The sequence below is a fragment of the Hyla sarda genome, chromosome 1 (genome assembly GCF_029499605.1).
Source record: "Hyla sarda isolate aHylSar1 chromosome 1, aHylSar1.hap1, whole genome shotgun sequence".
NCBI lineage: Eukaryota > Metazoa > Chordata > Amphibia > Anura > Hylidae > Hyla > Hyla sarda.
In genome coordinates, this window is record NC_079189.1 from 203,023,614 (window position 1) to 203,167,792 (window position 144,179).

General features: G+C 42.9%; 1 protein-coding gene across 2 annotated transcripts; it reads left to right on the forward strand.

The window, feature by feature from the left end:
* The first annotated feature begins 36,693 nt into the window (after window positions 1-36,693).
* HPGDS (hematopoietic prostaglandin D synthase) lies at window positions 36,694-117,693 on the forward strand. 2 transcript variants are annotated; one of them, XM_056567452.1, is made up of 6 exons: window positions 36,694-36,849; window positions 64,673-64,814; window positions 101,770-101,862; window positions 112,140-112,240; window positions 114,392-114,484; window positions 117,319-117,693. In XM_056567452.1, the coding sequence occupies exons 2-6, from the start codon at window positions 64,682-64,684 to the stop codon at window positions 117,481-117,483; spliced, it is 585 nt and encodes a 194-aa protein (XP_056423427.1). In that variant the 5' UTR covers window positions 36,694-36,849; window positions 64,673-64,681; the 3' UTR covers window positions 117,484-117,693. The 2 variants fall into 2 exon arrangements, with proteins under 2 accessions (XP_056423427.1, XP_056423418.1); XM_056567443.1 differs by lacking the exon at window positions 36,694-36,849 and adding an exon at window positions 52,485-52,625.
* The last annotated feature ends 26,486 nt before the right edge of the window (window positions 117,694-144,179 follow it).

Sequence of the window (144,179 nt, forward strand, 5' to 3'; positions counted from 1 at the left end):
AAAAAAATTATAAAAAATGTATTAAAAGATTTTTATATGCAAATGTGGTATCTAAAAAAAGTACAGATCATGGCGCAAAAAATGAGCCCTCATACCGCCGCTTTTACAGAAAATTTGAAAAGTTAGAGGTCATCAAAATAAAGGGATTATAAACGTACTAATTTGGTTAAAAAGTTTGTGATTTTTTTTAAGCACAACAATAATATAAAAGTATGTAATAATGGGTATAATTTTAATCGTATTGACCCTCATAATAAAGAACACACGTCATTTTTACCGTAAATTTTACGGCGTGAAAAACAAAACCTTCCAAAATTAGCAAAATTGCGTTTTTCTTTTTAATTTCCCCACAAAAATAGTGTTTTTTGGTTGCGCCATACATTTTATGATATAATGAGTGATGTCATTACAAAGGACAACTGGTCACGCAAAAAACAAGCCCTCATACTAGTCTGGCGATGAAAATATAAAAGAGTTATGATTTTTAGAAGGAGAGGAGAAAAAAACGAAAACGTTAAAATTAAATTGTCTGAGTCCTTAAGGCCAAAATGGGCTGAGTCCTTAAGGGGTTAAAGGGCCAGTGCGCTCATTAGTGTGATTCACCTATGGCTCATTTATATATTTCTCCACCCTCCTCACTCCCCTGCCGGATCTTTGTTGCCTTGAGCCTGAGAGAAAGCATTCCTGTTTCTGCCTTGCCATATATTTGATCCGTCGCTTTGTGACCCGACCTTGCTTCTCTGCCGCCTGCCTATTTACCTCCTGCTATATCCTGATTACGCAACCGTGCCGCCTGCCCTGACCTTCTGCTATCCAGACTACGAGATGCCTTATCCCTCCTGTGCCTCGCATCTCCTCAGCCGCCTGTGTGGTTGAGCCGTGCCAGGGGTAGCGACCTGGGTGCCGCCTGCCACAGCAAGTCCATCCTGCTTTGCGGCGGGCTCTGGTGAAAACCAGCGGCACCTTAGACTCCGCTCCCTGGTACGGTCTGAGTCATCTGCCACACAGGTCAAGCGGATGCACATCCACTGGGGTTCCTGTCTCCTGAAACGTGAGTGTTACAGTAAGATTCGCCCATGGATCCTGGTGAGGTACTCCTGCATGAAGTCGCGGATCTTCCCTCCATTGTGGTACATCAATCACAGCAGTTGTCCTGACAGGTGCAGCAACTTTCTAAACTTTCAGCTATGATGCAACAGCTTTCAGCCTTGCAACAGCAGCAGGTACCGCAACCTGGCCCACTCCCACTACCAGCTCCTGCAGTCTTCTGGCTCCCAGCTATGCCTGCCTTTACCTTCCAAGTATGATAGGGATTCCAAGTCATGCAGAGGCTTCGTTACACAGTACTCCATGCACTTAGAGCTCATGTCTGAACTGTTTCCGACAGAATGTGCAAAGGTGTCCTTTGTCATTAATCTACTGTCCGGCAAAGCCCTGGCCTGGGCTACATCCCTTTGGGACCACAGTGATCCAGTAGCTTCCAACTTAATGGCTTTTCTGGCAGAATTTCGCTGTGTCTTTTAGGAACCCGCACATGCCTCTTCTGCTGAGTCGGCTTTGCTGAACCTATGTCAAGGGAATTCTTCTGATGATGACTACATGGTTAAATTCCACGCTCTAGCCTCAGAATTGGCATGGAATGATGAGGCATTGTGTGCTACATTCAAAAAAGGACTAGCTAGCAGGGTTAAAGATGCCCTTGCTGCATGTGATCCTCCTTCTTCTCTGACTGAACTTATCCACCTGGCCACATGTATTGATGTGCGTTTTGCTGAGAGGCAGGAAGAATTGGTCTTAGAGATGGCACCTGCCTGAACACTGAGATATCCTCGGCTGTTTCAACGTGCACCTCTACAGTTTCCTGCGGCTCATGCTGAAGAGGCTATGCAAGTGGGTCGTTCCCGTCTAACGCAACAGAAGAGATCATGACGACACAGTGAGAATTTGTGCTTGTATTGTGCTAGCACTTCCTCAAAGACTGTTCTGTTCGTCCACAGTATCCGGGAAAATGCTTGCACTTAGGGCACGTAGGAGAGGCATCCCTAGGTGTGAATACCCCCTCTCCTCGCTTAACTATTTCTGTACAAGTCTTTGCTTCTGCCAAATTTTCCTTCAGAGCTACAGCATTTTTGGATTCAGGATCAGCAGGTGACTTTATTGATGCTTCTTTGGTCCACAAGTATCATCTTTCTGTCATTTGGCTTGCCCGGATTGTATGGTTCACTTCCGTACTGAATCTCTTGTCATGCAAGTGGGTGTATTGCATAGAGAAAATATTGAATTCTATATTCTGCCACATTGTACTTCAGAGATTCTTCTTGGCCTTCCTTGGCTGCAATGCCATTCTCCGAGAACTGGAGAGATTATTCGTTGGGGCAATCCTGTCAACCAGTGCTGCATAAAGTTGTTTCTCGCCTTCCTCCTTTATCTGGCCAGCCACCACCTTACCAAGATTTCTCTGACGTTTTCTGCAAGAAACAGGCTGAGTCTATGCCTCCACATCGTTCTTATGATTGCCCTATTGATCTTCTGCATGGTGCCACTCCTCCTCGTGGGAGGATATACCCTGTATTGGTTCCTGAGACCAAATCCATGGCTGAGTATATCCAGGAGAATCTCCAAAAGGGATTTATCTGTAAGCCCTCTTCTCCTGCTGGAGATGGTTTCATCTTTGTAGGGAAGAAGGATGGCTCACTCCGTCCATGCATTGACTACAGGGGACTTAACAAAATCACGGTCAAGAACAGTTACCCTCTACCTCTTATCTCAGAACTTTTTGACCATCTACGTGGTGGCAAGGTCTTCTCCAAATTGGACTTACGTGGAGCGTATAACCTCATACGTATCCGCAAGGGAGATGAGTGGAAAATGGCCTTCTATACTCGTGACGGACATTTTGAGTATCTCGTAATGCCATTTGGTCTCTGCAAGAGTTTGTCAATGATATCTTCCGTGATCTTCTCTACATCTGTGTTGTCGTATACCTAGATGACATCCTGATCTTCTCTTCCAACTTAGAGGAGCATCGTACTCATGTTCGTCTGGTTCTTCAGCGACTATGGAAGAATCATCTCTACGCCAAAATGGAGAAATGCCTGTTCAAGAAATCTAGCCTTCCGTTTCTTGGCTACATTGTCTCTCACCAGGGCCTGCAGATGGATCCAGATAAATTGTCTGCAGTATTGGCTTGGCCTCGTCCTTCGGGCCTACGTGCTATTCAACGCTTTCTGGGGTTCGCAAACTATTATCATCAATTTATCCCACATTTTTCATCCTTGTTTGTTACAATTGTGGCTCTCACTAAGAAGGCATCTAATCCTTAGTCTTGGGCTCAAGAGGCTGAAGAGGCCTTCTTCCATTTAAAGTCTGCATTTGCCTCTGCTCCCGTGCTTACAAGACCTGATTTAGAGAAACCCTTTGCTTTGGAGGTTGATGCCTCATCTATTGGAGCGGGTGTCGTTCTTACTCAGAAAAACGCCAAGGGCAAGACTGTTACTTGTGGGTTCTTATCCAAGACCTTATCTCCTGCTGAGAGGAATTACTCCATTGGAGATCGTGAACTCCTCGCTATTAAGCTAGCTTTGGAGGAATGGCGACATTTATTGGAAGGTTCTTCTCATCCGGTCAGCATCTACTCAGACCATAAGAATCTTCTATACCTTCAGTCTGCTCAGCGTTTGAACCCCCACCAGGCAAGGTGGTCACTGTTCTTTTCTAGGTTCAACTTCTTCATTCACTTCCGTCCAGCAGACAAGAACATCAGGGCTGATGCTCTCTCTAGGTCCCCTGATGTCATTGGTTTGGACTCCACGCCTAGGCATATTGGGGGAGATTTATCAAAACCTGTGCAGAGTCAAAGTTGCCCAGTTGCCCATAGAAACCAATCAGCTTGCTTCTTACATCACTAAAAAAGGCCTGTGAAAAATGAAAGAAGCAATCTGATTGGTTGCTATGGGCAACTGGGCAACTTTGACTCTGCACAGGTTTTGATAAATCTCCCCCATTATTCGTCCTGACCGTATGATTCCTGCAGCTCCTGCCGAGATTCAGCAAGTTCCTCCGGGAAAATACTTTGTGCCCACCAGATTGAGACGTAAGGTCCTAAACGGGGTCTTTCTTCCTTGACAGCAGGACATCTTGGAATACGCAAGACTCTACTTCTTATTTCCCGGCACTACTGGTGGCCCCATTTTGAACGTGATGTTTATGATTTTGTTCTTGTGAAACCTGTGTCCGCGACAAAACTCCTAGACAGAGACCTGCAGGACTCTTACAGCCTTTACCCATTCCAGACACTCCCTGGTCCCATATCACCATGGATTTCATCACCGATTTGCCACCATCTCATAATAACACATCTGGGTCAATGTAGATCGGTTTTCCAAGATGGCTCATTTCATTCCTCTACCAGGTCTTCCTTCTACCCCGCAGCTGGTAAAGTACTTCTTGCTGCATGTATTTCGTTTACATTGTCTTCCTTAGCATATTGTTTCGGACCGAGGTGTGCAGTTTGTCTTTAAGTTCTGGCGAGCCCTTTGTAACTGTCTGGACATCAATCTGGACCTCTCCTCTTCCTACCACCCTCAGTCCAACGGACAGGTGGAGAGGGTTAATCAAATCCTAGAGACTTTTCTTAGGCATTTTGTTTGAGCTCGCCAAGACGATTAGGTCGACCTTCTTCCCTGGGCAGAATTCTCATATAATCATAAGGATTCCGAGTCCACAAGGTCATCTCCCTTTTTTGTTTTCTACGGACTCCATCCCCATCCTCCTCTTCCTCTCCCAGTCTCCTCCTGTGTGCATGCTGTTGATGAGCTGGTCCGTGACTTCTCTACCATCCCGCGAGCCGGGCGGGGACCGGACCGGGGTGACTGCTGATATCAGCAGGCACCCCTCGCAAATGCCCAGGGGGGTCATCAGACACCCCCATGTCGCCGATCGGTGCAAATCACAAGTGAATTCACACTTGTGATTTGCGCCGATTCCGTGTCATATGGGTCTATGGTGACCCGGAATATAAGGCGGATCGCGGTTGTCTAAGACACCTACTATCCCCCTGAAGAGATAGGAGTGAGGTGGCAGGGGTGCCACCCCTCCTATCCCTGCTATTGGTGGTCTAGACGTGACCACCAATAGCAGATCGGGGGCGGGGGGGTTAGCTTTCGTTTTCCCCATCCTGCCAACCCAAAATAGGTGGGGCAGAATGGGGAAGCGACCGGAGGACTGAGGCCGAAGTCCACTTACCCGTCCGGAGGCTGCGGGCGACGGTGATCGGCGGGTGGCGATGTCGTGCGGCAGAAGGGGACGGCTCCCTGGATCCTACGGAAGCCGGTAAGTTGATCTGGAGGGTACAGTCTGAGACCACTGTAAAGTGGTCTCTAAACTCTAGCCCTCCAAATGTTGCAAAACTACAACTCCCAGCATGCCCAGACAGCTGCTTGGGCATGCTGGAATATGTAGTTTTGCAACAGCTGGAGGGTTACAGTTTGAGACCACTATAAAGTGGTCTCTAAACTATATCCCTCCAGATCTTGCAAAACTGCAACTCCTAGCATGTCCACATAGCTGTTTGCTGTCTGGGCATGCTGGGATTTGTAGTTTTGCAACATCTGGAGGTCCACAGTTTGGCCATCACTTTGCAGTGGTCTATAAACTGTAGCCCTCCAGATGTTGCAAAACTGCAAATCCCAGCATGCCCAAACAGCTGTTTCGGTATGCCGGGAGTCGTAGTTGCATACCTCCAGCTTTTGCATAACTACATCCCCCAGAATGCCCTTCGGTGATCAGTACATGCTGGGAGTTGTAGTTTTGCAATAGCTGGAGGTACACTGGTTGGAAAATACTGAGTTAGGTAACAGAACCTAACTGAAGGTTTTCCAACCAGTGTGCCTCCAGCTGTTGCAGAAGTACAACTCCCAGCATGCACAGTCTGTCAGTACATGCTGGGAGTTGTAGTTTTGAAACAGCTGGAGGTTTGCCCCCCCCCCCCCCCCCCCCCCATGTGAATGTACAGGGTACATTCACACAGGCAGGTTTACAGTAAATTTCCAGCTTCAAGTTTGGGCTGCGGCAAATTTTTCGCCACAGTGAAAACTCCTAGCGGGAAACTCCCCGTAACACGTCAGTGCGAATGTACCCTAAAAACACTACACTAACACATAATAAAGAGTAAAACACTACATATACACCCCCTTACACTGTCCCCCCACCCCCCCCAATAAAAATGAAAAACGTCTTGTACGGCAGTGTTTCCAAAACGGAGCCTCCAGCTGTTGCAAAACAACAACTCCCAGCATTTCCGGACAGCCACTGACTGTCCAGGCATGGTGGAAGTTTTGCAACAGCTGGAGGCACCCTTTTTGGTAATCACTGGCGTAGAATACCCCTATGTCCACCCCTATGCAATCCCTAATTTAGTCCTCAAATGTGCATGGCGCTCTCTCACTTCGGAGCCCTGTCGTATTTCAAGGAAACATTTTAGGGCCACATATGGGGTATTTCCGTACTTGGGAGAAATTGCACTGTAAATTTTGGGGGGCTTTTTCTCCTTTTACCCCTTATGAAAAGGAAAAGTTGGGGGCTACACCAGCCTGTCAGTGTAAAAAAAAAAAATGTTTACACTAACATGTTGGTGTTGCCCCATACTTTTTATTTAACACCAAAGCAAAAGAAATACTGTTCCGATCGTGACGGAACGCGTGGGGTTCTGGGATCCTGTCCCTGCACAATTGCTATGGATCCTCTGTCTGTTGCTGCCGACATCTGGTGATATTATGTACTCTGTCTGCATTTTGTTCATCTTTTCTATTTAGTAGTTATATTGCATCTGCTTGTCATTTTTCAGAGTTGTTTAGCGTGTCAGCTATACATTGATTTGCTATTGTGTATCAGCAGCCACATTGAGTGTGTATATTATAGGGACAGGACATTGGCGAGGGGGGGTTCATGGCCCCTCTCCCATGTTGGGTCATGCTTTGTTAAGCTTTTTAATTGGTTTTAGCCCTTTATGTGTATTTGTACTGCATTTGGTAAGCAATAAATATTATTGATTATATTATATTTATGTGGTGTGCACTTTATACAGTATTTCTTTTGCTTTGGTGTTATGTAGGTCTTCATTATACTGAGCAGTAGCACCCACTGTGTATTTGACTTGTGGTGAGCCCCCCATTCTTTTACAGCCATACTTTTTATTTTCACAAGCGGTAAAAGGAAAAATAGACCACAAAATTTGTAACGCAATTTCTACTGAGTACGGAAATGCCCCATATGTGGGCGTAAAATCCTCTCTGGGCGCACAACAAGGCTCAGGAGTGAGAGCGCACTATGTACATTTGAGGCTTAAATCGGTGATTTGCACAGGGGTGGCTGATTTTACAGCGGTTCTGACATAAACACGAAAAAAAAAATAACCACATGTGACCCCATTTTGGAAACTACACCCCTCATGGAACGTAACAAGGGGTATAGTGAGCCTAGACACCCCTCAGGTGTTTGACGAATTTTCATTAAATTTGGATGGGAAAATGAAATAAAAAAAAATTTCCACTAAAATGTTGGTGTTACCCTAAATTTTTCATTTTCACAAGGGGAAAATGGGAAAAAATCCCCCCAAAATGTGTAACTCCATTTCTTCTGAGTAAGAACATACCCCATATGTGGATGTAAAGTGCTCTGCTGGTGAACTACAATGCTCAGAAGAGAAGGAGTGCCATTAGGATTTTGAAGAGAAAATTTGTCCGGAATTAAAGGCCACGTGTGTTTACAAAGCCCCGATAGTGCCAGAACAATGGACCCCCCCCCCCCCCGCATGTGACTCCATTTTGGGAACTACACCCCTCACGTAATGTATTAAGAGGTACAGTGAGCATTTACACCCCACAGGTGTCTGGCAGAATTTTCATTTGCAAAATTTTTCATTTGCACAGCCCACTGTTCCAAAGATCTGTCAATGGCCAGTGGGGTATAAATACTCACTGCACCCCTTATTACATTCTGTGAGGGGTGTAGCTTCCAAAATGGGGTCACATGTGGGGGGGGGGTCCACTGTTCTGGCACCACGGGGGGCTTTGTAAATGCACATGGCCCCTGACTACCATTTCAAACAAATTCTCTCTCCAAAAGCTCAATGGCGCTCCTCCTCTTCTGAGCATTGTAGTTCGCCAGCAGAGCACTTGACGTCCACACATGGGGTAGTTCCATACTCAGAAGAAATGGGGTTACAAATTTTGGGGGTCATTTTCTCCCATTACCCCTTGTAAAAATGTAAAATTTAGGGAAAAAACTGCATTTTAGTAAAAAAATATTTTTTTTCATTTACACATCCAACTTTAACAAAAAGTCGTCAAACACCTGTGGGTAAATAAGGCTCACTGTACCCCTTGTTACGTGGGCATTTTCTCCCATTACCCTTTGTAAAAATGGTAAATTTGGGGGGAAAACTGCACTTTAGTGAAAAAAATTTTTTTTCATTAACACATCCGGTTTTAACGAAAAGTTGTCAAACACCTGTGTTAAGGCTCACTGGACCCCTTGTTACGTGCCTTGAGGGGTGCATTTTCCAAAATGGTATGCCGTGTGGGGTTTTCTGCTGTTCTGGCACCATAGGGGCTTTCTAAATGTGGCATGCCCCCCAAAAACCATTTCAGCAAAATTCACTCTCCAAAATCCCATTGTTGCTCCTTCCCTTCTGAGCCCTCTACTGCGCCCACCGAACACTTGACATACACATATGAGGTATTTCATTACTCAAGAGAAATTGGGTTACAAGCTTTGGGGGGCTTTTTCTCCTATTACCACTTGTAAAAATTCAAAAACTGGGTCTACAAGAACATGCGAGTGTAAAAAATGAAGATTTTGAATTTTCTCCTTCACTTTGCTGCTATTCCTGTGAAACACCTAAAGGGTTAACACACTTACTGAATGTCATTTTGGATACTTTGAGGGGTGAAGTTTTTATAATTGCGTCATTTGTGGGGTATTTCTAATATGAAGGCCATTCAAATCCACTTCAAAACTGAACTGGTCCCTGAAAAATTACAGTTTTGAAAATTTTGTGAAAAATTGGAAAATTGCTGCTGAACTTTGAAGCCCTCTGATGTCTTCCAAAAGTAAAAACACGTCAATTTTATGATGCAAACATAAAGCAGACATATTGGGGGAGATTTATCAAAACCTGTGCAGAGGAAAAGTTGTCCAGTTGCCCATAGCAACCAATCAGCTTGCTTCTTTCATTTTTAACAAGGCCTTAGCCAAATGAAATAAGAAATCTGATTGGTTGCTATGGGCAACTGGGCAACTTTTACTTTGCACAGGTTTTGATAAATCTCCCCATTGTGTATGTGAATCAATGTATAATTTATTTGGAATATCCATTTTCCTTATAAGCAGAGAGCTTCAAAGTTAAAAAAAAAATGCCAATTTTCCATTTTTTCATCAAATTTGGGAATTTTCGTATCGGCAACATTTTACCACTAACATAAAGTAGAATATGTCACGAAAAAACAATCTCGGAATCAGAATTAAAGGTTAAAGCATCCCAGAGTTATTAATGCTTAAAGTGACAGTGGTCAGATGTGCAAAAAAATGGCGGGGTCCTTAAGGTATATTTGGGCTGGGTCCTTAAGGGGTTAATATACATCCCAATAATTATATTTTTTCTATAGATGACAATGGGGGAGATTTATCAAAATCTTTCCAGAGGAATCAGATCACTTTTTTCATTTTTGAAAAGGCCTGTGAAAAATGAAAGAAGCAATCTGATTGGTTGCTATGGACAACTCAGCAACGTTTCCACTAGACAGGTTTTGATAAATCTCTCTTCTGTACAGTTTTCTCTTTTATATCATCATCCCCCTGTATGATATACCAATTAATAAAAATAGCATTACGTTCTATATTTTTAAGGGGGTATTATCCAATGACAATATGAATCATTTTTTGAAGTTTTTTCTCTTCTTCATCTCTTTTAGGAGGTTCCTTCTAGGAATTGAATCCACTCCATTACGAGCCTCTCTTACAACCTCGAGCGGGTACCCTCACTGGAGAAATCGGGACTGTAGTTCATCTATTTGAAGTAGGTAAGTATCTGGGTTATTATTTATCCATCTTAACATCTGACTGTATAGAACGCTCCATTTTACATGTGTGGGGTGGGAGGAATTATAATGAGGTATAGAATTTTTTTAAGTAGTCTTTCTAAAACCAGAGGCCATTATTAAATTGTCCCTAATGTCTATTTGAACATCCAAAAAACTCTGGATGGTCTCCCTCAAATTGTGATGTAAACCCAATGTTGACATCATTAACATTATTGAGATACTGAACAAAAAGTAAAAAATCGTCGTCTTCATCATCCCATATAATAAACAAATCATCCACAAATCTTAAGTACAACTTGATTTTACCAATAAATGGGTTAGAAGATGTATATACAAAGTTACTTTCAAATACGGCGAGGAATTGCTGCTTAACCCCTTCCCGCTATAGGACGTATGCATGTGTCCAAACATCCGACACATTTGTGCAATTGTATGTATGCATACGTCCTAGCGATCTCCGGCAGGCCGCACAGGAGATCGGCGACGGGACCGGGCTGCGATCGCGCTGGTCCCAGCAGCATTAACCCCCTAGATGCTGTGATCAATCCTGATCACGGCATCTATGGTGTTGACAGGGGGAGCGCTCTCCCCCTATTCACCAATGGAGGTGCCGCGATACGATCGCAGGTTGCCGTTGGTTGCTGTGGCAGCAGGAGGTCAGATCATGACCTCCTGTCTGCCTGCTACGGAAGCCTGTGAGATCCAGTGGCTGGATCGCACAGGCTATACAGTGTGCAGCTCATCAGATCATACTGTGCTGCAGTACAAATGTATTGAAGCATAGTATAACCTGTAAAAAGTGTAAAAAATTAAAGAAAAAGTTCTTCAATAAAAGTATGAAGTGTAAAAAAAAATAAAAAAATGCCCCTTTCCCAATAAAAGCCCTGTATTATCACTAGAAAAGATCAAAAACACAAATCATATACATAATAGGTATTGCCACGTCCGTAATGACGTGTAGTATAAAACTATAATGTAAATTATCCCGCAGGGTGAACGCCATAAAAAAACCATTTAAAAAAGCGCAAAATTCGTCAATTTTGGTACAAATAGCGGAATAAATAAGATCAAAAGGTAGCAAACAGCACAAAAATGATACCAATAAAAAGTACCACTCATCCTGCAAAAAATAAGCCCTTACTCAATGGCATTGGATGAAAGAAAAAAAGTTACGGCTGTTGGAAAGTGATGGCAGAAAAATAATTTTGCTCAAAAAAGGAAAAAGAACATAGAAAGCTATATAAAATGGGTATCGCCATAATCGTACTGACCCACAGAATAAATATAACATCACTTTTAACGCACAGTGTACACCATAAAAAAAATATTCTTAAACGCCAGAAATTTCCCAGTTTTTCACAATATTTTGAAGTTTTTCACAAAAAATGCTGCATGTTTCAAAACAAAAAGGCACCTCTTAAATTAAGTACAATATGTCGCGAATAAACAATCTCAGAATCGCTCTGCTCAGAAAAAGCATTCTAAAGTTATTACCATTTAAAGAGATACATGTCAAATTTCAAAAAAAGAGCCTGGTCGTTGAGGTTAAAAATGGGTCCGTCCTTAAAGGGTTAAGGACGCAGCCCATTTTAAATCTTAAGGACGCAGCCGTTTTTTGTAAATCTGACCACTGTTACTTTAAGCATTAATAACTCTGGGATGCTTTAACTTATGAATTTGATTCTGAGAGTCATTTTGTGACATATTCTACTTTATGTTAGTGGTAAATTTTAGTCCATACTTGTATCATTTCTTGGTAAAAAAATCCAAAACTTCATGCAAAATTTTTAAATTTAGCATTTTTCGAACTTTAAAGCTCTCTGCTTGTAAGGAAAGTGGACATTCCAAATAAATTATATGTATATTCACATATACAATATGTCTTGCTTGTGTTTGCATCATAAAGTTGACATGTTTTTACTTTTTGAAGACATTAGAGGGCTTCTTAGTTTAGCATCAATTTTCAAATTTTTCATGAAAATTTCAAAATCAGAATTTTTCAGGGACCAGTTCAGTTTCAGAGTGAATTTGTGGGTCTTTATGTTAGAAATACCCTATAATGGACCCCATTATGAAAACTGCACCCCTTAAAGTATTCAAAATGCCATTCAGAAAGTTTGTTAACCCTTTAAGTGTTTCAGAGGAATAGCAGCAAGGTGGAGGAGAAAATTCTTTATTTTTTACACTAACATGTTCTTGTAGACCCATTTTTTTTTTCATTTTAACAAGGGGTAATAGGTAAAAATGTCCCCCAAAATGTGTAACCCTATATCTCGAGTAAGGAAATACCTCATATGTGGATGTAAAGTGTTCTGCGGACGCAGTAGAGGGCTCAGAAGACAATGGGATTTTGGAGAGTGAATTTTGCTGAAATGGTTTTATGGGGGCATGTCTCATTTAGGAAGCTCCCATGGTGCCAGAACAGCAAAAAAAAACACACATGGCAAACTATTTGGGAAACTACACCCCTCAAGGAATGTAACAAGGGGTACAGTGAGCCTTAACACCCCACAGGTGTTTGACGAATTTTCACTAAAGTTGGACGTGAAAATAAAAAAATTTAAAATTCACAAAACTGCTGGTGCAACCCCAATTTTTTTTATTTTCACTAGGGGTAATAGATGAAAATGTCCCCCAAAATTTGTAACCCCATTTCTCTCAAGTAAGGAAACATCTCATATGTGGATCTTAAGTGGTCTGTGGGCAGACTAGAGGGCTCAGGGAAGGAGCGACAATGGGATTTTGTAAAGCAAATTTTGCTGAAATGGTTTTATGGGGGTATGTCTCATTTAGGGAGCCCCCATGGTGCCATAACAGCAAAAAAAAAAAAAAAAACACACACATGGCACACTATTTTGGAAAGTACACCCCTCAAGGAATGTAACAAGGCATATAGTGAGCCTTAACACCCCACTGGTGATTAACGAATTTTCGCCAAAGTTGGGCGTGAGAATGAAAAACAATTTTTTTTCACAAAAATGCTGGTGTTACCCCAAAGTTTTCATTTTTAAAAGGGTTAACAGGAGAAAAAGCCCCCCAAAATTTGTAACCCCATTTCTTCTGAGTATGGAAATACCCCATATGTGGATGTAAAGTGCTCTGCGAGCAAACTACAATGCTCAGAAGAGAAGGAGCACCATTGGGCTTTTGGTGAGAGAATTTGGTTGGAATGGAAGTCGGGGGCCTTGTGCATTTGCAAAGCTCCCATACTACCAGAACAGTGCCCCCCCCCATGTGACTCCAGTTTTGACACTACACCCCTCACAGAATTTAATAAGGGTTGCAGTAAACATTTACACCCCACTGGTGTTTGACAGATTTTTTGAAAAGTGGGCTGTGAAAATGAAAAATTTGTCAGACACCTGTGGGGCGTAAATGCTCACTGCACCCCTTATTACATTCCGTGAGGGGTTTAGTTTACAAAATAGGGTCACATGTTGGGGGGTACACTGTTCTGGCAGCATGGGGGCTTTGTAAAGGCACATGGCCTTCAATTCCAGCCAAATTCTCTCTCCAAAAGCCCAATGGTGCACCTTCTCTTCTGAGCATTGTAGTTCGCCCGCAGAGCACTTTAAATCCACATATGGGGTATTTCCATAGACAGAAAAAATGGGGTTACAAATTGTGGGGGGCTTTTTCTCCTATTAACCCTTGTGAAAATAAAAACTTTGGGGTAACACCAGCATTTTAGTGAAAAAAATCTGATTTTTTATTTTCATGTCCCATTTTAACAAAAATGTGTCATACACCTGTGGAGTGTTAAGGCTCACTATACCCCTTGTTATGTTCCATGAGGGGTGAAGTTTCCAAAATGGGGTCACATGTGGGTGATTTTTTTTTTTTGCGTTTAGAAAAACAGAACAGCTGTAAAATCAGCCACCCCTGTGCAAATCACCAATTTAGACCTCAAATGTACATGGCGCTCTCACTCCTGGGCCACGTTGTGTGCCCGCAGAGCATTTTACATCCACATATGGGGTATTTCCGTACTCAGGAGAAATTGCGTTACAAATTATTATTTTTTTTTTGCCCCTTGTAAAAATGAAAAGTATGGGGCAACACAAGCATGTTAGTGTAAAAATTGTTTTTTTACACTAACATGCTAGTATAGACCCCAACTTTACCTTTTCATACGGGGTAAAAGGAGAAAAAGCCCCCCAAGATATGTTAGTCAATTTTTCCTGAGTACGGAAATACCCCATATGTGGCCCTAAACTGTTGCCGTGAAATACGACAGGGCTCCGAAGTGAGAGAGTGTCATGCATATTTAAGGCCTAAATTAGGGATTTGCATAGGGACGGACATGGCAGTGTTCCCCAAACAAGGTGCCTCCAGCTGTTACAAAACATGCATGTCCCAGTCAATGGCTTTCTGGCAATACTGGGAGTTATTTTGCAACAGCTGGAGGCTCCGTTTCGGAAACATTGCTGTATGAGACGTTCTAAATTTTTATTGGGTGGTGGAAGCAGTGTAAGGGGGTGTATATGTAGTGTTTTACCCTTTTTTGTGTTAATGTAGTGTAGTGTTTTTAGGGTACATTTACACAGGCGGTGGTTCACAGCCAGGGCCAGATTAAGACTGCCTGGAAGACGGAGCACTCCATTATGATGCCCCCCCCCCCATTAGTCCCCCCTTCCCTTCCACTGAGACCTTTTGGGGGCCTGTCAAGTAAGGAACAGACTGAGACCAAAATTAGGCCTGGGTATATTAGACTATGTCCCCCTTTTTTTTTTGGTGGGTGTCACAGGAGTCAGGCCCCCGTTAAAATAAAATGGCTGCATGGTCTAAAATCACTTCAGTTCAAGTCACTCTTTCCAGCTGTTGCAAAGCTACAACACCCACTATGTCTGGAGATCTTCAGGCATTATAGGAGTTGTAGTTTTGTAACAGCTAGAGCCTCAAATTGGGGTACAGTTTCATCCATTATTACTTAGAAGTGACGAGAGATCTAATGGGACAGTCAGGAGAATACACAAACATAAAATGACTCACAAGAGACGTCTTCTCTGTTGTCTTTCCTTTTCTTCTTCATCTGGTTCAGACGCCAGGTCTTCTTCCAGCTCCATCTTCCTCTGTAAAGTTTGACGCCTAGACATCATTGGTTCCTCACTTTGCCTGCTAATCCTCATCCTCTGTATAAAGACAACAATCATTATAACCCTACAAGAGACTGTGCTTCCTAAATATAATACTGCCAAACCCTGTGTACCCTGTATATTATACTGCCAAACATCATGCCCTCTAAAAATAATACTACCACACACTGTGTCTTCTGTAGTGTGCACAGAGCAGCAGCTTCCCATTGAAAACAAGCAAAATTCTGCTGGTGGACGTTCGTAGTGTGGACGAGCCCTAATTCCCCCAGACCCCTCTGCCCCCAGACCCCTAAGTCCTCCTCCAGACTCCTGCTCCCAGAGACCCCCTAAGGCTAGGTTTCCCCCTTTTTTTTTTACCTGCAAAAACACAGAAAAACTGCTACTGCTTTTTCCTGTGTTATGGTAATTTTTGGGCATTTTTTTCTTGTGCTTTTGCCTTCTCTGGAAACTTAGCCTTAGTCCTCCCCTGGTCCTTAAAGGGGTACTCCACCCCTAGACATCTGATCCCCTATCCAAAGGATAGGGTATAAGATGTCTAGGGGTGGAGTACCCCTTTATGTCTCCCCTTCAACACTCCTGGTCCTCTATTCCACTTTTCTGCACACCCTACCCCCCCCCTCAGTCCCCTTCAGACTCCTCTGCCCCCTTTACCAAATCCACACTTACCTTATCATCCCCCCTGCTCATCATTCCCCCCTGCTCATTATTACCCCCTGCTCATCATTCCCCCCTGCTCATTATTACCCCCCTGCTCATCATTAACCCCCCTGCTCCCCATTAACCCCCCCTGCTCATCATTAACCCCCTCCTGCTCATCATTTCCCCCCTGCTCATCATTATTCCCCCCCCTGCTCAGCATCCCCCCTGCTCATCATTCTCCCCCTGATCATCATTCTCCCCCTGCTCATCATTACCCCCCCTGCTCATCATTGCTCCCCCTGCTCATCATTCTCCCCCCCTGCTCATCATTCTCCCCCCTGCTCATTATTCCCCCCCTCGTCATTTCCTGCAGCGCTGGGGTGTAATGAAGAAAACTGTGCCCTGCAGGAAATGATGAGTGACGCCCCTGACTATGTGCAGAGGAGCCGCAGGAGACGTCACTCGTCACAGCCCACATGACCCAACGCATCACCTGAGCCTGTCGAGCGCGGCCAGGTAAGGAAATATGAAATACGTATAGAAAAAGCAGGAGGAGTCTGGGGCCCCACAGGAGCCGCCGCTGGTCACTGTTTTAAAGTGGCCGCGGCTGGGCTATCGGGGGGCCCCGATCCGCTACTGAGCAGCCCGTAGGGATGTCCCGAATGTGACTGGGCCCCCTGCGGGCACGGGGCCCGGAGCAGGTGCTCTATGAGCGCCAATGATGATCTGGCCCTGTTCACAGCGAGTTTCCCACTGGGAGTTTGAGCTATGGCGGAACATTTGCTGCAGCTCAAACTTAAAGCAGGAAGCTCGCTATAAACCCCTTGCCGTGTGAATGTACCCTGTACATTGTGGGGGGGGGGCTAACCTTCAACTGTTGCATAACTACAACTCCCAGGATGCACTGACAGACCGTGCATCCGTGCATGCTGGGAGCTGTAGTTATGCAACAACTGGAGGCACACTGGTTGGGAAACACTAAGTTAGGTAACAGACTACCAGTGTTTCCTCACCAGTGTACCTCCAGCTGTTGCAAAACTACAACTTCCAGCATGCATGGTCTGTCAATGCATTCTGGGAGTTGTAGTTTTGCAACAGCTGGAGGCACACGGGTTGGGAAACACTGAGTTAGGAAACACTAAGTTAGGAAACAGACAGTGTTTCCCAACCAGTGTGCCTCCAGTTGTTGCAAAACTACATCTCCCAGCATGCCCGGAGAGCCAAAGGGCATGCTGGCCATTCAGATGTTGCTGAACTACAACGCTCAGCATGACTGAACAGTCTTGGCATGCTGGGAGTAGTTTTGCAACATCTGGAATTGCACAGTTTGTAGACCCCTATACAGGGGTCTCCAAACTGTAACCCTCCAAAACTACAACTCCCAGCATGCCCAGACAGCCTTTGGTATCTGGGCATGCTGGGAGTTGTAGATGTGAAACTACAAGGCAGCAGTGAAGATCTTCACTGCTGCCTCTGTCTCTGCCACTGCCGCCTGCATTCTGCTGCCGCAGGTCCTCCCCACCACCAGTCCCCGGCTGTCTGCCGCCATTCCCCCGCTGTCTGCCGCCGGTAACCACCACCGCTATCTTTGCCCCACTCTGCCCGGATTTCCAAAGCGGGCAGTGCGGGGATTTCAACTCTAACCCCACCCCTGTCCGGTGATTTGCTAGTCAGTCCTGACCAACCAATCGCAGGGGATAGGAGGACGTGCCACCCCTGCCACCTCACTCCTATCCTTTAGGATGATTGGGGCTTTCTCTGACAGCTCCGATCATCCTTATTATCCGGGCTATCGGGTCACCAGAGACCCGATCTGCCTGGAAAAGCTGCGATTTGCCGGTCAGAATTGACCGGTGAATCACGGCGATCGCCAACAAGGAGGGGTCTCAGGACCCCTCTGGGTGATATGCCGGGATGGGGATGGCTGCTGATAGAAATCAGCAGTCATCCCGTTCTGATCACCGCATCCGGAGACACGGTGAACAAGGAACACGGCACCGTAAATGTACTGCGCTGTGCGCAAAGTGACACTTTGCAGCGCCGTACATTTACGCCACTCGGCATTAAGGGGATAGGTTGGCATAGAAAAACAAGATGGGTGTACCCATTGAGGTCCAAAGACTTGCCTATATCACTCCCTGCCGTATTCAAAAGTATTATTGGTGGGATTCCGAGACAAAGTCAGTAAATTTAGATGACTTATCAGTGTGTGAAAGCATCTCCCTGACATCTCCCTTTTCAGTTAGTATTAGGCTTCGTTCACATTGCCATTGGACTTTGCTATTCCGTCTGCAATTCCTTTAGAACTATGGGTGTAAAGTGGGGAAAAAATAATGCATGCACTGTTTTTTTTTTTCCCCTCTGCTAAACTACCTCCTCTATGGACCCCATTCAAGTGCAGTGTTCTGTGTTTCAGGGTCTGTTCGGCTCAAGAAAAAAAAAAGTGCAGAACTGACCCTAAACGAGACGGAAGACAATGTCAATGTGAACCTAGCCTTAATGATTACATCTTTTTGCAGACTTTGAGTAGATCACATGCGCCGTTGTCTTCTGTGCATCCTTGCACATGTGCAGGCATTTGGAAGTCCGGCCTATGCTCCCTGAGTCAAGTCAGGTAGCAGTCCCGTGAAGAAGACCATGAAACGCATGACGGGATGTGAGACAGCAAGCTACAACCTTAGGACATAAGTATGGGTATTACTCTCTAATATTTTATGCATACTTCTGTTTGCACTTTGTGCCCAATCAACTATTATAGTTAGGTTATTTGTGATTGGTTATATTTGTGGTATGCCTGAACATGTTTGGTCACTTTTTGAGTGTTGCTGTGTAAGAGGAGGCGTGAAAGAGGAGTTTCAAAAACTGTGATTATCTGTTGTGCGGAGTGAATCTGTGGAGTGGGTGCGACTGCCTATAGCCCACATTCTTATTTTGGGTAAGTTTTTCTCTTTTGCACATAGTGGGATAACTGTTAGAGTTTAAACACCCTTTTTCATTTTTTTTTTTTTCTCTGTTCCACCTCTAGGGGGAGGAGGAGTAGATTGGGCACAGGTGTATAAATCTTAGCTTGGGACTCTTATTGAGAGCTTGCTCTTTTTGAGTGTTGCTGTGTAAGAGGGGGCGTGAAAGAGGAGTTTCAAAAACTGTGATTATCTGTTGTGCGGAGTGAATCTGTGGAGTGGGTGCGACTGCCTATAGCCCACATTCTTATTTTGGGTAAGTTTTTCTCTTTTGCACATAGTGGGATAACTGTTAGAGTTTAAACACCCTTTTTCATTTTTTTTTTTTTTTTTTTTTCTGTTCCACCTCTAGGGGGAGGAGGAGTAGATTGGGCACAGGTGTATAAATCTTAGCTTGGGACTCTTATTGAGAGCTTGCTCTTTTTGAGTGTTGCTGTGTAACAGGGGGCGTGAAAGAGGAGTTTCAAAAACTGGAGTTTGAAAGCAGGAGGTTGAGATCGCTGTGAGTTTTCATTTTTGAACCCACAAGGTCTACAAAAAATTTTAAGTGTCATTTTGACTGTCTGTTTTTTTTTGTGAAATCCCCATAATTAGATGGCCTCCATGTTGGAAAATGCAGTCCAATGTACATCCTGTTCAATGTATGCAATCCTTGAACAACAGTTTGAGGGTGCATATTGTTGTGCGAGATGTGTGCTAGTTGTCCGTTTGGAAGCCCAGATCCTGCATCTAGAGGGGCGACTGGCAACAATGAGAAGCATTAACAACATGGAGAGGAGTCTCCTGCTCACTGAGCAGGCACTCTCGGGAATAGAGGTGGGGGAGGACAGTGGGACGGAGTTGCAGGACAGTCAGGCAGTTAGCTGGGTTACAGTTAGAAAGAGGGGTAGGGGAAAAAGTGTCAGGGAGGCTAGTCCTGAACTGGCACACCCCAACAAGTTTGCCCGCTTGGCAGATGAGGGGGATGCCATTACAGAGCTAGCAGAACTGCAGCAGGATACCGTCTCTGACCGCCAGGGGGGTGTCTGCTCCAGTAAGGAGGGAGGGAGGAGTACAGGGCAGGCCAGACAGGTACTAGTGGTGGGGGACTCAATTATTAGGGGGACAGACAGGGCAATCTGTCACAAAGACCGGGATCGCCGAACAGTGTGCTGTCTGCCTGGCGCACGAGTTCGGCACATCGCGGATCGGGTTGACAGGTTGTTGGGCGGGGCTGGAGAGGACCCAGCAGTCATGGTACATATTGGCACCAATGACAAAGTAAGAGGTAGGTGGAGTGTCCTTAAAAATGATTTCAGGGACTTAGGCCGCAAGCTTAAGGCAAGGACCTCCAAGGTAGTCTTTTCTGAAATACTACCAGTACCACGAGCCGCACCAGAGAGGCAGCGGGAGATCAGGGAGGTAAACAAGTGGCTCAGAAGCTGGTGTAGGAAGGAAGGGTTTGGGTTCATGGAGAACTGGGCTGACTTCGCTGTCGGTTACCGGCTCTACCGTAGGGACGGGCTGCACCTCAATGGGGAGGGTGCAGCTTTGCTTGGGGAGAAGATGGCTAGAAGGGTGGAGGAGTGTTTAAACTAGGGACTTGGGGGGAGGGAACCTACAGCAAAGAGGGGGAAGATAGTGTAGATAGAGAGGTGGGAATTATAAATGTACCTGGGGGTGGAGCGGAGGGAGGGGTTAGAATAGTTAATAGGAATAGGCTTCATAGGAAAATAAAACTTACACCCTTGAATCCCATTAACCCCAATAACATAAAGGATGGAAATGTAAAGTGTATGTTCACAAATGCCAGAAGCCTAGCAAATAAAATGGGGGAGCTTGAGGCCTTGATACTGGAGGAACATATTGATATAGTTGGGGTCACTGAGACATGGCTGGACTCCTCGCATGACTGGGCTGTCAATCTGCAGGGGTTTACATTGTTTCGCAAGGATAGAATGAACAGAAAAGGTGGTGGAGTCTGTCTGTATGTAAGAAGTGGTATGAAAGTCAGTGTGAACGATGCCATAGTGTGTGATGATTCTGAGGATGTGGAATCATTGTGGGTAGAATTACAAAAGGAGGGAAATACTGAAAAAATAATATTTGGGGTAATCTACAGACCCCCTAATATCACTGAAGAGATAGAAGTTCGGCTTCATAAACAAATAGAGAGGGCCGCCCGGGCAGGTACAGTGGTAATAATGGGAGATTTTAACTATCCAGATATAGATTGGGGTCCGGGGTTGGCTAAAACTACAAAGTGGCGACAATTCCTAAATTTATTGCAGGATAATTTTATGGGCCAGTTTGTGGAGGACCCAACAAGAAGTGATGCCTTGTTGGATCTGATCATTTCCAACAACGCAGAGCTGGTTGGTAATGTAACTGTGCGGGAAAACCTTGGTAATAGCGACCACAATATAGTTACTTTTGACTTAAAATGTAGAAAACAAAGACAGGCGGGGAAGGCAAAAACATATAACTTTAAAAAGGCAAATTTCCCTGGGCTGAGGGCTGCACTACAGGACATAGACTGGGGGGAGGTGTTCTCAAATACTGATACAGAAGGTAAATGGGACATCTTTAAATTAACTCTAAATAACTATACAGCTAAATATATACCAAAGGGGAACAAATATAAACGATTGAAACTAAATCCTACATGGCTGACACATGATGTTAAAAGAGCAATAAACAGCAAATAAATAGCCTTCAAAAAATACAAATCTGATGGGTCAGCGATAACATTTAAACAGTACAAGGAGCTTAATAAAATCTGTAAAAATGTAATAAAAACAGCAAAAATTCAAAATGAGAGACAGGTGGCCAAAGAAAGCAAAACTAATCCTAAATATTTTTTTAGATATATAAATGCAAAAAAACCAAGGACAGAGCATGTAGGACCCCTTAATAATGATAATGGGGAGGTTGTCACAGGCGATCAAGAGAAGGCGGAGCTACTGAATGGGTTCTTTAGTTCTGTATACACTATGGAAGAAGGAGCTGACATTGGCCAGGTCAGTGCTGGTAACACATCATGTAATGTACTGAACTGGCTTAATGTAGAGATGGTACAAGGTAAGTTAAGTGATATAAATGTAAGCAAATCCCCAGGACCGGATGGACTACACCCAAGAGTTCTTAGAGAGGTAAGTTCAGTAATATCTGTACCCCTGTTCATGATATTTAGAGATTCTCTGGTGTCTGGTATTGTGCCAAGGGACTGGCGCAAGGCGAATGTGGTGCCAATCTTCAAAAAGGGCTCTAGGTCTTCCCCAGGAAACTATAGACCGGTAAGTTTAACGTGCATTGTGGGTAAATTGTTTGAAGGACTTATAAGGGATTACATACAGGAATACATAGGGGATAATTGTATTATAAGTGATAGCCAGCATGGGTTTACTAAGGATAGAAGTTGTCAAACCAATCTAATTTGCTTTTATGAAGAGGTGAGTAGAAGCCTTGACAGAGGAATGGCTGTGGATATAGTGTTTCTGGATTTTGCTAAAGCATTTGATACTGTCCCTCATAGACGTCTGACAGGTAAGTTAAGGTCTTTGGGTTTGGAAATTTTAGTTTGTAACTGGATTGAACACTGGCTCATGGATCGTACCCAGAGAGTGGTGGTCAATGATTCGTACTCTGATTGGTCCCCGGTTATTAGTGGTGTACCCCAAGGTTCAGTACTGGGACCGCTGTTGTTTAATTTATTTATCAATGATATAGAGGATGGTATTAACAGCTCTGTTTCTATCTTTGCAGATGACACCAAGCTTTGTAGCACGGTACAGTCTATAGAGGATGTGCATAAGTTACAAGATGACTTGGATAGACTAAGTGTCTGGGCATCCACTTGGCAAATGAGGTTCAATGTGGATAAATGTAAAGTTATGCATCTGGGTACTAATAACCTGCATGCATCGTATGTCTTAGGGGGGATTAAACTGGCAGAGTCACTGGTAGAGAAGGATCTGGGTGTACTTGTAGATCAAAGACTACAGAATAGCATGCAATGTCAGGCTGCTGCTTCCAAAGCCGGCAGGATATTGTCATGTATCAAAAGAGGCATGGACTCAAGGGACAGGGACATAATACTCCCCCTTTATAAAGCATTGGTACGGCCTCACCTGGAATATGCTGTTCAGTTTTGGTCACCTGTCCATAAAAGGGACACTGCGGAGTTGGAAAGGGTGCAGAGACGCGCGACTAAACTAATATGGGGCTTGGAACATCTTAGCTATGAGGAGCGATTAAAGGAGTTACAATTGTTTAGTCTTGAGAAGAGACGTTTAAGGGGGGATATGATAAACGTATATAAGTATATTAATGGCCCATACAAAAAATATGGAGAAAAACTGTTCCAGGTTAAACCCCCCCAAAGGACGAGGGGGCACTCCCTCCGTCTGGAGAAAAAAAAGTTTAGTCTCAAGGGGCGACACGCCTTCTTTACCGTGAGGACTGTGAATTTATGGAACGGTCTACCTCAGGAACTGGTCACAGCAGGAACAATTAACAGCTTTAAAACAGGATTAGATACATTCCTGGAACAAAATAAGATTAATGCTTATGAAGAAATATAAAATCTCATCCCTTCCCCAATATCGCGCCACACCCCTACCCCTTAATTCCCTGGTTGAACTTGATGGACATATGTCTTTTTTCGACCGTACTAACTATGTAACTATGTAACTATGTAACTAGACCTAATGTTTTTCTTTTATACTTCACACATTGTATGTAATTGATGTTATATGGTGTTAATAAAGTATTATTTTGGCATTTACATTTTCTTGCAGTGGATAATGTATTGTGGGAGTGCCCTTTCACCCCCCCCCCCCCCCCCCCCAATGTGAACTGGTATTATATTCTGATCTTGGACAACATCATCTCTAGTTACTGCAGCTTTCTCTATTCCTTCCAATCACAAGACACAATGTTTTAAATGAAGTGAGAAACTTCTAACCTTATCTGTTGTTTACAGTGTCAAAAGTGTAACAATTTGACTTTTCTTGAATAGAAGGCATTCATTGCATTCAGAAATGTTACTTTATGAATAGTTTGAAAAGACAACTCGAGCCATGGCCATGAACTAATATGTTTCCTAGAAGAGTCCATGGAATGCTATATGGAATGCCCAGTGAGGTTTCACTGGGCAGCAAGGTCATTTAAAATTTTCAAAATTGCTTGTAAAAAAAAAAACCTTCACTCTTTGCCAGAACATGGGTAAATTTTTTTTTTTTTTGTTTTACCTTTAATAACATTAGAACACAAACCAATGTAGAAATGGGTCCATTCTTTGTCTTCTGCTGGCGAGGAAGGTATGGCAAGATCTTTTGCGATTGGAACCCAGATCTGGCCAAATTAAAGGGGTACTCTTAGACATCTTATCCCCTCAATGCAAGCCTATGGGAGGGGCCGTGACAGCTGTCACGCCCCCTCCCATAGGCTTTCATTGAGGGGCGGAGCGTGACATCACACGGGGGCGGAGGCGTGACGTCACACCGCCTTGGTCGCCGGTAATCAGACCCGGAGCGAACATGCTCCGGGGACTGATTTTAACTGGGGTGCTGCGTGCAAGATCACGGGGGTCCCCAGCGGCGGGACCCCCACGATCAGGCATCTTATCCCCTATCCTTAAAATAAGAGAATTAGTAGTTGTTAATGTGCAGAGGAGGGTGGAGGGTGGGTGGACAGGGATGACGGGGGGATAACCCCTTAATACATAAACCACACCTAAAAAGCCTTTCACATTTAACAATATTTGGGTTTCCTTATTTGTAACAGGGTCTCAGGTGGATGTTCTGCAACCAGGGACCTGAGCAGGACATCAGAGGAAAATTTGTCATCTCAGCTACAACTTCTATACTTTTCTTCTATTTAATGCATTTACTCTGTTTTATTATTTTCTTTTAACCCCTTAACAACAAATTACAGATCTATTCAGACATGGTGCTGCTCAGGGTTTATGGAGCAGGCTCCTGACTCAAGCATTCTCCATAGCGTACCTGTTACCACATCCAGCTATTAACCCTTTAGATTGCTAAAGTCAAAGCTGTCATCTAAAGGGACCTTTAATCCGTGGTCAACCAACTCCCCAACCTACCAACACCCCCCTTCCCCCGGAAAGCAGTTGCAGGTAAGCAATCCCCTAAAGAGGTAGCTGGAGGGCTTGCCTCTCCTCCTCTCCTGGTCCCATCTCTGTCATTGATAGAGCCCACCTTTAGCAGGTTACACAGATCAATGCAGTTCAATAAAACTGTATTGATCTGTATTAGGGGGTCAGAAAAGGGCAAAAATAAAAGAGTTATGGATCTTAAATGGTGAGGGGGAAAAAAAATAAAGCACACAAATGAAAATTGGCCCTGCCCTTAAGGGGTTAATGAATGTTCCCTCTTATTCAGATTTGTGCCTCACCTCATTCTATCAAAACATTTCACTATACCTTTATTTGTTCATCTAAATCCTTTGTACACTTATACTATTACCCATATCACTGCCAGATATTCTAGTCACCATATTAACCATTTCTACACTACATGAGACCTTCACACTGAATCCTATTACCGTCATGTATAAGAGACACCATTAGAATGCCTCCCCCCCCCCCCCCCCCTCCCCCTTGGTTTGACAGATCATCTCCACATACCTATACACAATTCCAATTATTTAAAAAAAAAAAAAAGGGCTTCAGCAGCCATTTTAGATATAGCAGGTGTCAGATGAAGATCTCTGTGAGGAACACAAATCAGTGAAGAACACAGAGAGGAGTAGGACCACACACATAATAATTGTAGTCAGGGCTGCTTTTAGACTAAGTGTGGCCCTGGGCAAAATAAAAAACTGGGCCCCTGAATTGTGTGACCAAAGATCACCATGTTGTGCTCCCTGAATTATGTTGCATCTCATCTAATGTGGGTAAACTGGATTGTGCTGCAAACCACAAGTGACTGTGACTACAACATGGCAAATATAATAATTCCATCCAAGATTAATTTCTGGCTTCGGTAATTTGGGGGTCACACAGTAGTGCAAATCAGCTTAGTTCCCCCCTCTGTAGGAACAAAGTGCACGGACAGCTGTGGAGCAACAGCAATTTGTAAAAGCACACAGAGAAACCTAGCACAAATACGATTTTGCTCTTTAGCTGGTTTATTAAACACTTTAAACGGCATCATAAAATACATGGGCACAGGAAACCACAGGGTCACAGCAAACCATATATTTATGATGCAGTTTTAAGCATTTAGTAACCCACCTAAATGGCAAGAACTAATTTTTGCTGGATTTCTGATGTGACCGCATTTACTTATATTAATTGAGATTCAGCACGATTCAAGGAACACAACATGATGCATTTTCCAGGCCAAGTTGCCATGCAGCCCTAGCTTAAGAGTGTCAGCTTTTGTTCTTTATACAATTAGGGTATGTTCACACTACGGAATCTCCGCTCGAGAAATTCCGCAACCTAGATTCCGTCAGGTGGCAGCTGCCGAAAATACTTCAATGAAAATGAGTAAAAAATGTAAAATAAAGTGTTATCAGTTTGGCAGGCTAAGGCAGTCTAGACCCGTCCCATTCTTCTCCCGTCAAAAACAAAAACGGACTTAAAAAAAAAAGAAGAAAATAACGGATGCAAACGGATGTTATCCATTTGTATTCGTTTGGATCTATTATTGTTCAGTTAATGAACAAGAAACTTTTTTTTGTTCTGAGCATGCTCAGAAGTAAAAATGGATCAAAAAACGGATTGAAAAATTGGATGCAAACAGATGACATTAAAGGCTCATTCGTTTTCTATAGACTTCACTGTTAAATTTACTGTCTTCAGTTTTTCTTCTGTTTTTCTGACAGGAGAAAAAATACTGCATGCACCGTCTTTTCTCCTGTAAAAAGAAAAAAATACGGAAATGAGCGCAGACAGGTGAAAACGGATGTGAAAAGATTGTAAAAAGAAAATCCCATTGACATCAATGGGATTATTTTACAACCGTATGAAACCTGTTTACAAGCAGCAACAACGGAACCTAAACGAGGGGGGAAAAAACGGGCACAGACGGCCGTATGAACCCACCCTAAGCAATGACATACACCACCTACAGCATATGTGTTCTTTGTAAAGTGGTTCTGTAATAACTAAAACAGAGTGGCTCATAAAGCTTTAATATTGCTTTTACTGCATGGTGAACTATCACTGTGATAAGCTAAAAAAGAGACAGTTGAGCTATTAAAAAAAAATAAAAATAAATGACAGAAGATTGCTGCCAAAATAATCTTGTGAGAGTTATATTAGCAGCTTGGCAGACTACAAAGGGGATTTAGATAATGTAACCAGAAGGCAGGTATGTGAATAACACACAGTGGAAACTACAGACTATGGGGGAGATTTATCAAAACCTGTGCAAAGGGAAAGTTGTTCAGTTGCCCATAGCAACCAATCAGATTGCTTCTTTCATTTTGCAGAGACCTTGTTAAAAATGAAAGAAGTCAGCTGATTGGTTGCTATGGGCAACTAGGCAACTTTTCCTCTGGACAGGTTTTGATAAATATCCCCCTATTACCGCAAACTATACCAAGGTACCAGACATCTTAAAGGGAAATACATCCATAATACTACAATAAACTTAGAAAGACTTCCAACGCTTTCACTTTTTTCACATATTGTTACTTGCAACTTTGTGCTAAATAAAAATAAAAAAAATTACTGTCCAGGGTAAAAGGAAATCCCCATAGCAAACATATGCTGTTCTGAACAGTTCCTAAAATGGACAGAGATGTCAGCAGAGAGCACTGTGATCATGATGTCAGCAGACAGCACTGTGTTTCAAAAAGAAAAGAATGTCTGCTGTAGTATTCAGCAGCTAATAAGTACAGGAAGGATTAAGATGTTTTAATAGAAGTAATTTACAAATCTGTTTAACTTTCTGGCACCAGTTGATTTAAAAAAAAAAAAAAAAACGTTTTTCACCGGAGTACCCCTTTAACCCCTTAAGGACCAAGGGCGTACAGGTACGCCTTTGCTCCCTGGTACTTAAGGACCAAGGGCGTACCTGTACGCCCGTGGGAATTTCGGTCCCCGCCGCGCGCCGGGCAGGGATCGCGCCGGGGTGACTGCTGATATCTATCAGCAGGCACCCCGCGCAAATGCCCAGGGGGGTCATTAGACCCCCCCATGTTGGCGATCGGCGCAAATCGCAAGTGAATTCACACTTGCGATTTGCGCCGATTCCGGGTCATACGGGTCTATGGTGACCCGGTGACCCGGAATAGAAGGGGGATCGCGGGTGTCCTAGACACCCACGATCCCCCTGTAGCGATAGGAGTGAGGTGGCAGGGTTGCCACCCCTCCTATCTCTGCTATTGGTGGTCTAGACGCGACCACCAATAGCAGATCGGGGGCGGAGGGGTTTACTTTCGGTTTCCCCGTCCTGCCCTCCCACAATAGGCGGGGCAGAACGGGGAAACCGACAGGGACCGGCGCCGAAGATCCACTTACCCATCGGCGATGGCAGCGGCGACGATCAGCGGCGGCAGCGGGCGACGATCGGCGGAAGAAGAGGACCGCGACGCAGCTCCCTGGATCCAACGGAAGCCGGTGAGTTACTTAGCAACATCTGGAGGGCTACAGTCTGAGACCACTATAGTGGTCTCTAAACTGTAACCCTCCAGATGTGGCAAAACTACAACTCCCAGCATGCCCAGAGAGCTGTTTAGGCTTGCTGGGAGTTGCAGTTTTGCAACAGCTGGAGGTCTACAGTCTGAGACCACTGCAAAGTGATCTCTATACTGTGCACCTCCAGATCTTGCAAAACTACAACTCCCAGCATGCCCAGACAGCAGTTTGCTGTCTGGGCATGCTGGGAGTTGTAGTTTTGCAACATCTGGAGGTCCACAGTTTGGAGACCACTATGCAGTGGTCTCTAAACTATAGCTCTACAGATGTTGCAAAACTGCAACTCCCAGCAAGCCTAAACAGCAAACAGCTGTCTCTGCATGCTGGGAGTTGTAGTTGCGATCCCTCCAGCTGTTGCCTAACTACATCTCCCAGCATGCCTTTCGGCGATCAGTACATGCTGGGAGTTGAAGTTTTGCAACAGCTGGAGGCACACTGGTTGGAAAATACTGAGTTAGGTAACAGAACCTAACTGAAGGTTTTCCAACCAGTGTACCTCCAGCTGTTGCAAAAGTACAACTCCCAGCATGCACGGTCTGTCAGTACATGCTGGGAGTTGTAGTTTTGAAACAGCTGGAGGTTTGCCCCCCCCCCCCCCCCCCATGTGAACGTACAGGGTACATTCACACTGGCGGGTTTACAGTAAGTTTTCTGCTTCAAGTTTGGGCTGTGGCAAATTTTTCACCGCAGCGCAAACTCCTAGCCGTAAATTCACTGTAAACGCCCGCCAGTGTGAATGTACCCTAAAAACACTACACTTACACATAATAAAGGGTAAAACACTACACATACACCCCCTTACACTGTCCCCCTAATAAAAACTAAAAAACATATTGTACGGCAGTGTTTCCAAAACAGAGCCTCCAGCTGTTGCAAAACAACAACTCCCAGCATTTCCGGACAGCCACTGACTGTCCAGGCATGCTGGGAGTTTAGCAACAGCTGGAGGCACCCTGTTTGGGAATCACTGGCGTAGAATACCCCTATGTCCACCCCTGTGCAATCCCTAATTTAGTCCTCAAATGCGCATGGCGCTCTCTCACTTTGGAGCCCTGTCGTATTTCAAGGAAACAGTTTAGTGCCACATATGGGGTATCTCCGTACTCGGGAGAAATTGCGTTACTAATTTTGGGGGCTTTTTTTCCTTTTACCCCTTATGAAAAAGAAAAGTTGGGGTCTACACCAGCCTGTTAGTGTAAAAAAAAATTTTTTTTTACACTAACATGCTGGTGTTGTCCTTTACTTTTTATTTTCACGGGAGGTAAAAGGAAAAAAAGACCACCAAAATTTGTAACGCAATTTCTCCTGAGTACGGAGATACCCCATATGTGGGCGTAAAATGCTCTGCGGACGCACAACAAGGCTCAGGAGTGAGAGCGCACCATGTACATTTGAGGCCTAAATTGGTGATTTGCACAGGGGTGGCTGATTTTACAGTGGTTCTGACATAAACACAAAACAATAAATACAGACATGTGACCCCATTTTGGAAACGACACCCCTCACGGAACGTAACAAGGGGTATAGTGAGCCTGAACACCCCACAAATTTTCATTAAAGTTGGATGGGAAAGTGAAAAAAAAAATTTTTTTTTCACTAAAATGCTGGTATCACCCTAAATTTTTCATTTTCACAAGGGAAAATAAAAAAAAGCCCCCCAAAATTTGTAACCCAATTTCTTCTGAGTAAGAGCATACCCCATATGTGGATGTAAAGTGCTCTGCGGGTGCACTACAATGCTCAGAAGAGAAGGAGCGCCATTGGGATTTTGAAGAGAAAATTTGTCCGGAATTGAAGGCCACTTGTGTTTACAAAGCCCCCATGGTACCAGAACAATGGACCCCCCCATATGTGACCCCATTTTGGAAACTACACCCCTCATGTAATGTAATAAGGGGTGCAGTGAGCATTTACGCCCCACAGGTGTCTGACAGATTTTTGGAACAGTGATCCGTGAAAATGAAAAATGTAATTTTCCATTTGCACAGCCCACTGTCCCAAAGATCTGTCAAACGCCAGTGGGGTGTAAATGCTCACTGCACCACTTATTAAATTCTGTGAGGGGTGTAGTTTCCAAAATGGGGTCACATGTGGGGGGGGTCCACTGTTCTGGCACCATGGGGGGCTTTGTAAATGCACATGGCCCCTGACTACCATTCCAAACGAATTCTCTTTCCAAAAGCTCAATGGTGCTCCTCCTCTTCTGAGCATTGTAGTTCGCACGTAGTGCACTTCAGGTCCACTTATGGGGTACCTCCATACTCAGAAGAGATGGGGTTACAAATTTTGGGGGGTATTTTCTGCTATTAACCCTTGCAAAAATTTGAAATTTGGGGGGAAACACATATTTTAGTGAAAAAAAAATATATATTTTTTTACATATGCAAAAGTCGTGAAACCCGTGTGGGGTATTAAGGCTCACTTTATTCCTTGTTACGTTCCTCAAGGGGTCTAGTTTCCAAAATGGTATGCCATGTGTTTTTTTTTTGCTGTTCTGGCACCATAGGGGCTTCCTAAATGCGACATGCCCCCTGAGCAAAATTTGCTCTCAAAAAGTCAAATATCACTCCTTCTCTTCGGAGCATTGTAGTTCGCCCGTAATGCACTTCATGACAACTTATGGGGTACCTCCATACTCAGAAGAGATGGGGTTACAAATTTTGGGGGGTATTTTCTGCTATTAACCCTTGCAAAAATGTGAAATTTGGGGGGAAACACACATTTTAGTGGAAAAAAAAATATTTTTTTTACATATGCAAAAGTCGTGAAACACCTGTGGGGTATTAAGGCTCACTTTATTCCTTGTTACGTTCCCCAAGGGGTCTAGTTTCCAAAATGGTATGCCATGTGGGTTATTTTTGCTGTTCTGGCACCATAGGGGCTTCCTAAATGCAACATGCCCCCCAAAAACCATTTCTGAAAAACGTACTCTCCAAAATCCCCTTGTCGCTCCTTTGCTTCTGACCCTCTACTGCGCCCGCCGAACAATTTACATAGACATATGAGGTATGTGCTTACTCGAGAGAAATTGGGCTACAAATATAAGTATACATTTTCTCCTTTTACCCCTTGTAAAAATTCAAAAATTGGGTTTACAAGAACATGTGAGTGTAAAAAATAAAGATTGTGAATTTTCTCCTTCACTTTGCTGCTATTCCTGTGAAACACCTAAAGGGTTAAAACACTTACTGATTGTCATTTTGAATACTTTGGGGGGTGTAGTTTTTATAATGGGGTCATTTGTGGGGTATTTCTAATGGGAAGACCCTTCAAATCCACTTCAAACCTGAACTGGTCTCTGAAAAAAAGCGAGGTTCAAAATTTTGTGAAAAATTGGAAAATTGCTGCTGAACTTTGAAGCCCTCTGGTGTCTTCCAAAAGTAAAAACACGTCAATTTTATGATGCAAACATAAAGTAGACATATTGGAAATGTGAATAAAATAAAAAAATATTTTGAATATCCATTTTCCTTACAAGCAGAGAGCTTCAAAGTTAGAAAAATGCTAAATTTTCAAATTTTTCATCAAATTTGGGGATTTTTCACCAAGAAAGGATGCAAGTTACCACAAAATTTTACCACTATGTTAAAGTAGAATATGTCACGAAAAAACAATCTCGGAATCAGATTGATAACTAAAAGCATTCCAGAGTTATTAATGTTTAAAGTGACAGTGGTCAGATGTGCAAAAAACGCTCTGGTCCTAAGGTGTAAAATGGCCTGGTCCTTAAGGGGTTAACCTCTGAAGGACCCAGGACGTATGGGTACGTCCTGGGTCCTGCGATATAACGCGGGGTCACACGGTGACGCCGCATCATATCACGGCGGGCCCGGCGTCATAGTGAAGCCGGGACCCGCCTCTAATAGTGCGCGGCACTGATCGCTGTGCCGCGCGCTATTAACCCTTTAGCCGCGCGCTCAAAGCTGAGCCGTGCGGCTAAAAACGAAAGTAAAAGTGCCCGGCTAGCTCAGGGAGCTGTTCGGGATCGCCGCGGTATAATCGCGGTATAAACCCGAACAGCTGTAGCACAGGAGGAGGTCTTCTTACCTTCTCCTGTGCTGTCCGATCGCCGAATGAATGCTTCAAGCCTGAGATCCAGGCTTGAGCATTCAATCGCCGAAAACACTGATTGATCCATTCCTATGGAGATGAATCAATCAGTGTTAAAGATCAGTTAATGCACTGTTATAGCCCCCTATAGGAGCTATAATATTGCATAAGAAAAGTGTAAAAAAATCATTAACCCTTTCAATTATCCCTTCCCCTAATAAAAGTTTGAATCACCCGGCATTTCCAAGAATAAAAAAAACATTATGTAAATAAAAATAAACATATGTGGTATCGCCGCATGCGGAAATGTCCGAATTATAAAAATATACTGCTTTTTAAACCACTCGTTCAATGGCGTACGTGCAAAAAAATTCCAAAGTCCAAAATAGCGCATTTTTGATCACTTTTTATACCACAAAAAAGTGAATAAAAAGTGATCAAAAAGTCTGATCAGAACAAAAATGGTACCGCTAAAAACTTCAGATGACGGCGCAAAAAATGAGCCCTCATAGCACCCTGAACACAGAAAAATAAAAAAGTTATAGGGGTCAAAAGATTACCATTTTAAACGTATAAATTTTCCTGCATGTATTCATGATTTTTTTCTGAAGTGATACAAAATCAAACCTATACAAGTAGGATATCATTGTAACCGTATGGACCTACAGAATAAAGATAAGGTGTCATTTTTGCTGAAAAATGTACTGCGTAAAAACGGAAGCCCCAAAACTTACAAAATAGTGTTTTTTCATCAATTTTGTCGCACATTGATTTTTTTTCCCATTTCACCGTAAATTTTTGGGTAAAATGACTAATGTCATTACAAAGTAGAATTAGTGACGCAAAAAATAAGCCATCGTATAGAATTTTAGGTGAAAATTTTTAAGAGTTATGATTTTTTTAAGTTAAGGAGGAAAAATTGAAAAGGAAAAAACGGAAAAAGCCAGGGTCCTTAAGGGGTTAAAAGGAGACACTAAAATATTGCATTGACATAAGTGTTCTGCACTTTTGACAGCAAGTAAAGCCTCCAGTCTTCCTTGGCATAATGCCACAAGGTTTTTATTTTTTTAATTTCTTCCCTTCCTCGGTGCAGATCGTCTGAGGACCATTTTACACGGGGGAACTTTCAGTGAGCAAACCCAAGCAGAACAAGCTGGTGCTAGGATCACACAGAAATGTGCCTCCTCAATTGACAGCAATGCATTTCCGTGTAGATACTGCAGAAAGAATGAACACCTTCGGAATTTGAATTTCCGCAGCAAATGGTTCTGCTGTAACAATTCTGAAAACAATGGGGGTCTGCTGCAACAGAATTTCCTAGCAAAATGTTTCTGCTCAGAAATATGGACCCTGTCAGGTTGAATAGGGAATGTCAATGTACAGCCAATTTTAGGTTCATTGTATTACATTGCAGAGCACTGTACATGCTACCGATTAAGAAAGAGAGAGAGAGAGAGAGAGAGAGAGAGAGAGAGAGAGAGAGAGAGAGAGAGAGAGAGAGAGAGAGAGAGATAGCAATGGCACAATGCAAGTAACTTACCCAGTAGCCAAGCATGCCTAAAATATGGTAAGAAATAAAGTTTTACCATAGTTTTTCAATGCAAAGTAAAAGAGTTACTTCTACAAAAAGTGTCAAGGGGCTTCATAAAAATAATAAAATAAATAGGAGTAATTTAACTGATAAATCTCCTCCATTGCGCACTGACATATGTGATCATTTTGTACACTTTTGAACAGTCGGGCATTGTTAGGGCAGGGCAGGTCAGCTTGGCATGGAGCTTATCTCACATCATTATGGCTAATCATATGCAGTTTAAACATGCCGCTCTACTGCATTCCTGAACAATGGTTCACTGTGATGGGGATGCAAAGGGCACAACCACACACAGGCATGTATGACCTCCACAACCTCTGCCACATACAAAAAAATTGCTTGTGACATTACAATAACATTTCATACTAAATACACAGTAAAATTAGATTTAAAAAAAAAATAAAAAACTCCCACTCTCATTTATATTTCTGCAAAAAACAAATAAGGAATACTATGCAATACATAAAATGGACAACTCAGAACACAATATGACACATAAATGAAACAAATTGTAAAAAACTATTCTCATCATGAATCCTTATTTTAGTGCAACATATCTATCTGTTCAGCACCCCCATACTGCTGTATTCTCAACTTTCAGCAACTAGTAAGTTATACTCATTGCTGTCAAATAAAGTTTTAGCTTCTAATCAGATATTCTCGAACATCCTGCTGAATGTATGGTCACCGTGATCTAGATGGATCCTATTTTTTGTAACAAAAAAATCTCAATGGAAACACAATGCGACAGGATAAGTATCCTGTTTCAAAGACAAAAGACATATAGAAGAGATTTAGCATAGCCTGTGTAGAGGAAAGGGAAGTAGTTACCCATAGCAACCAATGAGTTTGCTTATTTTATTTTTTTAGAGGCATTTTTAAAAATTTAATAAGCCATTATTTATTTCAGTTTTTGAGCCAAAGCCAGAAGTGCATTCAAAAGGAATAGGACATATAAAGGAAGGACTTACACTTCTCCCTTATGGGTCCACTTATGACTTTGGCTCAAAATCTGCAGTGGCAGTTTTCCAAAAACTACCAGAGAGAAAAAACAAGTGGAAACGTAGCCTTAAAGATTACATTTAAAACCATTGTATTTTTAACCTATTAAGGATGTAGGGTGTACATGTACGCCCTGCGCCCACTCCACTGCTATGACACAGGCTCACGAGATGACCCCGCGTCATAGCTGGGTGGTCCCGGCAGCTATCAGCCGCCAGGACCCGTGTCTAATGCGGGACATCATCGATCACGGTGATGCCTGGCATTAACCCCTTAGACGCAGTGCTCAAAGTTGATCGCCACATCTAAACTGAAAGTAAAACTGTTCCCGGCAGCTCAGTCAGGCTGTTCGGGGCCACCGCGGGCACTTACCTGCCTCCTCGCTGTCCGATCGGTGACCGGCTGCTCTATGCCTGCTCCATAACATTGAACAGTGTATGCAATCAGAAGATTGCATGAAATAGTCCCCTATGGGGACTAAAAAATGGTGTAGAAAAAATTTAAAAAAATGTGACTTAACCCCTTCCCTAATGAAAAGTTGAATCACCCCCCTTTTCCCATAAAAAAAGTAAACAAAAATAAACATAAACATATGTCGTATCGCCGCGTGCGTAAATGTCCAAACTCTAAAAATATAATGTTAATTAAACCGCACGGTCAATGGTGTATACGTAAAAAAATTCTAAAGCCAAAAGTGCATATTTTTGTTCATTTTGTATACCCTAAAAAGTAATAATAAGCGATCGAAAAATCCCATCTAAACAAAATAAAAAAACAGGGGCAAAAAAGGAGCCCTCATACATCCCCGTATGCAGAAAAAAAAAAAAGTTATAGCAGTCAGAAAATGGCAATTTTAAACATACTAATGTTGGTGCATTTAGTAAATTTAGTAAAATAAAATATATAAGTATATATAATAAATTAGGTATCCTTGTGACCATATGGACCTACAGAATAAAGATAAGTGTCATTTTTACCGAAGTGCACTGCACTGCGTAGAATCAGAAGCCCCCAAAAGTTACACAATGGGTTTGTTTGTTTTTTCAATTCTGCTCCCCAAATTTTTTTTTCTGGTTTTGCTGCAGATTTTGTGGTGAAATGATTGATGTTGTTACAAAATAAAATTGTTGGCGCAAAAAAAATAAAAAAAAAATAAAGCCCTCATATGGGTCTGTAGGTGGAAAATTGAAAGCGTTATGATTTTTAGAAGGTGAGGAGGAAAAGTGCAAAAATGGAAAATGGCCTGGTCCTTAAGGGGTTAAAATATCGGAAAATAGGGGTGACTCAGTTCGGCCATAGACGTGAATGGTGTCCCCTGCTCCCCTCTTTGTTTTGGCGGGATCCCGGGGTTACTATTAACAGACTAATACAGTCTGGCAGACTAATACAATACACTGAGAATTTTTTTTTTATTATTTGATGATTTGAAATGTCCTGTAATAGAATAAAATAACATTAATTAAAAATAATGTAAGATTGGGACATTTTTTTTTTTTTATACAAAACCAGAATTCGAACAACCTTGTTTAACCTCATTACTCAGTTCAGTATCATTGAGTGAGTACAGAGGTTGCTCTGTTGTATGAAATGTTCTTTCTGGACACTGTCCTCTAGGGGGCAATATTGAGTAATTAAAGCCAGATCTTTTCAGTGGGTGGACATAATTGATGCAGGGAACAGTTCAAAGTTACTTGTGTCTGTGAGGCCAGGCTTAGTGCAGCTCTCCTGACTTCTAAAGACTCTTCTGGACTGTGAGGTAAAGTGAAATTTCTCTGTGCTTTTCCCTTCTGTCTAGACATTTGGGGTTGTTGTGTTATGTGACAAATAATCTATGCATGAATACATAAATAGTCTCTGCAGTTGATAATTGCGTAAACTGAATTTTAGAAAGATCTAGCGCAGTGTTTTCCAAACAGCGTCCCTCCAGCTGTTGCAAAACTACAACTCCCAGCATGCCCGGACAGCCGAAGGCTGTCCGGGCATGCTGGGAGTTGTAGTTTTGCAACAGCTGGAGGCACGCTGTTTGGAAAGCACTGCACTAGTTGAGGTTTTCTATAGTCAAATAGTTTTAAACAGATGACAGAAAAGGATCCTGCACAAAGGAATAATATTAGCCATTGCTTAATATTTCCCTTTGAATGAATTCCTGTAAAAAATGCATTAAAAACTGCGGTGAACTGTGTATGTGTGTGAATCATCCCTTAATGTTTCATTTAGTCATGTCGCCACAATCCACTTTGTAAAACATATATATCAGGAAAAACTAATGCTGGGAACAGTGAAAGATGCACGAAACATATCATGGCTGTACATTTCACAGACCGTTCTCTGTACACACTCACCTTTGCTCTCTGTTCATAACCCTAGATATTGCAATACACATATAATACATTTAAAGATACAGGCCTTCCCGTGATGGAGGCAAAAAAAAAAAAAAAAAATATATATATATATATATATATATATATAAAATAATAATTTCAACTGTTCAGAAGTTCTGTGCTCTAAACCATTGAATTCCACTTAAACATATACTAAGATTGGCGTCTTACACGCCATTTAATGAATGAAGTACTGCAGCAGCTGCGCCTTGCTTTGAAATCCACGCTCGCGCGGTGCTAGTAAAGGTTTCGGCTACAATATAGGCTAGCTTCCAAGTATATATAGTAGTAAATTGGGTGTGCGATTTATCCCTCGCTTTTTTTATGTTAAACCCCTCCCACTTTATTAAATTTATCGCGGCTAGCGTAAAAGGGCAAAAATAAAAACACACATTTTCCACAAACTGAAAACTTGTGCAAAATGTTTCGCCTTTTTTTTTTATGCTTAAGGGTACGTTCACACGAGCGGATTATTTTGCGGGTTTTCCGCTGCATATTTGAAAGTGGGCGGGCTCTTCTCTGCTGTCCGCAGCAGATTTTCTGCGGTGGAATTTACACTGCGGAAAATCCGCCACCGTCTCTACTGACTTCAATGGGGCTTGCGGCGGATTTTCAGCAGCGTAAATTCCTCCGCGGAAAATCTGCTGCGGACAGCCGAGAAGAGCCCGCCCACTTTCAAATACGCAGCGGAAAACCCGCAAAAAATTCTGCTCGTGTGAACGTACCCTAAAAGTGTACTTCGGCAAAAAACATCTTATCCCTTATCTTAGGATAGGGGATAAGATGTCTGGTCACGGGGGTCCCACCGCTGGGGACCCCACGCGATCTCCGGCGTGGCACCCTGGTCATCTGTGCACGGAATGAATTCTGGTACATGCCGGATAACTGGCGACTACAGTTGCCACGCCCCCTCAATTCATGTCTATGGGAGGTGGCGTGACGGCTAGTACGTGGCATCACAAAGGGCGCAGCGTCACAAACACGGAAGCTCCAAGCTTCAGAGTTCCAGACGCCACCAGTGCCAGCCTAGAGATGATAGGGGTCCCCAGCAGCAGGATAGGGGATAAGATGTTTTTCTCCAGAGTAAACCCTTTAATCACTGCCACAGAGCCTTCGTAAATTCCCCCATGTAATTTATCAGATTGCCCAAAAACTGTGTGCATCACACCCCAGCATAACATTGGGGGAGATTTATCAAAACCTGTCCAGAGGAAAAGTTGCCTAGTTGCCCATAGCAACCAATCAGATCGCTTCTTTCATTTTTAACAAGGCCTCTGAAAAATGAAAGAAGCGAGCTGATTGGTTGCTATGGGCAACTAGGCAATTTTTTTCTCTGATGAGGTTTAGATAAATCTCCCCATTGTTCTGTATTTTTGTGCTCTCACGTGGTGGAGTTTTGTGGTTTGAAAGCCAAAACCAGGTGTGGATTATAGTGAATTGGATAAAGAATAGATGCTACTTCTACTCTAATTTTGTAGCTATAACATTGGCGCGGGGGGGGTATCAAAACCTGTGTAGCGAAAAAGTTGCCCATAGCAACCAATCTTTTATTGTTTAAAAAGGCCTCTGAGAAATAAAAGAAGCAATCTGATTGGTTGCCATGGGCAACTCCTCAACTTTTTGGCTGCACAGGTTTTAATGAACCTTCCGATCTTCCCCATTGAGTTTTGTATGTGTAACATTTTGCTGTGTTTCTTCCTTCTATGGCAGCCGACTGTTTCATAGCTGTGAATAGGATTTTTAGGGCCATATTCATACACTTTGGTCTAAGCAGTGGCTCATATTTATCAATGTCTGCTTTGCCCATAGCAACCAATCAGATATCATGTTCCATTTTACCTTAGCAAATTGAGAAATTAAAGCTGCATTTTGATTGTTTGTGGAGATGGGCGAATTGAAGCTGACGAAGTCAAATCCGTTCCGAATTTCATGAAAAATTTGATTCTGAATGAATACAAAATTTCCTCGCGCTTCGTGGTAACGAATTGCTTCATTCACTACATTTTGTGCGGGGCGGGGGGCTAAAAGGCAGCTACACATGTGAGGACGTGGGGCATGGAAGTCTGGGTAGGCGGGATCACCCCGAATCATATGGCGGCATGCCACCTATCAGCAGCCAGGCAGCCAAGTGATGTCACAACCCTATATATTCGGCAGCCATGAGCCTGAGCCTTGTCTGGGGTGTAAAACACTTCAACCAGTATCTATATGGAAAATAATGATTTCTTGCTGCTTAACAACAACCCCTGCTCTCTAAAATTAACCCATAAAAAGGTATTCTGTTAACATGCTGCTGCATGTATAAAAAGATGAGCATTGTTTCTTGGAGGGCACAAATAAAAAAAAATTGAGGGTAGGGTCTTTTTCCTACTTATTAAAGTGAATCGGTAGCAAAGTCAGTTGGAGAAAATGTGCAGCAAAATATGGCACGTGTGATCCTACTATAAGGGTAGGGTCACACATGCCGTATTTTGCTACATAATTTCCTACCCATTAAAGTCAATGGGGAGCAAAATACGTAGCTGATTTTGCTACACATTGGGGGAGATTTATCAAGAAGTTCCCTTAATTTTTTGGGCTGTAAAAAGGCACAATTTTTTTGGAAATAGACATTTTTTGGAAAAACTGGCTGTGGATTGCAGGGCTGTGCATTTGCCCATACAGTGGACAGTATTTATTAACTCCACCTTTGTTAAAAAGGCACAAATATTTGTTTGCGAAACCGTGTTAAAAACACCACAAATGTAGATCATGACCAACTTGGCTTAAGAAAATGTCAGACCCCAGTGATTTACTTTCAAGCATGGGGGACCAGTTATTTAGTAAGGAGTCATCTGTTCTAATAGAGGAAGCTAAATCAAAGAAGAACTAAATTTGGGAGAGATTTATTTAAACCTGTCCAAAGGAAATGAGTTGCTCATAGCAATTAATCAGAGCGCGTCTTTTATTTTTCAGAGGCCTTGTCAAAAATGATAGAAGCGATCTGATTGGTTGCTATGGACAATGCAGCAACTTTACCTCTGGACAGGTTTTGCAAAATCTCCCACTAAGGCTAAGTTTCCACGTTTATTTCTGGCAGTTTTTGAGCCAAAGCCAGAAGTGTATTCAGAAGGAATAGGACATATAAAGGAAGGACTTACACTTCTCCTCCCTTATGGATCCACTTCTGACTTTGGCTCATAAACTGCAGTGGCAGTATTCCAAAAACTGCCAGAAAAAAAACCCAAGTGGAAACTTAGCCTTAGAACTTAGCAAGGTTGTGTGGTGACCTAATCAGATCATCTAATATATCAATGCATTATCCTAAACAAAGATCAATATATTAATACACATTACTAGTACAAACAAGCTAGTATTATCATGTTGGATTTTAATTCACATTTGGCAACAGCTGGAGACACCACTGCTGTCCTGGCATTTTCTAACAACCAGATGGAGAGAGTATTCATGTATTTGGGTTGCTCTGTGAGCCAAATTGCCTTAAAGGGATATTCCGGTAAAAAAAAAAAAAAATTTTAATCAACTGGTGCCAGAAAGTTAAACAGATTTGTATATTATAACAACAAAGGCACGTACGGAGACAGCTTGGCTTGAAGCTACGGAAGGCTGGATCACAGCATCGGTGCAGGTAAGTGGGCGCTCGAAGGCTACGCCGGCTGTTTCACACGTGTATGCGTGCTTCTTCCGGCCTCAAGATTTGTAAATTACTTCTAGTAAAAAATCTTAATCCTTCCAGTACTTATTAGCTGCTGAATACTATAGAGGAAATTCTTTTCTTTTTGGAACACAGAGCTCTCTGCTGACACCTCTGTCCATTTTAACCCCTTAAGGACCCGAGTGTTTTTTGCACATCTGACCACTGTCACTTTAAGCATTAATAACTCTGGGATGCTTTTACTTTTCATTCTGATTCCGAGATAGTTTTTTCGTGACATATTCTACTTTATGTTAGTGGTAAAATTTTGTCGCTACTTGCATAATTTCTTGGTGAAAAATTCCCAAATTTGAGGAAAAAATGTAAAGTTTAGCATTTTTTTAACTTTGAAGCTCTCTGCTTGTAAGGATAATAGGCATTCCAAATAAATTATATATTGATTCACATATACAATATGTCTACTTTATATCTGCATCATAAAGTTGACATGTTTTTACCTTTGGAAGACATCAGAGGGCTTCAAAGTTCAGCAGTAATTTTCAAATTTTTCACAAAATTTTCAAAATCTGAATTTTTCATGGACCAGTTCAGGTTTGAAGTGGAATTGAAGGGCTTTCTTATTAGAAATATCCCAAAAATTACTCCATTATAAAAACTGCACCCCTCAAAGTATTCAAAATGATATTCAGAAAGTGTGTTAACCCTTTAAGTGTTTCACAGGAATAGCAGCAAAGTGAAGGAGAAAATTCAGAATCTTCATTTTTTACACTCGCATGTTCTTGTACACCCGGTTTATGAATTTTTACAAGGGGTAAAAGGAGAAAAATCCCCCTAAAATTTGTAACCCAATTTCTCTCGAGTAAGGAAATACCTCATGTGTATGTCAAGTGTTCGGCGAGCGCAGTAGAGGGCTCAGAAGGGAAGGAGCAACAATGGGATTTTGGAGCGTGAATTTTGCTGAAATGGTTTTTTGGGGGCATGACGCATTTAGGAAGCACCTATGGTGCCAGAACAGCAGAAAAAAAACCACATTGTGTACCATTTTGTAAACTACACCTTTCAAGGAACATAACAAGGGGTCCAGTGAGCCTGAACACCCTACAGGTGTTTGACGACTTTTCGTTAAAGTCGGATGTGTAAATGAAAAAATAAAAAAAATTCACAAAAATTCAGTTTTTCCCCCAAATTTTACAAGGGTCTATAGGAGAAAATGACCCCGAAAATTTGTAACCCCATTTCTTCTGAGTAAGGAAATACCCCATGTGTGGACATCAAGTGCTCTGCTGGCACACTACAATTCTCAGAAGACGAGGAGGAGCGCTATTGAGTTTTTTGGAGAGAGAATTTGTTTAGAATGGAAGTCAGGGGCCATGTGTGTTTACAAAGCCCCACGTGGTGCCAGAACAGTTGACCTACCCCACATGTGACCCCATTTTGGAAACTAAACCCCCCACAGAATTTATTAAGGGGTACAGTGAATATTTACACCCCAATGGCCTTTGACAGATCTTTGGAACAGTGGGCTGTTCCAAAAATCTGTCAGACACCTGTGGGGCTTAAATGCTCACTGTACCCCTTTAATACATTACATGAGGGGTGTAGTTTCCAAAATGGGGTCACATGTGGGGGGGGGGTCCATTGTTCTTGCACTATGGGGGCTTTGTAAACACATGTGGCCTCTAATTCCGGACACATTTTCTCTCCAAAACCCCAATGGCGCTCCTTCTCTTCTGAGCATTGTAGTTTGCCCGCAGAGCACTTTACTTCCACATATGGGGTATGTTCTCACTCAAAAGAAATGGGGTTACAAATTTTGTTTTTGTTTTTTCCTATTTTCCATTGTGAAAATGAAAAATTTAGGGTAGCACCAGCATTTTAGTTAAAAAAAACCTTTTTTTTTTTCATTTTCCAATCCAACTTTAACGAAAATTTGTCAAACGCCTGTGGGGTGTTAAGGCTCACTATATGTTTTTTTTTTTGTTTTTTTACACTAACAGGCTGGTGTAGACCCCAACTTTTCCTTTTCATAAGGGGTAAAAGGAGAAAAAGCCCCCCAAAATTTGTAGTGCAATTCCTCCCGAGTACGGAAATACAACAGGGCTCCAAAGTGAGAGAGCGCCCTGCGCATTTGAGGATTAACTAAAGGATTGCATAGGGGTGGACATAGGGGGTATTCTATGCCAGTGATTCCCAAACAGGGTGCTTCCAGCTGTTGCTAAACTCCCAGCATGCCTGGACAGTCAGTAGCTGTCCAGAAATGCTGGGAGTTGTTGTTTTGCAACAGCTGGAGGCTCCATTTGGAAACACTGCTGTACAATACATTTTTCATTTATATTGGGGGGGGGGGGCAGTGTAAGGGGGTGTATATGTAGTGTTTTACCTTTTATTTTGTGGTAGTGTAGTGTTTTTAGGGTATATTCACACAGGCAGAGGTTTACGGTGAGTTTCCCGCTAGGAGTTTGTGCTGCGGCAAAAATTTTTCCAACCAGTGTGCCTTCAGCTGTTGCAAAACTACAACTCCCAGCATGTACTGATCGCCAAAGGGCTTTCTGGTAGATGTAGTTATGCAACAGCTGGAGGTATGCAACTACAACTCCCAGCATGCCGAGACAGCTGTTTGCTGTTTGGGCATGCTGGGATTTGCAGTTTTGCAACATCTGGAGGGCTACAGTTTAGACACCACTGCACAGTGATCTCCAAACTGTGGCCCTCCAGATGTTCCAAAACTACAAATCCCAGCATGCCCAGAAAGCAAACTGCTGAGGACAATGGAGACTTGCCACCAACCCCGGAGGAGGAAACGCCAGTTTTATAGTGCATCATCGCTGGTGAGGCTGTCCCCTCACCATCGGACCTGGGGGTACTGGGCCGAAATTCAGTAAGAAGTGAGTACCCCGGCTTAGACCGCATTCTCTACCCCTCCTTCTACCCTTAGCCTAGAGCAAACCCCCCAGGCACAGAAGTCTGTCACCTGTCCCCATTCACCACCATTACCTAAGTGGTTGTTTGGCGATGAGCACGGACTGATCCGATACATGAGGGAGAACCTCCTTCCCCTACCAGGGAAGTCCGATCCCCCAGTCCGAGAGGGCCAGAAGAGAGGCTCAGGTGGCTGAGATTGTAGAGGGACTGAGGGCACAGATAGTGGAGAGATATGGGCCGAATCTGCTGCCATATGAGGTGCGCAGCAACAGGACACCAAAGCATTAGAGGCCCTGTACATCAGAAAATTGGAACATCCCCGAGAGGGAGAGCCACCTCTGGAACGCCAATTCAACAAAGTGCGGGGGTTTGGCACCCTCATGAACTGTAATTGTGGAGGGACCATCCTTGTCAATCGTCGGGCAGTGCAGAGAGACTATCTTCCCCCGTCCATGCATTCTCTAGAGAGCAGGGAGATCATGGCGTATACTCCTTTACAGAGCTTGAGAGGAGAGTGGGCGGCAGTGGTGACCCATCCGAAGAATCAAACCCAGATTCTGTTTGCCTACTTCCCATCAGACGACTGGGACACCGATCCCTTTGAGTTGCTGCAACCTAAAGTCAGAGTTACCATCCAGGAGGAGGAGGTCTACATGCCCAAAGTGCCTGTCATGGGACCAAAGTATCTTCTACAGTCGTCTGTGAATGTGCCCAGGCCTACTCCTGTGGCTGAGGAGGGTTGGCCTAACCAGCGGGCACCAACTGAAGTGCCTCAGCCTACTCCCGCAGAGGAGGTTTGTCCGGCCCAACAAGCACTAACTGTTGTTCCCACAGTGGCACAAGCCGCTGCAGTGCAAATAGTGGTCACTTCAGCCCCACCATTACAGTCCACATTGTCCAGAGTGAACTGGAACACCTGAGTGAGTCCATTAGAGGGGACACAGTCCCATGGACCCCGTTACATGTCCCAGCCTCGGAAGCCGTTAGACCGGCGAGGCTGGGATGGCAAGTTCCCAAGTTAGGGAAATCTACCTTTGATAATTCTGATATATATATATATCATTAACTTTCTTTGTGAAGTACTTTTGTTCTCCACAGGTTATGAAAAGTTTAAGAAACGTGCCTGACTAACTTGTGTCATTTATTCATGGTGATCTATATGGTAGGCATCCTGACCCAGTCAGGAGAAGCATAGCCACTACCTCAGCGCCATGACAAATTCCTGCCAGGTAAAAAGATTAACTCCTAATGTAACGTTATGTACCACACATAGTCAGTTCACACATATGCAAATAGTTAAGATAGGACTGTAACATTATTTGTTGTCCCAGTCCACAAGTTCTAAATATATAAAGTTGTGTCTATTTTCTCTGGGGAGAAGAGTTGAGAACCGAGGGGCCCCAGCAGCCAAGGCCTTGGGTAGGTAGTCTCCGGGAGCCCAATTTGTGAATCTGTGTATATTATTGTCTTGAGCATGTTCAGAAAGCAGTTACAACGTCAAATTAACCCCATATGTTTAAAGAGCATGTATGGACATTTACCATGCCACATGGACTCATCCTTATCTTGTTTCTTAATCCAGACCTGAGAAGGACATTGTGTATAAATGTCCCAGGAACTGTCACTAGGCCTCAGTGACCACTTCAGTCCTTCGCCCTCCAGGACTGGGCGTTGAGGACTACTTTAATAAAGAGGGGGAGTTCGTGGTTGCCCACTACGGGAGGTGTTACCCCGTGCTCCTGCACTTGTTTCCCCATTGTAAATATGTTTTACGATGTAAAGTGTTATAAAATGTAATGTTGCTTTTAAGAGTTATACCATATGATATCTCATGTGATTGTTAACCAGGAGGTACAAGTGACCAGGTGATCCGAAGAGTGACCTATGGGCTCCCTGCTAATCTCCCCCATATAAGCCCTGGGTGGAGCTAGCGTCTCTCTCTTTGAGCTCTGCTCTTCTGCTAAGCTGAGGTCCAGTGCAGTCGTGCCTAGTGTGTGTGTCCAGAGTGTTGGAGACCTCAAAGTCCAGTCCTAACCCAGGATCCAGCAGTATACCTTCGGGTGGTTATAGTCTAAACCACGCCCTGGCGTCACAAATACAAGGGGTTAATGCCATCTGCCCCTAGGGTAACAACATCTGCCCTGCACCACACAGCCTGCCAGCACACTAGTATAGTGGTGGTCTCTGCTCCTGTTATCTGGAAATATCTTATCAGGAAGGGAATCGCATTGAGCTGCTGTAGAAACTATGCCAAATGTATGCCCGATTTCTGTACTTCCCATCACTTACTGTACCATCTACCATTCCTGACAAGGTGCCTGTTGTATCTGGTTCTGAAGGGCCTTCTGAATCTGCTACTGAGACTCAAAAGCTGGAGGGCACCCACAGGAGGATCAAGAAAATGGATAGTATATAGTGTTGAGGGCCATAAATGTCAGTACAGTGATTGCTTTAGAATCCTGATCCATGCATCACTCAGCTGCTGTAGATTGTTTTACCCTGTTGTCTCAGTTATATTTCCCTTTTATCCTCCATTTTGAGTTAAGCAGTTGACCTGACTGAAAACAATAGAATAATTTGAAATTATAAAAAATATAGACTTGTTTGTCAGGGTTTTGTGGAATGTTTGTTCAGTTTTTCCTATTGATTTCAATGGTGAGAAACACAACACTGGTAAACATTTTCTGTTGCTTTGCACAACTTATTAGACATTGCAAAGTCCTAAGGTTGGGATTATTCTTTACTCAGAACCACATATTGAGAAACCAATAGAGTTTTAATGATTAGCTCCTTTCTATGTAGGTAGATGAATGAGTAACAGAGTTTTTATATGAACAGTGAACCTGGTGAATTTGTCATATGGACTCTAAACTTAGGGCAAGAAATAAAACAGAATGCACCAAAAGTGACTTACATGACTTGCACCATGTCTGATAACCATGAAACAGAGATACTTATAGAGAAAGCCTAACTGAAGGATGAATATATAGACTGTACAGTGTGCTATTCAGAACAGTTCATCACCATATATTAGATGGTTGCCTTATTTGGGGAGGGCTGCGGTAAAACTCAGTTCTGCAAAGTTGGGCAAAGACATGAAACATGAATGCATTAAGGTATGCACACACACACACGTCTTGATCCCTTTAAACGTACCTGTCAGATCCCACAAATAAAAAATAAAAAAAGTTGTTTAATACCTAATCCTGACCATGTACATCTAAATTTTATGCCTTTCACACCTATATTTATTATAAAAATCCCTCTTTTCATTAGCGCACAGTGTTAGAAATCCTCTGAGGGGAAGGAGGTATGTCCCTCTCTTGTGGTGGTGAGAGGTGATTGGTGTGTCTGCTCATGCAGCCTTGTCCATGAGTCATCTCTTGTCCATGATTCATGGACAAGCCTAATTCTCCTGCAGGACGGGTTAGTTTCCCGGTAGGTATGGGGAACCCTAGTGGTGAGATTTTCACAATCCGTTTTCTTTACTAAATATTCAAAATCTTTTAAACAACCATATTACAAAATGTCCTTCATTTTCATCAGTAACAACACACAAAAAGTTTTTGCATCTGAAAGTACCCATTTAACCCCTTAAGGACCAGGCCATTTTACCCTTTAGGACCAGAGCGTTTTTTGAACATCTGACCACTGTCACTTTAAACATTAATAACTCTGGAATGCTTTTAGTTATCATTCTGATTCCGAGATTGTTTTTTCGTGACATATTATACTTTAACATGGTGGTAAATTTTTTTTGGTAACTTGCATCCCTTCTTGGTGAAAAATCCCAAAATTTGATGAAAAAATTGAAAATAGCAGAGCAAGGGTTAATAGCAGAAAATATCCCCCAAAATTTGTAACCCCATCTCTTTTGAGTATGAAGGTACCCCATAAGTGGACCTGAAGTGCACTACGGGCGAACTACAATGCTCAGAAGAGAAAGAGTCATATTTGGCTTTTGGAGAGCAAATTTTGCTCGGGGGGCACGTCGCATTTAGGAAGCCCCTATGGTGCCAGGACAGCAAAATAACCCCCACATGGCATACCATTTTGGAAACTAGACCTCTTGAGGAACGTAACAAGGGGTACAGTGAGCATTTACCCCCCACTGGTGTCTGTCAGATCTTTGGAACAGTGGGCTGTACAAACTTTTCATTTGCACAGCCCACTGTTCCAAAGATCTGTCAGACACCAGTGGGGTGCAAATTCTCACTGCACCCCTCATTACATTCCGTGAGGGGTGTAGTTTCTGAAATGGGGTCACATGTGTTTTTTTTTTTTTTGCGTTTGTCAAAACCGCTGTAACAATCAGCCACCCCTGTGCAAATCACCTCAAATGTACATGGTGCACTCTCCATTCTGGGCCTTGTTGTGCGCCCCCAGAGCACTTTGCGCCCACATATGGGGTATCTCCGTAGTCGGGAGAAATTGCATTACAATTTTTGGGGGGCTTTTTTCCCTTTTACCTCTTGTCAAAATGAACAGTATAGGGCAACACCAGCGTGTTAGTGTAAAAAATTTATTTTTTACACTAACATGCTGGTGTAGACCCCAACTTCACCTTTTTATAATGGGTTAAAGGAGAAAAAGACCCACAAAATTTGTTAGGCAATTTCTCCCGAGTACGGCGATACCCCATATGTGGCCCTAAACTGTTGCCTTGAAATACGACAGGGCTCTAAAGTGAGAGCACCATGCGCTTTTGAGGCCTAAATTAGGGACTTGCATAGAGGTGGACATAGGGGTATTCTACACCAGTGATTCCCAAACAGGGTGCCTCCAGCTGTTGCAAAACTCCCAGCATGCTTGGACAGTCAACGGCTGTCCGGCAATACTGGGAGTTGTTGTTTTGCAACAGCTGGAGGCTCCATTTTGGAAACAGTGGAGTGCCAGACGTTTTTCATTTTTATTGGGGAGGGGAGGGGGGGCTGTGTAGGGGTATGTGTATATGTAGTGTTATTTAGTGTAGTGTAGTGTTTTTAGGGTACAGTCACATGGGCGGGGGATTACAGCGAGTTTCACGCTGTTCCCACGAGTTTGAGCTGTGGCGCAAAATTTGCTGCATCGCAAACTTGCAGCCTGATACTCACTGTAAGCCCACTGCCCATGGGAATGTACCCTGTATATTCACAGGGGGGGGGGGACCTCCAGCTGTTTCAAAACTGCAACTCCCATTATGCACGGTCTATCAGTGTATGCTGGTAGTTATAGTTTTGCAAAAGCTGGAGGCACACGGGTTGGGAGACACTGAGTTAGGAAACAGACAATGTTTCCCAACCAGTGTGCCTCCAGTTGTTGCAAAACCACAACTCCCAGCATTCTCAGGCATGCTTGAAGTAGTAGTTCGGCAACATCTTTAGAGCCAGATGTTGCCGAACTACAACTCCCAGCATGCTTGGAGTTGTAGTTTTGCAACATCTGGAGGACTACAGTCTGCAGACCACTAATACAGTGGTTCCCAATCTGTGCCCTTCCAGATGTTGCAAACTACAACTCCCTGTATGCCAAAACTGTCCAGGCATGCTGGGAGTTGTAGTTCTGCAACATCTGAAGGGCCAGATGTTACAGAACTACAACTCCCAGCATGCCTGGACAGTAAGGGCATGCTGAGGATGTGTAGTTTTGCAACATATGGAAGGGCACAGTGGTCTCCAAACTGTGGACCTCCAGATGTTGCAAAACTGCAACTCCCAGCATGCCCAGACGCCAAGGGCTGTCTGGGCATGCTGGGAGTTGTAGTGTAAGGTGACCAGAGGCAGCAGTCCAGATCGCTTTACAGCGGTCTGGACTGCTGCAAAGGTCCCATGACGCCGCCGAAGATCCACTCACCTGTCGCCGCTGCTGCCGTCTCCCCCGCCGGGTCTTCAGGAACGAGGTAAGTACCGTGGCCGGTCCCCAGCACTCCCCCTTCCACCGCTGCGTCCTCCGGTCTTCCTCCCGTTCTCTCCGTACTTCCAGGGGTTCCGGGCAGGGCGGAAGGAAGCAACCGCCCCCCCCCCCCCCCTGGGATTGGTCGGTTAGCTAACCGAGGAATCACAGGGGATAGGAGGAGGTGGCAGGCTTGCCACTTCGCTCCTATACTTCAGCATGGTCCTGGCTGTCTGTGACAACCGGGATCATGCAAAATTACCGGGCGGTCAGGTCCCAGAAACCCAAACGGCGGGTTTTTTTCAATTTTGTCTCACAATGATTTTTTTTTCCGTTTCACGGTAGATTTTTGGGCACAATGACTGATGTCATTACAAAGTAGAATTGGTGGCGCAAAAAATAAGCCATCATATGGATTTTTAGGTGCAAAATTGAAAGAGATGATTTTTTAAAGGCAAGGAGCAAAAAACGAAAATGCAAAAACGGAAAAAACCCCGGTCCTTAAGGGGTTAAAGCCCAGGGTGCCAGGACTCATACGTGCCTGGTCCTTAAGGGGTTAAAGACCATTTTCAATTTTGTGTTTTCGCTCCTGCGCTTGCTTCAAAGTCACTTAATGCTTCAAGGTGTACATTTACGCATTAAGTCTGGTTAAAAGCAAAAAAATAATTAAAAAATTCTTGACTTTTTTTTTTTTTTTGGCTCCAGCAAAAGCACCTAAGGCCAGTGAATGGGGGTACATTGTCACCTTGACACAACAGTTGCAAGATATCAGTCTGAGATTTAGCTAGTCTTATTTGTAGCTAAAGCTGCGGTGTGAGATTGTTGGTCAAGGTAAAGAGCCCTTGGTGTTAATCGGTAATTTTGTGTTGGTTCCACACTCTACATGGGAAGTTTTTGCAGTCCATATGTTTAACCCCTTAAGGACAAGGCCCATTTCACCTTAAGGACCAGAGCGTTTTTTGCGTTAATAACTCTGGGATGCTTTAACTTTTTAGTCTGATTCCGAGAGTTTATTTTTATTTTTTGTGACATATTCTACTTTATGTTAGTGGTAAATCTGTGTTGATACTTGCATCATTTCTTGGTGAAAAATTTCAAAATTTGATGAAAAAATAGAAAATTTTGCATTTTTCTAACTTTGAAGCTCTCTGCTTGTAAGGAAAATAGACATTGCAAATAAATTGTATATTGATTCACATATACAATATGTCTACTTTATGTTTGCATTATAAAGTTGACATGTTTTGTCTTTTGGAAGACATCAGAGAGCTTCAAAGTTCTGCAGCAATGTTCTAATTTTTCACGATATTTTCAAAATCTGAATTTTCCAGGGACCAGTTTTGAAGTGAATTTGAAGGGCCTTCATATTAGAAATGCTCCATTATAAAAACTGCACCCCTCAAAGTATTCAAAATTACATTCAAAAAGTTTGTTAACTCTTTAGGTGTTTCACAGGAATAGCAGCAAAGTGAAGGAGAAAATTCAAAATCTTCATTTTTTACACTCGCATGTTCTTGTAGACCCAGTTTTTGAATTTTTACAAGGGGTAATAGGAGAAAAAGCCCCCAAAATTTGTAACCCAATTTCTCTTGAGTAAGAAAGTACCTCATGTGTATGTCAAGTGTTCTGTGAGTGCACTACAAGGCTCAGTAGGGAAGGAGCGACAATGGGATTTTGGAGAGTGAGTTTTTCTGAAATGGTTTTTGGGGGGCATGTCAAATTTAGGAAACTCCTATGGTGCCAGAACATCAAAGAAACCCCCACATGGCATACTATTTTGGAAACTACACCCCTCAAGGAATGTAACAAGGGGTACAGTGAGCTTTAACACCCCACAGGTGTTTGACGACTTTTTGTTAAAGTCGAATGTGTAAATGAAAAAAAAAATTTTCACTAAAATGCTGTTTTTCCCCCCAATTTTACAATTTTTACAAAGGGTAATGGGAGAAAATGCCCCCCAAAATTTGTAACCCCCATTTCTTCTGAGTATGGAAAAACCCCATATGTGGACATCAAGTGCTCTGCTGGTGCACTACAATGCTCAGAAGAGAAGGAGCACCATTGAGCTTTTGTAGAGAGAATTTGTTTGGAATGGAAGTTAGGGGCCATGTGTGTTTACAAAGCCCCCACGTGGTGCCAGGACAGTGGACCCCCCCCCCATGTGACCCCATTTTGGAAACTACACCCCTCACAGAATTCAAGGGGTGCAGTGAGCATTTACAGTTTGACAGATCTTTGGAACAGTGGGCTGTGCAAATGAAAAATGTCATAATGATAAGTCTCCAGTGATGTGTTCAGGTTCTGTTTGGCTTTCACAGGAGTATGTCTAAATGCAATAATAATACATAATAATGCTCAAAAAATGTTAATAAAAAGATCACATTCAGAAAATAGAAACCACTTGCGGCACGAACGGTCATACCCCGTCTCTGGAAGTCCACTACTCCTACCCTCTCATTCTGGCTTCAGGAGGTGGCTCACTTACACACAATGGAGGAATTGATTGCGGATTCACACAGCACAGTAGATAGTTATTCAGCTGTTTGGTCTCCATGGTTGGGTTTGCTATCCTCGCCGGACTTCAGAGACCTTCACACCCCCCGCCTGCACCCCTCCCCTGGCTCCCACTATTCCTCACCCTGGTTAGGTTGTGTAGTCACTGCAACGACTTGGAGGAGCGTGGAGCTGGGATCTCACCACAAGGTATGTTGTTTGCCTGGTCAGTTTCGTGCTTGTACTGTGGAATTAATCACCCTTTTTCCTTCCTTTCTTTCCCTCCTTCTCTTCTTTTTCTTTTCTTCCCCTAGTCTGTTCCTACCTCTCCTGCTCTCCAGGAGTTGTCTTCCTCCCCTTTTTCACCCCGGTCCCCCTTCCCCATGTCTTTTACCTAATTGTTATTTTTTTAGACCAGAGCCCCCCCCTTTTCCTGTATTTACTACAGAGGATTGTTACTTGTTCATAGGACTAATGCCTTCTATTGTATTGTTATGCCATACAAGTGCCTCTGCTTTTCTGACTGCTAATATATCTTTTACTTGCACTCCCCTACCCGCAATACTACCTGTTTTGGATCATTGTTATTACCATTGTCGTTGAAAAATAAAAACTTTCTAATTTGAAAAAAAAAAAGAGAAACCAATTAAAAAAAAATATTTTAGTATCTGGCTCTAGTCAGTAAAAAGAAATAAATTAAGTAAAAAAATAAAAGCATCATGGTAAAACAGGGGTACTCCGCCCACAGACTTCTTATCCCCTATCCAAAAGATAGGGGATAAGATGTCTGATTGCTGGGGTCCCACCGGTGGGGAGGGGTCCTGATGGCCGCCATGCCTCCTCTCGTAGACATGAATGGAAGGGGGCGTGAAGTGACGTCACGGGGGGGCATAGAATGACATCACATCTCCGTCCGCTGAAACCCACCGTTGTAAACCTACTGTTTAGAATGCTGGGTGCTGCACAGAGATCGCGGGGGGTCCCAGGGCCAGGACCAAGGAAGTTCAATATTTATAAATATCAGTCCTGAACATCATCTTTTGTTTCTAAACCCTCATAATCATGACAATTAAAATGTGTAAGCCTGTAATTATGGGTCATACACATTGAAGTGTTATATACCTGTTTGGGGCTGGGACACACAGTTTCCTGTTGTTAGAAGTACTATTCGTGTTACACAGAGAATTAATTGTGTTGTGTGGAATAGGAAATAGATAACATTTGGCATGACTCATACAATAGGAAAATAAAGTAGTGTAATTTGAATGTACTGTATCTATGTGCTTTATACATTTCTAAAGTGTTCTAGTTATACATTTCTAACTAGAACACTTAAGAAATGTATAACTATCATGAGAGATGTAAAATCTTCCTGTATCTATCCCTCAGTTGTCATACATGTAACTTTCTGGTAACATTTTTATACCACTGTGTCAAATAAGGTATTATGTCATAACAGAAATCAATATAAATATGTACTGTTCTCTACCTGGGACCTATGGTACTGTTTCTCATATAGACCCATACATGAAACATTTCCAAACAAAACATATGGTGACTTAAGCTCCATTTATATCATGTTTCGCTGGCCCATTTCTACCTCTGAGACTTTCTATTCACCGCTTCTCTTTAATACAGAGCCCTTCTGCCTACCAACCTGTTGACTGCTGTACTCTACCTCGGACCTCTGGTACTGTTTCTGGTACATTGTCCCATATACTTCATCCACTGTGGAACGCGAGCTTGCGTTCCACTTCATAGGAACTGATGCCACCATGCGTTCCACCTAGACCGAATGTGACGTTACGCTGCCTTCCACTTACCGGAAGCAGCGTCTGTCAATGTGCGAACATCGGCCTTTTTAAGGGCCAGATACATGGCCCAGAGCAGCGGCGTCTCTGGGCTCACCGGCAGCGTGCACCTTCAAATCGTAGAATAAGGTATGTTTACACTGTTAGCATCTCCTGGGCACAAAATTCTTTGGGGGCTCTTATGCGCCTATTATTGCATCAGCAGTATGGTAATTACGACCACCTTCCCTTTAGCTTACCACGGCTTGGTCCTTTATCCTGACTGCTCCCATCCTTTTGCCGGTCTTTTTGAAAATATCCTGCTGCCGGGTAATTTGAATATACCTTTTCCACCAGGTTAGTTTATGACCCATTGTTTTGCTGTTGGGACAATGTATATATTCTGCTATATTACTGATACAGTGCTTTTGTGTACTTTATTACAGTCTGCAACTTTGTTTTAGTAACTAGGGACCATCTTAGTCTCAGTGGTGTGTCATCATCTAACATGTTGCCCTCTTGTGTGGTCACATGTGTGGTTACATTACCTGGTGTACTGTTCCTGGATGTATTTATACCATAACCTCATATAATCCTATATATCTACGTATCTTTGCAGGCTACGGCCTGGTTCTTTCAGGTCCCCCATCTTAAGGACTCAATATTTGGATTATCTATCCATACCTAAAGTTGCGCTTGACTTACCCTACCTTTATCACATGTGGTAAGCAATTTTGTCACATGAGTTAATAACTTTATTACCATTTGGTGACTATTTGACATATCTTATGTACATATTTGTTGTGTTTTTTTTTCTCACAGCGGGCATGAATATCTCTTAGGAGACGGATCTAATCTGCACAATTAACTCTTGGGCAATAGCCATCTACTTATCCATACTTTGGTCTACTGTTACTGTTATGTAGCCATTGTCATCTCTACTGTGTGTCTGTCAGAAACATACTTAATATTGACAGTGACTTTTACCTTATATGACTAAGCTAACACCCACTTACTGTCAGGATCCGGACTGGTATGCGGACAGGACACGGGTAGTGGATCCTCTGTGCCAGAGAGGCGACGGCGTGGGCCGTACCAGGGGAACGGAATCTAAGGGGTTACTGGTTTTCACCAGAGCCCACCGCAAAGCAGGATGCGGCAAGTAACCCCCAGGTCGTTCCACCCGGTAGTGATTCAACCCCTCTGGCGGCTGAGACTGGCGCAGGACGCAAGGACAAGGCAAGGCAAGGCAAGGTCAGATGTAGCAGAAGGTCAGGGCAGGTGGCGACGGTTCGTAGTCAGGGGCAACAGCAAGGGTCTGGATACACAGGCAATGGGCTCACAAAAAAGCTTTCACTGGCACAAGGCAACAAGATCCGGCAAGAACAGGAAGGGGAAATGGGGTTTTATAGTGATTAACAGTGATTGGGCCAGGCACCAATTAATGGTGCACTGGCCCTTTAAATTTAAGAGAGCTGGCGCGCGTGTGCCCTAGAGAGCGGGGCCGCGCACGCCGGGAGGACACAGAAGGCAGGGGGAGGTAAGAAAAATGGGATGCGACCCACAGGCGGACTTGTGCGGCCAAGGGGATCGCATCCCCGCCGGCAGCACTGTAGCAGCGCTCCCGATCAGAGGGATAGACCGGAGCACTGCAGGAGCACACACACCATGAGCACTCCGGGATGGATGCGAGACCTGGAGCGCTCGGCGTTACACTTACCCATTGACGCTGCATTCATCATTATCCTTTTTGTACATCTTAATCATCTATGTGTGTTGGTCTCGTTTTATTTTTTCAATTATCATTTGATCTCTGTAATTAAATGTGGTATCCTCTCACACATTGGCAAGAGAGGTCTACTAAACTGCGAAAAACATTGGCAAGAGAGGTCTACTAAACTGTTTAATGTATTACTTTGTACCTTAATTCCCTGCCCCTATCCACACTTAGTGACAGGAGATCTCCACCTAGATAGGTAGGGTCTCCAGTGTCACCTATACCCTCACTCCCATCTCCCTTTCCAGCACTTTTTTGTCTGATATTTTTGTATGACATTTTATATATAGGTAAATCTAGTTTCATTAAACGGGCACAGTCAGATTCCAAAACTTTTTATATGTTGTACATCTTGGCAAAACCTGAGCCTTTCTAATAGACTTCATAAGAACATTTTATTTCCTTTTTATAGAAATCATGGCTTATAAAATCACCCTCACTTGCCCGCTCATCTCCCATTTCTGGAAAGACATCACAGGTGTACTGAAGGCGGTGATGGGGTGCGATATCCTTCGCACTCTGGCTCAGATATTCTTGGGGCTTCCCACCCCTACTTGTACCCCTGCCTATAGATCACTGCTGAATCACTTACTAACAGCAGCAAAAGCCCTGATACCTCTACACTGGAAATATTCCACTCCACCCTCTGTTCAGGAGTGGACTTGCAAGGTCTCTAATTTGTGCAGGATGGAGGAACTCTCCAGTTGGAGTACCCATAACCACGAGCGTTTCCTCCAGGACTGGAAACCTTGGAAGGAGTATCTATACTCTCAGTCTTAGTCGCGCTGCCCACGGCTGGCTCACGCCCTGAACCCTGCATTTTAGGTCTGACCACAACTGATCTCTTCCTGATGTACCAAATGGTACATCAGGAAGAGATCAGTTATGGTCAGACCTATAGTACACTAAAGTTGAGTACTATATAATTTGTCCCTTATATAGGATTAGTGTTGCTCGCGAATATTCGCAATTCGAATTTTATTCGCGAATATCGAATATTCACGAATATAGCACTATATATTCGGAATTGCGAATATTCGCTTTTTTTTTCACAGTACACATCACAGTGATCATCCCTCTCTGCTTCCAGCTTGCGTGGTGTAAAGAAGGCTCTAATACTACTGTGTGAGACTGCCGGGCGAATATTCGCATATGCGAATATTCGCGAATATTGATCCCTCCCTTCTGCTGCTTCTATCAAGTTACACTGGTATACTTACTATAAAGTTCATAAATTTTCACATACGCAAATTTTCGCATATGCGGAAAAAAAAACGGGAATATTATGAATATGCGAATTTAGCGAATATATGACGAATATTCTTCCATATATTCACGAAATATCGCGAATTCGAATGTGGCTTATGCCGCTCAACACTATATAGGAATTCAGATGTGAGAACCAGCATTGTTACAGACACAAGTGTTTTTAATGGGATATGTTCGGTGGGGGCGCTGTTACAGATTTTGCACTTAGGCGTGGGAACTTTATTTTTTAGTTATGCCTTTGCCTTTTTACTGCAATGTACCTGCCTCGAAATGTTGTCAGTAGATGCAGTTTTTTCTATGCGACCAAGTCTTAGTAATGTGATATCATGTGCTGGTAGAAACTCAGTATAAATGATCCTTTTAAGTAAATATGGAACTAGTTTGCATTATGTTTTCATTGAAAGCTCACATAATAGACTTTTGCTCTTTGTGCTACTTTATTGTTAGTGTTTCTCTCTATTTTGTTTGCACTGAGAATAGATAGGAAGATCAGATCTTGTCATACTTGCCCCATTATATTTCACATATACAGTTCTGGTTCATGCTTACATGTGCCTTTACAGTAAGTTCTTTGTGAGTATCATCGGATTACACAGCTGCCACGCCTGTTTTTGCTGGCATAATCTACTCTAAAAATAAAATGCAATGATGTGTTATTGATTACTTTTTAGCAGGTCAATCTATTTCTCTAAAAAACAAAACAAAAAAAACCTGAAAAAATAAAATTGAGTGGTTCATGGTGTTAATTTGTATGAAACTTTTTTTTTATAATTTTTTTTGTAATTTTGGAAATTTTTTTGAAATTACAAAGGATTACAATTTTCTCAGCATTAGCCATTGAAATATGCTAGTTTTATACCCGATCTTATAAATAGGAAGTAATTAAACGGAAATTTCAGTACATGAGTACTTATCCCCTATCCACAGAATCCTATGGATAGGGGATGTGTCTAATCATGAGGGTCTGACCGCTGGGACCCCCGCAATCTTCAGCCTAGCACCTGGCTCTTTCCATGCACAGAGCAACCTCTGCTTCGTGCATGGATTACTGTCGACCACGGTATGAAGCAGTGGTCAACACGCATCTCCATTTTTCATTATGGGAGAGCTGGAGATACCATGTTTGTGTATCTCTAGCTCTCTTATAGTGATACATGGAGGACTGCTACATATGGGAGCAGAGGGGAAGAAGGAAAGGATGCCGTACTCTCTCCTCAATTGTATAAAGGGGGATAATTATCATACTAGCAATGTAGGCTAATACTGGCTATATCTCTGTAAGGCTAAGTTTCAACTTTTTTTTATTTTATTTTTTGTGAAAACGACAAGAAAAATGCCAATTCTGCCGTATGGCGTTTTTTCGGGGCAAAAAATACTGCGGCCAGATGTTAGCTGTAAATCAATGAGAAATCACAAAATGCTTATTCCACTTGGAGTTTTTTACTTTGGCGGGTTTTTTTTTTTTTTTATCCTTTTGGCGTTTTTTCACTCTTTTTGGCGTTTTTCAGATTGTTGGTAATCGCAGCATGTTGAGCCACTGGCGATTTTTATTTTTATTAATTTTTTTGTCAAAATCGTGGCGTTTTTCTCCCATAGAAGTCTATGGGAGTGAAAAAATGCCAATAAAAACGATATGTGGGTTTTAACTTTGGCGTTTTTGCAGGCGGTTTTTATTATTTTTTGGACTTCAGCGACCATTAGAAAAAAAAAAAGATACAGTAGTGAAGAAAAAAATTGTATCTAATGAAATGTATCTTTTTATAACAAAATTTGTATTACTTTTTAAACAGGGATCAATTCATGTGGGCGGGCGGGGACCTAAAAATGTAGCTGACAATAAGAAAAATGTAGTGTGTGTATGTTTCTCGCTTTTTTTCTTTATTTTTTACCTTTTTTTTAGGTAATACTACTACTCCCAGCATGGAACACACTGTTCCATGATGGGAGTAGTAGTACCTGTACTAATTGACAGATCGCCCATTGCGATCCTCCTGTATAATGTATAGATTCGGCAGATGCTCTTCTATGGTCCCCTGCACTGGCGTATATATACACATATTCATATTTCCCGCAGAGAGCTGTGATTGGTCAGATGGTTCCAGCCAATCACAGCTCTCTGTGGGAATTAGGAATATGTGTATATATACGGCCGTGCAGGGCACCAGAGAAGAGCGGCCGCATCTATACATTAACTGCAGGTACTACTACTCCCAACATGGAGCACACTCTGCTTCATGCTGGGAGCTGTAGTACCTGCATTACTAGACAGATCGCAGCGGGTGTCAGAAGTTACACTCGCTGTGATCTGTCTATTAATGCAGGTACTACATCTCCCAGCATGGAACAGAGTGTGCACCATGTTGGGAGTAGTAGTACTTGCAGTTAAGGAAAGATCACAGCGGGTATCACTACTGACATCCGCTGTGATCGTCCTGTCTATAGCAGAGATGCAGAGCGACTGTATACAGCACTCGCATCTCTGCACTATACTCGGCCACTCACTCATGCATATTTCCCTCAGAGCTGTGATTGGCTGCAACCATCCAGCCAATCACAGCTCAAAATTCAAAATATGAATGTGATGTTCTATTCACATCACTGGCTGGAGTACAGAGCAGAGATGCGAGCACTGTATAGAGCCGCATCTCTGCTATATTATGGACGATCGCATCGGGTGTCAAGACTGACACCTGGGGCGATATGTCTATACTACAGGTACTACTACTCCCATCATGGAACAGTCTGTTCCATGCTGGGAGTAGTAGTACTACCTAAAAAATTAAAAAAAATAGAGAAAAAAGTGAAACACACGCACTTTATTAAAAAATAATAAAAATGTTGTTATATACATTTTGTTTAATAAAATATTTTTCCATCACTGCTTCATCCTTTTTTTTATTTTTTTTTTTATTTTTTTCTACCCAACAAATTTTGGGTACCAAAAAAAAAAACTGCCAAGGTGCAATTTCCACACAAATGAAAAAACGGCAGAAAAAAATCCAGATGCAGGAAATTGCACTGGCATTTTTTTCAGGCATTTTTTTTAGGCATTTTTTTTCTACCCAAAAAACGCAGCACAAAAAAAACAAGTAGAAACTTAGCCTAATGGCAGCACCGATGCGGGTGAGTTATACATCAGTTTAATCCAGTTTACCCGCATTATGACCCTGTGTATTGAGTTTAATGTGGGTGAAACAGCTGTCAGTTTCCCTTTTAACTCCTCTTATTGGTGCATCAGCACAAAGGCTTCCATTCCTCACCCTACGATTTCTACTACATTGAATATCTGTGATGGTCTAACCTACTTATCTTTGTTCCCTATTCCCCTGTTCCTGATTCTCAAAATCCCTACCTTCTCTCATGCCTTGTCAGACCCTTCACTTGTGTGTTGGAACTTACTGGCCAAATGCAAAGTGCAGGACTTTTATCAGTTTTTTTCTCCTAAGACTGACTTTCAATGACTTTTCATGGGCTTTAGCCTATGCTGCCATGACATGTAGGTCTTGCTGCCAGACCAACCGCATATATTGATCAGAGGAAGGCAAATTCTATCAAATGGGGTTTTATTGGTCTTCAGATTTGAAGTAGATCCTAGAGCACTAGAAACCACAAAGCCTTAAATTGCCCACCCACCCAGCTTTCAACACTTTCACCACTTTCAATACTTTTTCTTTTACTGCAACATAGCCCCCCTTATGTTTCCAATAGAGTATATACCCTTCAATAGTTTTATTGTATTGCTTTGTTCATGCTATATTTTCTCTTCTCTGCGCAAAAGATGTTCATTGCTTTATTGTTCACCCACCTCCTCTACATAGAGGTTGTTGTTTTTTCTTTATGTTTTTGTGAAAATTCTTTAGATAATTTGTGAAACAATCACAAATGTAACAATATAGAGTTTTTCCAAAAATATGCCATACAAAAAGTAGAGGAAATATGGCTATGAAAAGTATTTGGACACGAGATAAAATATGGAGTCATGCTGATTCTCATTTATGGGGATACAGAATATTTAGCCATCTTATTTTCAGCTCAAAAGGTATCCTGTAATTCATACTCTAAATAAATGTCTTGTTATCTATAGCTATCTCCTGTTTTCAGGAAAAGGAAATACAGGAGTTGTCAGGAGAGGGAAATTCAGAATGTCAAAAAGTTGAGTTTTTCCTTAGTAAGGAGTAAGTCATATTCAGTCTTGGACTTGCTTTGCAAGATATCTTGTAAAACAAGGAAGCAACTGCTTCCCCACTACACAATAGTTGAATTCCAGGAATTCCATATCTTATATTTATTCTCATAAGAAATGTGACAGATAAATTCTCTGACTTCTTAGCGAAAAAACTATGAATGTGTAATTTATACACAAGGGACCGGCCATATGTAGTTAGACAGTGATAGGAATGGTGGTAGAGGAATAGAGGATTGCTGGTGTACCTGGTGTACCTACCAGGTTTCAGGATGGCACATCTCATCCAGGGAAAGCTGAGGTATTGCAGAATAGTTGAATCCATAGCAGACCATAGCTGCTGAGGACTTTGGTAATGTTTTCGGGTCTGGATTTTTATAGAAGCTAGTTGGTGGTAAGGTAGGGCTGAAGACAACTGATTAAGATGTTTTAAACCAAGGTCTAACTCAGTTTGCTGGCTGAGGTTGGGAAGAACCTGTACATCTTATGGGAATTAAAAAAAAAAAAGCAGATTTTTTTTTGTGCTGAAAAATAGTACTTCTCATTATCTTGATAAATTTTATAATCCTTCCAGTTCACTGTCCCCATCATGATAAACCACCTTCTGCCTTTATTTGTATTATTATAAATTTTTTGTTTTCTACCTTGATATTGCTCTGTATTTTCTGCTCAGTCTCAGTCAGATTCACAGACTGGGAAGGGGTGTTACCCTGCAGGCGTGACATCATGTGAAGCCATACACGGGAGAACTTCCTCCCTCACTCTGCTACACACAGCCCAGACCAGTTCAGTGTGTGAAATGAGCTCTGATTGGACAAGGCTGCACACACCCCCTCAGCATTTCCTTATTTTTTACTTCTGCCAGGCCTGTGGGGCCAAGTCTGTGGGGAAAATGGGTTCTGAACAAGTAGGGAGAGACCTAGTTGCAGCTTTTTTTAAACACAAAACATAGAAAACTAAAAAATGTTAAACAAAGTACATTAGAAAGATTTTTTAAGTTACCATAAGGAGTGAAATAGCAAAAATTAGTTTTAATGAGAGTGCCCATTTAACAATTATTTTGACCTGAGATCCCCCAACTTTTTGTACCTTGTTAGCCACATTCAGATTTGAGTGATTGTTGGAGACAATCAATTGAAATCACAACTTATGTTCTTAAAAAAAAAAAAATCTTCTAAAGCAAAAGTCACAATGAAATTTCTCTAAACTGTGATAAACTGTGCAACAAATTTACCTCCCAAAACCCAGGTAGAACCAATGATAACACCCCCCCCCCCCCCCCCCCCCATGGTCCTTATGGTCTTCAATGGTACACCACAAAGCAGGGTGTTACAAGCACTTGAGCCACTGGTTGGGGAACACAGATTTAGAGACAACAAAGCCATTTGTTGAGTCTGTGCAACATGTTAGGATTCTACTTTGGCTTTCACCAATATTGCACAATTTTGTAATATACCTTACATAATCCATTTAATGCTGTTATGGTGATGCACACAAAGACACCAAATGTATCAGTAGTGGGTTTAACTAAATTATAAGGTGGAAATAACAAAACATGGTGGGTAGAATGTATGCAATATTTATAATGGTAATGTAGAATGTTGTGCCCACAGTCACACAGGGCACATCATTTGTCTGCATAATATAGCGCAATTGAATCACAACCACGGGGTCCTGACCAGCTGAAAGGACGGACAGAGGATCCCTACCTTCCTCCTTCCTGTCCGATCAGCGCTTCAACAATGCAGGCAACCTGTAGTAATGGAGTGCCGATAACACTGATCATTGCTGTGCTATAGGCTCCTATGGCAATGGCAGAGCATTGATCAGTGTCTGAAAGAAAAATATTACATCTCTGTGTCCCCAGCTGTTGCAAAACTACAACTCCCAGCATACCCTACAGCTTTTGGCTGGAGATACACTGTGTGAAATTGCTGCCCCATGGGGACTAAAAAAAAAAAAATTGTGGAAAATAAATAAAAATAAATAAATAAAAACTCAATAAATGTAAAAAGGCCCCATCCCCTAATAAAAGTGTAAATTACCCCTTTTCCTTTTCATTTTTCGAATAAAGTAAATAAAAATAAACATAAAACATATGTGGTATTGCCACATGCATAAATGTCCAAACTATGAAAATATAACATTAATGAAACTACACGGTCAATGGCGTAAATGTAAAAAAAAATACAAAGTCCAGAATTGCTGATTTTTGGTCACTTCACATAGCTGACAAAAATAAAAAGTGATCAAAAAGTCCCATCAAAACAGAAATGGTGGCAATAAAAAATACAGATCACAGCACATGCCCCGTATATGGAAAAATAAGAAATTTTCAGGGGTTAGAAGAGGATAATTTAAAGGAGTACTCCAGTGTAGTAAAACGTATCCCCTATCCAAAGGATAGGGGATAAGTTACAGATCGTGGGGGTCTGACCGCTTGGAACCTACGCGAACTACTGCATGGCACCCCGGCAGTCCCCAGAAAAGGGACCTGCCGACCCCTGCAAAAGGTTGCGGCCGACATGCCCCCTCCATATATCCCATAGAGCTACATGAGGAGCGTGTCTGCCACCACTTCCTGCAGGGGTACTGTGCAGGAGATAGCTGGTGGGTCCCAGTAGTCGGACTTCCTGCAATCTAAAACTTATCACCTAACCTTTGGCTTGGGTATAAGATTTGCCGCACTAGGGTACTCCAATCCCCCCCCCCCCCCTTCCAATTTTATATTGACTATATGAAATGAAGGGATTGGACATGCAATAGGAGGGATTTCACTATTTGTTATATCGCAATCGCATATCGAAATAGCAATATTTACCTCCATAATCTCAACGCACATTTTCCCCAAATCTTGCAGGCCTACGCTAGAGCCTGTATCTTTAATTCCACAATTGTTCCTGAACCTGCAATGGTGAAAAGAGCGAGCTGTACAGGATCTATCTTTATTCCCTAGTAATTTGGTTGGGCAGTGCTTTTTGCATACGATATGTTACTGTATGATATGATTATTATTATTTTTATTGTTATTATTATTATATGGTACACCATAAGGGGAAGTATCATTAGAAGGTAATGCAAAGGGCACCATCCAATCTAAGGTAGGTATTTGCAGTTATACATGTAATTAAAATAAAACACTTTCACATAGGCTTGTATATGATTCATACGTTGACACACAGTTTCATGTGATATAAAATAGAATAATTCCTATGGTTTTGTATTTCTTCTGTTTCAGGATTACATCATGCCGAACTACAAGCTTACCTATTTTAATTTCAAAGGTAGAGCAGAGATTCTTCGGTACCTCTTTGCCTATACAAACACTGAATTTGAAGACCATAGAATTGAATATAAAGACTGGCCTTCATGTAAAGACTGTAAGTTCTGATGCCTACTTTACTTACTTTGCTATTCTATTACTCTTGTTTGTTATTCGAATGAAATTATGTACATAATGATCGACATCTCACAAAAGCATCCACAGAGTTATGCAAGGTCTGATGGAAAAAATCTAGGACTACTGCTTCAGATGCCAGTACATAATTAGTATGCATCACTGACATGTATCAAATATACGTGTGGTCTACCACACCGGCAAGTAAATTCCCCAGGAATGGTCAAAGATGCCTAAGAATGTTCAGTGTTTTCTTCATCATGATCATGTTCCTTCACATGCTGCTCTGCCTGCTCAGACCTTGGCAGGAGAAAACATTCCTGTGTTCCCACAGCCATGCTATTCTTCTGAATTTGTATCTTTTTTAATTTATTTTTTATTATGTATCAAAATTTCTGTATTCATTGACATACTATTATCACAATATAAAGCAATACAAAATTAATTCCCAAAACCCACCCCTCCCTCCCCCTCTGTGTTGGAAAGAAAAAAAAATGTATCCTCTTTGAATTTGTATCCTCTTTGTTTTCTTTGTTTTGTTGTTTGTTTGTTTTTTCAAGCCCCAAAAATAAGTTGAAGGAAAAAATTCTAAAGTTAATTTTCTATATGGATTCTGATGCTGATTGTATGTAAGATTCTGTGTGGAATCCACATACCATGGGTTTTAATGGAAATCCATGCCACGGTTCATATGGCAAAAAAATTTCCAATGTGGATTCCTAATCTCCATTGTGGGAAAAAATTGTGACTTTGTTTCTTGCAACAGATTCTGCACAGAATCTGCATTAAAGAATTAAGAACCCAGATTTGAATTCCAGGTTGAAAAAAAAAATAAAAATGAATGAGGCTAATCCTAATCCAAATGTAGGACATACAAGCTGCAAATCCGCTGCAGGAATCCAAAATCTGAAATAGAAAAATATATTGTTGAACATGATTTAAAGGTGACCCCTTCTGCATGATTTCCAGCAATTGCAGGAGGCTTTAGAACCCATTATTAATAAATGCACATTATTGTGGTGGGTGAAACAAGCATAATGTTACCATAACCCATTAAATGAAAACTCCAGCCAAATGAAATTACCTTTTATGTAGCTGCACAGGTAAAGTTATATACCTTTGTATTGCAAAGTGTAATCTTTACTGAGCACATATCCTGCTTTTCTCTATGACTAGCATCTAAAGTAGACAACACATCACACTTCCTTCTCCTCAGCTCAGAGAGCCCAGCTTCATTGTGCTGTGTGCGATTGTCCTTGATTGGCTGACACTCACACACCTGCTCATCTATATTCACTGCTCACTCTCTGAAGGCAGCCCCTACCTGCAGCTCACACAGAAAACAGATGCAGGGGCTTTTGGTTTGTGCTTTTTTTCCTTACTTAGCTGGATTTTTAAAGGTTGTTTATGGGAGGTATGGGGGTCCAATTTTGAAACAATATGCTGTGATGCCTTTGATGTTATTGGTGGGCATCAGTGTGATCACTGATTTTTGCCACTAGCGGCAAGGCTCCCCCTTCTATGAGGCAAGCACAGCTCCTGCGCTCGCTTCATAGATTGTACATGTCGCAGGGTGTAAGTGTACACCCTGGTGCACGAAGTACCAGGCTGTCAGACATAAAGTGCAAAGCAATTATAAAAATGCTTTTAAAAAGGTCGTAGTCTTTAACAAATACCTAATCTGAATACTGTAATATTGCAGAATATGTTCTTAGAGAGGAGAATTGTATTAATCCCTTAGGATAGGGTCACATAGTATTTTGTTCAGTATTTTTGCCAAAACCAGGAATATGACCAGAAAAAGAAGCAAATCTTTCCATCATAGTTTGTGTGTCTGTTCTCTCATTCTTGTTTTGGCTTAATATGTTGACCAAAATACTTCTTGTGAATCCAGTCTTAGGGTAGGGTCACACAGTGTATATGCAGCGCATTTCACGCTGCACGAAATATGCTGCACAGTGGAAATACGCTGTGTATTCTCTTATGAGAAGACACACAGAGCTACCTGTGGCAGCCCTGTGTGTGCAGTAAGATCTGGAGGCGGGCACAGCGTGCCAACACCACCTCCAAACCTCACTGGGCACACAGGGCTGCCGCCGGGTAGCTGCTCTCTCCTGCTACGCAATGTGAGAAATGTTATGTATACACTGTGACCTTACCCTTAGGGTGTATTAACATGTACAGTCTCTTGGGCATATTTGATGGGTAGGATTTGAAGCTGTGCTCAGTCATTTAATTTACAGTCAACTCTTCAACATAAAATCTGCAGCTTCAGTACCTGCGCATCCATTATGCAGATGATACTGTACATGTGAATACACCTAAGAGCTATTTCAGAGTTCAGGTAAAAAAAATGGGAAAAAAGGCTGCAGGGTTATTACACACAGAGCAAAAGCGTAGCACTAATCCTGCATCCTAAATATACAATAGAGCTTTCCTGGTTTTGTTACAGGTTGCTCTCATGTGCTCCTTCTCAGTACAGCAACAATCAACCTTACCTCAACAGGTAGATTACAGTTCCCACGATACATTGCTGACATCTGTTCCACCTGTATTTCCCTGGCTGCTGCTCAACTTGAGGCCTTATTTATAAAATTGCCTAAAAGAACAACTGTATTATCCATAGCAACTAATTGGTTCTCCGCACCAGAACTTTGCGCAATTCAGATTCACTACTGAACCTCACTGTGCACTGGAATACAGGAATAATGATGAATATTTAACAAATAATAATTTGATGAGCCTGGACAAACTGTACCTTTTAGATGTACCATTATGGAATATGTATGTATTTTCTTTTAACCTTTATGAGTTGTAATGTACTTCATTTAAAAGTTGTAAAAGAAAAAATCTGACACATCAATTGCACCAGGTGTGACTCTTACCTCTTCATAACCTATAGGTACAGCCAAGGAGCCAGCTGCAATATTCATAATGTACTGGCCATAATATTATGATAACCCAAGCAACCACAGTTGTCCCCAGTGAGTGCCTTGCCAGCTTACATCAATAATGTTTCCACCTTGATAATCCCTGTAATCAGGGCTCATGTCCTGCAGGAACGCATGGGAACGGAGTTCCTGTACTTTTTCCACAGCAGGAACACCATTCCCATTAGCAGAAGTCCTGCAGGACCAGCCCTTGAGTATAAATCTTGGGTGAGTTCCCACACTTTTTTCCTAGGACTTGACCCTTGCCTATAATCATGTCTGTGATGAGGAGGGCACTGCCAAAATGTAGATTGGTGACATAGAACTTCTGTCCTAAAAAACTATAGAATGTTTTGTGTGATACAGCTGCAGTGAGTCTTAATTTCTCCCTTTTTAGTGTAGCTTATACACACAGACTAATGGTGACAAGATCCAGCTGCAGTAGTGTACTAGTGACAGATACAGATCTGTAAGGCAGCAGCCATTTTGCCTTCTATGGATGCTTCCCTTCAGGGCCAAGTTGAAGCATCCACAGAATGCGAAACAGTCTTGGTCCTGCTTGTCTGTACCTGTGACCGGAATTGTATTTCTCCTACATTTTTAAATATTTGATATACTAGCTTGTGACATGCTTAAAAACTTTCAAAGTAAAACTCAGCAGGTCCGTCCAAATAAAGCCAAAAACCATCCCCAAATATATCAATGCTTTGTCCTTTACACATGTCCATGCCTTTTTTGGTGAATGACAAAACTCTGCTGGCCCCATAAGCATCTGATTGACATTGCATGCTAGCATTTAGTATATGATCCACACGTACATCCAGGTTCTCTTCAACCATTCTCTTCAAAGATTTCTCCAGAAACTGGCTGAACCCCAAGAAATCACTGCTATTGATCTCCCAGTAATTGACCACTCCAATCTCCAAGGTGGAGTTGAAGAATTTGCACCCACCTCTTCTGTAGTGGCATGCGTCACCGAAGTTTAATTTAGTTTCCTTTTATTTTACACAAGGCAATTGACATATTTTTTCATTCTATATATTGCACATAATTGTATATATTTTATAAACATAAAACTATATTTTATTAACAGTAAACTATATATTTGTACAGAGCCATAACAGGACTCCTGTACATACGAAAGTATTAACCTCTATAAGCACTGCTTCTAGGTAAAAACCTCTCTAGGTATGGCAGCGCTAAGAAACCAAACAGTTTTATACGAGGGAAATGTACCCCTAAAACCTACAATTTGATCTTGAGGTAAGGCTGCTTTCACACAGTGAAATAGTTCCGTTTAGGAACTTCCACCAGAAGTTCCGTCACTATATCGGCAAAACCCGGCCGTGACTAAATTGCATTGCAGCCTATGGGGTTTTGTAACTGCCTGCTTGCACCCGCATATGCCCGTAATTTATTACGGGCGTTATATAGTGACGGGACATCGTGCCGGAAAAATTACTGCATGCAGTAATTTTTCCGCCACGATGTCCCGTCACTATATAACGTCCGGAATGGATTACGGTCATATGCGGGTGCAAGCAGGCAGTTACAAAACCCCATAGGCTGCAATGAAATTTATTCACGGCCGTCAGGGGTTTTGTTACGGCCGGGTTTCGCTGATATAGTGACGGAAATTCTGGCAGAAGTTCCTAAACGGAACTATTTCACAGTGTGAAAGCAGCCTAAGATTTATGCAACTGTGCTGCACTGAGCATTATTGTGTTTGCCATTCGAATACATCAGAAACACATTTAGGGTCTATTCACACGTACAGTATTCTGCGCAGATTTGATGCGCAGGATTTCAAGCTGTGATCAGTTTACATTGAAACTGCAGCAGAAAATCCTGCGCATCAAATCTGCACAGAATACTGTACGTGTGAATAGACCATTAGGGCGCTAACATCTAGGATTTGTGGATCCGTCAGGCAGATAGAGCAGAAGAATTTTAAAACCAACTCCTGCCCGATCCATACTGTACCCCACTGATTTCCGTGAGCCAACTGGAGTCAAGAAGTGTCTCCAAACATATTCCATTTTTGAACTTGACTAAAAAGTGCAACAGACCATGATTTTCAGTTTAAAAACACCCCCCAAAAAATACAGTAATCCCTCAACTTACAATGGCCTCAACATACAATAGTTTCAACATACAATGGTCTTTTCTGGACCATTGTAAGTTGAAACCAGACTCAACATACAATTCTACAGACAGTCCAGATCTGTGAAACGTGTCAATGGCTGGAAGAACTGACCAATCAGAATGGGCATTCACTGGTAAAACCCCTGTATTACTGAAGCGTATGCACTGACTGATGTCTGGTAGCGCCCCCTACAGTACAGGGAGGTATTACATGTTCTGTACACTTTACCTGTGCCAGGGTTACCTTTGGACATCATGTGAGGGCGGCTCCATGTTACTTTTTTAGGACATTGCGTGTACTGTACAGAACCCTGAAGAAGCTCCTGTCCTCTACATAGACCAGTGTTTCCCAAGCAGGGTGCCCCCAGCTGTTGCAAAACTACAACTCCCAGCATGCCCGGACAGCCTTTGGCTGTCCGGGCATGCTGGAAGTTGTAGTTTTGCAACAGCTGGAGGCTCCCTGCTTGGGAAACACTGACATAGACAGTGATTTACAGCTCCCAGCAGATCTTTTACTTTTATATGTAACTTACTATTACTTTTATATGTAAGAACTTGCTTTATCTATATTAATTATCTACTTATTTTTCTTTAATCATCACTTTTTCCTATTTTTTGGATGACATTTTGGTGCCTTTAGAACCAATTACCAGGTTTCCATAGAGCTTTGGTCTCAACATACAATGGTCGTCCTGGAACCAATTAATATTGTATCTTGAGGGACCACTGTAAAAAAAAATAAAAAAAAAGGAATATGGTCGGAAAATTAGCCAATTTGAGACCCTTCCTGACTCCTGATGGCTTATTGAAATAAAAGGGTACGTCATGGATATGGCAGCCATAGGGCAGGAGGGGGTGTAGAAATGATCTTGCCGGATCAACAAATCCTACATATGAATGTACCCTTACATTGCACCTATGATTATGTGTTTTTACTACATTAAACAATCAAAGTGCATAATATAAACAGAACTCTTCTGTCATTGTACAACACTGTTTACTGCGGTGATAAACATGATATTACTCAAGATCGTTGCAAAGTGACTGTAAAATACCACTAAGGCAGCTCTATATAATCTAATTAGAGATGAGCGAACTTACAGTAAATTCGATTCGTCACAAACTTCTCGGCTCGGCAGTTGATGCCTTTTCCTGCATAAATTAGTTCAGCTTTCAGGTGCTCCCGTGGGCTGGAAAAGGTGAATACAGTCCTAGGAGACTCTTTCCTAGGAATGTATCCACCTTTTCCAGCCCACCGGAGCACCTGAAGGCTGAACTAATTTACGCAGGATAAGTCATCAACTGCCGAGCCGAGAAGTTTGTGACGAATCGAATTTACTGTAAGTTCGCTCTTTTCTAAATCTAATGTATGGAATCAAGTGTAAATCAGGGCATATTTACTGAGACAGTCCTCAGCACAGGACTAAGCATACTATGAGTCCATTGAATCTAGTTGTAATGCTGCCAGTAACAGTCCAAAGGCTTTACTTCTCATTTATAATTGGCATTTTCGCAATTTCCCGTGTACGCCTTTGTAATACTAGGTCAGATGTGTACGAGAAGCTATGATCATGCATTCATAATGACTATGCCAAAGAAAAGAAGCCAGCATAAATAAAATCCGCTTTCCGTTTTTACAGTCATTTACAGTAATCTCAGTTTAGGGTTATTGAAATCATTGCCTGGTCTTTTATTTTCGGTTTCTCATGCTGAAACTACTGTTTTAAATTGGTTATTCACTGTAAGCCTGGCGATGGCCATCTCAGTATGTACACTATGCTTCACAAGAAATGTATCCTTTCAAGGTCAAATTGTGCAAAAAAGGGAGGATGGTTCCCTTGGGGAAAAATGTTTTAGCAGCTGTGGAAAAGAAGTTGTTTTAATGATTTCTTCTAAACAGCATATGAAAAGATGTTTTACAAGAGGGATTATAACTTTAGGGCTGTAACTGACCGCAGCTGAGCATGGCAATGAACTTCTATATAGTGACTTGCACTAGCCAGAGATCGGCAATATGAAGGTCTGATACAGCGCAGATAAACAAGACCCATTATCTCCTTACATGTTTGTTTTATTAAATATTTGCATCCCTCATTAAATCAAAATTCTGGAGCATCTTTTCTTAGAACTCTGTATCAGACCCCGGAGTTATTGAATAAATTGAATCCTATCACCCCACACCCCCTAATGCTGGCGTTTTGGGTGGGATTGGGCTCCATCTTCCATATTTTCTGGTCATGGAATATGGTGCAGTGTTTGCCTACTGGTGTCTTGAGTGTCTCTGTCCCCCTGGATCCCCCTACTTATTTTTTGCTCCATCTCTCATTTAGGGCTTTGTCCAAGAAGCCCTTTTAAAGGGGTACTCTGGTAGAAAACTTTTTCTTTCTTTTTTCTTTTTTTTATATCAACTGGTGCCAGAAAGTTAAACAGATTTGTAAATTACTACTATTAAAAAATCTTAATCCTTAATCTTAATTAGTGGCTGTATACTACAGAGGAAATTCTTTTCTTTTTGGATTTCTTTTCTGTCACGACCACGGTGCTTTCTGCTGACACCTCTGTCCATGTCAGGAACTGTCCAGAGCAGGATAAAATCCCCATAGCAAACATATGCTACCCTAGACAGTTCCTAAAATGGACAGAGGTGTTAGTAGAGAGCACTGTGGTCATGACAGAAAAGAAATCCAAAAATAAAAGAGTTTCCTCTGTAGTATACAGCCACTTATAAGTAATGGATTAAGAATTTTTAATAGAAGTCAATTACAAATCTGTTTAACTTTCTGGCACCAGTTGATTAAAAAAAATAATAATGTTTTCCACCAGAGTACCCCTTTAAGCTTTTTATGCACATTGTCCTTGCTGCTAAGACCCTCATTGCAAAATACTGGAAGAGCTCTCTTCCTCAGTCTGAGAATGACTTAATGGCTCCTATACAGGACATTTGTTTCCTTGAATCCCTGACAACCTCCTTGAATAATACTTTGCCCTGGTTTCTCTCTGTTTGGGAACCATGGGATCGCTTTTCCGGTTGGCAACCTCCGTGACCCTGCTCTGCTCTATGTGATGCCTTCTTTCTTCTGTCTCTTTCTCTCTTTCTACATGTCTTGTCGTTCGTCCTTTGTGTGGTAGTTTGTATTTCCCTCTGTTGTCCAATGGTCTTTTATGTTCCCTCTTTGCTGACCACTAGTTATACCTCATGTACACTGTCCTTGTAGATGGAAGTTGTCGACTGCTTCTTCTTCCCGGGATGGGGGAATTGTATATGGTTTTGTGTGCTTTTGTCAATTTATTACTGCCTTAGTTCTGTATTGGGACCCTCTGCGATATGTTCCTGCTGTTTCTTATTTAGTTTCTGTATTACAAAATCTCTTAAATAAGAATATACAGTTTAAAAAAAAAAATCTACCATTGATCTGCTTTTTTTTAGTGGAAGTATGTGAATAAACAATTATCATTTGGTTCATAGGAATTGTCCCTACATATTCTGACACTATCAGCACTGAATTGATGGTGCCAGACTCTGTAAAGACACATCCCAGTGACATCTGGAATGGTGACACCCAGTTAATTTATCATACACATACATTTCCAGGAGGAATAACAAAGTTATTAAATCGGAATTACAGTGTTGCAAAAACATTTTAAATTGGATTAAAGATGTTTAAAAAAGAAAAGTATACCTACCTGCCTGATCAACCACCAGCAGCTCATAATCCCTGCTTCCTCTAATATGTCATCCCTACAGGATATGCCTGCTCGTTGATTTTATGGAGAATACAAGTTTTGGAGTGCTGATGGGTCTACTTTACCTTACATAGATATATACTTAATTTTCCATGCTTTTAGTCTGTCCATATTTTGTTTAAATGGATTGTCTTCTGAAGCCAACCCCTTCTCTATAGACATCCATTATGAATCCTGGGCCTGTGATTATGTTATCACCAGGAAAGTTTGGGTCGGCCATACATATCTACTGTGAGTTATATTAATGGATGACTATGCTTTAAAGGAGTTATCCAGGCATAGAAAATCTGAGCTAATTTATTTCAACAACAGCTCCCCGTCTGTCTCCAGGTTGGTTCTGCAGCTCTGTCCCATTGAAGTGAATGGAGCCAAGTTGTAAAATCACACCCAACCTGGGGACAGACGGGAAGCTGTTTTTGAAAGAAATTAGCTCTGTTTTTCTATTTGTGGATAACCCCTCTTAACATGGAAAAAAAAAACAGGAAGGATAGCCAGCACAACTACCTAATACACAGGTACATGCTGCTGTGGCAAATGTAAAGTATACTAAAAAGATGGTTACAGCAGCACTCTTGGTCAAAAAATTGAGGCTCTTAGCGCACTTTTTGATCAAAACATGTCCTCTATCCACCACGCGGAGGCAGCCTCACTTCAGATGGGACCCTTACACACTTATTCTACTCACCTCCGCTGGTCATATGGCCTCTAACTGGGTGACATGCAGGATCCACTATCATTTAAAAAAAACTCCTGTGAACAGGGAGGGGTGCACGGCTACAGAGGGTGCCACTCCCCCCTAACTTGCATAGCAAAAAAAAAAAGGAAATATAGCCAGCACAGCTACCTAATACACGGGTGCATAGCCCTGCCCCCTCATGTGATGCCCCACCCCCTCAATGCAAGTCTATGGGAGGGGCTATGATGTCATGAGCTAGGTTAAAGTTTATTATTTCTATTCTGGCAGCCCAGGCATATAGGAGAACAAAAAGGTTTTTGTCGGAGTTCCCCTTTAATTGGTCTAAAAGAGAATCCAGTGAACATCAGGAGGCACCATAACAATTCTTCAAGAAAAATACAGACAGGAACATTTTTATCGACTACATATACCATGAATTATTATCCACAGCTTATACCATGAATGTTTGATGCATAAGCATCTCACCTCTGGGACCCACACCTATCTTGAGAGTGACTGCCTTTAATCAGTCAAGTTACCTTGAGTGGCCAGAGGTTCGGAAGCCAGACAGCTTAATGGGCTGTTTTTACACACTTTACTTTAGTTCACTCTACACTCTACTAGAGGTTAATGGGAGCTGTATTAACATTGTAGCACAGCTATTATGTTTGATCTGCATCTTTTAGACATTTATGGCATATCCTGTGGATGTGTTACAAACACAGCTAAGCAAAACTACAGCAGTGTATTCACTCTGTGTAGAAAGAAATTCTGCCTCGCCAAGTCTGGTATGACTTTTCCAATGAATCAATTCTTTAAAGCAGAACTTCTTTTTCTAGATCTGTATTGTTTTGTAGATCTGTACTGTAGTCTCATCCATCTCTGGTTACAGATAATAAGATGGGAGTAAACCTTTGAACAGTGTTCAATAATACTTACCATAACATGCAGCTGTATTATGGCCATGTTAGAGCAGTTTTCAACTGATCAGATGCAGTCACAGATACATAACTCTTACATCCAGTGATTCTGATAGTAGACTTTCTATCTGTCCCATCCTGATTTACAATGACTTATTTGGCAACTGCAGTGTTTGCTGCCCTGCCTCTTACTTCAGCAGCCATCCTCAGCCCCTATAACAGCACAAAACCCCACTCCTATAATACTGCAATTCCGTTGTCCCTTGTGCCCCCATAATTGGGCCTACAGTGCAGCCCAAGTCCTACAACTACTCACTACTATATCTGATAGTAGACCATGTGAATAAAGATCACAGAGGGAATATAACTACAAAATTGAGTCCTAGACCAAACCATAAAATTCCATACACAGGCTGCTACATGTGGCCCCAAAATAGAGACTGCTACCTATGCATCCCTATCACATTGACTGTTTTTTTTTTAGCACTAGCACCCCCACCCCCCCTTAAAGAAGTACTCCAGGATTGGAAAACTAAGGATAGGGGAGATAAGTTTCAGATCATGGGGGGTCTGAACGCTAGGACCCCCGTAATCTCCTGTATGGGGCCCCCGGCAGTCCTCAGGAAGGGGGCGTGTCGACCACCACACAAAGCGGCAGCTGACACGCCCCCTCAATACAACTCTATGGGACAGCCAAAGCGCTGCCTTCGACAATCTACAGCTCTGCCATAGCGCTGAATTGAGGGGGGTGTCGGACGCCACTTCATGCGGAGGGTGATGCCCGGTATCTGGCCAGAGAGCCAGTGCCCCGTACGAGAGATCAGTACCCAGCTGTCAGACCCTCTCTATCCTTAGAATAGGGGATAGGTTTTCCAATCCTGGAATACTCCTTGAAGACTTCTTCTCAAGGTCTCCTTGCTTCCCTGCCTCATGGCTCCCCTTTACTTTGTACCACAGCAGCCTCCTCTTCTGTGGTACAGCGCATTTTACAGGTCATTCATAACTGTGATAGTTAGCCCTGTTGAGGCTAATGCTTGGAGTTTTCTTAATAATATCCATGGGATTTTAATGTTGAAGGGGTTATCCAGGATTAGAAAAACAGAGCTTATTTCTTCCAAAAACAGCACCACACCTGTCCTTAGGTTGTGTGTATTATTTCAACTTGTCTCCATTCACTTCATTAGAACTAAGCTGCAATACCACACAAACTGAGGACAAGTGTGGTGCTGTTTTTGGAAAAAAAAAATTGCCCCGTTTTTCTTATCCTGGATAACCCCCTTAAGCCTGCAACCCTCTGCAGTTTTTTTCTCTTTACGCAGGGTCAGATCAAAAAATAAAAAGTGGTATTTGCAATTCTCACTAGTACTTCCCAATTTTAGACATAATAGCAAAATACTCTATGCTTTGTTGTATGTGAAACTAGTTATGAAGGAAATTGAGGTTGCATACGTTGGATGACAAAATACTTACATTACAACAGTTTCCTGAAGGTTTAGGGCCTATGGCTTTGAAGTAAAAAAAAAAACATATTTTGTCATTAAAGTGTGCCCTTCCTATGCACTTTAAACTTGGCTATTTCATACAGTGCATTCATAAAGTTTTCCAACTTTACATTTTTCACATTTTGCTATGTTGCGACCTTGTGCTACATTCTACACAATAATGGTTTGACAGAAGTATTGAGAGCCTGTACTGATTTTTAGCACCTTTGGCAGCAATTACAGCCTCCAGTCTTCTTGGGGATGATGCCATTAGGTTTACACACCTGGATTTGTGGATTATCTGCCTTTCTTTTCTGCAGATCCTCTCAAACTCTGTCTGTTGCATGGGGACAATCTGTGAACAACCTTTTTCAGGTCTCTCCAGAGTTGCTTAACTGAGTTCAAGTCAGGTCTCTGGCAGAGGTCTCTAACAGAGTTATCCGTAAGTCACTTATGTGTTGTATTGGCTGTGTGCTTAGGGTGAGCCTTCTGTCCAGTCTGAGGTCCAAAGCCCTCTGGATCAGGTTTAACCCCTTAGGGACATAGGCCATTATGACCATAAGAATGAGAGCATTTTTTTTTGCAAATCTGACCTCTATCACTTTATGCATTAATAACTCTGGGATGCTTTTACTTATAAATTTGATTCCGAGATAGGTTTTTCGTGACATATTCTACTTTATGTTAGTGGTAACTTTTCGTCGATACCTGCATCATTTATTGGTGAAAAATTCCTACATTTCAGGAAAAATTAGAAAATTTTGAATTTGTCTAACTTTGAAGCTCTCTGTTTGTAAGGAAAATAGACATGTCAAATAAATTACATATTAATTCACATATACAATATGTTAACGTTATGTTGGCATCATAAAGTTGACCATGTTTTTACTTTTTGAAGACATCAGAGACCTTCAAAGTATAGCAGCAATTTTTCACAAAAATTTCAAAATCAGAATTTTTCAGGGACCAGTTAAATATATATATATCAACTGGCTCCAGAAAGTTTAACATGCTTGTAAATTACTTCTATTAAAAAATCTTAATCTTTCCAATAATTATCAGCTGTTGAGGTTGAGTTGTTCTTTTCTATCTGCCAACAGTGCTCTCTGCTGACATCTCTGCTTGTCTCGGGAACTGCACAGAGTAGAAGAGGTTTGCTATGAGGATTTGCTTCTACTCTGGACAGTTCCCGAGACAGGTGTAATCAGAGAGCACTTAGACCTAAAAGAGCAACTCAACTTCAGCAGCTCATAAGTACTGAAAGGATTAAGATTTTTTAATAGATGTAATTTACAAATCTGTTTAACTTTCTGGAGCCAGTTGAGATATATATATATATATATATATATATATATATATATATATATATATATATATATATATATATAAAAGTTTTCCTGGATAACCCCTTTTAAGTTTTGAAGTGAATATGAGGGTCTTTATGTTGGAAATCCCGTATAATGAACCCCATTATGAAAACTGTACCCCTCAAAGTTTTCAAAATGACATTCAAAAAGTTTAACCCTTTAGGTGTTCACAGGAATAGCAGAAAAATTGAGGAGAAAAATAATACAACTCTCCATTCTTTACACTAACATGTTATTGTAGCCTCATTTTTTTAAATTTTTACAAGGGGCAAAAGGTAAAAAGCCCCCCAAATGTTTTTCTCTTGAGTAAGGAAATACCTCATGTGGATGTAAAGTGTTCTGTGGGTGCACTAGAGGGCTCAGAAGGGAAGGAGCGACGTTGGGCTTTTGGAGAGCGAATTTTGCTGAAATGGTTTTTTGGGGGCATGTCGCATTTATGCCAGAACAGTAAAAAAAAAAAAAAAAAAAAAAAAAAAAAACTCATACTATAGCATACTATTTTGGAAACTACACCCCTCAAGGAACATAACAAGGGTTAAAGTGAGCCTTAAAGGGGTATTCCAGGCCAAAACTTTTTTTTATATATCAACTGGCTCCAGAAAGTTAAACAGATTTGTAAATTAACTTGCTATATAAATTCACTAGCGCTGGATGGGTTTGGATCTGATCTGTGGCTGGACTGCTGCTAAGCCAATAGATGTGCTCCCCTGTTGATGCACACCAATATATAGTGTATATAACAAAAGTATTATTGAATTGGCAAGCGCTGTATCAGACACATTACAATTATAACTATATAGTTGAAACTGACCTGTATAAGCAGTAGGAGGAGGGAGTGTTCCTGATGATACAGATGGAACTGTGGGCGGTGTGAGGGAATGTTCTCAAGATGGCTAAAATGAAGACATGATAGCTTAATTGTTTGAAGTGATATATGTATCAATAGAATTGGGCTGTGTCTATATAGCGTGATATACCTGTAGGGGATCAATCGCGCTGGTACATGCAATATTGGTGGGGATATGCAGGTTCAGATGCCCGAACAGCTGATATAGTAGACTTGAAGGAGTGATATTCCTGTGGTGTAGAATGGGTTAATCAATCTGTATATAGTGCAAGGAACTATTGTTAGTTTCAACAGTATCGTTCCTATTAGTACCTGTTAGGGAGCTGTATTGCTGTATCCGTATGGATATTGTAGTGGAGAGTGCTTTATACTGTGTATCTGCGTGGGCTCTCCCTGAGGGTGCTCCAGAGGTTGAAAGTGCGTATTAAGAATCCTTTTCTACAGTTCAACTCTGTAACATAGGCAATATAATGATGTCACTACCTAGTTCCAATGAAAAAAATCTTGCAGGCTGATGGATGTCCGTATTGCATATAGATACTTTCATGAATGACTGCTTACTGTTATAGCACTGAGTAGCGTACCTGGTGTGGCTCCGGCAGGTGTCAGCTGCATAATGATCGCTGTTGAGAGCTCTCGATGAGGGTGCTCCTGGAATTGTTAGAGGGTGTTGAATTGAAATCCTGTCCGGGAATGGTTGTTGGTAATTCGGTTTGTTGGAAGTAGCATTTAGCGGCAGTGGGAATGCGCCCCGGCCGGTGGCGCCTCTACCTACCTGCACGCCTGCTACTAGATGGTTAAGGTAGAAGTGATTTGGATATGAGTGACGTCACTACGGTATCCTCTGTGGTCCACAAACCTATCGACGCGTTTCGGAAGACTGTCGGCTTCCTTCGTCAGGAATCTGAGGACCTGTGCGTAATAAGCAAAAACCAGGGGCCAGTGGGCAATTACAGTAGCACTAGACCGACATGCAGCCTGCTCCCAGTTCCCTCCGGTGTGACTGAGCACACATACAATGGGAGAAGGGAGAGGTCTCCCATGAAAAATTTGGGGTAACACCAGCATTTCAGGGGGAAAAAACGAATTTAGAATTTTCACCTCCAACTTTAATGAAAATTCATCAAAGACCTGTGGGGTGTTAAGGCTCACTATGCCCCTTGTTAAGTTCCGTGAGGGGTGTAGTTTCCAAAATGAGGTCACATGTGGGTGTTTTTTTTTTTTTTTTTTTTTTGTGTTAATGTCAGAAATGCTGTAATCAGCCACCTCTGTGCAAATTACAAATTTTACATCCACAAATGGGGTGTTTCCGTACTCGGAAGAAATTGCATTACAAATTTTGGGGGTCTTTTTTCTCCTTTAACCTCTTGTGAAAATTAAAAGTATGGGGCCACACCAGCATGTTAGTGTAAAAATGTAAAATTTTTTACACTAACATGCTGGTGTAGCCCCTAACTTTTCCATTTAATAAGGGGTAAAAGGAGAAAATCCCCCCCAAAATTTGTAACACAATTTCTTCCTGAGTACGGAAATACCCCATATGTGGCCCTAAACTGTTTCCTTGAAATACGACAGGGCTCTGAAGTGAAAGAGGGCTATGCGCATTTGAGGCCTAAATCAGGAATTTGCAATAGGGGCGGACCTGGATACAACGATGGGGCTTGTCTCCACCAAAACCCTACGGCAGTGTTTCCCAAACAGGATGCCTTCAGCTGTTGCAAAACTCCCAGCCTGCCAGGACAGTCAATGGCTGTCCGGCAATACTGGGAATTGCTGTTTTGCAACAGCTGGAGGCTCCATTTAGGAAACACTGCCATATGAGACATTTTTCATTTTTATTGGGGGGGGGGGGGGGGATGTGTAAGCGTGTGTATGCAGTGTTTTACTTTTTAATTCGTGTTAGTGTAGTATAGTGTTTTTAGGGTACATTCACACAGCGGTGGTTCACAGTGAGTTTTCCGCTGGGAGTTTGAGCTGCTGTGGAAAATTTGCAGCAGCTCAAACTTGTAGATGGAAACCCACTGTAAACACGCCAATGTGAATGTACCCTGCCGCCCGATGTCTCTGCCGCCGCTGCTCCGGTAAGCCGGCCATGTCCCCCCCACTCTGCCCGGACTTCAATCGGTGGGCAGAGCGGGGAAAATTAACTTTAACTTTTTTTTTTTTTTTTGGTACCCAACACATTTTGAAAAAAAACGCCAAAGGGGCCAATTGCAAAAATGCGATTTCAACTCAAATGCAAAAACGCCAGAAAAAATGTCAGACGCAGGAAATTGCACTGGCGTTTTTTTCTGGCGTTCTTCACTGAAAAAAAACGCTGGTAAAAAAAAAAAGTGGAATTCCAGCCTTAGGCAGCTGCTGCCAAGGCAAATAAGATCAAGGGGTATAGATGACAAGGAAATTGTTTAATCACTTTACAAATCACTAGTCAAAGAAAACATTGAATACTGTGTACAGTACAAGAAAGATATAGTGGAGCTGGAGGGGCTTCAAAGACATCCAGAGTATAAATGGAATGGGTGGACTACAATACCCTAAAAGATGATCAAAATGAGGGTTATTTAGTTTAGAAAAAAGACTGCTTAGGGTTGACCTAATAACTGTGTTAATATATCAAAGAACAGTACAGAGATCTCGTCCATGATCTATTTATATTCAAGACTGTATTTTTAATGGGAGGCATTCTCCATGCCTAGAGGAAAGAAGGTTTCTACATCAGCACAGAAAGGGATTCTTTACTGTAAGATCAGTGAGGTTATGAAACTCTCTAGTAGAGAAAGTTGTCTACTGGATGTATTTATGGAGAGAAATAACATTACAAGTTATTGATACTAGATTTATAGGGACAGAATGTTGATCCAGATATTTCTCTATTTCCCCCTGGTATGGGGCAATTGGCATCAGCCACATAAGGTTTTGTTGCCTTCCTCTAGATCAACACAGTAGGGAAACAGTTGGCACATAAGTTAACCTTGATGGACTTTGGTCTTTTTCCAACCTTATGAAATATTTATTTCTCTATCGGCTCCATTGGGGGACACAGACCGTGGGTGTATGCTGCTGTCTCTAGGAGGTGTGACACTATGGTAATAAAAAAAAGTTGGCTCCTCCCAGCAGGATATACCCGCCTTCAGGCCCTGAGCTAATCAGTTTAAGCTTAGTGTCTAAAGGAGGGGGACATGGTGTGGAATTCTCCAGACCAGGTCTTCTGATTTTTTGTTTTCCTAGTATAGGGACGTGTTAGTTTTTTATTCCTTTTTCTTTCCTGCTTTCAGGTGGGGACTCAGGGACTCCGGTTCCCTGTTTCCCCATTGCGCGTAAGGGGGCACAGACATTGCGTGTATGCGCTGTTCACCCCCCTCGCCAACGGTCAGCGTCTGGGTTGGTACCTCATGGGTCCGGTCCCCCTATTTCCCTGCTCGCCTCGCTCGTGCATAGCAGCCAGGCGTGATGTAGGTAACTAAAGCTGACTGAAGACTTCACTGAAGACTCCATTAGGTAAGTTCTTCTGACTGAGGTAAGTACTTTCCCCCTTTTTCTCCTTAGGTATGGACTTGCAACCTCTGAAGACCCCCTGTTTTTGGCCCACCTTTCAGGTTGTGGGGCTGGCTTATACAGGGGCTGGACTTTTATTCTGGGGAGCAGTGGCATTTTAGCGGGCATCTAATTTATGTTTTACATGGACACTTCACTGTGTGTGTGTGTGTGGTTACTTGCGGCTATGTCCGCAGCGCCTTATATGCGGCTGACAGCCGCGGCGCTGGTACGGGCCAGGCGCTCTCAGCGCCGGCTTACTTTCACTTTCTCCGGCAGCGCCTTATATGCGGCTGACAGCCGCGGCGCTGGTACGGGCCGGGTGCTCTCAGCGCCGGCTTACTTTCTCTTTCTACAGCAGTCTCTGCCGGCATATGGGCCGCCCGGTCTATTTCCCCAAGCGCATATGCGGCTGACATGTGTGCTCGGGACAAGGAGCGGGCGCCATTACAGCTTCTTCTCAGCCAGTCTATAGCTCCACCCACAGGGCTGTCGGAGCTCTTCAGAGGCGCAAAGTAGCCTCCAATCAGCACCGTGGGTGTTATTTTCAGTTAGAAGGGGCCAATTAGTTAGTGCCTCTGCTTCAGACACACCCCTCTCTCCCTATTGGCTGGCCTGTTTCTTACACTCTAGCTACACGGAGCCGAGTTCTCCTCACTGCAGCTGCCAGGGGACACAGACTAGGGTGAAAAAGTTCCTGTCTCTTTTCTCATTATGTCCGTACCCAGAGCTGTTCCTCCCTCAAAACAGAAACCTGGTACGTCAGTGACTTATTTTGTCTGTAGGCACTGTAATACCAAGATGCCTGGCTCTACTGAGCCCACTTGCCCTGCCTGCTACACTGCTCCCCCAGACCCCCTGGTATCTCCTGATGCCCTTTCGGTTGGTGTGGATTCAGCCGCTCCCCCAGCCTGGGTTTCTTCCCTGACCCAGTATATGGCTGACTTGACCCAAGTCTCCCGTTCGGTGGCTGAGGCCTCCCGGGAAGTGGTGTCCGCCTTGAAGGGGTTTTCCTTGCGCAAGGCCTCTGAGAGGGCCCGCTCCTCGTCTCCACATACTTCACGCTCTCACAAGCGTACTAGGGGTGCATCTTCTGACTCTTCCATTGAGTCTTCAGGTAGACGTGGGCGCTCCCCTCGTGGAGCCCGCCCCCCCCCCCCTGTCATCTGGGCACAAACGTCGCTCCTCCAGAGGATGTTCTCTGAGTCGCCGGTCTGCCACACCCGAGCCGCGTACCCGGTCAGGGTCGCCCCCCTCCAGGACTGCCTCTACTCGTTCACATTCTCCTGGTGAACTGGGGGGACGAGGCTTCTGAGCCGGCATCTCACTCAGAGGACCGCCCGGACTCAGTTGAAACGGTGAACTCATTGGTGACAGCCATAAGAGACACCTTTCACTTAGAGGACCCAGGATCTTCGGATGTCACTCCAGGAGTATCCTTTCATCGTGCTAAGCCAGCACCACAAAGGTTCAGCTCTCACGCTGACTTTGACGACATTCTGGAATCTGCATGGAAACATCCGGACAAGAGGTTCCCGGGAATCAAGACTATTCAAGAACGTTATCCATTTGACAAGGACTTTGTCACTAAGGTGGTTTCCCCTCCCTCAGTGGATCCACCAATCTCCTGGATCTGTAAGGCGACTACACTGCCACTGGCAGATGCTGCTGCCTTCAAGGATTCCACGGACAAGAAGGTAGAATCCTTATAGAAGTTTGCCTCTGAAGCAGCTGGCTCTTCTCTTCTTCCCATCTTCGTCTCGACATGGGTGTCCAAGGCCCTGTCGGAGTGGTGCCAAAAGCTCCATCAGGATATCTTAGCGGGATCCCCCCCAGAGGATCTATCTGCTCTGGCTCTCCAATGCTCTAAAGCTGGGGACTTCCTGTGCTCAGCTTCCATGCAGTCAGCCCGTTGTTCTGCCTTTGCTGTGGGTTACCTAGCGGCTCTCCGCCGCTCTATGTGGCTTAAAGCTTGAAATGCAGATGCCACTTCCAAAAGGTCTCTCACTGAGCTTTCTTTTACGGGTGGCCGTCTTTTTGGCAAGCGTCTTGATGAGATTATCTCTGAGGCGACGGGAGGTAAGAGTTCCTTGTTGCCTCAAAATAAGGCTCGCCCTACTTCCCAAAGGAAGTCCTCTTCCTTTCAGTCCTTTTGGACCTTTGGCTCCAGCAAAGCGTCCGGGCAGGCGCCTTTGCGGGACAAGAAGGCTCCCTCGTTCCGGGCGCACGCGTCTTGGAAGTCGGACTCCAACCGGTATGGCCGTTTTGCGCCCAAATCAGGCAACCGCAAGCCCACTTCTGCATGAAGTGAGGCCCCCACCTGCGTTTTTTTCTCAGGTGGGAGGTCGTCTCTTACTTTTTCGAGACATCTGGTCCTCACACATTCAGGACTCTTGGGTCAGGGATGTGGTGTCCAACGGTTACCGAATCGAATTCGCCTCCCATCCGAGGGATCGCTTTTTTCGATCCCGGTCTCTCTGGTCTCCTTCTCTGGCGAAGCAATTTCGAGAGGCTCTCCAGTCTCTGCTTCTCCAGGGGGTTATCGTTCCCGTTCCTCCAGGGGAACGGTTTCAGGGTTTCTATTCCAATCTTTTTGTGGTTCCCAAGAAGGACGGTTCTGTGCGACCAATCCTAGACCTCAAGCATCTCCACCGTCATCTTCTTATCCACCACTTCCGAATGGAATCTCTCCGTTCGGTGGTGGCGTCCCTGGAACAAGGGGAGTTTCTTTCATCGGTGGACATCAAGGATGCCTACCTCCATGTGCCAATATTTCCAGGCCATCATCTGTACCTCCGCTTTGCGGTTCCGGAGGGGCATTTTCAATTCTTAGCCCTCCCCTTTGGTCTGGCCCCAGCTCCTTGGGTCTTTACCAAGATCCTTGCACCAGTGATGGGCCTGTTACAGTCGAGGGGAGTCTCTGTGATACCCTACCTGGACGACCTACTCATCAAGGCTCCAACCAGAGCCCAGACTCTGGAGAATGTGGACGTCACTCTCCACACTCTGGATCGCTTCGGTTGGATGGTCAACCGGGACAAGTCAGTCCTCTGTCCTACCCAGTCTCTAACCTTCTTGGGACTTCGCTTCGAGACGGCCTCTGCCCGAATTTGCCTCCCGCTGGACAAACGTCTGTTGCTTCTGTCGGGGGTCCGCTCCCTTCGGACCCAGGTCTTAGTCCCCATCTGCACTTGTATGGAAGTCCTGGGTCGGATGGTGGCAACTATGAAGGCCGTACCCTTTGCCCAGTTTAATTACCGCCCCCTCAATGCAAGTCTCAATGTAAAAATAAAAAATACTGTGAAATACCGTGATACCGTGATACTCATTTTTTGTCATATCGCCCAGCACTACTTACTACACAAGCTTATCTCTCCATCACTTCTTTGTTTCGTCAGTGTGATTCCTTTTTCGTCCTTACGGAAGGTCATTGCAAGGGACAACCTGCTTCCAAGGCCACCATTTCTCGGTGGATTCGGTCCCCCATTTCGGAAGCCTATCACTGTAAGGGGAAGATTCCTTCGTTCAGGGTTGTGGCTCATTCTACCCGTTCTGTTGGGGCATCCTGGGCTCTCCAGAATAGAGCCTCTGCCTTGCAGATTTGCAAGGCGGCTACCTGGTCGTCTTTGCACACTTTCTCGAGGTTCTACTGAGTTCATACCTTCGCATCGGCTGATGCTAGTCTGGGTCGTAAAGTGTTGCAGGCGGCCGTGGATCGGCCGTCTGCCTCACTGCTTATCTGCCCACCCAAGGGACGGCTTTGGTACGTCCCACGATCTGTGTCCCCCAATGGAGCCGATAGAGAAAAGGAGATTTTTGTCTACTTACCGTAAAATCTCTTTCTCGGAGGATCCATTGGGGGACACAGCTCCCGCCCTTTTTGGGGTTTCCTTTGGTTCTCTGTCCTAAGGTGTGTTCAGTTATGTTCTTTTCTTCTGGTTCTCAGACAGTTTGGGGTTTTTCTTTGACCTGTCGGTCTCCTCCTATTGCTCTGGAACTTAAACTGATTAGCTCAGGGCTCAGGCGGGTATATACTGCTGGGAGGAGCCGACTTTTTTTTATTACCATAGTGTCACACCTCCTAGAGACAGCAGCGGTCTGTGTCCCCCAATGGATCCTCCGAGAAAGAGATTTTACGATAAGTAGACAAAAATCGCCTTTTTGGCAGAAATTGAAGGGTCAGTTTGCAGCAGGGAATTAGCTAATGCTTGGTGTTTCCAGGATAAACAAATATGTGCCATGTCACTAAACTAAAATAGAATAATCACAAAAAAGTTATGATTCATGTAACCAGGGCAATTGAAACCATGAAATCCAATGACAGTCCACCTCCAATGCAAGTGGATGAGCAGATTTCTGTTTGGTATTTGCAATAAATTGCAGGTCAAATGTGTCAACAGAACTCTGCTTCACCAGAAACTAAGAAATGTCTCAACAGAACATTTATATGTATTCATTCTTAGAATATCAAAGTAATTATGTCAAACATTTGGTTATCTGGGAGAAATACATTGATTACAAATGTAATAAGGGATGGACATGGAATGGCCCAGTTGAGCATAGAGTATATTGCTCAAGCAAAATACTGCAGGATAGAATGAAAACTGGATTCTATTTGACTGGCTGTAGTATGCATGGCATGATTTCTGGACTCCAAGCCTGACAAAGACAGAAATCTGAAGCCACATAGGAAACAGAGAACTGCCTGTCTGCCCTCATTCTACACTATGAATGCTCCTTTGACTTTACTATGCTGCATTACATTTTCACAGACATTTGCAGAATGTCAGAATGTACCACTTTTTAAATAGTTTATTGGACCCTATGTTTTCCTGTTTTTATTATACGAATCATAAGGTTGAATTTTAACAGGGGTTACTCCAGACTTCCAGAATTTCTGGCAAAATGCTCAGTGGGAGTTAGTGTTGCACTCTGGTTTGTCAGAATGTATTTTGTAAAAAGAAAAGGAAAAAACTAAGCATGCTAGACCCCAAAATGTAAAAAATTTATGGAAGAAGAAAAAAGTAATATTGCATAATTCAAGCATAAAAGCATCTAAAACGAAAAAGCAACCTTAAGGGAAAGGATCTTTGGTAAGGGGACTTAGCATGAGTATATACAGTATCTCCCATAAATGAGTACACCTCTCGCATTTTAGTAAATATTTCATCATATCTTTTCATGTGACAACACTAACAAAATGAACAACTGCTACAATGTAAAGTAATGAGTGCACAGCCTGTACAACAGTGTTTAATGTTGTGTTCCCTCAAAATAACTCAACACACAGCCATTAATGTCTAAACTATGGCAACAAAAGTGAGTACAGGCCCAATTAGCCATTTCCCCTTGTTACTGTTACAAGGTTTCAGGTGTGAACGAGGAGCAGGTGTCTTAAATGTGGTGTTATTGCTCTCATACTCTATAATACTAATCACTGGAAGTTCAACATGGCACCTCATGGCATAGAACTCTGACAATCTGAAGAAAAAGAATTGTTGCTCTATATAAAGATGACCTAGGCCAGGGGTCAGGGGCCAGGGAAATTTTTTTCGATGTCGCTTGGTGTGCCAGCAATATGGGTGGGGCTTGTCGTGGGTGTGGTTTGTGGGGGGGGGTGGCATGTCACAGGGTGGGGGTTCTTCAGAATCCAGAATCAGACTCCACTATAATAACAGACCCCAGAATCAGACTCCACCATAATACGGACCCTATAATCAGACTCCACCATAATACAAACCCAAGAATCAGACCTCCCTACAAAATACAGACCCCAGAATCGGACTCCACCATAATACAGACCTCAGAATACCCATCCACCATGATACAGATCCCCAGAATCAGACCTCCCTACATAATACAGACCTCAGAATCAGACCCCAGAATCAGACTCCACCATAATACAGACCCCAGAATCAGACTCCACCATAATACAGACCCCAGAATCAGACTCCACCATAATACAGACCCCAGAATCAGACCCCTCCATAATACAGACCCCAGAATCAGACCTCTCTACATAATACAGACCTCAGAATCAGATCCCACCATAATACAGATCCCAGAATCAGACCTCCCTACATAATACAGACCTCAGAATCAGACCCCACCGTAATACTGACCCCAGAATCAAACCTCTCTACATAATACAGACCTCAGAATCAGACCCCACCATAATACAGACCCGAGTCGTGTTGCGCAATAATATACATACAGTTACATTGATTGGCTCACAAATTACGTCTTTTACGGTCGGCATCGTCCTCAGACCACCATGACGACGACTTCCAGCCAAAACCCATCACTGCAGCATCTGCAGGACAAACATCTTAGTTTCTGCATTTTTCCAGTGCACTCCCCAGAAGTGTAGAATTCAGTGAAGTTTATTCCATTCCAAACAGTGTTAGGGCTGTATGCGCTTTTTCCCCGAACCTAAAACTATGGTCAACCACGGTTTTAGGTCCAGTTGTAAAAGCGCCTACGATGCAAAAATGAGCTGACCGGACCGAACGTTTCACTCCGGCCGGCACATTGAAATGAATTACATACAGGAGCGCATACGAATGCATATTGGAGTGCAAGGTTTTAGCTCCCCCCTGCCGTATGCGCTCCCGTATGGGAGAAAATGTGATGTGAACCCAGCCTTACAGAGCAGGATACGTTTCAGCGACCTGTCTTCGCCTTTGTCAAACATGAGAGGCGATGAAACGTAGCCTGTTATGTAACACTGTTTGGAATGGAATAAAACTCCACTGAATTCGGAAGTTTATACTTTGGTTTTCTGTGATTTTCCTTGGATAAAGGTAGCATGTAGTGTTGCTCGCGAATATTCGCAATGCAAATTTTATTTGCGAACATTGCATATTCGCAAATTCACGTATATAGCACTAAATATTCGCAATTACGAATATTGTTTTTTTGTTGTTGTTTTTTTCACAGTACACATCACAGTGATCATCCCTCTCTGCTTACAGCTTGTGTGGTGTAAAGAAGGCTCTAATACTACTGTGTGAGACTGGCGTGCGAATTTTCGCATATGCAAATTTTCGTATATGCAAATTTTCGCATATGCTAATTTTCGCATATGCGAAAATAAAACGCGAATATTACGAATATGCGAATTTAGGGAATATATGACGAATATTCGTCTATATATTCGCGAAATATCGCAAATTCCAATATGGCCTATGCCACTCAACACTAGTAGCTAGCTAGGTAGGTAGGTACCCACGTAGGTAGGTAGCTATGCAGGTAGGTAGGTAGGTTCATAGGTAGGTAGCAAGGTAGCTAAGTAGGTAGCCAGGTAGGTAAGCAGGCAGCTATGCATGCAGGTAAGTGGGTAGCTATGTCTGTAGGTAGGTAGCAAGTAGGTAGCTAGGTAATTAGGTTGCTATGTAGTTAGGTAGCTATGTTGGTAGGAAGCAATGTAGGTAGGTAGCAAGGTGACTGAGTAAGTGGTTAGGTAGCCAGGAAAGTAATAATTTAGGTAGGGAAGTAGTCAGGCAGCTAATTAGGTAGGTTGCCAGGTAGGGAAATGGCCAGTCAAGTAACTAGGTAGGATGACAGGTAGGGAAATAGTCAGGCAGGTAACTAGGTAGATTGCTAGGTAGGGAAGTAGTCAAGCCGTTAACTGGGTAGGTTGCCAGGTAGGGAAGTAGCCAGTGCTCCTCCACATAATCACCCCCCCCCCTTCTCACCTGCGCCCCCTCACTTGCACCCCCCTTCCTGCTGATGGCAGAATGATAAAAAATAAAAACACCTTTACTCACCTACTTTCCACACAGGGATCTCCTGGGCACAGCTGGTTGCGTTCTCCTCTCAGTGAAGCCACAGGTCGTGCGGCTCACACTGAGAGCAGGCTTTAGGTGTGTGTGCGCACAAAGCTAAAAGTGGCTCTCGCTCACCTCAGGATCCTGGATCCCCATTAGCAGAGTGAGCACCTCTGCCATCAGGCTCCCTTTCCGCCCGTGGCCCGGCATTCCACTCCAAAGCACTCCATGTGCTGTGAGTGGCATGCGTGCCAGGGGTTGCTGGCCCCTGGCCTTAAGCTATAAGAAGATTGCCAAAACCTGAAACTGAGCTGTGTGCTGGCGGCAAGACCATACAACGATTTCATAGGACAGGTTACACTCAGAACAGGCCTCCACATGGTCTACCAAAGAAGCTGAGTGCACATGCTTTGCATCATATCCAGAAATTGTCTTTGGGAAATAGACATATCAGTGCTGCCAGCAGGTTGAAGGGGGGGGGGGGGGGGCAGCCTGTCAGTGCGTAGACCATACACTGCAAATGCATCAAGCAGGACTTTATGGCTGAAGATGAAACACTAGAAAGCCAACAAATCATTTGCTGAAGACAAGCAGACTAAGGACATGGATTACTGAATCATGTCCTGTGGTCCGATGAGACCAAGATAAACTTATTTGGTTCAGATGGTGTCAAGTGTGTGTGGCAGCAACCAGGTGAGGTGCCTATAGTCAAGCATGGTGATAGAGTGTCACGATCTGGTGCTGTTGGAACTGGGGAGCTACAGTTCATCAAGGGAACCATAAATGCCAACATGTACTGTGACAAACTAAAACAAAGCATGATCCCCTGCCTTTGGAGACTGGGCTGCAGTGCAGTATTTCAACATGATAACTACCAAACACACCTCCAAGATGAACACTGAAAGCTAAAGAAGATGAGGGTAAAGGTGATGGACTGGCCAAGCATGTCTCCAGACCTAAACCCCATTGAGCATCTGTAGGGCATCCTCAAATGGAAGGTGGCGGAGCGCAAGGTCTCTAACATCCACCATCTGTGTGATGTCATCATGGAGGAGTGGAAGGGGGACTCCAGTGGCAACCTGTGAAGTTCTGGTGAAGACCATGCCCAGGAGGCTTAAGGCAGTGCTAAAAAAAAATAGTGTCAACACAAAATATTTATACGTTGGGCACAATTTGGACATTTCTTCTTAGGGGTGTACTAACTTTTGTTGCCAAGGTTTAGACAAAAAGGTACGTGTGTTGAGTACATTGTTCATGAGAACTAGCAAGTCGGCACTGCCTCTGCGCAATTTAGAACATGCCCCGCAGCTCCACACCATTCAATCCCAGCTTCACTGTTTTACTGCGGTGCTCAATCCAGAAGCAACTTTATCCACATTGCAATATATGGAAAAGATGGCACTTACGAATATTCAGTGTCCAATGCATTTATTAAACAGTCAGGTCCAATATACAGGCTGGCCACAGGCCGTTTCTGCTGACAATAGCGCTTTCTCAAGACCGCTCAAGAGAGATCTTGAGAAAGCGCTGTTGTCAGTGAGAAACGGCTCGTTGGCCAGCCTGTAAATTGGGCCTGTCTCTGTGTTGAGTTATTTTGAGAGGACACCTCATTAAATGCTGTTATACAGGCTGTGCACTCACTATGTTACATTGTAGCAGAGTGTTATTTCTTCAGTGTTGTCACATGAAAAGATATAATAAAATATTTACAATAATGTGAGGGGTGGAATCACTTATGTGAGAACCTGTATTTTACATGCATGTACTTTTATTAAATGTAGTCATCCATGAACGGTTTTTAAACTGTGGTTTATGTTTGCTTTTTTTTTTTTTTCATGCAGTAACTTATACAGAAGAACAAAAGAGAGCAAAATAAAAAAAAAATTATGAAAAACTTTTTATTGTAGTGTTTGGTGATGTGTATTACTTTATTACCATTGTTTCATTAAAGGAAACAGTAAAACTAAAGATGAGGCATTAGAAAAAAATTAAACCCAGTCTGTAAAACTTTTGGCAAGCTGCTAAAGCAAAACAAAAATACAACATAACTCCATTTTCACATGATCCTTTCTAATCTAGACTTAGAATCAATGAGGATTAAGATTTATCTTTGTAAATAAAGAGCAGAGGAACAGTCAAATATCCTCCTCTGCAAAAGATTCATGATTAAAGGGGTATTGTAGGTTTTTGTTGTTTTTTTTAAATTATTATTATTATTTGACTGTGCTACGGGAGCTATAAAGTTAGTGAATTCATTATATAGTGTATGTACCTGTGTTTGATGGCTGGTCTCACAATTCTTATGTGATCTTTGCACCAATGTTTATTTTTAGCAGCACACAAAATGAGTGTTGTTTCAGGTTTTCCCAGGTTGCAGTGCGGCCAGAGACATAACATCACTAGTCAGGTGTCGAAAGGGTTTCTGTCTGCTTCAAGCGGTGGAGTGACCGCTCGGTGGGAGGGAGATCATTCTCCACGGGGCTGCAGGATATTGTAGTTCTAAAGCATAACAAACATGGAAGGCAGCTCAGGTGTGTTGCAATGGGTGGAGTGGCTTGGGATGTGTGGTAGAGAGAAAAATGACCTGACACTTACAAACAAGGGATCATGGGACTTGTAGTTAGAGGAAGGGAACTCCAACAGGATATAGCAGTTTCACAAAAAGAACACAGCCACTTGGCCCCAAGACAAGCAGGGATCCTTCCAAAGCATGTCTATTACTCTCTAGCAAGTAAGTAGTAAAATCACCTTATGGTGGATAACCCCTTTAAAGGGGTACTCCGGTGAAAATTTTATTTTTTAAATCAACTGGTGCCAGAAAGTTAAACAGATTTGTAAATGACTTATATTTAAAAATCTTAATCCTTCCAGCTGCTGTATGCTCCACATTAAGTTATTTTATTTTCTGTCTGACCCCAGGGTTCTCTGCTGACACCTCTGTTTGTGCCAGGAACTGTCCAGAGCAGGATTGCTATGAAGATTTGTTTCTGCTCTGGACAGTTCCTGACATGGACAGAGGTGTCAGCAGAGAGCACTGTGGTCAGACAGATAAGAAATTCAAAAAGAAAAAACTTCATCTGTAGTATACAGCAGCTGATAAGTACTGGAAGGATTAAGATTTTTAAATAGAAGTTATTTACAAATCTGTTTAACTTTCTGGCACCAGTTGATTTAAACAATGTTCTTTCCATCAGAGTACCCCTTTAACATTGTTTAGCACTGACGAGGAAGCACACAGATACTTTCATAAAATGTATGAGACTTTATCAAATTCTGTGTATTTAGATCTGGAACAGAATCAAGGAAACGAGAAATAATGTGTGAAGAGTTTTTCTAGTCAGGTTATTTCCTTTTAGTTTTTTAAAAGTTGATGACCCTTTTGATGGTATAGAGTATTGCATGCCCTAAAAGATTAGAATAAAGCAGATGACTGTCAAACTTGAACATAAAGCAATGCAGTAAGTAGCTGAATTTATACCATGCAGTAAGGATATAATTGTTCTGCATATTACAAAAGATCTTTCTCTGTGGTACAATGGTTGTGAAATGACAATCAAATTTCAGTTATTTGTGATGACAATCTGTTATTTTCATTTAATACACATTTGGTCACTAAACATCACTTTCTGTAGAAGCAGACTATCACAGATCACATTTGGAGGAAGCTTCATCTTAAGATGATATGACTCCCTCTTTCTTTAACCCCTTAAGGACGCAGCCCTTTTTCACCGTAAGGACTGAGCCCTTTTTCGCAGTTCTGACGACCGTCACTTTACGAATTAATAACGCGAAAACGCTTTTACAGAATATTCTGATTCTGAGATAGTTTTTTCGTGACATATTCTACTTTATTTTGGTGGTAAATTTTCGGCATTAATTGCATCCTTTTTTGGTGAAAAATCCCAAAATTTCATGAAAATTTTGAAATTGTAGCATTTTTCTAACTTTGAAGCTCTCTGCTTGTAAAAAAAAAGGATATTCCAAATAAATTTTATTTTTCTTCACAAATACAATATGTCCACTTTATGTTGACATCATAAAATGGACATATTTTAGCTTTTTGAAAAAATTAGAGGGCTTCAAAGTACAGCAGCAATTTTCAAAAATTTCATGAAAATTGCTAAATCTGAAGGGACAGATGTTACAGAACTACAACTCCCAGCATGCCTGGGCAGTCCAGGCATGCTGAGAGTTGTAGTTTGGCAACATCTGCAGGGCTACTGTTTGGGCACCACTGTAACAGTGGTCTCCAAACTGTGACCCTCCAGATGTTGCAAGACTACAACTCCCAGCATGCCCAGACAGCCTTTGGCTGTCTGGGCATGCTGGGAGTTGCAGTTTGGCCTTCCTAGTGGTTGCCACAATAAAGATCGTTTTACTTTCACTTTCAATTACCCCCCCCCCCCCCCCCCCCCCCCACTGTCGATTCCCTACCTGATCCAGCAGGCTCCAGCGAAGATCCCAGGCCCCCAGGCATCTTCTCCTTCAGGTACGGCCTCCATCTTCTTCCCAGATCCCCTCGACATCCAGGGGCGGGCAGGATGGGGGTTGCCATGCCAACCCCCTGTCCTGCGCTGCCATTGGTCAGAACTCCGTTCTGACTAATGGCAGGGGATAGGAGGAGATCTCAGCTTTGCGACCTCACTCCTATCCCTTAGGCTGATCGGGGCTGTTGCTGACAGCTCCGATCAGCCCTAGTTTCCGGGTGATCGGGTCACCAGAGACCCGATCAGCCCGGAATTGGAGAAAATCGCATGTCTGAATTGACATGCGATTTTCTCCGATCACCGACATGGGGGGAGGGGGGGTCTCAGGACCCCCCTGGGCGATGTGCCAGGGTGCCTGCTGAATGATTTCCATACGTATCCATACGCCCGTGGGAAATCCGGTCCCCACCGCTAGCCGGTTGGGGACCGGATTTCCCACGGGCGTATGGATATGCCCTCAGTCCTTAAGGACTCAGAATGCAGGGCGTATCCATACGCCCTGTGTCCTGAAGAGGTTAAAAAGGTTCTGCAGCAGCTGCAGTGCGTATTATAACACAGGATAACATACCACAACTCAGAAGCTGCACCTCTTCCAAATGCACACCCCTGCCTTGTTCTAAAAAGGATTTTTGCAGCACTTTGGGTGTGTTTTAGTGCTATCAGCCTGAAGCCTTATTCTTTCTATATGGTCATGGAAGTCCTTAAAGTCTTCTAATCCTATCATTTTACACTAGAGGTTACATAGATCAGGGCTCATAAGCCCCAAACTACAATATTTATATTTTATAACTGCATAGATTCTTCTTTTAGATGTATCCTGATCAGGGGGCCTGGCTGGGGGAGGCAACTGGGGCATTTTCCCCATGCACAGTAAAGGCAGAGGGCATATGGGCATACTTGTTCCCAGGGCTTAAATATATTTGGGAGAGCAATCAAGTGCCTGGCCAAAAATACTATAAAAGTTGGTAAAGTAAAACAGGGCTCCAAGGTAAAGGTCATCAAAATTAAGTATAACAGGACCCAGAAATAGAGGAAATAGGGATCACTTCCCCCCTTCTCCTCATCCTGTGTCTTGCCTTGTCTTCCCCGAAGCTTTCTCCCATTCTGTCTCCCCTAGTTGCTGTTGCAGTAAGTGAGCCCTGTGCTCCTATCTTTGCTTATACAGTATTACCCACATTTTATCATAGTTTATTTCCCAGTATTTTATATAAAATCCATGGGGGAGATTTATTAAAACTTGTCTGTCCAGAGGAAAATTGGTCAGTTGCCCATAGCAACCAATCAGATTCATTCTTTCATTTTTGAAAAGGCCTCTGAAAAATTAAAGAAGCGCTCTGTCATTGTGCCGCCATATGGTCTCCTTATGCTGATGCTGCCACCTCCAGGCTCTGTCATTATGCCATCATGTGGACTCCTCATGCTGCTGCCACGTCCAGGCTCTGTCATTGTGCAGCCATGTGATCTCCCCATGCTGAAAGAATTCAAAAAGAAAGAAAGAAGCACTGTGGACAGACAGAAAAGAAATTCAACAAGAAAATAATTTCCTGTGGAGCATACAGCAGCTAATAATTACTGGAAGGATTAAGGCGGTACTCCATTGGAAAACATTTTCTTTTAAATCAATTGGTGCCAGAAAGTTAAACAGATTTGTAAATTACCTCTATTAAAAAAATCCCAATCCTTCCAGAACTTATCAGCTGCTCTATGCCCCACAGATAGTTCTTTTCTTTTTTAATTTGCTTTCTGCCTGACCTCAAGTGCTCTCTGCTGACACCTCCGTCTATGTCAAGAACTGTAAAGAGCAAGAGAGGTTTGCTATGTGGGGTTTGCTCCTGCTCTGGGCATGGACAGAGGTATCAGCTGAGAACACTTCTGGTCAGGCAGAAAGGAAATTCAAAAAGAAAATAACTTCCTGTGTATTATAAGTACTGTAAGGATTGACATTTTTTAATAGAAGTCATTTACAAATCTGTTTAACTTTCTGGCACCAGTTGATTTTTAAAGAAAATGTTTTCCATTGGAGTACCCCTTTTAATCTCTTCAAAATCTTCAAATTATAACTCAAAAATCTCTTCAATTGTGACCCCATATGGTCTCCCGACCCTGCTGCCACCTCCAGACTCATTATCATTATGCCACCTTATGATCTCGTCATGCTGCTGGAACCTCCAGGCTCTGTCATTCGGCCACTCTGCGGCCTAAATAGGCTGCAGTCACCTCCAGGGTGTGTCATTCTGCTGCCATATGGTCTCCCTATGCTGCCGCCACCTCCAGACTGTGTCATTCTGCCACCTTATGGTCTCCTCATGCTGATGCAGTTGGCATTCTGCCACCATATGATTTCCTCATGTTGATGCCACCTCCAGGCTGTGTCTTTCTGCCACCATATGGTCTCCTCATGCTGCAGCCACCTCCAGGCAGTGTTATTCTGCCACCATATGATCTCCTCATGCTGATGCCACCTCCAGGCTGTGTCATTCTGCCACCTTATGGTCTCCTCATGCTGATGCAGGTGTCATTCTGCCACCATATGGTTTCCTCATTTTGATGCAACCTCCAGGCTGTGTCATTCTGCCACCATATGGTCTCCTCATGCTGCAGCCACCTCCAGGCAGTGTTATTCTGCCACCGTATGGTCTCCTCATGTTGATGCCACCTCCAGGCTGTGCCATACTTCCACCATATGGTCTCCTCATGCTGCAGCCACCTCTGGGCAGTGTTATTCTGCCATCATATGGTCTCCTCATGCTGATGCCACCTCCAGGCTGTGTCATTCTGACACCATATATTCTCCTCATGCTGATCCCACCTCCAGGCTCTGTCATTGTACTGCTCTGCAGCCTGCATACGCTGCCGCCACCTCCAGGCTGTGTCATTCTGCCACCATATGGTCTCCTCATGCTGCCGCCACCTCCAGGCTGTGTAATTCTGCTACCGTATGGTCTCCTCATGCCGATTCCACCGCCAGGCTGTGTCATTCTGCCGCCATTTGGCAGGGGCTGGAACAGGTGATAGCTCGCCTAGTGGTGGACCGCAGCTCAATTTTAAGATACAAGTACAAGCTTTTACACTGCAGCAGTTATACACTATTAAAGCTGGAATTACCGTAGTTGCTGGCACCAGAGTTGCCCTCCAATGGGTCCCCAAAAAAGGATTTAAAGTTTGCTCATTCCAATTACCAAGCTCTATCATTGTGCCGCCATGTGATCTCCTCATGCTGCTGGCACATTAAACTTGTTAATCTATTCAAAATCTTCAATTCAAATTTAAAAAAATCTCTTTAATCTTTTCGATTATGAGGCCCTATGGTCTTATCAGGCTGCTGCCACATCCAGGCTCCAAGGAAACTGGTTTGAGTAATAAAAATAAACCATAACATGGCACACGTGTTCAATCTGATTGTCAAGTGTTTACTTAAGTCTTCCACCCATCTGCAAGACATCCTAAAAATGGCCAGGAAACTTTGCATGCACTTAAGACATTGGTCCACCGCAAATCATACCCTCCATAAGCTGTTTGTCATCATATATTAGCTCTGGAATTACCACAAGAATCAAAAGCAAACAGGTTGAAGCGATAGAAATAAACCATAACTGATTAAATGAAACATTCGCAGTTTTAGACGCAGTTTCGCAGTACGAGCCATGTTTACTTACACGTGCATGGCTTAATATTTTAGCCAAGCATATGATACTGGCAGGATCTACCCAGTAGCCCTCCCAGGTCAGGCCTGCACCACTGAGGGAGGACAAACTGACACACTACTCTGTTGTTGTGCTGCTCTGCGGCCTACATAGGCTGCTGCCTCCCAGACTGTGTCATTGTGCCGCCATATGGTCTGCCACCTCCAGGCTCTTTCATTGAGCCGCCATGTGATCTCCCTACTTGTTATATAAAAATTTTTTATCATTCAGTATTTGTTCAAAGTAAACACTTCGGCCATTTTAATAGTGATTTGCCACGAATGAATACGGATCAAACCGAATTTATTTAGGAAAATTCAGCGAATCGTTCGAATCGAATTTTTCAAAAATTAACTCATCTCTAATGAGAAACTATGTAATATATCTCATTAGACCAAATTGCTTCATTCTGCTATCACCCCCCCCCCCCCTTCTGTCTCCTGTTCAAATCTTCATTCTCTGAAAATTAGCTTAGCTTTGTCCTGTATCTGCAAGACAAGCAATACAAGTCTATTTAAAGGGGTACTCCGGTGGTTAATTTTTTGGACTATATGGCATCTTCTTTGTAAGTTTTGTTTTTTTGCAAAATACATGTGTTATATGTTTTAGCAGCATGTGTGTGTTTTTCTTACCTGTTTGTTGGCCAGGAAGTTCTGTAGTTCGAGGGTTTTCTTTTACTGTTGTCCACAGTTCTGAGTCTGTGGTGGACAAGATCTCACAGCTTTTTTTTTTTCTCTCTGTCTGCATGAGAGGAATCAGCCACGCCCCCTCATCTCATCCTGCTGAGTACACATCTCCTCACCTCCCCTCCCCCCTGCTCTGTGTTCTAAGGACGCAGGTCTGCACAGGAGAAGGACCTCACAGAGAAGATAAGTGTTATCTGAAGGGGAGGATGAGAAGGTGCACGGGCTGGTGACGTATGAACTTCAGGGGAATAAATCTCATACTGAGAATGATCTCTATATGTGAAGGGGGTGGGTGGGACTCCCGAATGACACATGCTGGGAGTTGTAGTCCCTGTTATGTGTGTGTGTGTGTGTGTGTGTGTGCTAGTTGTTACAAACCAGTGTGCCTCCAGCTGTTGCAAAACTACAACTCCCAGCATGCCCTGACAGACTTTGGGCATGCTGGGAGTTGTAGATTTGCAACAGCTGGAGACACACTGGTTGGGAAACACTGTTCTAGCCTATTCAGCATACACATCATGTTACACCAGTGTTTCCTAACCAGTGTGCCTCAGGCTATTGCAAAACTACAACTCCTAGCATGCCCAAAGGCTGTCAGGGCATGCTGGGATTTGTAGTTTTGCAACACCTGGAGGCAACCTGGTTGGGAAACACTAGTGTATGCCCTACAGAGGTGTGGTGAACTACAACCCCCAGGAGACTACAGAGGCAGCATGCTGGTGTTATTCCACAGACTGAAGACTCCTGAATGACACATGCTGGGAGTTGTTGTCCCTTTTGTGTGTATGACAGTGTATCCCAACCAAGGCTGATTATATTAGTGTATGTGTATAAGGGGGCTGACCCGGGAAAATAGTAGGATGGGTAAAGGGCAGAACAAACAAACAAAAAAAAGGAGCTGCCCCAAAACAGAAAGCCATGTGGCATGCTGGGATTGGTAGTTTTCAGCACAGCAAGAAACAGAAAATAGAAGCAAAGATAGGAAAACAAAGTGGGGGATAAAAAGACAACAAAAAACGAAAATAGAGTAGGCTAAACAAGAATAGAAAAGAAACAAAACAAATAGGGTAAGTCAAAAACGGAAAAACACGTTGACCACCGGAGTACCCTTTAAAGATACCTCCGGGATGTAACAATGTATCCCCTTATCCTAAGGATAGGGGATAGGTGTTAGATGGTAGGGGGGGGTCCGACCGCTAGGACCCCCCACGCCCAATCTCTTGAACGGAGCCCCATCTCCGTGCATGTAACAAGCGTTTTTTGACCACAGCACGAAGCTGCGGCCGACATGCCCTCTCCATACAGTTCTATGGCAGATCCGGAGATTGCCAAAAGCAGCGCTCCGGCCGTGCCATAGAACTGTAAGGGGGGATAAGTTGTTACATCCTGGAGGTATCCTTTAGGATGGGGAAAAGGGAACTCCACCCACCAGCTCTGGGAGCACTGCTAATTAGAGATAAAGCCTGCAGCACAGAAATGGGCTGTAAAATACCAAATGCAAGTTATACAATGACCAGAAATAGTGCTGCTTCCCATTTATAAATGGCAAGTAAAAATAAGCAAACAATAAAGTCTCTAGACTTTGTTTGCTTATATTTACTTGCAAAAGAAGAAAATAATCAAGGTCAGGGCAGGTTGCACTGGTGCACGGTCAAAGGAATAGCCTAAGATCAAAATCCAGGGGGTCCAACAGAAGGTTATGGAGGGCAGGAATGCAGCAAAATATTCGAACACTGATCTAGAGATCTGGCTTTGTTTTTAAGTCCACGTGAACCAGGAATTCGCCTGCTGATGAGACAACACAGTTGTGGCTGGTTCTAAGGGATTGTCTGCTTGTGGGGTGGTGTCCCTCACACATTCCCCATGGTCTACAGGTACATTTGCACACATATTAGGATGGCTGCGCCATAGTAGATGGGAGTTCTGTTTCAGGCATGCGCACTTTGGATGCGTATGTCCCAGTCACCATGATAGTAACACAGAGAAGACGAGATGGTAGATTTTTCCTGTGCCCAGGTAAGGGAGCCCCTACTGGCTCCATGACACATATATTCTTTATTTTTTAGATTGCATATGCTCCCCTCTGGGATGCTCACCTATCAGAGGAATGAGGGTTCAGTGACCTTCTTTGCAATACACTTGAATAGAGGTGCATAGAGGTGGCTTGCACAAGGCCATCCTATTAAAGTTTATAGGATTTACAGAAAGACTAAAAAAAAGAGACCCAGGCAGACAGAATCACTTTTCTTCTTTCTAATACAATTAGTTTTTTTTACCTATAAACTTTCATTACCTTAAGTAACCACACAATACAAGAGCATGACTAAGCTTGAATAACTTTGTGGCGAAATCATAGCTTGTTTTTCTTAGTGTTCAGTGCCTGCATTAGATGTTTTTCTTCACAATAAGTTTCATTCAGAGTAATTGCTGCTAATTTTCTATTGATGGCTACAGAGACTTCATTTACGCAGCAATTTCCTCTCCTATAATAAGTTTCCTGCGACTGATGAATACTACTGGCTCCGGGAATAGAAGAGGAGGTTTCTTTCATGTATTCAGTAAAGGAATTGCCACTAGGAGTGTTTTTGGATAATGCATATACAACTTCTTACAGTTACACATACATTCCAGCAACATTTACCTGCCTGAACCTTTGTTTTTCTCTACAGCATACCCATTTGGAAAACTCCCAGTTTTAGAAATTGATGGAACTGTTTATTATCAGAGTCTCGCCATTGGGAGATACCTAGCAAAAAAAGCAGGTAATATAATTTACTATGCATACAGTGATATTATAGTTTTCTCGAGAATTATTATGAATAACTTTATTTAAACAATAATGGTATTATAAAAGACACATGGTAGGCGGGGGTGGCACTTTGGATTTGGCATTAGAGCACAGCAGTTTTAAGTTACGCCTGTAGTGTAGTAATTTGTATTTTGTCTGTCATTTTTTTTTCAAACTACCATAAAAAAAACTACTGCATAATGTGAAGATGAAGTTTAACCTTGAATCTCCAAATGTAGAAATACAGCACTAATGTCGGAACTAGCACAGTGTGGAAATTGGTGACAAGTTGGTGAAAGGGACAAGAGTACCACAGAGACTTCAACACTTTCACATCTTTACTTATGCATTCAAATACCCTGATGGGAAAATCTCTAATAGAGAGACACAGGCCTTAAAGACTTGACATTTTATGAGTAAAGGAAGTGATATAAGTATTTAAAAATGTATATTCTTGAGAGGTCAGAAATGGCTTACTTTGTTGTGGAGGATTGCTAACACACAAGATGAAATGTTTGTCATCTGGAAATATACTGTCACGATTCGGCTGGCTGGAGGTGGATCCTCTGTGCCAGAGAGGGATTGGCGTGGACCGTGTCGGTGGACCGGTTCTAAGTTGCTACTGGTATTCACCAGAGCCAGCTGCAAAGCGGGATGGTCTTGCAGCGGCGGTAGCAACCAGGTCGTATCCACCGGCAATGGCTCAACCTCTCTGACTGCTGAGATAAGCGCGGTACAAGGGAGTAGACAAGAGCAAGGTCGGACGTAGCAGAAGGTCAGGGCAGGCAGCAAGGATCGTAGTCAGGGGCAACGGCAGGAGGTCTGGAACACAGGCTAGGAGCACACAAGGAAATGCTTTCACTGGCACAATGGCAACAAGATCCAGCGAGGGAGTGCAGGGGAAGTGAGGTATAAGTAGGGAGTGCACAGGTGAGGATACTGATTAGGTGAGGAGCGGGGACCCGGAGCGCTCGGCGTAACAGTACCTGGACACTAAAGCGGACATACTTAGCGGAGAGCCATACCTTGTCTCCGGGAGCAAAAATGGGGGGAGTTCTTCTTTTTTTTATCAGCAAATTTTTTCATCCGGGATGAAGCCTGTAAAAGAGAATTTTGGGTTTCTTTCCATATGGTGGAAAGATCTCAAGTCACTTCATCAACAGCGGGCAAACCAGAGGGCATGGGAGTGGGAGGGGAGGAAGAGGGTGACGGCCATACACCACGAAGAATGGGGATTTAGCAGAAGATTCGGAGACTCTGATGTTGTATGAGAATTCGGCCCATGGTAGAATATCTGCCCAGTCATCCTGGCGGGAGGAAACAAAATGTCGTAAATAGTCACCCAGGATCTGATTAATTCTTTCTACTTGCCCATTGGATTGGGGATGATAAGAAGAAGAGAAGTTTAATTTGATCTTGAGCTGCTTACAGAGGGCCCTCCAGAATTTAGACACAAATATCCGAGACGATATGCGTGGGCAACCCGTGAAGGCGAAAAATGTGTGTAAAAAATTGCTTTGCCAACTGAGGCGCTGAAGGAAGGCCTGGAAGAGGGATAAAATGTGCCATCTTGGAAAATCGATCAACGACCACCCAAACAACTGTGTTGCCACGGGATAAGGGCAAGTCAGTAATAAAGTCCATACCAATCTGTGACCAAGGTTGTTCAGGAACAGGCAGAGGGTGAAGGAGACCAGCAGGCTTCTGGCGAGGAGTCTTATCCCGGGCACAGACAGTACAGGCTCGCACGAAATCAACAACATCAGTCTCCAGAGTAGGCCACCAATAAAATCGAGAGATGAGTTGAAAGGATTTTTTGATGCCCGCATGGCTTGCGAGGTGGGAGGAGTGTCCCCACTTGAGAATCCCGAGGCGCTGGCGTGGAGAAACGAAGGTCTTCCCTGGAGGAGTTTGTCTGATGGAAGCTGGAGAAGTGGAGATCAGACAGTCCGGAGGAATGATGTGTTGCGGAGAGGCTTCTACTTCAGAGGCATCTGAAGAACGAGAGAGGGCATCGGCCCTAATGTTCTTGTCAGCAGGGCGAAAATGGATTTCAAAGTTAAAACGGGCAAAGAACAACGACCACCTAGCCTGGCGAGGGTTCAGTCATTGGGCAGACTGGAGATAAGAGAGATTCTTGTGATCAGTGTATATAATAACTGGATATTTGGATCCCTCCAGCAGGTGCCTCCATTCCTCAAGCGCCAATTTTATGGCCAGTAATTCTCGATCACCAATGGAGTAGTTTTTCTCCGCCGGAGAGAAGGTCCTAGAAAAAAACCCACAAGTAACAGCATGCCTGGAAGAATTTCTTTGTAGAAGAACTGTTCCAGCTCCCACTGAGGAGGCGTCTCCCTCCAATAAGAAGGGCTTAGATGGGTCAGGTCTGGAGAGTATGGGAGCAGAAGAAAAGGCAGACTTGAAATGTTTAAATGCGTCTTCCGCTTGAGGAGACCAGGACTTAGGATTGGCATTTTTCTTGGTTAGAGCCACGATAGAAGCCACAATAGTGGAAAAGTGTGGAATAAATTGTCTGTAATAATTGGCGAACCCCAAAAAACGTTGGATAGCACGGAGTCCGGAGGGGCATGGCCAATCTAATACGGCAGATAGTTTATCTGGGTCCATTTGTAGTCCCTGGCCAGAGACTAAGTATCCTAGGAAAGGAAGAGACTGACATTCAAAGAGACATTTTTCCATTTTGGCATAAAGTTGATTGTCCCAAAGTCTCTGAAGAACCATGCGGACATGCTGGCGGTGTTCTTCCAAGTTGGCAGAAAAAATCAGAATATCGTCCAGGTAAACCACAACACAGGTATATAGAAGATCGCAAAAAATTTCATTTACAAAGTCTTGGAAGACGGCAGGGGCGTTGCAAAGGCCAAAGGGCATGACCAGATACTCAAAGTGTCCATCTCTGGTGTTAAATGCAGTCTTCCATTCGTCCCCCTCCCTGATGCGGATGAGATTATAAGCACCTCTTAAGTCCAGCTTGGTAAAGATGTGGGCGCCTTGTAGGCGGTCAAAGAGTTCCGAAATAAGAGGTTGGGGGTAGCGTTTTTTTACCGTGATTTTATTAAATCAGCGGTAATCAATGCAAGGGCGTAGGGAGCCATCTGTTTTGGAGACAAAAAAAAAATCCAGCTCCGGCAGGAGAGGAGGACTTGCGGATAAACCCCTTTTTTAAGTTCTCCTGGATGTATTCCGACATGGCTTGGGTTTCTGGAGCAGACAGAGGATAGATTCTGCCCCGGGGTGGAGTAGTACCCGGGAGGAGGTCAATAGGACAGTCATAAGGCGTGTGAGGAGGCAAAGTCTCTGCTTGTTTCTTGTAAAAAACATCAGCATAGTCCAGATAGGCCTTAGGAAGACCAGATACCGGGGGAACAACAGGGTCTCGACTGTGAGTACTGGGAGCCGGTTTAAGACAGTCCTTGTGGCAAGAAGTACCCCAGTTCTTGATTTCCCCTATGGTCCAATCAAGGGTTGGGGAATGGCGTTGAAGCCACGGTAATCCAAGAAGAATCTCTGAAGTGCAGTTAGAGAGGACCAAAAATTTAATTTTTTCGTGATGGGGTCCGATGCACATTAAGAGAGGTTCCGTGCGGTAACGCACGGTACAGTCCAATCTTTCATTGTTAACAGAGTTAATGTAGAGGGGTCTGGCGAGACTGGTCACCGGGATGTTGAACCTGTTGATGAGAGAGGCCAAAATAAAATTTCCTGCAAATCCGGAATCCAAGAAGGCCAAAGCAGAGAAGGAGAAGGTAGAAGAAGACATCCGCACAGGCACAGTAAGACGTGGAGAAGCAGAGTTCACATCAAGAGTGGTTTCACCTTTGTGCGGAGTCAGCGTGCGTCTTTCCTGGCGAGGAGGACGGATAGGACAATCCTTCAAGAAATGTTCGGTACCGGCACAGTACAGGCAAAGGTTCTCCATGCGGCGTCGTGTCCTCTCTTGAGGTGTCAAGCGAGACCGGTCAACTTGCATAGCCTCCACGGCGGGAGGCACAGGAACGGATTGCAGAGGACCAGAGGAGAGAGGAGCCGGGGAGAGAAACCGCCTCGTGCGAACAAAGTCCATATCCTGGCGGAGCTCCTGACGCCTTTTGGAAAAACGCATGTCAATGCAGGTGGCAAGATGAATAAGTTCATGTAGGTTAGCAGGAATTTCTCGTGCGGCCAGCACATCTTTAATGTCACTGGATAGGCCTTTTTTAAAGGTCGCGCAGAGGGAATTGGATGGCGTACTCGCCAACAGAAGAATTACCCTGGACCAGGTTCAGCAGGGCAGTCTCGGCAGAAGAGGCTCGGGCAGGTTCCTCAAAGACACTTCGAATCTCCGTGAAGAAGGAGTGTACAGAGGCAGTGACAGGATCATTGCGGTCCCAGAGCGGTGTGGCCCATGACAGGGCTTTCCCAGACAGAAGGCTGACTAGGAAAGCCACCTTAGACATTTCAGTTGGAAACTGGTCCGACATCATCTCCAAATGCAGGGAACATTGCGAAAGAAAACCACGGCAAAACTTAGAGTCCCCATCAAATTTATCCGGCAAGGATAATCGGAGGCTGGAAGCGGCCACTCGCTGCGGAGGAGGTGCAGGAGCTGGCGGAGGAGATGATTGCTGAATCTGTGGTAGTAGCTGCTGTAGCATCACGGTCAGTTGAGACAGCTGGTGGCCTTGTTGCGCTATCTGTTGCGACTGCTGGGCGACCACCATGGTGAGGTCGGCGACAACTGGCAGTGGGACCTCAGCGGGATCCATGGCCGGATCTACTGTCACGAATCGGCTGGCTGGAGGTGGATCCTCTGTGCCAGAGAGGGATTGGCGTGGACCGTGTCGGTGGACCGGTTCTATGTTGCTACTGGTATTCACCAGAGCCTGCCGCAAAGCGGGATGGTCTTGCAGCGGCGGTAGCAACCAGGTCGTATCCACCGGCAATGGCTCAACCTCTCTGACTGCTGAGATAAGCGCGGTACAAGGGAGTAGACAAGAGCAAGGTCGGATGTAGTAGAAGGTCAGGGCAGACAGCAAGGATCGTAGTCAGTGGCAACGGCAGGAGGTCTGGAACACAGGCTAGGAACACACAAGGAAACGCTTTCACTGGCACAATGGCAACAAGATCCGGCAAGGGAGTGCAGGGGAAGTGAGGTATAAGTAGGGAGTGCACAGGTGAAGATACTGATTAGGCCTGCTGCGCCAATCAGTGGCGCAGTGGTCCTTTAAATCGCAGAGACCCAGCGTGTGCGCCCTAAGGAGCGGGGCCGCGCGCGCCGGGACAACACAGACGGGGAACGGGTCAGGTACGGGAGCCGGGATGCGCATCGCGAGCGGGCGCGTCCCGCGTCGCGAATCGCATCCCGGCTGGGAGTAATATCGCAGCGCGCCCGGTCAGCAGGTCTGACCGGGGCGCTGCGAATGAGAGCACGCTGCGAGCGCTCCGGGGAGGAGCGGGGACCCGGAGCGCTCGGCGTAACATACACATGATGAACACCTAGGTTACCATTAGGAAATCAGGCAGAGAAAAAGAGGAAAATCCAGCTCCCAAGGTGCAAGTACAATAAAACTTAACGTTTACTTCATCCAATTAAAAATAAAATTTCATGGTGGAAGTGAGTGGTGACATGTCACTCTAAAATTGAAGTGAAACACTGACGTGTTTCGAGCATAAGCTCTTAATCATTAGAAAATGTTACCATTTCTTCCTAACACTGTCTAATTTTGTAGTCTTCATGGAGATTTGGCTACCTTCTGTAGTCACCATATTGGAATGTATTTAGGCTCTGACATTGACTATTTAAAAAAAAAAATAATGGTTTTACATACTGCAGAACATACTGCAGACACAAAACATCCCTGACATACCTCATTAAAAAGATTCAGCCTTTTTTTTTCTTCTAATAATAGTGCCACTCTTGTCCGGAATTGTGTCATATATTGCAGCTCAGCCCTATATAAAGAGGGCTTCCCCAAAAATTTAATTAATTTTAATGAATGAATGGATCTGATTCTAGCAGAAGGGATAATCCTCCTGAGTTGCTGTGGCAATGCCAGGGTCAATCAGGGGGCTTAGATGACAGGCCAATTACATCTGCTCTCAGCATCCACGCCTTTCCCAGGTGGGATATACATACTTAGCCAACCTGTTACTCTTGGCCTGTGTTTGAGTTCTTTCTGCACTAGATCTTGTAATAGTAAAGTGAAGATATCTCAGCACTCAGCAGGAAATTCTTAAAAACACATAGCTTTATTAATCACTTCTTAAAAATCCATATAGGAAGGGACACTATAAAAAATAGACCAACGCATTTCAGGATCACCCTTTTTCAAGGTCCTACCACTACCCCATTAGACACCAAATAAATACTAAAGAGATTATGAAATCCCTCCCCTCCCACATTTCCATACAGCTTCCAAACCACAATTTAACTCTATAATAGCTAGCACAGAAAATTCAAGCAGCAGATCATACTATAGGAGTGTAAACGGGGACATATACTGAATGTAGTTTTATAATGCAATGTTGGTTCCAAATAATAAGGATCAAAAAATACTGATTTATTTCAATAAAATAACATGACGTCCGACTTATAATTAAGACCCTGTGGGAACCGTGATCCCATTTTTAAAATCCAAAATGCCTCTCGTGTAAGGAGTTTCCTCCTTCTATCTCCTCCATGAGAAGGTTTGAATACCTGCTCAATAGGAACAACACAGATAGCTGAGACACTGCCATTTGTGAGTGTCTCAAAAATGTTTTGATGTTTTTGAAGTCAGACGTTCTCGCACCGGACACATATTCCGCAATTCTTTGTTGGAGTTTTCTCGCTGTGGAACCAACATATTGCATTTTACAAATAGAGCAAGCGATACAGTAAACCACAAACTTTGTTTCACAAGAGATGTAAGAATTGATTTTAAACTGCTGACCATTAACCTCCGATTTAACCATATCTGTTTTAACCATATATTTGCGCACCGAACATTGTGTGCCTCCACGTCGCACTGAGCCTGTGTATTTAAGCCAGGTTGGTTTACTTTGCTTATTCATCAATTCCTTATTTTCAAAGAAGCTCTGTGAAATAGTATTGCCTATTGTACAATTTCATTTGGCTACATACCGGCACCCTGAGTGTAAAATGTTGGCTAATACAGGATCCTGTTTCAAAATACTCAAATTATTCATGATGATATATTTTTTCTATGGAAACTGCTTAGAAAATACTTTGAAAAAAACAGGTAATCTGCTCCCTATTTTAGATGTCTCTTGAAAGTGCTAAATATCTTGAAAGAAGGAGAGAGTCTAAGTATTTTCAATGAAAGGATGCACAATTATCTTTACGTCCCCCAACCAGTCTGTCCTATCTTACATTGCTTGCTTAAGTTGCATAAAGGGGTTTCCAACCCCTTTGCGACCCATAGTAGCTGGATTAGTGTCAGCCTGTGAAAGAATCTCTATGTGGCTGGACAGTCTCTAACTGGACAGCCTTTGGAGGTTTGTATCCCTGGATTTATACGGCACACCAAAGAGCTTCTAAATTCTCTGCAAAATATGACATGGGACTCTGAAACAGCGTGAGTATCATGTGACTTAACATCTTTGTACAGTATTATTTATTCTTCACGAATGAGCTTTGGTAGCTGTTGAGTTCCATCTTAGGAAGTACAGCAATTCTTCTCCCATTTTGAAACAATACATTTTGAATGTTACTTTGTTTTGTTACAGCATAATTATTTTTAGTTTGACGGATCTTTCCTCCTCCAAGTCTGTGGAAATCCAATGGGGGCAAAATTCTTGCCCTCATTGGCAAAACTATACATGGCTTGGTGGAAGGAAAGATCCGTCTACACCTCTGCCAATCCTTTTCTCCACCTCATCACCTGGTAAAGTCGTTATATTAATGACATACTGGTGGTGTGGCGGGGGCCGTTGGATGATCAATACATGTTTTCTTCAGTATCTCAATTCCAATTATGACAATTTGGTGTTCACTTTTAATTTCAGTACTACAGAAATGGTATTTTTGGATGTTGATTTTATGTCAGACCCAGCAGAGGGTAACGTGCAGTCCAGATTGCATAGGAAAGTTATTTATGGGAACTATATGCTTCATGCAGACAGTAGTCAGAAAACCATACAATTAAAAATCTCCAAATAGGAGAATTTATTCGTGCAAGAAGATCATGTTCCACAGAAAAGTTTTTTGAGGAGAAATGCATCACTATACTGCGAAAAAAAGACTGCGAAATAGAGAATATGAGCAGAAGGTATTGTAAAATCTAAGAGCAAAGAGGATTTTTTTGTATAGTGGATGGCGTAATTTGAATAACTCTCAAGAGACATCTAAAATAGGGAGCCGATTACCAGTTTTTTTCCCCACAGTATTTTCTAAGCAGTTTACACGGATAAAAAGATATCATCATGGATAATTTGAGTATTTTGAAACGGGATCCTGTATTAGCCAACATTTTATACTCAGGGTGCTGGTATGTAGCCAAATGAAATTGTACAATAGGCAATACTATTTCACAGAGCTTATTTGAAAATAAGGAATTGATGAATAAGCAGAGTAAACTAACCTGGCTTGAATACAAAGGCTCAGTGCAACGTGGAAGCACACAATGTTCGGTGCGCAAATATATGGTTAAAACAGATATGGTGAAATCGGAGGTTAATGGTCAGCAGTTTAAAATCAATTCTTACATCTCTTGTGAAACAAAGTTTGTTGGTTTACTGTATCACTTGATCACGTGTAAAATGCAATATGTTGGTTCCATAGCGAGAAACCTCAAACAAAGAATTGCGGAATATGTGTCCGGTGTGAGAACGTATGACTTAGTTCAGACTAGAGCGATTTCTGGTAGATTAAAACATTTTTGAGACACTCACAATGGCAGTGTCTCAGTTATGTTCGTTGTTCCTATTGAGCAGGTATTCAAACCTGCCCATGGAGGAGATAGGAGAAGGAAACATGAGAGGCATTTTGGATTTATAAAAATGGGATCACTGTTCCCACAGGGTCTTAATTATAAGTCAGACGTCATGTTATTGAAATAAATCAGTTTCTTTTGATCCTTATTATGTGGAACCTACATTGCATTATAAAACTACATTCAGTATATGTCTCTGTTCACACTAGTATAGTGTGCTTTGCTGCTTGAATGTTCTGTGCTAGCTATTATAGGGTTAAATTATGGTTAGGAAGCTGTATAGTATTGTAGGTAGGGGGAGGGATTTCATGATCTCTTTAGTATTTACTTGGTATCTAATGGAGTAGTGGTAGGACCTTGAAAAAGGGTGATCCCAAAAGAGTTGGTCTATGTCCCTTCCTATATGGATTTTTAAGAAGTGATTAATAAAGCTGTGTTTTTAAGAATTTCCTGCTCCGGAATGCTGAGATATCTTCACTTTACTATTGGAAGTCACTATTGTCGAGCTGGGAAGGACCGTGGATTATCAAGTGGAAGGGTGTGCTGAAACATTTTTCTTTTTTATTATTATTTCCATCCTGTGTATTTTTGACCCTTGGTTAAGTGACTCGACTATTCTTCTGTTTTACGTATTTGTACTGCATATTTTCTGCAGCTGATTTTGTTACCCATTTACTTCAATGGGTAGGAAAATCAACTGCAGAAAAGAGACATGATATCCTGTATGTGTGAACATACCCTTAAGGGGTATTTTAACATTGTTCAAAAATGTTATACACTACGGGGGATAAGAGCTTGGTGCAGGGCCTGCCCACTCAGTCAATCACTGGCCAAGACCGGACACCACCAGTGATTTGCTGAGCGGGCAAGTCCTGCACAGAGCACTAGTCTTTGATGCACCACCAGAATACCTGAGATAAAATAACAGCAATACTACTACTATTAAAATATAACTGACACAGTAATACCTACAGATTTATACTGTAAGCAGATTTGTGTACTATACATAATTTCTGACAATTTCCTATATACTGTATATATATATAAAAGAAGAAAATCCACCTATTCACATGTATAATTTGTGAAATTTTGTTTAAATATAAGAGAAAAAAAAGTATTACTTTTTGTTGTTTTTTTTACTTCCTTTGCTCTGTTTTTGCGGTATTTCTAATTGATATTTATATTGTTCATAAAGAAGAATTGTGTCATACATTATAGTGGAATGAGTTAGTATTCTGGATGTAGATTAACAAAGCCCATATCTAAAATATGTAGATAGAAATCCACCATACAAATGTATGGTTAATTTGTTTCATAGGTCTGGCCGGAAAGACTGATTTGGATGACCTTCGCATTGATGCCATATTAGACACCATTGACGACTTCGTATCACGGTTTCCATGGGATGCAGCTGACCAGGTATAAAAGTGTCATACAGACTTTTATTACTACTCCCATTGGCTCCTAGTGACAAGAAAATGTCTGCTGGATGTCTATTAAAGGGAATCTGTCAGCTTCATGTGTTGCTAAGGGATGCAGATACAGATGGATAGTGTTAAGGGTATAAAAGCAAATCCTGCCTCTCCTGAAGCTGATGGTGCCTACGAAAGTTATAAAGTCACCTTTCTATTTATCAGTGGGGCTAACACAAATCCTCCCTTGCCCTCACTTCCCAGCCCCATCTTGATTGATATTCAGGGATCTGTGCATCAGTTCAGGAGGTGAAAGGTGGTGAAGATGAGCCAGGATGATGCCAGCCCTTCATCCTACTGGAATGTATTTGCCATGTACATTTCTAGGAACCAGTGTAAGATAATATTTCTCTCTAAACGGATATATTGGTTGGCTGAATGGCCAGAGTGCAGCAGGACCAGACAGCTATTTAATGTGCATTATGACCTCCTAGGAGTTAAAGATTGAAAAGTTGAATTTCATCTGCTCAATCCTTTCATTCTCTGAAAGACAGACCAATGCCAGAGGGGTCTTGTTTGGCAAAGCGTGCATGCGTATGGGGCAGTTGGGTGAGCTGTTTGGCTAAAAGTTATCTAAAGCAGTGTTTCCCAACCCAGTCCTCAAGGCACACCAACAGTCCAGGATTTAAATTTTTCCCTGTTCTATTCCAATGGAGTAACTGAAAAAACCCGGAATGTTGGTGTGCCTTGAGGACTGGGTTGGGAAACACTGATCTAAAGCATATGGCTGGCTTAAAAATACAAATACATCTGTAAAACATATAGATAGCCACTATAGTCTGTAGACAAGTAAATGCTATGAGCTCCATCTATACCTAAAAGTTGGTTCTCATTGTGAGTAACGGAAGGAGTAGTGAAAAACCTAAAGATGTACTCCGCCCCTATCCAAAGGAAAGGGGATAAGATGTCTGATCACGGGGGGCCAGCCTCTGGGACCCCTCGCAATCTCCATGCAGTACTTGGCATTCTAAACACTATGTTGGTGTGAGCAGCTGTGGTCATGACGTCGGGTGCTGCACGGAGATCACGGGTGGTCCCAGTGGCCGGACCCCCACGATAAGATGTCTAGGGGCGGAATGCCTCTTTTATGAAAAAAAGAGGGAAAACCAATTGTATCATATGTTACTGAACTCATTTTCTACAGAAGCTGGAGTGGTCTTGCTGTGGCTCCTTGTTACACCTCAGAACAGAATCCTCTGTTATTTCAGATAACTTCTCAGGATGAGCTTTCCTGTGTGTTTGTGCTTGAAGAGTAGCACTATTTTGGCCATTATTTAAATTATATATGGCATTGTTCATCAGATTTCTGCTTTGTAGGCTCCATCTGTAATGTTCAGCTGCCCCATAGCTAGTAGAGTGGAGGCAAGCGATTACTTTGCACACCTAGAAGAGGGATTACTTTTCTCTTGTATCTTTCTTTATACCACACCCTAAGAAGCAGCAGCAGCAAGGATGACCTTACATAGCAGGACTGAGTAGCCTAAGCTGCTGGGGTGACATCTAATACTCACAAGTAAGCTTATGTATTCTGCAGTCTGTCTCATTTGAACTGTCTTTAGCCACCTCCCTCCTTTTTCCACAGACTTCTATAGGCAGCATGTAATCTGATCCTCAGTGAGTTGTTAGTCTGTCTTGTTAAGACAACACAGGCTTGAGCTGTTTATCAGAGTAGATGATAAGTTTAGGAAGGTTGAGAGAGCAGAAAAGGAGCCAGACAATTTGAAAAAAGATTCTGTTTGGTTAAGATACATAACAAAGTTTCCTATATTAGCTCGTACTATTGATTTATGCACAGTTTGTTAAACCAGACCTTTTATTTAAATTGTCATTGTACAGGTTTTATTAATTCTGTTGGAAATTTGAGCATGTCAGGAAATGTAAACTATTTATTATTATTATTATTTTGTACTTAAACTGGTATTTAAGATTTGTATGTTGGAAGTGTTTAAATTACCCCCCCAAAAAAAGATTCATGTGCAATAAATCAGTTTAAAATGTTGATAAAACGTTCACAAGATTTTGATTTCCTATGTGGCTCATTGTTATTTATTAAATGTATATTTTTGAACATTGAGATTTAGACATTTATATTTCTTAGGAGAAGAAAGAGTACATTGATAAATTTGGTGGCACTGTCCTGTCTGGCTTGGCGAAAGAATTGGGAGATAATAAGTGGTTTCTTGGGAAATATGTAAGTACACATTAAAACATTGTAGACTTGGTTTTTTTAGTATGTGATTTGTGTGTTTTTTATTTTTATTTTATTTAATCCATTGTCAAACTGTGTTTTATTTTAAGAAGTATAATTGTATTTCCATAATGAACATAAAAAAATGAGTAATTCAATGTCCAGTTTTATTCAGTATGACCTATTGTTGTAAACTTAGCTGATTAAATTAAGTTTGAATACAAATTTCTAAGTTCTTAAAGCATTACCGTAATAAAAAAAAAAAAAGCCAAACAACAACTTTAGACTTGTTACACAGCCATGTCCCAAAGTTTTTAATGGTGGGGGTCTAGGTGATGAAACCTCTAGATATAGTAGAGAGAAGTGCGCAGCTGTACACTTCACTTTCCAGCTCACTAGCCAATCCTCCTCATTACTGGCTTCATAGACTTACAATGGAGTCAGACTCCTGCAATAAGTCAGATAAGTTGGCAAGCCTGCGAGTGATTTGCACATTTGCATGCTTCTCCCCTCTATAAGTAGAGATCATGGGGGTTTCAGTATTGGGGCCCCCGAGTGATAAAAACATTTGACAAGTCTGCAACATGTTAAAGGTTTTTTTCTAAATGGCAGTAATGCTAAACCCACCCTAACTCTGCCTGCAGTCAGCTACAATGTTATCATTTTACTTTCTTAACTTTGGTGGGTTTGGCCGACTTTCTAAAGTTAAAGGAGGCCTTCTGACTCTTATACTTTAGACAGTCAGCCAAACCCACCAAAGGTTTCTCTCTCCCAAAACAATAGGGACAGGTGGCAGAAATCCAACACGTCTAACCCTTCTCTCCATAAACATCATCTGTCTGTGGAGAGAATGGTTGGGCATGTTGGATTATTGCCACCTATCCCTATTTTTCTAGGAGAAATAAGCCACCGCCAGAGCGGTCTGGCTGCGGCTTACCCCTCCCCATAGAAGATACATGAACATTCATGTAAAAGCTAAACTGTATTCAGGGTTGAAAATCTCTGACATTCATATCTAGTTTTGTTTTTATGATTATAAATGTCTAGAAATAATGAGTGAGATTTATTAATGCCGTTTTAACGGTTATGTTAATTTTATCTCATGTGGCTGGCTTAAAAAGATTTGCTTTATTTTGGGGCATTTATATCTCACTTCAAGTCACATTTTCTTGTCATTAAAGGGGAACTGCGGTGGGGAATTTTTTTTTTTTTTTTTTTTTTCAAGAAACTGGTTCGAGAAAGTTTAACAGATTTGTAAATCACTTCTATTTGAAAATCTTAACCCTTCTAGTACTTATAAGCTGCTGTACACTACAGATATACTATAGAGAAATTTGTGCATTTCTTTTCTGTCTGACAACAGTGCTCTCTGCTGACACCTCTGTCCGTGTCACGAACTGTCCAGAGCAGGAGAGGTTTTCTATGGGGATATGATTCTAATCTGGAGAGTTCCTGACATGGACAGAGGTTTCAGCAGAGGGCACTGTTGTCACACTGGAAAGAACTTTACAAATGTCTCTGTAGTATACAGTAGTTGATAAGTATTGCAAGGCTTCAGATTTTGAAATATAAGTAATTTACAAATCTGTTTAACTTTCAGGCACCAGTTGATTTGAAAACATTTGTTTTCTACTTGTTTCCACCGGAGTTCCCCTTTAAGCCTCATCACTTTTAACCCTTTTTCTGCCACGGACATATACAATACTTCCTGCCAGGGAGAAACTTAAAGGGGCACTCCGGTGGAAAACTTTTTTTTTTAATCAACTGGTGCCAGAAAGTTAAACAGATTTGTAAATTACTTCTTTTAAAAAATCTTAATCCTTGAAGTACTTATTAGCTGCTGAATACTACAGAGGAAATTATTTTCTTTTTGGAACACAGTGCTCTCTGCTGACATCATGACCACACTGTTCTCTGCTGACATCTCTGTCCATTTTAGGAACTGTCCAGAGCAGCATATGTTTGCTATGGGGATTTTCTCCTACTCTGGACAGTTCTTAAAATGGACAGAAATGTCAGCAGAGAGCACTGTGGTCATGATGTCAGCAGAGAGCTCTGTGTTCCAAAAAGAAAATAATTTCCTCTGTAGTATTCAGCAGCTAATAAGTACTGGAAGGATTAAATTCTTTAATAGAAGTATTTACAAATCTGTTTAACTTTCTGGCACCAGTTGATTAAAAATAAAAAAGTTTTCCACCAGAGTACCCCTTTAAGCAGACTAGGGTGAATTAAATATCTCCTGGCTACTCATAACTGTATCTAACCCTGTATTACAGTAAGAGCTGCAACCTTGGCTTCTTTTGAATTAAATACTGGTGCAATTCATGACAAAGTTGAGGAAAATGTAAAAATGCTACAAAATGTGGTTAAAATGCAACATGTGACCGTAGCCTGAAGACTTCCAATTTGCCTTATAGTAATATCTCTATGCTGCACATATCAAACAAAAACTGCACAGAATGTGAACTGACCATAGCCCATTTTTGAGTCTCAGCAATTTTGGCTGCTGGAGTCTAGTCGGGGGATAGATCATCAGGTGTTTCATAATAACTGATGAGACTTTATTCCCTCTTACTACAAAGCCAGAGGAGTCTTCAAAAATGTAGGCTGCCTTACAAAATAATTTCAGTGGGCAAATACAAATCAATAAGGCTGAAAAACCATAAAACAGGTAAGCACAAGGCAGACACACAAACCTCCTACATTATTTTCTATTAATAGTCTAGGTTACACTATATAAGCAAAAAAAATCTAATTAAAAAGATTCTCGGATAGCTTCTCTAAGAGCTCAGGTTTTTGCAATTAATATCTTAATTTTCATAATTCTTTTTCACCAGGTAACCTGGGCTGACTTCTTTTGGGACATCTGCAGTGATGGTATTATTTATTACCAACCCGACTTTTCCAAAGATTACCCAAATCTTCTATCTCTCAAGAAAAGAGTAAAGGAGCTACCAGAGATTGCTGCATGGATAAAGAGGAGACCTCAGACAGAATATTAATGTAGTGAAACATTCACTGGAGTCTGACCGTGAAAATAAAGATTCTACTGGTATTACCAAAGGCCAAATGGTGTAATCTCTTTCATATTACACAGATGTTCTTGATATTGTAAATGTTTTACCCAAAGTATATTTGACATTCATTTGTATGAAGACATGGAGGTAATGTCAACAGCATATTGCTAAATAAAGCTGATGGGTAGCGCTGTACATTGGTATGACTCTCTTTGATGTTATCTCAGTCCTGCAGTGGAGTCATTCTCCTACTACTGCATGCAAGTATCATACACTGAGATTTTGTGACATTTAGGCAAAACCGATAAGTTCATATTTCAAGGGAAGTTGTGCCTCTAGTTAGGCTGGGTTCCCATGGCCAAAAGTGTGTGGAATGTCTGCCTGGAGAACATGGACTGGCATTCCACACGTTTGCACGTTCCAGCGGGCGCTAGGACCCTTTGGAAATATGCAGTCTTATAGACGGCAAAGCATTTCTGAGTAGAATGTGCAGAAAAAATATTCTATTCTTCCTGCGGACGATGACAGTGTGCCAGAAACGCATAGAAATCAATAGTGTGAACACAGCCTTAAAGGGGTACTCCGGTGAAAACCTTTTTTCTTTTAAATCAACTGGTGGCAGAAAGTTAAACATATTTGTAAATTACTTCTATTAAAAAATCTTAATCCTTCCTGTACTTATTAGCTGCTGAATACTACAGAGGAAATTCTTTTCTTTTTGGAATGCTCTCTGATGACATCACGAGCACAGTTCTCTCTGCTGACGTTATTATAATAATAATAACGCTTTATTTATTGTTGTCCTTAGTGGGATTTGAACCCAAGTCCTCAGCACTGCAAGGCAGCAGTGCTAACCACTGAGCCACCATGCTGCCCTTAGCATACATCTGCTATGCATCTGCTATGCATGGTTGCTAAAATGGACAGAGATGTCAGCAGAGAGCACTGTGCTCGTGATGTCATCAGTGTTCCAAAAAGAAAGGAATTTCCTCTGTAGCATTCAGCAGCTAATAAGTACTGGAAGGATTAAGATTTTTTAATAGAAGTAATTTACAAATATGTTTAACTTTCTGCCACCAGTTTACTCAGATCTATATATGTATTAAGCCTAATTGGCTTTATTTGTGGGAGTGGCGTGGGGTATATAACCACCCCTCTCCCACAGCTGGGGGCGTGTGTTACGTTGGCGGTAGTTCTCTAGTAGTCTACCGTGCTAGTGCATACGTCCCCCCCTGGAGAGTCGTTGGTGGTGTGAGCGGTTTCTATCCCCCGTCCTCGCAGAGGTTTGTTAGGTAAGTGCCAGTGCGGCTCTGTGTCCTTCAGCCCGGGTCCGTAGTGTCGGGGCAGGCCCACCCCCAACTGGGTCGCTTGCCTCCTCGTTCTCCCCTAGGCATGTGTTTCTTGTTTTGTCTTTCCCTCCCTATCCCGAGTTCTCCCCCCGTCACTCACCTGGCCGGTCTGGTTCGTGTCTCCTAGGGGGGGGCCGCATCTGCTTTCCGGGCCTGGGGGCCCCGTCCCCCGCTCCGAGTTGCGGCCGCTGGGCTGCGGGGGGCGGGGTCTTTGCCGCCCCGGAGGTTGATGTCGCTCCTCGTGGCCACTTCGCCTCTCCAGGCCCGGGGGGGGGTGTCTGCTCGCCGGGCCCGAAGCCCGTTCCCTGCTCCGGTCGGTGCCGCGAGGCGGCCTGGGGCGGGGCTTCGCCGGCTCGGCGGTTCGCGTCATCACCCGGCGCCGCATCGCGCCATCACGGTTCCTGCGCCTTGGTCTGCGGCTGCATGACTGCGAGGCCGTAGGGGCGGGGCTTCGGGGTCGTGGGGGGGGGGGTGGCGTCACTCCCCAGCGCCGCACCACTTCCATGACAATGGAGGCCGGCCAGGGCATTCGCTGGGTGCCCGTCCCACAGCCGGGTCCCGGACGCTCTCCCCTAGCTGGCTCCCGGCGCTGCGGGGGGGTGAAGCGTCCCCGGGATCGGGACTGTCGGGGCGTGGGCGCCGGCATTGCCCAGGCTCGGCCGTCATCCCTCCCGCCGGCTCTCCCTGCGCCTGCACACAGCGGCAGCCCAGGGGGCTGGGGGATCGAGGGGGGGGGGGGAGAGAAAAAAAAAAAAGGGAAACCAAGGGGCGGGGGGCTGGTTCCCCATCCCATACCCTGCGGCCAAGCACATGCAGTCCCCCAAACAAACGGCTCAATGTTGTATCTGTCTTACCCTTCAGGTTCCCTTGTTTCCGTTTTGTTCCTAAGCCCCCACAAGTGGCTTCTCCTTTCAGCTTCAGCTCAAGGTACAAAAAAAAACAAAAAACGCATATACTGATTCACTTGTTCACACATATCCACCAGTCCATGTTGTTGCACGGCATTCAGGTCAACTTGGCCAGCACATCTCACGCACTAAACCCGCTGCTGACGCGGCTCAGAGCCTCGGGCATCTGACCTCCCACCATGCCGCCCAGGCCTGTTTTGCGTCAGTGGAGGCCTTGGTGTAGTCCGTTGTTCCTGACTTGCTTCAGCGCAACGCGACTCGACACAAACAAGCACTGGGTCATCCGTTTTACGGACACACCCCTCCGAGGGGACCTTTGTGTACGCCGTTCTGACTTCCCCCACGTAAAACCTCACTCTTAGTCCCACCACGTCATGCACTCATCATGTCAGGCACTCAGCTGCCACCCTCTTCGCTCATTGTTGTCTGTCTCTGTGTATCCCCTTAGCCGAGAGTCGGGTCGTGCCTATTCAGGCTCCCTCTATTTCTTACAACTCAGGATACAGCAGGTCAGTGTTGAAGCCATCGGCTAGGGCTGTTCAGGTACCATCTCGGTTTCTCACTAGTACCAAATTTTGTCTACCAGCACCCGTTACTGGCCCGAACAGGTTCCGACGCGGCATGTCGCAACCATCTGATATTGAGGACGTCCTCTCCGTCCTGAGACCCCAGCAAGAGCTTCGGACAGGGGCAGCGTGTCCTCCTACCGTACCTGGACAGTCCCCAGGCTGATGCAGGAGCTCAGAAGGAGGGGCACCCCCTTTTCGGCCTCGGCCAACAAAGGGGAGCTGTTCAACCCGCTGGGCGCAGACCGGGCCCCCCCCGGCGAGGCAGGCAGCAGCGTCGGAACAAGCGTCCAGTGCTTCGCTTTCACAGCTCCACACCATGATGAGCCAGGTTCTCACGTCGGTGTCCGGGCTCCAGGCTAGACTGGAGGATATGGAATGCTCCAGGATCACGGACACAGTCCTAGCCCCCGCCGTTCCCGTGGCTTCTACCTCTCAGGCTCCGCCTACAGGTATGCACCAGTCTCCTCCGAATATTACAGCCGCACACTTTATCCCGGCAGCAATTAAAAAAGACATTCTGGTGGGGAAGGATGTCAACTTGGCTCTTCTGCTGATAGCCACCACGGACGTCAATGACACCAAAACCGTTGCCTGTGGCGAGCTTGCTGTCACCTTCAAAAGCAAAGATGCCAGGCTTAACAGGAAACTAACCATTAACGAGTTTTTCATAGCCTTTGGGCTATTCAGATACATCATTTGTTCAGTTAGTCCCAGCCGCAGGGAGGAACTCGATTTGTACCTCCACAAGATCGCGCAAATGGCGCACAAATACGGAGGGTCCACCTTTTACGAGTACCACAAGTCTTTTGCGGCAAAAGCAGCTGCTTCTTTTGAGCAATTCAATTACACTACCAACTGGGGAGCCGTTGACACAGAGCTTTACTGCGAGCACTTCGCAGGTCTAAAAGCCCCCTCCTGCAGCTGGTGCGGGGTCACCACTCACACCACTAACTGGTGCCCCCAGAGCAAGGACCAGGCTGAAACAAACACCAACAGGAGTCAGAACGCCTCCATGGGCCCCAGTCAGAGGAACTCTCCCGCGCAAGACAGGCTGGGTAGGCCGGTCAGGTATCTGGGCAAGACTCAGATATGCAACAATTTTAATCTCTCTGCGTGCACCTACAGCAACTGCAAGCTTCTCCACGTGTGTTTTCTCTGCTACTGAGCTCACCCCAGCTCCATCTGTTCTCAAAAGGGTACCCAGACGTGACTAGGCATGGTGCGGGCTGATGCCCTGGCCCGCATTCTAGCCAGTCACCCCGATCCCTGCTGGGTCAGATGGCTAGTTGGGGGGTTTCGTGAAGAGTTTCACACGGGGTTGGTCGCGTTGCCTCAAAGTACGCACGAATGCCTCAACCTACAGTCAGCGCTTGCCGAGCCCACGGTGGTATCAGAACTACTACAAGCCGAACTTGTGAAAGGCTTCATGATCAGCCCCTTTGACGTACCCCCTTTTACTTGCTGGAGGGTTAGCCCGCTGGGGCTAGCCACTGGGAAGTTTTCTAATAAAAGAAGGTTAATCTATGACCTCTCCGCGCCTTACTCTTCTAATATCCCCAGCATCAATGCACTGATCCCTTCCGATCAGTTCAGCATGAAATATTCCACTATCGATCAAGCCATACAGGCCATACTACAGCTAGGCAGGCGTACATGGCTTTCCAAAGCTGACGTCACCGAAGCCTTTAAACTTCTCCCCATCAGGCAAGACCTGTGGCAGTGGCATGGGGTGAAATGGGCAGGCAAGTATTACTTTGCCACTAAACTCACCTTTGGAGCTAAAAGTAGTCCCTGGCTTTTTGACCAACTATCCACGGCCTTACACTGGGCCTTACAACATATCTCCAACTGTCACTACACCATACACTATCTGGACGACTTCCTGTTGCTGGAACACCCTGGTCACAGTCCCTCCAATCTCAGGTCACTGTTGGGGCTGTTCAAAGAAGTTGGGGTCCCAATCGCACCCCATAAGACCGAAGGCCCGTCCACTCAGCTCACCTTTTTAGGTATCATCTTGGACACCGAAAAAATGCAAGCCAGTCTTCCCAAGGAGAAACTGGCTAGGATCCATGAGGTTATCCAAAGAATTACCAAATGCCACACAGTATCCAGGGTGGAGCTCCAAAGCCTCCTAGGCATGATGGCCTTTGCAATGCGGATCATACCACAAGGCAGATCATTCATATCCAGACTCCTGGACTTACTTCCTCCAGTTTCCGGTCAGAGGCATGTCATACGGATTGACAGCGAGGCAATGTCAGACCTGGTCATGTGGGGTCACTTTCTGAGGAACTGGAACGGGATCTCGTTCTTTGTTCCCTCAGTCACGGAAAGGTCCCCCACAGTGGTTTTTGACGCTTCAGCTGTCGGTTTCGCCGCTCTCCATGGTGCATATTGGCTGGCCAGTCCCTGGCCGCAGGACATATTGCTTATCCCGAATTTTCACAAAACTTCGGCCTTATTCGAGATTTACCCAATAGTGGCAGCCGCTGCCGTATGGGTCGGTTCTTGGGTCAACTCCACTGTCCGCTTCAGATGTGACAACATGGCCACAGTGGATATCACAGTGGACATCATGCCCTACCCCCTCAATGCAAGTCTATGGGAGGGGGCGTGACGGCTGTTATAGTCTCTAAAAAGTCTTCAGTACAGTCTCTAAAGAGTCTCCAGTAGCTAGGCCAGCTAACAGTCTTATTATAAGACAGATTACGTTATATTCAAGACTGAATATTTTAGCCATTTTCAGACCTTTTAGCCCCAAAAACAACTTTTTTTAAATTGGGAAATTTTTTAGAATGTTTACAATCTCTGAAATACTAACTTATTTTGACACTTAATTGGCTAAACAAAAAGGCCCCGGCACTTAAATTTACGTCTATACCAATACAGTCATAAAGTAGCTGTGTGTACAAAGAGCAGTTTTTCCCTTTTCAATTTAATAGACTGCAATGGAAAAAACAAAACTGTGTTGGGGGCATTTTTGAGCTGCAAAATGGCCGATTTACAGCCCAAAAACTGTATGTGAACATAGCCTTCATGTTTCCTTTTTATTTATTTTTTCAACCTTCAAATTTTTTTCACTTTCAACTTTATCTCAAAAAACTTCCACAAAAAGTTGTGTCAAACTACCCTAATAGAGGCCTGAATGTTTATAGAGTATTGGAGAAGGTATGATAAAGCAATGTCTCCCTCTAAATGCCACAATTGGAGTAGTGAAGCATATTAGCTAGAGATGAGCGAACTTTTGAAAAATTTGATTGTTTTGGGTCGGATTTATTTGCGGCAAATCTATATAAAAAAAAATCTATTTCTGGCCTACAGAGAGCCTCAATAGGGGTGTATAAAAGTTTGCTGTGTTCTAACACACATATGGAGTGTGCTGGGGTAGTGAAATAATACTGTTTTTCAGTATGACATGCAGATTACAGGCATCGCTTTTAGAATCACTGCCACAGAGCGGCACAATAACAGAGCCTGGAGGTGGCATCAGTATGAAGAGACCATATAGTGGCTGAATGACAGAGCCTGGCGGTGCTGGCAGAATGAGAAGACCATATAGTGACTGAATGGCACAGCCTGGAGTTGGCAGAAGCATGAGGAGACCATATAGTGTCTGAATGGCACAGCCTGAAGGTGGGTGAAGCATGAGGAGACCATATAGTGGCTGAATGGCACAGTCTGGAGGTGTTGGCAGCATGAGGAGACCATATAGTGGCTAAATGACAAAGCGTGGAAGTGTTTGCAGCATGAGGAGACCATATAGTTGCTGAATGGCACAGCCTGGAGCTGGCAGCTACATGAGTGGACACTAGGGCGTCACAATCCCTAAGATTAAAAGATGAATTTTGAAATTTAAATTGAATATTTATTTTTAGGCCCAGCAGCATCAGTAAACCATATATTGGCTGCATGACACAGCCTGGAGGTGGCTGAATCATGAGGAGACCCTATAGTGGCTGACTGGCACAGCCTAGAGGAGGCTAAAGCATGAGGAGACCATATAGTGTCTGAATAGCACAGCCTGGAGTTGGCTGAAGCATGAGGAGACCATATAGTGTCTGAATGGCACAGCCTGAAGTTGGCTGAAGCATGAGTAGACCATATAGTGTCTGAATGGCACATCCTGAAGTTGGCAGAAGCATGAGGAGAGCATTGAAATTTAAGATTTTTAAAATTTAAATTTAAGATTTTTAAATTAAAATTGAGGATTTTGTAAAACTGAAATTTTAACTCCCAGGTTTTAGTGTCCCAGGCCTGGCGTGTGGGTACAAAGGACCAAATTTAACAAGGAGTCACATGGCAGCACAATGACAGAGCCTGGAGGTAGCATCAGTATGAGGAGACCATATATAATGGCTGAATGGCACAGCCTGGAGTTGGCTTAAGCATGAGGAGGCCATTGAAATTTAAGATTTTGACATTTAAGATTTTGAAAACTAAATTTAAGCTAACACTCCCAAGTTTTAATGTCCCGGGCCCAAGCCTGTGGGTACAAAGGACCAAATCTAACAAAGAATCACATGTTGGCACAATGACAGAGCCTGGAGGTGGTAGCTAGTCTCTCCTATGACTGTATCTACCTTTCCAGCCCACCAGAGCACCTGAAAGCTGAACTAATTTATGCAGGCTAACGTTGGCAACTGCCGAGCCGAGAAGTTTGTGACAAATCTAATCACTGTTACTTCGCTCATCTCTAGTGGTAGCATTAGCATGAGGAGACCATAGAGCAGCACAATGACAGAGCCTTGAGGTGGCAGCAGCATGAGGGCCATGCCAACTGAGGGTTGAGTCTGAGGAACCCACCAACTGTTGACTGGGGGGTGTCGGATAGCACTTGGGATTACGTTTCCCTGGCCTTTCACAGTATCTAGGCCCTTGATAGTTTAACAGGTACAAAATAGTACACTACTTAGACGTAGGTATGTGGTATGCACTTATGAGGGCAGAAAAATGTGCTACAGTAGGCTTAAAAATACATATTTTTAACCTGTGTCCCAGATTCAAAAATTCCTTAAGAATCAGAAAATGTGAGAATACCAACTGACATTCAAAATAATAAAATGATACATATGTTCTCTGAAGAAAAGGATACTTCATTAGATGACAATGGGGGAGATTTATCAAAACCTGTGTAGAGGAGAAGTTGACCAGTTGACCGTAATAACCAATCAGATTGCTTCTTTAATTTTTCAAAGGCCTTTTTCAAAAATAAAAGAAGCAATCTGATTGGTTACTATGGGCAACTGGTCAACTTCTCCTCTGCACAGGTTTTGATAAATCTCCTTCAATATGAGTATTGTTTGTTCCAGTGACATAAGCTCATCGGAGGAACAGGAAAACATGATACAACTTAATTCTGCAACTGAAGAACCGCAACAAAGAATGAATGACTAACTCCACTGGAATACATTTTTTTTTTTTAAATCAACTGGTGCCAAAAAGTTAAACAGATTTCTAAATAACTTCTATTAAATGGGAACTCTCATTAAAAAATGTTTTGCTATTTTATTTGGTAAATAAAAAATATTTCTAATATACTTTGGTTAAAAAAAAAAATGAAGTTCTCTATGTTTTATTTGTGCTTAAAAATGCTCAAGAGCACATTTTCCCCCATCTTATACACTGACTTAGGACCGAAGCCCAAACACAGGAAGTGCAGCCTGGAGTGCTGAGGGGTGTGTGTCCAACAATCAGCATATGGCCGTTGTGTGAGAGGAGCTATGATTGGATGAGGCTGGACACACACCCCTCAGCACTCCAGGCTGCACTTCCTGTGTTTGGTCCTCGGTCCTAAGTCTGTGTATAAGATGGGAGAAAATGTGCTCTTGAGCTTTTTTAAGCACAAATAAAACATAGAAAACATATTTTTTTTAAACAAAGTACATTAGAAATATTTTTTATTTACCATAAGGAGTGCAATAGCAAAAATTAATTTAGTTACCCTTTAAAAAATCTTAATCCTTCCAGTATGTATCAGCTGCTGTTATGATCCACAGGAAGTTCTTTTCTTTTTGAATTTCCTTTCTGCCTAACCACAGTACTCTCTGCTGATACCTCTGTCCATTTTAGGAACTGTCCAGAGCAGGATAGGTTTTCTATGGGGATTTGCTTCTACTCTGGACAGTTCCTAAAATTGACAGAGGTGTCAGCAGAGAGCACTGTGGTCAGACAGAAAGGAAATTCAAAAAGAAAAGAACTTCATGTGGATCATAACAGCAGCTGATTAGTACTTGAAGGATTAAGATTTTTTAATAGAAGTAATTTACTAATCTGTTTAACTGTCTGGCACCAATTGATTAAAAAAAAAAAAAAAAGTTTTCCAGTGGAGTACCCCTTTAACCCTGACCATTTTCACCTTAAGGACCCGGCCATTTTTTGCACATCTGACCACTGTCACTTTAAGCATTAATAACTCTGGGATGCTTTTACTTTTCATTCTGATTCCGAGATTGTTTTTTCGTGACATATTCTACTTCATGTTAGTGGTAAATTTTTGTCGATACTTGCATCATTTCTTGGTGAAAAATGCCAAAATTTGATGAAAAAATTGAAAATTTTGCATTTTTCTAACTTTGAAGCTCTCTGCTTGTAAGGAAAACAGACATTCCAAATAAATTATATATTGATTCACAAATACAATATGTCTTCTTTATATTTTCATCATAAAGTTGACATATTTTTACTTTTGGATGACATCAGAGGGCTTCAAAGTTCAGCAGCAATTTTCCAATTTTTCACAAAATTTTCAAAATCAGAATTTTTCAGGGACTAGTTCAGTTTTGAAGTGGATTTGAAGGGCCTTCATATTAGAAATACCCCACAAATTACCCCATTATAAAAAATGCACTCCTCAAAGTATCCAAAATTACATTCAGTAAGTGTGTTAACCCTTTAGGTGTTTCACAGGAATAGCAGCAAAGTGAAGGAGAAAATTAAAAATCTTCATTTTTTACACTCGCATGTTCTTGCAGACCCAGCTTTTGAATTTTTACAAGGGGTAATAGGAGAAAAAGCCTTGCAAAATTTGTAACCCAATTTCTCTCGAGTAAGGAAATACCTCATGTGTGTATGTGAAGTGCTCGACAAGCGCAGTAGAGGGCTCAGAAGGGAAGGAGCAACAATGGGATTTTGGAGAGTGAATTTCGCTGAAATGGTTTTTGGGGGCATGTCACATTTAGGAAGCCCCTATGGTGCCAGAACAGCAGAAAACCCAAATGCCCCCCAAAATTTGTAACCCCATGTTAGGACGTAAAATGCTCTGCGGGCAAACTACAATGCTCAGAAGAGAACTAATCACATTTGGCTTTTGGAAAGCAAATTTAGCTGAAATAGTTTTTGGGGGGCATGTCGCATTTAGGAAGCCCCTGTGGTGCCAGGACAGGAGAAAAAAAAACCCACATGGCATACTATTTTGGAAACTACACCCCTTAAGGAATGTAACAAGGAGTACATCTAGCCTTAACACCCCACAGGTGTTTGACGACTTTTTGTTAAAGTTGGATGTGTAAATGAAAGAAAAAAAAATTCTCACTAAAATGCTGTTTTTCCCCAAATTTAACATTTTTACAAGCGGTAATAGGAGAAAATGCCCCCCAAAATTTGTAACCCCAGTATGGAAATACCTCATGTGTGGACGTCAAGTGCTCTGCTGGCGCACTACAATGCTCAGAAGAGGAGAAGCGCTATTGAGCTTTTGGAAAGAGAATTTGTTTGGAATGGGAGTCAGGCCATGTGTGTTTACAAAGCCCCCCGTGGTGCCAGAACAGTGGACCCCCCCCCCACATGTACCCCATTTTGGAAACTACACCCCTCACAGAATTTAATAAGGGGTGCAGTGAGTATTTACACCCCACTAGCATTTGACAGATCTTTGGAACAGTGGGCTGTGCAAATGAAAAATTTTATTTTATACTGACAGACCGTGCATGCTGGGAGTTGTACTTTTGCAACAGCTGGAGGCACGCTGGTTGGAAAACCTTCAGTTAGTTTCTGTTACCGAACTCAGTATTTTCCAACCAGTGTGCCTCCAGCTGTTGCAAAACTTCAATTCTCAGCATGTACTGATTGCCGAAAGGCATGCTGGGAGATCAGGGCTGCCATCAGAAATTTCAGGGCCCCTTACACAGCTCAAGGCCTGACCCCCCCCCCCCACGTGGCCCGCACCCGAATCCGCCCCAGGGCCTGTCCCTGATCTTATTTTATTTTCTAATTATATATTTCTAATTAGATTATAGCAGAGTGCAGTGCAGTAAGACATTGTGCTGCACAATATTTTACTGCACTGCACCCTGCTATATTCTAATACACCCTAATCTAGTTACAGGGCTGTGGAGTCCGAGTCGGACGAAATTTTGGGTACCTGGAGTTGGAGTCTGAGTCCGCAAACAATGCACCGACTCAGACTCCTACTAAATTTAGATTGGAATAAAAAAAATAAAAAAAAGCCCAATGTCCCAATTCACAAAAAGTTATAATTAATGACTTCTCTACTGTAAGAATAAAGACCAATGCATCCAGTGCCTCATGTAACCGCAAAACGAACACGTTAAGTGACCGTGAAGAAGCATGCTTTTCATGTGCTTCACTATATGTCACGCAACGCACAATTAGGAGCGGCAATACTTATACTTTCCATAGTGTTGTGTTCTGCTGTTACAGGGAACCCATGTGCAACCTAGCCTCTCACTGAAAAGGGATTAAGTAAATATGTTTTTTGCAGGACTAGAGAGACTTAAGTGAAGGGAATGGAGGGTTAATAGTTCAAGACTGAAGCTGTAAATCATTGGAAAAACTGCTGCCATTCAGCTAAGGCTATAAAAACTTGTAAACTCGATTGTTAGTTTAAAGGGGTACTCCACCCCTAGACATCTTATCCCCTATCCAAAGGATAGGGGATAAAATGTCAGATCGCCGGGGTCCCGCTGCTGGGGACCCCCGGGATCATCCCTGCGGCACCACGCTATCATTGACAGGCGATACAGGGGCCGGAGCATCGTTACGTCATGGCTCAGCCCCTCTTGATGTCACGGCCCGCCCACTCAATACAAGTCTATGGGAGGAGGTGTGGTGGTCACCACGCCCCCTGCCATAGACTTGCATTAAGGGGGAGGGCCGTGATGTCACGAGGGGCGGAGCCATGACGTCACGCTGCTCCGTCCCCTGTATCGCCCGTCATTACGCACAGAGCGAACTCGCTCTGTGTAGTAATGAAAGCGTGGTGCCGCAGCGGCGATCCCGGGGGTCCCCAGCAGCGAGACCCCGGCAATCTGAAATCTTATCCCCTATCCTTTGGATAGGGGATAAGATGTCTAGGGGCGGAGTACCCCTTTAAACATTAAACATGACTATGGGATTCTACTAGGGAAATCATGTTTTATAATAAATGCCCCTTCCTGGATCCTCCCACTGCCCTATCTTCAGCAGCAGATCAGCACACAAACTGTTAAATACAGTAGACTGTTGGCTTTCCAGCCAGCAGTCCTGTGGTAATGACATGTATGTTGCCTTTCTTTCCTTCAAGGAATGTATCAAATACATTCACATATTAATACAGAGGAGTCGGAGTCGGAAGTACAAAAAACTCTGGAGTCGGAGTCGGAATATTTATCTACCGACTCCACAGCCCTGTGTGAAACTTCCCTAAAATTCAACAATAGTGCCACATACTACAGAGGTAGATACTAGCAAGGGCTCTGCAGCAGGATTACAGTTGCATTTGCTGACTCACAAGCTATGTCTTCTTTGATTACAGGCCATCATGAAGACTCGTCTTCAAAGAACCTGCCAGACAAACATTTTAGGCTCCTTTCTTCAGCACAATGCCCACTTCTTTACAGACTCCTCATGTGTATGGTTGCACACATTAATAGTGCCCACTTTGTGCCTCTCTGTGCCCCTGTATATATATGTACACCCCTCTGTGCCCCCCTATATTTTTATTGACCCCCCCCCTCTTGGTGCCCCCATATAAATTTAATGACCCCCTCTTGGTGCCCCCATATATATTTAATGACCCCCCCCTCCCCTCTGTGCCCCCATATACTGCTGTAAGCCCTCCACAGACATACTGCTCCAGCCATATATAGGATGCGGCTGCAGAAAGTATGTCTGTGTACCGGCCAGTTTCCGTGGTACAATCACTCCTTCTCTAGTCTGGGGTCAGGATCGACTGCTATGGCCTATGGGTCATCGCCAGGGGCGGACTGACAACACTCGGGGCCCCCGGACCAAAAGAAATGCAAAGGCCCCTGCTAGGCTCTGCAGCTCGTCAATCTTTTGCCACACCCTATTCCACCTAAATCCCACACACAATAAACTAAAATTTATATATGTAAGAAACACTTAAACGTAGGTAAATTTCCATGACCAATAATACTGGTATGCAAGGAGTAAATATATACCATAACACAATAACTGGATAATACCACCATACTGTACTGAATAAAACCACTATACACAGACCAGTATACTACAAAGGATCTGTATAAGTGATTACATACAGGACCATATGGCGGTAGATATCAGCTGTACACAGGATGTATATACCATAGAAGTGATTACAGTTACATTTTGGGACTCACAATTACGTCTTTTCTGATCAGCGGCGTCCTCTTTCCTTTTCTTCTCCGTCCGGATAAGACCGCCATGTGGATCACTTAACATCTGCAGGAAAAACATGTCAGACTCCTCCCCTCCTCTACACAATAAAGTTAGGTAGCCCCCCCCCCCATAAGTATAGGCAGAGTTACCCCCCCCATTCCCCATAGGTGTAGGCAGAGGTACTCCCCCTTCTTCCCCATGGGTATAGGCAGAGTTACCCCCCTTTTCCAATAGGTATAGGCAGAGTTACCCCCCTTTTCCTATAGGTATAGGCAGAGTTAACCCCCCCACCTTCCCCATAGGTATAGGCAGAGTTACCCCCCTTTCCCTATAGGTATAGGCAGAGTTACCCCTCTTTCCCTATAGGCCAAGTTACCCCCCTTTCCCTATAGGTATAGGCAGAGTTACCCCCCTTCCCCATAGGTATAGGCAGAGTTACCGCCCCCTTTCCCTATAGGCAGAGTTGCCCCCCTTTCCCTATAGGTATAGGCAGAGTTACCCCCCTTTCCCTATAGGCAGAGTTACCCTCCTTTCCCTATAGGCAGAGTTACCCCCCTTTCCCTATAGGTATAGGCAAAGTTACCCCCCTTTCTCTATAGGTATAGGCAGAGTTACCCCCCCCCTTCCCCATAGGTATAGGCAGAGTTACTGCCCCCTTTCCCTATAGGCAGAGTTACTCCCCTTCCCCATAGGTATAAGCAGAGTTACGCCCCCCCCTCCCCTTTCTCTATAGGCAGAGTTACCCCCCTTTCCCTATAGGTATAGGCAAAGTTACACCCCCCCCCCTTCCCCATAGGTATAGGCAGTTACAATCCCCCCCCCCCCCCCTCTTACCCATAGGTATATGCAGAGTCACAGTACAGGCACCGATGAGTGATGACAATGGCGCCTGTGTTGCGTGGGGGCGGAGGTCACGTCTCCTTTGTGTAAGCTGCAGATGCGGCTCACACAGAGGGGATGCCTTCTCTTGTATGTGCGTGTATCGCGCATACAGGAGAAGGCAGCGCTGTCTGCTGGGGATCTGGGACGAGTGTCCCGGATCCTCAGTTGGGGCGGCAGGCCGTTAACCCGGCCAGGGTCTGTCACGGAGCCTGGGCACCGGGCCCCATACTGGGGTACTGCCTGTACCCCCCTGATGGCGGCCCTGTGGGAGATGTAGGTATGCAACAACTGGAGGTACGCAACTACAACTCCCAGCATGCCGAGACAGCTGTTTGGACATGCTGGGATTTGCAGTTTTGCAACATCTGGAGGGCTACAGTTTAGAGACCACTGCACAGTGATCTCCAAACTGTGGCCCTCCAGATGTTGCAAAACTACAACTCCAAGCATGCCCAGACAGCAAACTGCTGTGTGGGCATGCTGGGAGTTGTAGTTTTGCAAGATCTAGAGGGCTACAGTTTAGAGATCACTGCAAAGTGATCTCCAAACTGCAGCCCTCCAGCTGTTGCAAAACTACAAATCCCAGCATGCCACAGCTGCTGCCACTGATGGGTAAGTGGACTTCGGCGACGGTCCCTGTCGGTTTCTTTATTCTGCCCGGCCTATTGTGGGTGGGCAGAACGGGGAAACCGAAAGATAACCCCGCCCAGCTATTGGTCGTCGCTTCTTGACGACCAATAGCAGGGATAGGAGGGGTGGCACCCCTGCCACCTCACTCCTATCCCTTCAGGGGGATCGTGGATGTCTTGCAAAACCGGGATCCCCCTTATATTCCGGGTCACCATAGACCTGTATGACCAAGAATCGTCGCAAATCGCCGATGTGAATTCTGATGACCCCCCCTGGGCATTTGCGCGGGGTGCCTGCTGATAGATAGGCACCATGGGTCCTTAAGTACCAGGGAGCGAAGGCGTACCTGTACGCCCTGGGTCCCTATGTGGTTAAGGACTAAGCCCATTTGGGCCTTAACCCCTTAAGGACGCAGGGTTTTTCCGTTTTTGCATTTTCATTTTTCCTCATCACCTTCTAAAAATCATAACGCTTTCAATCTTGCACATAAAATTCCATATGATGGCTTATTTCTTGCGCCACCAATTCTACTTTGCAGTGACATTAGTCATTTCACCCAAAAATCCACGGCGAAATGGGAAAAAAATTCATTGTGCGACAAAATTGAAGAAAAAATGTAATTTTGTAACTTTTGGGTGCTTCCATTTCTACGCAGTTCATTTTTCGGTAAAAATAATACCTTATCTTTATTCTGTAAGTCCATATGGTTAAAATGATACCCTACTTATATAGGTTGGATATTGTCGTACTTCGGAAAAAAAACATAACTACATATGTTAAAAATTCTCATCTTCTAACCCCTATAACTTTTTATTTTTCCACGTACGGGCCGGTATGAGGGCTCATTTTTTGCGCCGTGTTCTGAAGTTTTTATCGGTACCATTTTTGTATTGATTGGACTTTTTGAACACTTTTTATTCATTTTTTCATGATATAAAAAGGGACCAAAAATACACTATTTTGGACTTTGGAATTTTTTTGTGCGCACGCCATTGACCGTGCGATTTAATTAACTATATATTTTTATAGTTCGGACATTTCCGCACGCGGCGATACCACATAGGTTTATTTATTTTTTTTTATGGGAAAAGGGGGGTTATACAAACTTTTATTAGGGAAGGGGTTAAATGACCATTAACTTTTTTTTTTCACTTTTTTTTTGCAGTGCTATAGCTCCCATAGGGAGCTATAGCACTGCACACACTGATCTCCTATGCTGATCCCTGCAAAGCCATAGCTTTGCATGGAGCAATCAGATAGGGGCTTGATTGCTCAAGCCTGTAGCTCAGGCTTGGAGCAATCAATCAACGATCGGACGCTGCGGAGTCAAGTAAGGAGACCTCTGCCTGCGTCCCAGCTGATCGGACATCGCAATTTTATCGCGATGTCCCGATCAGCCCGACTGAGCTGCCGGGAAGCGTTTACTTTTGTTTTCAGACGCAGTGGTCAACTTTGATCACCGCGTCTGAAGGGTTAACAGCGTGCGGCACAACGATTGATGCCGCGAGCTGTTAGCCCAGGGTCCCCGCTATGATTAGCAGCAGGGACCGACCCGGTGTGATGCGGGGTCATGGCATGACCCCGTTTTAAACACCGGGACCGGGCATAGGGCATCCAGGTATGCCCTACGTCCTTAAGGAGTTAAAGGGGTTTTCCAGAAAAAAACCCTTTTTTTTTTTTTTTTATATCAACTGGCTCCAGAAAGTTAAACAGATTTGTAAATGACTTCTATTAAAAAATCCCGAGACACGTGACATCAGAGAGCACTTAGAAAAGAACAACTCAACTTCATCAGCATAAGTACTGAAAGGATTAAGGTTTTTTAATAGAAGTAATTTACAAATCTGTTTAACTTTCTGGACAGTTGATATATAAAAATAAGTTTTTTCCTGGAATACCCCTTTAAGGATTCTTTTAAGGACAATTTTATTTTTACAATTTCGTTTTTTCCTCCACACCTTCAAAAAATCATAACTATTTTATATTTTCATCCACAGACTAGTATGAGGGCTGGTTTTTTGCACAACCAGTTGTCCGTTGTAATGCCATCACTCACTTTACCATAAAATGTATGGCGCAACCAAAAAATACTATTTGTGTGGGGAAATAAAAAAAAAAACGCAATTTTGCAAATTTTGGAAGGTTTCGTTTTCACACCGTACAATTTATGGTAAAAATGAAATGTGCTCTTTATTCTTTGGGTCAATACGATTAAAATGATACTATAATGTGATAATATACTTTTCTATTACTGTTGCGCTTAAAAAATAAATCGCTTTTTAACCACATTAGTAAGTTTAAAATCCCCCTATTTTGAAGACCTATAACTTTTTCATTTTTCCATATAAGCAGCGGTGTGAGGGCTCATTTTTTGCACCATGATCTGTACTTTTTATTGATACCATATTTGTGTATATAAAACTTTTAATACATTATTTATCAATTTTTTTGGAATAAAATGTTATAAAAAAGCAGCAATTTAGGACTTTTTTTTTACGTTAACGTCGTTCACCGTACGGTATAATTAACATTATATTTTAATAGTTTGGATATTTACGCATGCAGCGATACCAAATATGTATATTAAAAAAATTTTTACACTTTTTGGGGGTGAAGTAGGGAAAATGGGACAATTTACGTTTTTATTAGGGTGGGGTTGTTCAATTTTTTTAAAACTTTTTTTACTTTCATTTTTGCACTTTAATAATCCCCATAGGGGACTATTTATAGCAATCATTCGATTGCTAATACTGTTCAGTGCTATGCATAAGACATAGCACTGATCAGTGTTATCGGTCATCTTCTGCTCTGGTCTGCTCGATCTCAGACCAGAGCAGAAGACCCATGGAAGCAGCGGAGGCAGATAAGGGGATCTCTGTCTGCCGTTCTGGATGATCGGAACATGGCATCTGAGGGGTTAATGGCGGACATCCGCGCGATCGCAGATGTCTGCCATTACCGCTGGGTCCCTGGCTGCTATTACCAGCTGGGACCTGCCGAGCATGACCCGAGCATGACCCGAGCATCACTCCGATGCTCGCGGTTATGTATAGGATGTAAATGTACGCCCTGGTGTGTTAACCTCTTAAGGACCGCGTCATAGCGGGTCGGGCCCGGCCCGGACCCGTGGCTAATAGCTCGCAGCACTGATCACAGTGCTGCGCGCTATTAACCCTTTAGACGCGGCGTTTAAAATTGAACGCTGCATCTAAAGTGAAAGTAAAACCATGTCGGTTAGCTCAGGGAGCTGGTCGGGATCGCTGCATCCCGAACCGCTTACATGACAGCTGGAAGATCCCTACCTGCCTCCATGCTATCCGATCGCCAAATGACTGCTCAGTGCCTGAGATCCAGGCATGAGCAGTCAAGCGGCAGAATTATTGATCACTGGTTTCTTATGAGAAACCACTGATCAATGTAAAAGATCAGTATGCGCAGTGTTATAGCTCTCTATGGGAGCTATAACATTGCAAAAAAAAAAGTGAAAAAAAAATGAATAAAGATCATTTAACCCCTCACCTAATAAAAGTTTGAATCACCCCCCTTTTCCCATAAAAAAAAGTGTAAATAAAAAAAAACATATGTTATCACCGCGTGCAGAAATGTCCAAATTATAAAAATATATCGTTAATTAAAACGCACGGTCAATGGCGTACGCGCAAAAAAATCAATAAGACCTATCAATGCAAAAACTGTACCGCTAAAAACTTCAGATCACGGCGCAAAAAATGAGCCCTCATACCGCCCCATATGTGGAAAAATAAAAAAGCTCAGAAGGGTCAGAAGATGACAATTTTAAACGTATACATTTTCCTGCATGTAGTTATGATTTTTTCCAGAAGTACGACGAAATCAAACCTACAAAGTAGGGTATCATTTTAACCGTATGGACCTACAGAATAAAGAGAAGGTGTAATTTTTACCGAAAAATGTACTACGTAGAAACGGAAGGACCCAAAAGTTACAAAATGGGGTTGTTCTATTTTGTCTCACAATGATTTTTTTTCGGTTTCACCATAGATTTTTGGGTAAAATGACTGTCGTCATTACAAATTAGAATAGGTGGTGCAAAAAATAAGCCATCATATGGATTTTTAGGTGCAAAATTGAAAGAGTTATGCTTTTTTAAAGGTAACCAGGAAAAAAAGGAAATGCAAAAACGGAAAAACACCGGGTCCTTAAGGGGTTAAGTACCAGCTCACCAGGACATACATTTACATCCTGTGTCGTTAAGGGGTTAAAGCCTTCTTGAACTGAGGAATTTCAAAATGGTAAATCTACCACCTGGAATAGTCAGTCAATTCCAACAGCCGGTGGTCAGTATCCACAGTTCTCTGTTTCTGCTAGTCCTTGGCAATATTCCTTTTATTACTGGTATCAAAATGGCAATAATGCTGGGAGAGTAACTCAGGGATAGCCACATGTTTCCTACAATACACAGTCAACCAATCCTTATAATCAGTCCTCTGCATTTGCAGTGCCAAATTCCTATAATACAAACCAGCCTTACTCTGATTTCAATGGACAGATTCAAGCACAAATGTATTCAGTTTCTGGTCCCTTTGGTGCCAATTTGCCATACAATTATGCAGATCCATCCTCTTCAAATCAGAATCCAGTGCAAAATCCATACTTTTATAGTTCTACTGGAAATACAGGCTGGCCATGGAGTTCTTGGCAATAATAAAGAAAACATGATGAACGATGAAACAAGATGAAATAAGACAACAATCTCTAGATTCAATATCTGAATTTTTAATTGCAAAAACTTTGCAGTTGACTACTTGCAGTAGTACCATTTATGCCAATGACATTTATAGTTTTTTCTTTACTATGTTAACTTTTTTGTATGTTTTTGCATTATATTATCTAAGGTTAAGATGTCTCGTCAGTATTTTTTTTTATAAGCAAAATACTTATTTTTATATATTTTTCCATTTGTTATACAAGAGTTTTCCTCAGTGTTCTTGCTTAAAGTGTCTAACTATTTTATATATTTGTTTGTTAGGAGTCACAATATCTGATTGTGTTGTTTTGTAATTGTTATTTATATTTGAAAGGTTGTGATTTAAATAATTGTAATGTGTTTGCTGTCTTGTATTAGAAAACTGAATTGACACTTTTCAGCTCTTAGGTGAAAAATGAAGTAAGCACCCTTATCAACTGTTGAGCACTGATTAAAAAGTGAACACAACAGTGCTGCAGCTGCAGTACACAACAGTGCTGCAGCACACAGTCGCTTTGTAATAAACCCAAAATTGCACTCTCACAGACTATTAGGAATGGACTGTTGGGTATGTATTATACCATTGTAAGACTCACCTCAGACAGCAGGTACCCAGGGAGTAGTAGATCCGTAATACCACGGTAATCTGGAACAGGTGATGTAGTGGATCCACTGGACCTGTGTGGCAGATGATGTGGGCCGTGCCAGGGAGCGGAGTTTAAGGTGCTGCTGTTCCCAGGATACCACACCTACTCACCTGCTTCATATTCATGGATATTGAGTAGGTGTACTTTCCTGCACTCTGTCATTTCTGGAGGATTTTAACTTGTGTTCACTCTGTTCTGTGCAAGTCTATGCTAGAAAAACATGTGTTAAACAGAACAAGAGTGGTTAGCAGTCTTGCGGTCCCTCCAACTCCAAAGAGTATGGGACAGCATAACAATCCAAAGTGTGAGTGGGCATACAACCCACGGTAGGCAAATGTGGAGAAGCACCATGAAAGAAGTCCACTTTTTCCTACCGTGGGTTGTATGCCCACTTACTCTTTGGATCAATAAAGAACGTTGGCATTTTACATACCGGGGTGATGCTGGAGTACATATTTATTAAGGAGGATGAGATATAGGGCCAGAGCAGATAGGAGAAGCATTGCTTCAAATGCTGGAGACCGCCTCCATTGCTTAGAAAATGAAAGTAGCATAGAGGGAATACTCAGGAAAGGTGCAACTGATTTTTTTCAGGTAAAAGGCATAATCTGCACTATTAACCTGTATAGTCAGGTTAGTAGCAGGGATGCTGCTGTCAGTTTCCCTTTAGGTTTAGTAGTTCTTTAATTATTAAATTTATAAAAATTGGAAGACATTCTGAGAAAGCGTTATTCTGTTCAAGTAGAAATTCTGGATTAACACAGTTATTGAGTTTTTTCTCATTCTTAGGCCTTTTGAAATGAGGTTATTCTGCAAATATTTTTTGAAGGTATGATGATCCCAACATGCTTTTTGCTTGTTTGGGAGGAGCTTTTTGAATTTAAACAGAGCATATTTGTTAATCCATCTCCTGGATGAAATTACTACTTTATTCTCCAAACATGCCTGAAAGCTTTTCAAAGAGATCATTAGCCATTTCTTCCATGTTATTTGACTGCCTATACTGTAGGAGCACTTGGTAGAACAACAATGCTGAGCAAAGATATGTTTGTCTTAGAGATGATCATACAATGGGGATTATAAATCCCAAAAAATGTTCAACAAGTCCTTAGTACACAGTAGTAACAATGATAGAATGGTACACACTCACTTGTATAACATGACTATTTATAACCTTTCCTCGTCTGGTAGTTGCAGAGGAACTCTTGTAGACTTGACAAGACCAAATTGTGGAAGAGAAAAACAAATTCCAGCTTTACTCTCATGTCTGACGCCAACAGTTACAAACTGAAGTCAAGGAATTGGAAGATACATTTGTTGTCTTAAAAAGTATTCAAGGCTTTAAAACCAAGCACTGGAAAATGAAAGAAATGATTGCTCAGCTGGAAAAATCAATCATACATACAAAACAGAACAAATATCAATAAACACTCGGCAACTGATAATGTTTACAGCTGGGAATTACATTTTTATAAAAACTTATCTATTCTTGAAAAAAAAATAAACAAAAGGACTCTAAAAAGGGATTGAAGAGTCAGCTACTCTTCCAAAAAACGGAGGGAAAGAGGGGTGGAAAAAGGTAGAAAAACAAACAAACCTTGGACTCGACAAAGAATATAATTCCTCAAAACAGAGTATTGATTTTGTCCCCAAGTATTTTCTCTAGAACATATTGAGGTTCTTGGCCAAAAATCTTTTCAGGACCTAAAAAAATATGTATGTTTACTAATGGTGAAAAGACACTTTCTTGATTTGCCTAGTAATGCTGCATCAAATGACACCACTGTCTCAGGTGCTTGGTCTGCTACTGTTCCTATATTTGATTTTTAAAAACAGGCTGCCATTTGTGCTCTAAAAGAGCTTGAGATGAAAAGTAGCAGTTATACTAATAAATGTAATGATGTAGTTTCGATGTCAATGCCTAATCCTTCCTTTACCCATTAGAATCTTTGGATAATGCACTGGATATTTTCTAGCCCCTGCACAGCTATTCTTTTACCCATATGTCGGCAACAATTTAAATACTAATAAAAAAAAAAGCATTATTCTCTTTCTGGAATAACAATATCATAAAAAAAAAAAAAAAAAAAAAAAGACCAAAAACCGCACCACACTTGTCCTCAAGTTATGTTTGATATTACAACTTGGGTCCATTCACTTCAATATAATTAAGCTGCAATACCACACACAAGCGGAGGACAGGTGAGGTGCGTTGTGTCTAATCCTAGATAACCCCTTTAACCCCTTAACGACGAAGGACGTAAATGTACGTCCTGGCGAGGTGGTACTTAACCCCTTAACGACGCAGGACGTATATTTACGTCCTGCGCCGGCTCCCGGGACCCACGCATCATATCCCGGGACCCACGCATCATATCGCGTGGGTCCCGGCGCTAATCTACGGCCGGGACCCGCGGCTAATACCACACATCGCCGATCGCGGCGATGTGCGGTATTAACCCTTTAGAAGCGGCGGCTGCTCAGTCGGGCTGTTCGGGACCCCCGCGGTGAAATCGCGGCATCCCGAACAGCTGATCGGACACCGGGAGGGCTCTTACCTGCCTCCTCGGTGTCCGATCGACGAATGACTGCTCCGTGCCTGAGATTCAGGCAGGAGCAGTCAAGCGCCGATAATGCTGATCACAGGCGTGTTAATACACGCCTGTGATCAGGATGAGAGATCAGTGTGTGCAGTGTTATAGGTCCCTATGGGACCTATAACACTGCAAAAAAAAAGTAAAAAAAAAGTGTTAAAGGTCATTTAACCCCTTCCCTAATAAAAGTTTGAATCACCCCCCTTTTCCCATAAAAAAAATAAAAGTGTAAAAAAAATAAATAAACATATGTGGTATCGCCGCGTGCGTAAATGTCCGAACTATAAAAATATATCATTAATTAAGCCATACGGTCAATGGCGTACGCGCAAAAAAATTCCAAAGTCCAAAAAAGCGTATTTTGGTAACTTTTTATAACATTAAAAAATGAATAAAAAGTGATCAAAAAGTCAGATCAAAACAAAAATCATACCAATAAAAACTTCAGATCACGGCGCAAAAAATGAGTCCTCATACCGCCCCGTACGTGGAAAAATAAAAAAGTTATAGGGGTCAGAAGATTACATTTTTAAACGTATAAATTTTCCTGCATGCAGTTATGATTTTTTCCAGAAGTGCGACAAAATCAAACCTATATAAGTAGGGTATCATTTTAACCGTATGGACCTACAGAATAATGATAAGGTGTAATTTTTACCGAAATATGCACTGCGTAGAAACGGAAGCCCCCAAAAGTTACAAAATGGCGTTTTTTTCGATTTTGTCGCACAATTTTTTTTTCCGTTTCGCCGTGCATTTTTGGATAAAATGACTAATGTCACTGCAAAGTAGAATTGGCGACGCAAAAAATAAGCTATAATATGGATTTTTAGGTGGAAAATTGAAAGGGTTATGATTTTTAAAAGGTAAGGAGGAAAAAACGAAAGTGCAAAAACGGAAAAAACCCTGAGTCCTTAAGGGGTTAACGCACCTGGACGTACATTTACGTCCTAAGCATAACCGCGGGCATCGGAGCGATGCCCGGATCATGCATGGCAGGTCCCGGCTGTTGATCACAGCCAGGGACCCGCCGGTAATGGCGGACACCCGCGTTCCTGCGGATGTCCGCCATTAACCCCTCAGATGCCGTGATCAATACAGATCATGGCATCTGCAGCATCGCGGTCACTTAAATGATCGGATCGCCCGCAGCGCAGCTGCGGCGATCCGATCATCTAGAACGGCAAACAGAGGTCCCCTCACCTGGCTCCACTGCCTACCGGGAGTCTTCTACTCTGATCTGCCTTCCCGCAGACCAGAGCAGAAGATGACCGATAATGCTGATCAGTGCTATGTCCTATACATAGCACTGAACAGGATTAGCAATCGAATGATTGCTATAAATAGTCCCCTATGGGGTCTATTAAAGTGTAAAAATAAAAGGAAAAAAAGGAAAAAAATTAAGTAAAAAAAAATTGGAAAAACCCCCTCCCCCAATAAAAACGTTAATTGTCCCATTTTCCCTATTTCACCCCCAAAGTGTTTAAAAAATATTTTATATACATATTTGGTATCACCGTGTGCGTAAATATCAGAACTATTAAAATAAAATGTTAATGATACCGTACGGTGAACGGCGTGAACGTAAAAAGAAAAAGTCCAAAATAGCCGCTTTTTTATAACATTTTATTCCCCCCAAAAAATAAAAAAAAAGTATTAAAAACGTTTTATATAAGCAAATATGGTATCAATAAAAAGTACAGATCACGGCGCAAAAAATTAGCCCTCATACCACCGCTTATACAGAAAAATGAAAAAGTTATAGGTCTTCAAATTAGGGGGATCTTAAACGTACTAATTTGGTTCAAAAGTTTGTAATTTTTTAAAGCGCAACAGTAATAGAAAAGTATGTTATCATGGGTATCCTTTTAATTGTATTGACCCAAAGAATAAATAACACATGTCATTTTTACCGTAAATTGTACGGCATGAAAACAAAACCTTCCAAAATTAGAAAAATTGCGGTTTTCTTTTTAATTTCCCCACACAGATAGTATTTTTTCGGTTGCACCATACATTTTATAGTAAAGTGAGTGATGGCATTACAACGGACAACTGGTCACGCAAAAAACAAGCCCCCATACTAGTCTGTGGATGAAAATATAAAAAAGAGTTATGATTTTTTGAAGGCGAGGAGGAAAAAACGAAAACGTAAAAATAAAATTGTCTGCGTCCTTAAGGCCCAAATGGACTGTGTCCTTAAGGGGTTAAATGGCAAAATCACTATCACTGGCTGACTTGTGATGTTATAGGACTCTATTTACACATACCACATATACCCCTAAAAGCAGTTATGTTTCATCTGGGCAGGTCTCTACTTATTTAGATAGAACAAATTTATTTATTTTTATGCCATGGATTTTCTCCTGCAATAAACTATTTTTGTTTGAAGATTCTTCCTATTTGCAACAGGTGGGTGCCCCGATGGGCTCTTCTCTTTTTCCCTGGCAAATCTGTATATGTCTTGGTGGGAGGAAACCAACCTGTTTACTGATTGAAAGCCCTGAAAGATAACATTTGGTACAGGCATTATATTGAAGATCCCTTTGTTTGGGATCACGCTGTAGCATCCGCGCCTTAATTCATAGATTTCATAAATCCCAATTCAATCTTATTTTTATTGCAGAATTTCCCATGAATCTATTGACATTTTAGAAACCTTTAAGAGGAAAACCTCCATGTGGAAGTACATAGTGGCATGCATCCATGTATTTGGTTGTTGTCCTGGCTTTTTTTTTTTCTTTTAGCATTGCAAATACACCCTCAAATACTCCTATAGACTTGTATTGAGGGGGGGGGGGGGGGGGGGTTGAGCCGTGACGCCAATTTTTTAATAGAAGTCATTTACAAATCTGTTTAACTTTCTTGCACCAGTTCATTTAAAAAAATATTTTTTTTTAAATTCCACCGGAGTACCCCTTTAAGTAATCCACAGTCAGTGAATAGCATAAATGTAAAAAATTACTAAATTTAGGAAATGGGTATTTGTCACATCATATACTGGAAAAAACTAAAAAAAAAAAAAAAAAAAAATGATCAGAAAATATAGATCATGGCGCAAATAATGAGCCCTCCTACATTCCTGTATATGGAAAACTACTGTATAGTGGAGTGGTTTGTGAAAGAAATTAGCTCTGTTTTTCTATTCCAGGAAGTAAAGTAAAGACAGTAAATACAGCATACAGATCTCTGCTTTAGTGTATATTGTTGATCAACAGGAGAATGGCATTTTAAATGTGTGTTTGCATGGATATTTGATATCTAAACATATAGGAAATTTTATCCCTCCCAACACTCACTCCATACAGCTAGTGGTCATTATCTATTAACATCTGCCTTTCTGGTCAAAAATATTTACTGAATATACTAGACACAATTTGGCCATTGTGGGATTATCCCTTAGGCCTTAATTCTGCAGGACGATCCCACCGCTGCCTGTCATTAACCCTTTAGACTTAGTGATCAATGCTGATCTTTGCATATAAACCTACAGTAACAGTTGCTGGTTAGCTTAGTGGAGCCTAACGTATACTGCAACGTGATCATTGGGGTACGATAAGCTAAAATTGCAGAGGAGGGTCCCCTTACCTGCCACTGATCGTGAACTCACTGGTACAGCCTGGCTTAGCTAGGCTGTATCAGTGGATCGTTGATCAAACTGTGTAAGGCTGGGTTCACACTACGTTTTGTCCCATACGGGAGCGCATACGGCAGGGGGGAGCTAAAAGCTCGCGCTCCCGTATGTCACCGTATGCGCTCCCGTATGTCATTCAT

Coding starts and splice junctions, on each gene's coding strand:
- HPGDS (XM_056567452.1), top strand. CDS start 64,682: ATGCCGAACTACAAGCTTACCTATTTTAATTTCAAAGGTAGAGCAGAG. Junction 64,815..101,769: donor CTGGCCTTCATGTAAAGACT/GTAAGTTCTGAT, acceptor TTTTCTCTACAG/CATACCCATTTGGAAAACTC. Junction 114,485..117,318: donor AGTGGTTTCTTGGGAAATAT/GTAAGTACACAT, acceptor CTTTTTCACCAG/GTAACCTGGGCTGACTTCTT.